At 39.1% G+C, this 144,179-nt stretch overlaps 1 protein-coding gene across 3 annotated transcripts; it reads left to right on the top strand.

Moving 5' to 3' along the window:
• The first annotated feature begins 46,541 nt into the window (after nucleotides 1-46,541).
• LOC126457321 (vitamin K-dependent gamma-carboxylase) lies at nucleotides 46,542-119,867 on the top strand. Of its 3 annotated transcripts, XM_050093514.1 has the most exons (11): nucleotides 46,932-47,071; nucleotides 47,147-47,302; nucleotides 54,663-54,726; nucleotides 73,288-73,453; nucleotides 79,722-79,907; nucleotides 79,983-80,146; nucleotides 93,838-93,981; nucleotides 94,253-94,386; nucleotides 110,681-110,812; nucleotides 110,899-111,271; nucleotides 115,608-119,867. In XM_050093514.1, the coding sequence occupies exons 2-11, from the start codon at nucleotides 47,192-47,194 to the stop codon at nucleotides 116,012-116,014; spliced, it is 1,881 nt and encodes a 626-aa protein (XP_049949471.1). In that variant the 5' UTR covers nucleotides 46,932-47,071; nucleotides 47,147-47,191; the 3' UTR covers nucleotides 116,015-119,867. The 3 variants fall into 3 exon arrangements, with proteins under 3 accessions (XP_049949470.1, XP_049949471.1, XP_049949472.1); XM_050093513.1 differs by lacking the exon at nucleotides 54,663-54,726 and having other exon boundaries at nucleotides 46,542-47,071; XM_050093515.1 differs by lacking the exons at nucleotides 46,932-47,071; nucleotides 47,147-47,302 and having other exon boundaries at nucleotides 54,663-54,740.
• Nucleotides 119,868-144,179: the final 24,312 nt, after the last annotated feature.

Here is a 144,179-nt window from a genome sequence, read left to right as displayed (position 1 = left end):
ACTGACAATATATTTTAGTTTCTATGTTTTATTACGTCCACAATTCAGTTTTGTGTTCTTCGCCAACTTTCTTTTGTCAGAACGTTTTAGAAAAAAGCGAAATGACTCTAGTATAAATAAAAGTTTTATGACAGTCGCTAAAGATGGAATATTTCCCAATTTATAAACACTGTGTTATAAAGGGTGTTCATTTTAAACTGGGGACATTGAAATCTCTTGAAAACGACACAGAGCCAAAGGAAATCCTAATGAAAATTAGTTCCTCGCAGAAGGGGACATCCAATTATAACAAATTTGACCACAAATAGTGATATCGCTGCTTCAAGGGCAGAGTTTTTAAGGTGTATTATTGAAATAAGAAAATCCGGGAATAAGAACATTTTTTTCGTGGACGAAACATGGGTAAACCAAAATCACACAAGGAAAGCGTGTTGGAAAATGAGTGATGGTTCGGGTGGGTTTACAGTACCAGTTGGTAAAGGTGGACGAATAATCGTGCTTCACGCTGGTTCTGCTTCTGGATTCATTCCAGAAAGCGAATTAGTGTTCCGGGCAAAAAAGAGCAATTCAGGGGATTATCATTGCGAAATGAACTCAGAATCAGTTTCTCCCTTACTTGCCTGCAAACTCGGTGATTGTAATGGAGAGTGCAAGTTATCACTCCCTTGTTGTTGACAAGACACCCACAACAAGTACAAGAAAAGCCGATATCACGTTGTGGCTTGCAAATAATAATATACCACATACTACCAACCAAACTCGTGCTGAAATGTTGAATCTTGTAGCGCTCCATAAGCCTCGTACAAAAGTTTATGAAATCGATTGTATTGCACAGAAACATGGACACACAGTTTTGCGTTTGCCACCGTATCATTGTCAATACAATCCGATAGAGTTAATTTGGGCACAAGTGAAAGGGTATGTCGCAGAACGAAACGTGATACAGAAAGGCTTTTGCACGAAGCACTTGACAGAATTACTCCTTCAGCATGGGCTGAATGTGTTCGGCATTCACAAAGGTACAGGAGGAATGCGGGGAGCACGTCTCTGTAGCAGCGAAAGGATTAATGCGGCCGTGGGGGCTTTACTTCATAAACTGCGCGCTCCCCCCTAAAGGTAAGTTTGCGAACTGTACTATACCATGGCACTGCTTCTCTTGGCGCGTGCATCGTTTGCAACTGGCAACGCAGCAATCTCCCGCGTCTGGGCGGGCATGCGCGAGCCGCCATGATAAAAGAATTGAACTATAGTGTACATGATGACGTAGCAGCAGCCGCAGGCAGTCATACCACTTGCACAATGGCCAAGAAGTGCTTGATTGAAGCTCGTGTAATTTTATTCTCTTTATGTGGATGGAATAAGGGGACCTTTACATGCAGAGTTTTGTGTTTGAAGTATTCATCCAATATCTTCAGGAGTGACATTAGTGCTGCTTCATCTCCTCTAAAACTTTGATCCTGAGCGATCAAAACAATATCATCAGCTTAAATAAATTTCCTGGACTTTTTTTCTGGAATATGTGAAATGTATTTGCAGTTGCGAATAGGGACAGCCATCAGCTGTATAATGGAATGACGACAATGAAAATTTGATTTGTACCTATATTTTATTAAAAATTCTAGCAAAATCTTGTACCTAGATCCAAAAGGTAACAGTCGTCTACACGCTGCTACTGCAGTATTCCAGGCAGCTCTTCTATTAGAACAAAGATCAAAGATAGCGGCAACTCCAGTCACGGGATCTTTGGGTCATACATTCTAAATTTGGTTGGATGTGCATTCCAGTTGCGCTATTTTGTATACAAAGTGATTTATGACCCCCTCCCCTTAAACTCACGAATACCACTATTACATATGGGATAGATCCAGCACATTAGCCGGAATTTATAGTACAGCGCAGCAGTTGTACGCATTTTTGGACCAGATAGTGCAACGCAATATTAGCACGGTAGAATACAGCACTGTAGTCGGACACGGGTTTGGGCAGGATGCTACAGCGAAATAGCTGTGATAATGGAATTTTGCGGCACGGGATAGGTGGTATTCCCGAGAGGTAGTCTCCCTCACTCCCTTGGATATCTTCTACACAAAATAACGCAATTGGACTGAAAGTACAACCAAATTTAGAATGTATGTCTGACAGATCACGTGGCTGGAAGTGCCGCTATCTTGGATCTTTAGAGTAAAAAAAGGAGGACTGAGAGATGCAACTGTTCAGTCTTCTGTGGTAGCTGAAAGTATCAACGATGATTCCTCCAAAGGGCTCAACATCCCTTAGCTATTATGGAGGATAACTAGACCAACTGACGAACGCTTTGATTTATGGTTATTACTTGAGAAGCTAGACAGTCTTGTTTCTGTCACTGGCAAGTAAATTACACCGAAGGTGGCCTTTGCAAGAAGAATTTAATTGTGCTTACTGCTATTACAGAACCGTTTTGCGATAACGTTATGGTAGTTAAAATCTGTGATCAAGTAGCCTGTCGGCATCAATTAGAGAAGGGACGATCTATAATCTTGAAGAAGGATGTGCATTTTCAACTTCTCGCGGCGTAATGAATAATCCATTAAATTTCGGGCATGCAGCCGCGCAAATAAAATTTCTTCTACTGATATTTCGGCCGCGTATCGTCCGGCCATCTTCAGAGCGAGTTCTAAGACTGACGACAAGGTGCCAAGCGCGGCCTTATATGCTCCACCGCGGCGGTACTGCGCATGCGAGTCACAGATGCTGCGCCGCCTGTGGCGAAGGCATACGGACATTCGATGTGCTTATCGATGTTTGATCGGCGGCGGTGACACGGTGACGACTTCTCTGCAATTTAATTACTCCAAGAGCCGGATTCCATGCTTTGTCCAAATTAAAACCATTGTCTCTGTTTATTAAATTGTTGGCTAATCGAATTTCTATGGCTTCCTTGAATACAGATTCCCAAAAAGAAGAGGTGGATGCTAAAATCTTCACATCACTGTAATTCATGGAATGACCCATATCAATACAATGTTCGGCCACAGCTGACTTGTCTCGTTGTAATAAGCCGATTGGACCAGCCTTCTCAGGTGGACTCAGTTATTCGACGCCCTGTCATAAATTTGACGGGTAAGGAATTGGACGAAGCTACGTTGTCTGTCTTATGTAAAGGGCTAAATTTTGCCCCTACTGCAAAGACTTTGCCGATATCATCTTTCATCAGTGCCATTGAAGAAGCTATCCGACCACTATCAGAGGATTCTGCGGAAGAAATCAGACGAGAAACCTGTCAAGCAATCACGAAGCATCGTCCACAAAGAAGCAACGTTTCCAAGGAAGAAAGACGTGCGATACGAAAGCTGCGTGAGGATACTGATATAGTCGTCCTGCGTGCTGATAAAGGTAATGCTACCGTCCTTTTTCCTCAGGAAGTCTACAAGGAAAAGATATGTGGTCTACTTAGTTTTGGTGCATACCGGAAGATTAACAAAGATCCTACTAACAAGGTGACAATAAGGACTGCTGCCTTGCTGAACGCTTCATCACTACCGAAGGAAGTCATAAGAAGTTTAAAAGTATGAGGCGCAGTACCACCGAGATTTTATGGTCTTCCTAAAGTTCACAAGATGGGTAAGGATGAGCGTCTAGAGGACTTGTCTATGAGACCTATAACGAGCACTATTGTTTCACCAACATATTTTTCTGCAAAATATTTAGCTTCCTTATTAAAACCATTGGTAGGAAAATGTAGTCACCACATTCGTAATTCTATGGATTTTATTCAGAGACTTAGCAATGTCAGGCTAAATAGTATGGATGTTCTTGTTAGTTTTGACGTAGTATCATTATACACCAAGGTACCTCTAAAGGACTCTTTAGCTCTTATCATCCAACATTTTGATAAGAACATTACGGCCTTATTTGAACATGTGCTTTTATCATCTTATTTTCAGTTTGATGGTGAATTTTATGAGCAAATTGACGGTGTTGCCATGGGAAGCCCCCTCTCCCCTCTGGTAGCTAATTTATTCATGGAAGACTTCGAGGACAAGGCACTGGACTCAGCATGTTTTAAACCTACGGTCTTCTGGAGGTACGTGGACGACACATTCATGGTATGGCCCCATGGTATGGATCAATTACATCGATTTCTTGAGCATTTGAATTCCATCCATGCTAGCATTAAATTTACTATGGAAATAGAAAAAGACGGCTGCCTCCCCTTTCTGAATGTTGTCGTTCGCCGTAAAAGTGATGGCACATTAGAACATGCCGTACATCGGAAACCAACGCACACAAATCTATACCTTCATGCCAGTAGCTGCCATCACCCTTCTCAGAGCATGGGTTAAGACCTTAGTGCATCGGGCGCACAGTATATCCGATGAAGACAATTTACAAGGAGAGCTAACATACCTCAAGAGTATTTTTAAATCCAATGGATATTCTCCGCAACAAATTCGTAGAGCATTCGAAGCAAAACTTAAAAAGAAGGTATGCGATGGGGAAGAAGATAGTAATTTCTTCAGATCTAGGGCGTTTCTGCCTTATGTGGGTGCTCTTTCTTCAAAGATAGGCCGTATTCTTGAGAAACACTGTGTTAAAGTGATCTTCCGGCCCCCCATGAAGATTGCGGCTTTACTCGGCTCCGTGAAGGACGATTTACTGCTTCGTAAGGCGGGTGTGTACCAGATTCCTTGCGGAAATTGTGAGCAGTCATACATAGGTCAAACAACACGCACCGTTCATGAGAGGTGTGTGGAGCACCGAAGATACACACGCTTATTACAACGAGACAAGTCAGCTGTGGCCGAACATTGTATTGATACGGGTCATTCCATGAATTACAGTGATGTGAAGATTTTAACATCCACCTCTTCTTTTTGGGAATCTGTATTCAAGGAAGCCATAGAAATTCGATTAGCCAACAATTTAATAAACAGAGACAATGGTTTTAATTTGGACAAAGCATGGAATCCGGCTCTTGGAGTAATTAAATTGCAGAGAAGTCGTCACCGTGTCACCGCCGCCGATCAAACATCGATAAGCACATCGAATATCCGTACGCCTTCGCCACAGGCGGCGCAGCATCTGTGACCCGCATGCGCAGTACCGCCGCGGTGGAGCATATAAGGCCGCGCTTGGCACCTTGTCGTCAGTCTTGGAACTCGCTCTGAAGATGGCCGGACGATACGCGGCCGAAATATCAGTAGAAGAAATTTTATTTGCACGGCTGCATGCCCGAAATTTAATGGATGATTGAAGAAGGATATTTGTAGCTCATTTATGTACTATCTACGTGAAAAATTTCCAAATTTGTCACGGCAAGACATGGTGTCAAGTGGAGGTACCATTTCTCTTAAGAAGGAACAACAGTGTGACAGCAAAAGCAATATTGGATAAAATCGGTAAAGGGGCACTGGAAACCTTTTCGAATAAATAAAAGAGCCTATGGCTACACCATATAAAGCGGAATTAGCTGACGTTAAAATGAATCTTACAGCGGAAGAAGTGCCTGGAATACTGCAGCCACTACGTGTAGACGACTATTACCTTTTGGGTTTGGATATAACACAAGAAAGTTTTCGACAGTGTTGAGCCACAGTCATGCTATATTTTTTAAAAGACGTGTGTTAGTCTTGTTTACCTGCTTTGGACTGCTTTAACAGATATGCCGTAATAATGGTCTAACGACTTTTGGCATTATTCTTGATAATGGCATTCAGTCCGAAATCTAGATAGTACAGAAGATAAATATAGTAATACACCGTCAAATGGCGGTATACTCTTTTAAAAAATAAACACAAGTATTCGCCGGGATTTTTAATAACACGGAGATGTGCAACAACCACGACTTCTAGATGGAAGGAGACTACCAGAGAAACATTGCAGACAACGGTAAGACAGCTGGAACAGACTTTTGACGTGGACGACCTCCAACTATAGAGTAAAGATGTATAACCAATTTACATGTCAGATCGCAATCCCAGGTGTTAGTAACATTATTGGTAACCACATCATAAGCCGGGAGGGATTAGCCGACCGGTTTAAAGCGCTACAGTCATGTACTGTACGGCTGGTCCCGGCGGTGGTTCAAGTCCTCCCTCGGGCGTGGGTGTGTGTGTTTGTCCTTAGGATAATTTAGGTTAAGTAGTGTGTAAGCTTAGGGACTGATGACCTTAGCAGTTAAGTCCCATAAGATTTTCACACACATCCGAACATTTTTTTAACCACATTATAGATTTTATAATGTATCCTGACATGCGACTTCTAGAAACGTTTACGGCATCCTTGGCTGTGGAACATGGTATTACTACATTGGAGCCTACAATACACAACCACAGAATGGATCGTGTGTTTGACCCTGTACAGAACTGTTTAAGTGTTTTAAAATCTAACAAACAATATTTACAATGTGCTCCTCTGTACCCTGTGCCAATCACATCTATTTGGTGTCAACTAAGTAATAACTTAAACAGTTGTTATATGGTGTTTAACAACGTTTTGCAGTTTGTCTGCTGGGGTAATAAAAATACCCGAGAATTGACTGGTGTGCAAGTAAGTCTACCATACTCTCAAAACCTAGAAAAGCTTGTAAGTTATTCTCTGTCTACATACATCTTTAGTTATCTACCTGTAAACCACGTGGAGGTTGTTAACATTGACTCCAACAAATACAAAATAAGTATTACACAGAAGTGATATATTAAAGCAGGAGAAACATATTTCTCTCGATGGAGGACATTGTTCTCCACATTACCATCGGGTATGGATGTGGCCGAATTAGGACTAGTACCCACAAACAATGTTATTGGAAGTCGGATGGTCGATTCGGTTTATTGGGAGAACTTTGGGAAAGAGCAGTTCACCTGTAAAGGAGACGGCATATAGGACGCTTGTCGACCTGTTCTTGAGTACTGCTCGAGTGTCTGGGATCCGTACCAGGTCGAATTGAAGGAAGACATCGAATCAATTCAGATGCGAGCTGCTAGATTTGTTACCGGTAGGTTCGAACAACACGTAAGTATTACGGAGATGCTTCGGGAACTCTAATGGGAATGCCTGGACGGATGGCGAGCTCTTTTCGACACACACTATTGAGAAAATTTATAGATCTGGCTTTTGAAGCTGTCTGCCGAACGATTCCACTGCTGGGAACATACATTGTGCGTAACGAGCACGAAGATAAGATACGAGAAATCAGGGCTTGTACGGAGGTATATAGACGTTTTTCCCTCGCTCTATTTGCAAGTGGAACAAGAAGTGAAATAACTAGCAGTGGTACAGGGTACCCTCCATGACGCACCACATGGAGGCTTTCAGAGTATCTACGTAGATGTAGTGTAGATGTAGATGTAGATGTAAGTTTTTGACGCGAATATTTGCTGGTTTTATTTGCTAGCCTAACAAAAGTCCCAAGAATTTCCCTATTTACAGTGATCTACACGCATGTATTTCAAATGTGGGTAGTGGTAGTTGGATGACCCTGAGAAGTAGCCAAACTATGTAGCCAACGGGAAGACAACCCTCGTTTCGTACATGTTGTTGTTGTTGTAGTCTTCAGTCCTGAGACTGGTTCGATGCAGCTCTCCATGCTACTCTATCCTGTGCAACCTTCTTCATCTCCCAGTACCTACTGCAACCTACATCCTTCTGAATCTGCTTAGTGTATTCATCTCTTGGTCTTCCTCTACGATTTTTACCCTCCACGCTGCCCTTCAATACTAAATTGGTGATCCCTTGATGCCTCAGAACATGTCCAATCAACCGATCCCTTCTTCTAGTCAAGTTGTGCCACAAACTCCTCTTATCCCCAATCCTATTCAGTACCTCCTCATTAGTTATGTGATCTACCCATCTAATCTTCAGCATTCTTCTGTAGCACCACATTTCGAAAGCTTCCATTCTCTTCTTTTCCAAACTATTTATCGTCCATGTTTCACTTCCATATATGGCTACACCCCATACAAATACTTTCAGAAATGACTTCCTGACACTTAAATCTATACTCGATGTTAACAAATTTCTCTTCTTCAGAAACGCTTTCCTTGCCATTGCCAGTCTGCATTTTATATCCTCTCTACTTCGACCATCATCAGTTATTTTGCTCCCCAATTAGCAAAACTCCTTTACTACTTTAAGTGTCTCATTTCCCAATCTAATTCCCTCAGCATCACCTGACTTAATTCGACTACATTCCATTATCCTCGTTTTGCTTTTGTCGATGTTCATCTTATATCCTCCTTTCAAGACACAGTCCATTCCTTTCAACTGCTCTTCCAAGTCCTTTGCTGTCTCTGACAGAATTACAATGTCATCGGCGAACCTTAAAGTTTTTATTTCTTCTCCATGGATTTTAATACCTACTCCGAATTTTTCTTTTGTTTCCTTTACTGCTTGCTCAATATACGATTGAACAACATCGGGGAGAGGCTACAACCCTGTCTCACTCCCTTCCCAACCACTGCTTCCCTTTCATGCCCTTCGACTCTTATAAGTGCCATCTGGTTTCTGTACAAATTGTAAATAGCCTTTCGCTCCCTGTATTTTACCCCTGCCACCTTTAGAATTTGAAAGAGAGTATTCCAATCAACATTGTCGAAAGCTTTCTCTAAGTCTACAAATGCTAGAAACGTAGGTTTGCCTTTTCTCACGTGTTCACATATTTATCCGGAATCCAAACTGATCTTCCCCGAGGTCGGCTTCTACCAGTTTCTCCATTCGTCTGTAAATAATTCGCGTTAGTATTTTGCAGCCATGACTTATTAAACTGATAGTTCGGTAATTTTCACATCTGTCAACGCCTGCTTTCTTTGGGATTGGAATTATTTTATTCTTCTTGAAGTCTGAGGGTACTTCGCCTGTCTCATACATTTTGCTCACCAGATGGTAGAGTTTTGTCAGGACTGGCTCTTCCAAGGCTGTCAGTAGTTCTAATGGAATGTTGTCTACTCCCGTGGCCTTGTTTCGACTTATGCCTTCAGCGCTCTATCAAACTCTTCACGCAGTATCATATCTCCCATTTAATCTTCATCTGCATCCTCTTCTATTTCTATAACATTGCCCTCAAGTACATCACCTGGGTTTCCATATGAGCTCTTGATATTCATATAAGAGGTACTCATTTCTCCAAAGGTCTCTTTAATTTTCCTGTAGGCAGTATCTATCTTACCCCTAGTGAGACAAGCCTCTACATCCTTACATTTGTCCTCTAGCCATGCCTGCTTAGCCATTTTGCACGTCCTGTCGATATCATTTTTGAGACGTTTGTATTCCTTCTTGCCTGCTTCATTTACTGCATTTTTATGTTTTTTCCTTTCGTCAATTAAATTCAATATTTCTTCTGTCGCTCAAGGCCGGCCGCGGTGGTCTCGCGGTTCTAGGCGCGCAGTCCGGAACCGTGCGACTGCTACGGTCGCAGGTTCGAATCCTGCCTCGGGCATGGATGTGTGTGATGTTCTTAGGTTAGTTAGGTTTAAGTAGTTCTAAGTTCTAGGGGACTGATGACCACAGCTGTTAAGTCCTATAGTGCTCAGAGCCATTTTTTTGTCGCCCAAGGATTTCTACTAGCCCTCGTCTTTTTACCTATTTGATCCTCTGCTGCCTTCACTGCTTCATCCCTCAAAGCTACCCATTCTTCGTCTACTGAATTTCTTTCCCCCATTCTTGTCAATTGTTCCCTTATGCTCTCCCTGAAACTCTGTACAACCTCTGGTTTAGTCAGTTTATCCAGGTCCCATCTCCTTAAATTCCCACCTTTTTGCAGTTTCTTCAGTTTTAATCTACAGTTCATAACCAATAGATTGTGGTCAGAGTCCACATCTGGAAATGTCTTACAATTTAAAACCTGGTTCCTAAATCTCTGTCTTACCATTATATAATCTATCTGATATGTTTTAGTATCTCCAGGGTTCTTCCATGTATACAACCTTCTTTCATGATTCTTGAACCAAGTGCTGGCAAAATTCTACCAGACAGCTTCCTCTTTCATTTCTTACCCCCAATCCATATTCACCTACTATGTTTCCTTCTCTTCCTTTTCCTACTCTCGAATTCCAGTCACCCATGACTATTAAATTTTCGTCTCCCTTCACTACCTGAATAATTTCTTTTATCTCATCATACATTTCATCAATTTCCTCATCATCTGCAGAGCTAGTTGGCATATAAACTTGTACTACTGTAGTAGGCGTGGGCTTCGTGTCTATCTTGGCCACAATAATAGTTCACTATGCTGTTTGTAGTAGCTTATCTGCACTCCTATTTTTTTTATTCATTATTAAATCTACTCCTGCTTTACCCCTATTTGATTTTGTATTTATAACCCTGTATTTAACTAACCAACAGTCTTGTTCCTCCTGCCACCGAACTTCACTAATTCCCACTACATCTAACTTTAACCTATCCATTTCCCTTTTTAAATTTTCTAATCTACCTGCCCGATTAAGGGATCTGACATTCCACGCTCCGATCCGTAGAACGCCAGTTTTCTTTCTCCTGATAACAGCGTCCTCCTGGTAGTCCCTGCCCGGAGATCCGAATGGGGGCTATTTTACCTCCGGAATATTTTACCCAAGAGGACGCCATCATCATTTATCCATACTGTAAAGCTGTATGCTCTCAGGAAAAATTACGGCCGTAGCTTCCTCTTGCTTTCAGCCGTTCGCAGTACCAGCACAGCAAGGCCGTTTTGGTTAGTGTTACAAGGCCAGATCAGTCAATCATCCAGACTGTTGCCCCTGCAACTACTAAAAAGGCTGCTGCCCCTCTTCAGGAACCATATGTTTGTCTGGCCTCTCAACAGGTACCCCTCCATTGTGGTTGCACCTACGGTACGGCTATCTGTATTGCTGAGGCACGCAAGCCTCCCCACCAACGGCAAGGTCTATGGTTCATGGGGGGGTTTCGTACTTATATGAAGAAAAAGCAATGGAATCAGATGTCTGTGATACTGTGATATTGTGTAGGGTGCTTCCTCCCACCATTTATAAATGTGCCATTAAAACTACACTCTTCAGTGTCATATATCTGATTAAAGAACCACTGCTGATTTCGAAACGTTTTTTGCTTAGGAAGAAAAAAAATAAACCCTAGTAATGCAGTAGTGCATGGAATGGGATGCAAGTGACCTAATCTCAAAATCTCTGCCAGTGCCATTTAAGTACAATGATACTATATGTGATACTCCCATCCATCATTAACAAATGTTCCACTAAAACTACATGCACCATGTGCATCCTACACTGATTTTTGAAATGTTTCTCCATATCACCAACATTTAGACGGGATCAAACTCGAACAATCCATCTTCATAGTTATAAATCAGAGCTTAAAAATCATCTTATTTTTAGCAGGGAACGTGTAAACGCTTCTCCCAAACGTTATGTAGACTCACATATCCATTCTGATTATCTGATTCTATAAGCCAGATGTCACATATAAAGGCCAATGCAATAGTACAGGCTGATGGTCCATTTCAATGTGAACAAGTTCTGTTTTAGACAGTTTTTTTTTATATTCACGTTACATCCATACCAATTTTTCCTAATACACACCATGCCCCTGACTACTGAATATGATATAATGTCTCAAGTGTGCATAGACTCCCCCCTATTAAAGTGACTTACGATGTGGGCAGTAGGGTAATGGGGGTTCTATGCCACTTTGTTAGTGTGAGTTGCATACATTCAGGAGCAAGAATACATTAAGGGGCAAATCTGATTGATTTATGACCCCCTCCCCTTAAACTATTGTTACGCTAATTGATTTAAATGCCCTGCAGGTTGATTTATGACCCCTGGGTATAATCAATTCTTTTGAGAAATACCTACCCCTCCCCCTCACACTCCTCCTCTCCACCCTTCTGTGAAATTCCCAACCTGTCCCCCTTCACTTCGTCCGCATAAGCTCACTTTTGATATTAAATCAATTGATTAATTAATTAAATTGATCAATTAATTACGTCTCCCCTCCTGAGTAATCCCCCAGGTTTTCCCTCCTCTCCGCCACTCCCCTGCCCCCCTCCTCCTTTAGGAAATTGGTGGGAGAAAGACTCAATCTGTGCTGGAGAGGAAGGATCCCACGATAAGAAATTGAAATCGGTGTCAATTACATAGCGGAAGATATACTGCTTATTTGTAAAATTCAATTTGCAGGAGTTGGATCTCTTTATTTGACGTGAAAAGCTCATAATTCTCTGCTGTTTTGGAAGATCAAGGCCTACATCGAAAAAAAGTAATTTTTCCGATCGTGCAAGGAATACCGACATGGATTCGACATCACCATAGCTCACCACAGGTAATTACACCGTTAAAAATCTTCCAGTCGCGTCTTTGCACCGACTGCAGAGCAGACATGCAGGCCGCTTCGTGTATTCCCGCGCGCGCAAGTCAGGACAAAGGTCCGCACAAAGGACCAGCTCATGCGACGCTCAGACCGGATGTTGCGCTAATCCCCGAACAAAGTGTCAGATGACGGCTACCCTTTGTGCAGTTGTGCCAGTAGGTAGGAGGTGGTAAGAAACAATCACTTTCTGCTGCCTCAAACGTAAGATACGATGTGCAGCTCTGATTACAGTGCTACAGACTGACGGTGGGAATAATATATCACAAAAAAGCATCTCTGATAAAGACCTGAACATTCCATAAAGACAGTGAAAAATCCTGCCTACCACAAATAGACTCTCCCTAAGAGCTCCAAGGAAATGCACAGTGCTAGAAAAATAACTCCCTTACTGGACTTTACTGGGACCATCACGACAGTACAGTTTTTCCAACAGTATCCCAGGATCCCCCCTGCCCAAACTAGAGGAGGCTGGTCTGCTTGGACTTGTCTCTGAATACTCAAGGAACACATCACGTGACCCTCTGATGTTACAAAACTTTCCGTACATACCATGTTCTACCCCTGTCTTGCTCGAACCAGTCTGTAGAGGCTCCTATGGCCCCCCACAAAGGATGTCTTGTGACTCTCTGGAGTCGTGGAACTTCCCTGTGAATGGAGCTTCTGACTGGTTCTTACTGAATTTACCTGCCAAATTGCTGCTGGTGGTATGGGAGCACTATTTGTCACTTTCTACAGATGAACAAATTACGAGAATTTCAGTGGAAAACTATTTTGTTCAGACCGAAAAACATACAGCAGTCATATTGCACTGACAGTTAAACCCTGCAAAGTGGTCTACAAATCATGAAATAGTGTAACTATCGCCAAAGACACTTTGTCAATCACACTGCTCTGCTACTATCGAGGAAAGCTTGAATTTTTCCGTGTGAAACTGATCTCCTACCGGGTTACATCACCACAAACGATTGTGTCACCATACCATTCGTTGTAGTAAGCACAATTTGTCTCCTGCACCATACAAAATCATTACTTCTGTATCCTGCATACAGCTATCAGCCACCAGACACTCATATATATACTGCAAAGACACATGGATCCCAAAGCATAAGCACATGCATTGTATATAGTCGCAGCACAAGATATTTCCCAAGAGGTTGGTCGGTCATCCATCACAGCCAACTGTCATGAGGCAACTGTCCCTGCACATGCTGGCCTGGTATGCTATTGGCAGACACTCTCCGAACTGGTGTACACAAGCTGGCCTGCTTCGCAGGCACACAGGTGTCCGCTAGCAATACTGTTTTCCGTTTAAAAAATCCACTTTACCCATTCTGAGACCCGGAATGTTGTTGCCCATACACTTCGAATTTCTCACTCGAAATGTAGATTTCTCGCTTTTATACGAGTTATTTTCGAAGACAGAAGAAATTGGGGGATACGTGCATTTTCTCACCGGTAAAGTATCATATCTTCTTGTGAAAACCCTGTAACAGTACGACACAGGCTATATTTCCTCTAAGTATTCTCTCATCAGGAAAAAAATCTGTTCTAACCAGATTAATATCTGTTATGTCCTGCATCAGAGGAATCGAACATTAAACTCGTTTTCGGCTCATGACAGAGTTCTCTGTCACGGGATTCTTCCTCACTTTCATTTTCTTCTAAAGTAACCAAATGCTTTGCCACGTACAAAGTCTCTTAAGGTAACAGTACAGAGAAGTTATAAATATCAGATTTATGCTACTATCACTTTATAAATTAAGTAATATAGTTGATTTTATTATGATGGTCATCAGTCCCTGTGTAGGTGGGAGATTGAAATTTCATTAAAAGACCTCTTTGCAACAAAAGAACTATTGATTACCACTCAAACTCCTAAATGATATCCGTGGTACTCTAGCCCTCGATTCCACCTGCCCAGTGGCATGTCACTGATATCAAATTGACAGATTAATTAATTAAATTGATCATGAGAGTCACTTTGCACGGTGAGTAATTTTTTTCCAGTTGTCGGATTACACTCGCCAGGTAGCGCAAGTAGGAATCCCTAGAGGGAATACAACGTTCTTCTCGAGAAACACTATTGAGAATCGACATTCAAAGCTGACTGCAGAAGGATTCTACCACCGCCAACATATATTTCTCATAAGAGCCACGAAGATAAGATACGAAAAAGTAGCGCTCATAAAGAGGTATATAAGCAGTCTTTTTGCCTCGCTCTATTTGCGAGGGGAGTACGAAAGGGAATAACTAGTAGTGGTACAGGAACCCTCCACTACATATCGTATGATGGCTTGGAAAGTAAGCATATAGAATTAAATGTAAATTTAATCTACCTATTAAAATGTCTCTCGATCGATTTATAGGCACACAAACCTGAAGGAAGAACCCTGTCTCTTATCTATCGAGAAAACAAGAAACGAAACTTCTGCTGCTGACTGTCTAATCTTCATATTAGCTCCAAATTCTCTCATTGCAGCCGCTTTGGGAAACGCATGTGAGAGGTTGTAATATAGTTTCCTGCAACACTTAGAAGATGCGGTATAGAGATCATCTCTCAGCTCCTATTCCGCGAGAGTATTGTCTACCTGCTGTAATCTCACGAATCTTTCAGTCTTCGATATGTAGCATTCAAATCCATCTGGTTTCCACGAGCAAGAGATGTCCCCCACCAAATCACAGACTCCTGTAATTCTTTCGAAATCCCATCACGTTCTGACAGCACTGTTCCATTAATTAGAAGGCTATCTAGTCCTCCACCGATCACTGACTAGGTAGAGAGCTATTACAATGAGAAAAATAGCACACAAACGTACATGAGGAAATTCACAATAATGCAGGGTATATTAGAAATACGACAGTGTAACGGTGTCAGAAATTTCATTGACAGCGCAGTCTCTCTCTCTCCCCCTATTTCTATCTCTATCTCTCTCTCGCCACGTTATTTTTGTAACATCCAGCAGAGTAAAACTATGAACTATAAATCTTTGCTAATGTCACCTGGTAGAGAACTCGATAAGCTATTACTTCATCCTTCTTTCCCGATGCATCGAAAACAAATACAGTCTGCTCATTGACACTGAGCATATATTGTGAGCCTATTAAATATACATGTATTGTTTCACAGGTGGCCAGCGATAAAAGTCATTTGCACAGACTTGTGTACGTTCTGTCGCTCTTACTGTAGGAGGACCATATCCCACAGAATATCAATAATCACAAGAGAGGGTTTCTATGTTGTTCTTTTGTAAGCAGCTTGATACATTGTTTTTCTGCTGTAACACATCGAAGCGGTGTATGACTACAGCTTTGTACATCGCCATACATTTTTTTCCATCATGACTTTGAGGTGTCATTAGCTAAAGACCACTGTATTACCAGCTTGGGGACTGCAATATACAACTACAAAATGGATCGTATGTTTGACCCAGTGCAAGACCGTTGACATGTTTTGAACTCTAACAAACAGTACTTACAATGTGCTTCCCTATATTCTCTACCAATCACAACCACGCCATTGCAGCTAACAAGTACCTTACAGAACGGTTGCCACATGGTTTTGACAACATTCTGTTTTATGTCTATTGAGGTAATAAGAATACGTAAAAGCTGACCGCTGTCTTTGGTGCTTTCCTCGAAAAGAGAACCATCAGTCTCTAAATTGACGTGGATCTGAGTTAAAGTATGATAGAAAATAGATGTAGTGATCGGTTGAGGGGGTTTGTAACGAGGTATGATTTAATGGTAGACTGATGATGCATTCTAGAGAGAAGGAGATGTTACTGCAGGTCATTTATCATGGATTTAACCATTTTTGCTGTTGTTCTCTCGGGATGTGTCCTTTGTTTGGTATAATCTGCATTCGACTCAAATACAATTCATCTTCTGTGTGTGATTAAGAGCACTATCTACCTGCTATCGTTAACAGCAAACCTCTCCATACCATAATCAGCAGAGAACTTCCAGCACATTTGTGGTGAATCATATCCACCAAACCGATGAGAAATTTATTATGGCACCCTCCTTTAGACAAATGAAGATGTAGAAGAAATACTCCACTCCCCTACCACATCTTGCACAAGGCTCTACTCTTGAGTTTCATAACTGTAATGATTCTAAGTTAGTAACCTGGGTTTGTGAGGTACTGCAGTCATTTGCTCGACATACATTGTGTGTGTGTGTGTGTGTGTGTGTGTGTGTGTGTGTGTGTGTGTGTAAGAGCCTGTTCTTTTCATGGGATTAATGCAGCATGACGTGTAATTTCACGTGTTAAACACTGCTGCTATGCGTTTGTCTATTTCGTCATAATATGTCATAGTTTCATGCATTTTCTGTCGCTGACAATTATTTTATACGGCTGGTGCGAGCGTATCATAATTTCTGAACCATAACGGTGAGAGCTACACACTTCCGGAAAGCTACAAAGTGTCATATATCACACAGAATCTAGGTTTTTTTCCCTTTGGTGTAGAAGGCCGTAGTTTTATCGTCTAAAAGTTTCTCACCATGGTGATTCCGATAGAAAAATTGCAAGGTGAACGCATGTGAGGTGGTGGAAATACATTTCCTGCATAGGGATATTAACAGCGTTGCATTCAACGCGACTAATATATCGAAAACCACACGCCTTTGACATTATATCATGTTTAAATGCAGAACGGTGTATCCTTGGGAGTGTATGTTTATGTCCTGCAATCATTCCTTTCTTTACATCTTTCTAGTGTGGAATATAAACACTACAATACTACTGAATTAACAGCACAAGTGATTTACATAAAATGTTTTAAAATCCTTCCATCTGGAGCTTCATTATGCATAAACCATAAGTTTCTAGTTCTTCTTCACACCACAACACTCTCCAATGTATTGGGCTTGTATCTGCTATACACCAGTAAAGGGTGCTAACCTCCTCAGCACGCATGCATCTAGAGAGACTGTGAGCAATTGGATGAGTGATGTGAGTAAGATTGGTATAGAACAGTCTTTCCAGGATGGTAGTTATAGTGTTGAAATGAGAATACCAGTCTATATCACAGGCGTCGATTGGTTGTGCAAGTCTGGAACACTTGTTATGCTTCTCCCGAATGCCAAATATTGAGGTGTGGTTACATGGAACTTAGTTTAATCTGTTCCTTAACAGGACGTCGAATTTAGTGGGTATAGTGCACTCATATTTTTGGTCAGTTCCAAATTAAACTGGAGACAATGTCGCGGGGAGTGGTGGTTAATGGAAGAGGAATGGTTACAAGATGCATAGAGCGACCATTTAGAGTTTCGTCAGTATCCACAAATACCAGAATTCTTTGTGACTCCCATCCACATAGCTAGAAACAGCCAATCGTAATAAAATCTTGTCGAATTTAAATGTGTTTCAGCTAAGAAAAGTAGTTTTTGCACCTCCTCTCTGTTGATGGCTATTTCCTACACAAACAACAACAAGAAACAATATTTTCGTTATGTGGTGTATGTAGTATAACAGGGCTCCCATTGTGTCTACATGTATATAGCCCTGGCAGTGTAACGGAAAGGGGTGGTTTAGCAATGATACAGAAATTAAGAATCGTGCTGCAATGTCATTGGCTGATAGCATAACAAGATTGGTGCGACTGGATGTTTTGTTGACGTGACCAGTCGTCTAGAGTGGTGATAGCTGGCTGGCGTATAGTAACCTTCATTTCGTACCTGTATGACCAGGATCTTTCGCCCCAAAGAAGCAATATTTTGCAGAAAATTCTAAAATTTCAGCACTTTTGATCAAATAGGTGCAAACCGAGGGGTCACATACTTTTGGCTACCAAGTTTCGTCTACCTTTCCAGGTCACGTAACTACCAGCTTCTGCTGCTTTGCACTACGTTTTCTCCTGTTCCCTAGAGCTTGGGCAATGTACAGCCATTCCCTTTGAGCGTGGCTTGCTAACATCGATTGGGGATGGTCATACGCCAACGCTCTTTAGCTCAACAAAACAACATAATAATGTTAATACCGAAGCCTTATATTAGGTGTGAGACATTAGCGAATAATTTAATAAAAGATGTACTGAGAATGGATTTGTTGCTCTCCCGAAGGATAATAACATTGCTCGAAACAGATTGATTTTGAGTTTTATATAAATCTGTTTTAATTATTTTTTACAGAAACACAATGTATGCGAGTGGTGGCCACAAACAAGAAACTCACTGAATAATTGAACAGCGTCTGTCAACACGTCAGGACTTCACATGTGCTGGACTGCTGTTCAAACCGCTTGCCAATATTTTACAAAGTTTTAAGCTTCAGACACTTATTTTGAAGATTATTGGTGTTATTATTTGTTGTAAAAGTAACTTATTAGTGGATTTTCATTCATCTCAATCTTTCTTTTGTGGTATTGATTCGAGTGGTCTGTTATTCGTGAGTGTGATTACGTCTCAGCAGTATGTTTACGGATGCGGCGTGCTATTGCAGCCGTAACGATTCTTAAGTTCTGACCAAGTGGTTCGTGCACTGTTATTCGGTTATTAAATTTACTATTTTCAACGGTATCTCGTTCTGTTTATGGTGAAATAACGGCTTAATAAACTTTCTGCCACTGTGTTTTATAGAGTTGTTTTTCCATTGAAGTACTTTATTGAATATAGCACGGCAGTTTTCAGTTGACGTCTCTTATTGTGTGTAGTGAAATATTTCAGTAAAACTTCCGTTCACGGTATTTAATTTCGTTGAGTGTGCCAATGGTCGCTTGAATTTTTGGTTTTAGATAAGAAATTATGTGAAGTTTTTGTAGTATTGGTATTATCTGTGGTTTAGTACTATTAATAAAAGTAGTTGCTTTCTTAGTAGAGAGCGAAATTCTAGATCACTACTGTTAGTTCTCTAAACAGTTCTACTGTTGTAATTGAATTTAGGTAACGTAGACATTTAGTTTTTTTCAATAACTGTTAACATTTTACCATCAATAAGAAGTGTAGGTTTTGTCGTAGGTTTGTGAGTAGTGGGTTATGGTGTGAGATTTGTTCAAATTATTTTTACTGGGGGGGGGGGGGATGCACTGGGGAAGCCAGTGATCATTCTAGCGAGATCATCCCCTGGAAATTCAGAATTTGTAGCAGAAACAAGTTGATAGATGAGCAGGAGCGTAAGATCTGTGCTCTTCAGGTGCAGTTACGAAAGGCAAAAGAGGAACTAGACAGGTTGCGAGGGTGAAGGGAACTGGGGAATAGGAATAGGCAGTTGGTAAGAAGACAACTAGAAGAAGGAGATATTTAGACGGTTGTACTTTGAATGTAACCAATTGATTTGACCAACTGTCAGTGTGTAGTGGAGAGGAGCCTCTTGTAGCAGTAGGTGTAGGAAACATGCAACCGTTCTCAGCAGTTATGGAGTCTAAGTCAGTTGCAAATTCTGCTGCTAGTTAGTTTGCATGGCACAGGAGTGGGCCAGCAGTTGGAGGAAGTGTTATAGAGTGAGCACCAGGTCACCAGCATTGTGAAGCCTAGTGCAGGGTTGGCTCAAGTGACTGTTAATATAGGGGAGTTATGTAGGAATTTTACAGAAGAGGATCTGGTACTGATTGTGGGTGTAGCTGGGAATAATCATGATAGGGATGGGGAATATGATGTAGGAGGTGATCTGGTAAAGATAGCTGCTCGGACTGATGACACTAATGTGCACGTTGTGAAACTGTTGCAATGCCACGATCGCTCTCATCTTCTTGCTGCTGTTAGGCATGTTAACATGGGGTTGGAGAAGGCGCTGATGGCGGTGGGCATGGCGCACATTCCAGTGGTGTCAGTTGAGTCTATCAACAGCGTAGATTTCACTAGGCATGGCCTGCACCTCAATAGGTAAGGGAAGGGGAGGCTGGCAAAGCTTTTAGGTGACAGTATAGTGGGTGGTGGTGGGATCACTCATGGGAAAATTCCTGCAGAAGTTCGTGTTAGAGCTGCACCTTTTTTAGACTGAAGGCAGCAAATAGGTATTCCTGCTTAAAGGAATCAAGTTCAAGGGAGGTCAGGTATCCAAATAGTGAAAGAATCAACATATTTCATCAAAATATAAGAGGTATTATATACAAAGTTAGTGAACTGCTTATAGATGTTGACTCTGACATTATTCGTATATCGAAGCACCACTTAAATAATTTGAAAATTCAGAGGCTTCCATTACCAGAATACAGGTAAGTTGGTTGTTTTTCAAGGCAATCTTTGCAGAGTAGGGGAGTGGCCATCTACATAAAGAGCAGTATTCCATTTGAGTACATAGACATATCATGGCACTGCACTGAACAGGTATCTGAATGCTGTGCAGGCTCTGTTGAATTTAGTGAAACTAAACTTCTAATTGTTGTTATTTATAGGTCCCTTGACTGTGATTCCAGAGAATTTCTGTTCAGGCTAGACAGGATTATTGGTTCACTTTATAGGAAGTACCAAAAAGAAGTGATATGTGGGCACTTAAATATTAATTTTGCATGTCATTGTGCAATAAAAAGAATAATGGGTGATCTCCTAAATTCATATGATCTGATGCAGACTATTTTGGCAAACCCGGGTGCAGGGGAACAATAGAACATCCATAGACAATATTTTTATTCATTCTTCATTACTAGGTGGGCGTTCTGTTAGTAAAAGTGTGAATGGTCTTTCAGACCACAATGCACAAATTTTAACACCAAAAGGTTTTTGTACTCAAACAAATGTTATATATAATTACAGATCATGTAGAAAAGAAAATCCAATGGCAACAGAGTGTTTTTTTAAAACCTCCTTAAGGCACAAGAATGGCAGGATGTGTACAGAGCGTTCTAAACAGGGTACTAGCAGCAAAAGGCAGTCTGGCTCGCTGCCTAGTGGGATAAGGATATCATATAGAATAAATTGGGAATTATATCAAAATGTTAGAAGGAGCCACAATTGAGCTAGTGTAGCCCATTACAATCAGTATTGATGGTACTTAAAAATGTTATTAGGAAGGCAAAGAGTATATGGTATGCAAATAGAATAGCTTATTCATGATATGAAATTAAAACCATACAGACCATACAGTCAGTCATGTTAGAAGTGTCTGGTCAGCAGATATGATATCAGTTCACTGAAAAAACATTCCTTTTACTGATAAGTCAAATATATGTACGGTATTTAACAATCACTCTCTTAGCATTGCTGGTGAATTAAATAAAAACTTAGTTTCTACATGGAACCATATAACTCTTTTGGAAAACGCCTGAAATACTCGTCTGTGATACTGACAAGGTGGAGACTGACTCAGTAATTAAATCACTGAAGACTACGGACTTTACTGATATGATGGAGCATCTAGCGGAATATTGAAGTACTGTGCTCCACATGTTAGACCTGTTCTTAGCCATATTTGTAATTTTTCCTTTACGAATGATCAGTTTCCTGAACGATTAAAATACTCAGTAGTATGGCTGCTTTATAAGAGGGGGTAAAGGGGTAATGTAGACAATTTTAGGCCTATTTCTATGCCATTGGTGTTTGTTAACGTTATTGGAAAGGCTGTGAGCTTAAGGATAATTGATCAAATGTATAGTTCGGTTTTAGTAGTGGTTTAACAACTGAAAATGCTATATTCTCTTTTTTCTATGAGGTACTGGATAGATTAAATAAATGGCTTCGAATGGTAGGTATCTTTTTTGATTTAACTAAGGTGTTTGATTGTGTTGATCACAAAATATTGTTCCAGAAGTCTGACCATTACGGAATTTGGGAGTGCTCTCAACTGGTTCACCTCTTACATTAACAACAGACAGCAAAAGGTCAATGTCCATAGTGTTGAGAATGACTATGATGTGGAGTCTGAGTGTGGCATGGTTAAATGGGTGGGGGGGGGGGTGCCCCCAGGGATCAGTGCTGGGCCATTCCTGTTCCTTATTTATATAACTGGTGTGTCCCCTAGTACTGTATGTGATTCTAAAATATTTCTGTTTGCTGATGATACTAGCTTGGTAATAAAGGATATTCTGCACAGTGTTGACATTTTTCAAATAGTGCAGTTCATGATGTAAGTTCATGGCTTGTAGAAAATAAACTAAAGCCAAACAACAGTAAGACTCAGTTTTTACAGTTTCAAACACACAATTCAACTAAATCCAAAGTTTTAATTTCATTGATGGGCAAATGATTAGTGAAATTGAAAAGTCCAAATTTCTAGGTGTTGAGATAGACGGTTAACTGTCATGAAAAGTCCATGTTCAGGATCTTGTTCAAAGACTTCATGCTGCCATTTTTACTATTCGAATGGTATCTGAAGTAAATGACAGTTTGACATGAAAAGGAGTATACTTTACTTATTTCCATTCCCTTATGTCGTTATGGTATTATATTTTCGGGTAACTCTTCCCATTCTCAAAGGATACTTTTGGCTCAGACAGGTGCGGTTTGGGCAATGAGCGGTGTAAGTTCCAAAGCGTCTTGTCGACCCCTGTTCATTCCCAAGAATTAGCAGCTTTCACTCAGTTAATACTAGGCAGAAATCCAATCTGCATTTGGATCACACTTTCTTGTACAGATACATGTATAGTAATACTGCTGCATCCATTTTCAATTAGCTACAACAAGATTCAAAGATCTTAGTAGTAATCCAGGCGCTTTCAAATCTAAACTGAAAAGTTTCCTTGTGAGTCACTCCTACTGTTCTATTGAGAAGTTCCTTAAAAATTTAACCTGATTCCTGTGTTAGTATATTGTTGGTTGTTTTTACACAAATGTATGGCTTGTCCTTTTTTGGGTTCAAAAATATTTTATTTTCTCTGTTATAACTTTTATTTTGTAATTCCATGTACTGACATGCTCCATTTACTTCTCAATTTGGTCCTATGAGGCTAGATGCATAAAATATAAAAAAATAAAAAAAGTGTAAAACAGTCACAAATTTTGGTATTACTTTGTGCAGACAGAGCATTTATACTCACCAGCATGTGCTAAATAAGTATGTACAAGTCCCAATAAATGCAAATAACATTCACAGCCTACACACTGCCCACACCATTACTGGCACCCGACGACATACTTCACCAACACTCGAAGCGCAAGATGACAGGCGGAAGACCCTGAAATCTGCCCCACACGCTTATTTAAAGCTTCAGTCACATGATCACTCCTCGTTTCAGTGCAGATACTGTGATCCTGACCACCATTCGTAATTTTCGTATCAATTTCAGATCATTACTTATGATAAAACAAATGAATATCTTTACAGTCATTTTCCAATCTCTTGATAAACTCATTTATACATTATTTTAACAATTTTAAACCAATCTCAAACACATAAATCGCCACATTCAGCACTCTAGTCAAAACACTAACTTTACCTGTTTTATAAATCACAACAACAGTCCGATACATGTCTCAAATTACTGAAATATTAACAGCGTTGTCACAAATTCTTGAATCAGGGAATTTAAAATATGTCAGGGAAATCGGAAAAACCCCGGAAAAGTCTCGTTTTTACCTCAGTAGACGAAATGGTTTGTTTACTGATATGTCATCCACCATCGCTGGCTAGCCGTAACTGAGTACATCTGCCACTTCCCTACTCCATCATCCTTACTGCTTCTCCCCTTCCTACCATTCCCTCGGCTTGCAGCCAGTGCTGCCACCACTTCTTGCCACTAACCTGGCAGCTGCCAACGGGAAGCATGAGGAGTGGTTTGTTAGGATCTGATTCTCAAAGATGGTTTGTACAGCGGCCAGGGACGGTGGTAATGTGTGCACAAGTTGTGTGTGATGCTCTTGATTTCTGACAAAGGCTAGGGCCGAAAATTTAGTTGTGATAGTGTTATTATCTTTTCTACAAGCCTGTCTCCAGCTCAGCAATCATCTTTACAGTGAGTTGCTACCTACCCTCATTACTATTGATTCTCAGACTATTTTTCCAAGTTATCTGTTGCATGGATTGATCACTATGGTCTCATTTCATCAACATATTGTCTATGACACGTGAATAACTGGTCACACGAGTGGACTTCCACAACAGGCCAAAACTGCTGGCCATTTCTGCAGGTATCTCTTACGAATCGGCCCTGTCGATCTGAAGCCCACCGATTCCCACTAATGTGCAAGCCCTGCCCATCTTGTCTCATCGAACTGCCTCCAGGCTGGATCTGTTTTTTTTTTGTGGCATGACGCGGTGGATTTTATCCAAGAATCCAGGACTGTGGTGCTCCTCGGCAGGCCAGAGGCCATGGGAGATGGATTTATGGCATTGTGACTGTTTCACTGCAAGTAAATTGCACAGTGCAGCGTTTTATAGACATTTTATTTATTCTAGTACAGTTTGGCACTTCGAAAATAATTGATATATTAGTTAAGTATGGACGATAAGAAAATTGTGGCAGTCGGCGGCGGTTTATGCACTATGTATTCACATACTTCTCAAAAGAAAAATCACACATACCTGTAAAATAATAGACATAACACAGTGACTAATAACTGACAATACCGAACATAGTAGAACAAACATTTTTTTGGTGGTCACCTATAGTGTTGGTTTACGCAACTGTCCCCCACCTTATTCACTTTTATGAAGAGGCCTACTGTTTTCTGAGGCTGTTTCTGAAATCAGTGAAGGCATTTTAAATCTGTGTCGTGACTCCAAGGAAATGTGTATTTTTATCAGAAAATGTGTTTTGTTTTATTGAAGTAAAATAACAGCTGTGGTCTTAATGAAACACGCATAAGATATGACTTGCTTTCTATGTCTAAAAACAATTCATTACAAAAGATGTTGATGTTAGTATTTTAAAATTTTAGCTCACACAGGGGAGAAATACGAAAGTCCTTACATTTTTTGTCGACTTATAACTTAACTTACCGTTGATATCTCAAAATTTGTCAGGAAAAAATAGAAGATTCCAATCTAATTTTAAATTATGAGATAAAAGTTAGGGTTGGTGTTATTAAAACTATACCAAACAAACATAAAGAAAGAATTTTATTCTGTGTGTAAATTTATTTGTAGATATTAATAAAGTTTTTATGAGAATATTTGCTTGTTGTATTGGCTAATATAATTAAAATCCCAATAATTTGTTTATTTACTATGTTGTAAACAAATGCATTTCAGATACATGTGGTAGGTAGTTGGATGACCTTGAAATATAAACGAATGCAAGGCAACCCTTTTATCATATCTATATGAGTATACTATAATTATTAATTATTGTGATTATTATTATTATGTCCTCTGCATGCAATGTGATTATTTTAATTTACTGCAAAAATTCGAATTTACAATGAAAATTTCCTGCTGATTTTGAATTTCCAGCTATGTTTCCAGATGAGGGATTTTAGTTAATTGACCATATTAATTAATTGAGCAATTACTTTGATATCAAAAGAGTGGTCATCAGTGCAACACTGCCACATCTACACCAGGGGGTAGGGCTAGGGGTGGAGGGAGAATCTGCCACCTTAAATAAAGTAACAATGCAGACTGCTTTAACACACTACTGCTGTCATTCTGTAGCCCTATTATTAACTATTTTACTCTTCAATCCAGTGCATCTTTTCTTTGCCATGCCTCTTCAAAGATATGGCACATATATTTGACAATATTGTCCATTTTGATAGAGTAATACTGCTAGATGTCTCATGCACCAAAATTCTGACACCTTTTAATTTGACACCTCTATCTCAGTCTCAAGCATATGATTTCACCTAACCCCACACAAGTTTTATTGCATTCAAATGGCAGTGATGTGGTGGAGGACACAATATTCTGTGACCATATACTTCAGTAATTTTGTCATTCTCATTAAAGGTATTACATGTTTTATACTCTTTTGCGATTTTCAGCAACTCTGTCTCTTTCATTTTCTTATCAAATAACTCTTTTCCATGCTTCTCTAGCCAGTCCACTATGTCACTCTTCCTGCTGCTGCATGTAGGGTCTTTGTCTAATTGAACAGAGTGATATGGCGCATAATCGAATATTATAGAGGTCTTATTATCTATGTCTGGAAGCAAAGAGTGTATGAACCACTCTTTAAATTTCGTTGCCGCTGTTTCCTCATTGTAGGCCTCAGATTTATTTGATGTAGACTGCCAAAAAATCATTTAGAATAAACCCACCAATTGTCCCAAACTTTATGCCTTTTCCAACAGGAGCTTTAATTGTTCATCATATTGTGTCGTTAGTCCACACAGTCAGTATGGAACGACCTACATTTAACCACGTTTCATCCAACCAAACTATTTTGTGTGGTTTGTAACTCAAAAAACGGTATCTCTGAGCAACAATATACTCCTGCTCAAGCAGAACTCTTCTTCCAGAAAATTTTTTCCATCGAAACCCTGTTCCTTTTAGCATCACTGAAAGGCTGTCTCTTCCTCTAAAAAATAATTCTGTATCTCGTTATGAGAGAGGGAGATTCTTACATTTGTGATATTCTTTCTGAATGTAATAGCCATACATACGTTGCCAAACTGTACCCTCTTGAAAATTACGCAGTTCCGTCGTTTAGCAACATGCACTCTGATTTCTCCTGGACTGAAAAGATCAGCAGTTGATTTCTGTATGTCTCCAGCACACTTCTCCCTTTTTTTTTCACAGACGTCGTTCCAATTTTCAGAGCCCCAGCTACTCGTTCGACGACTTTTGACAAAAGTATAAGAAACCCACTGTTGTCCATTTCTTCCTCAAATAGAATTTTACGTTATATATCAGCTCACGAGATAGGCTGTTTAAGGTAGCGCCCCTGTCTACCCTCCTGTGGCCTGAAAAGAGGCCATATTACATACGTGTGAAATTAACGAAACTTTACACCAAACTGTTAAGAGGGTACTGAATTGTTAACTCACAGTCCATGACAAACGATAAGCATAGGAGAAACACTATGCAGGTACTGAAAAAGTATACCACAATGTGCGAGTTTGAGCTGTAGCAGTGGTTAACAACTTAATATAGGATCATCACCATGCAACATTTATGAATTCCAGGGTTCATACTGGTGTTGGAGTGTTGCCTCTACAGTAAGCATTCCCAATGCCAATAATACCATGGACATTCCTTGAGCTGGCTGACAGTTGAAAAATAAAAACATGGCGCCCCACAAGGCTCCAGTTTAGAACCTAAACTCTTTTTGATTCTTTACAAATGATCCAGATGAAATTAGCTCATACCATGAATACATCAAAGCTGCAGATGTCATGAGTGTAATGATCATAGGAAGGTCTACTGAACATTTCTCTAGCAATATTGAGAAGTGTACCTCAGACATTGATAAGTGGTTTTCTGCAAAAAATCTTGTAATATATATACAAAGAACTGTCATAATGCACTTGCACACAATACAGAATAACTACCCAGTACTGTGAACTATAGAGAAGTTTAGTAAAATCAGTGATCTCTGTCTAAACATGATGTCAAACACCAGCTGTCTAATCGTGTCCACCAAATACCCTCACATTCCCAACTACAACCAGGCATCTAATAAAATGCCACTAAATGCAAAAGAATATAATTTATGATACTGCACCCACATGAGCCTATTACATCACACATTCCAAATTTTTGGAGAAGAAGAGGAACTCTTCCAAGACTAGCACAAACAACACAGACAGTTTTGTTGTATAAATTCAAAACTATCAAATTATTCAGATGTTTATGAGCAGATCAGAATAGTAGTAGTAGTATTAGTAGTAGTAGGAGTAGTAGTTGCTGTTGTTGTTGTTGTTTTACTGATACAGAAATCACTTTCACAAGGATATTGTTTGTCATAATATTAAAATTTAAAAAAACAAGAAAAATAACTTAATTAATGTATAAATGCATTTACATAATTACAGTTCTAAATTGACAGGGATGAGACAAGTAGTTGGTCATGGCCACAGCCTTAAAGTAGCAACCATCTTGTCATTTGCTTGAAGTAATTTAAGGAAACTGTAGAAAACCTAAATCACAATGGCTAAGTGAAGATTGAACCTCCACCCTCCCAAACACAAGGTCAATCTGTTTAAAGCAGTGCAGCCACATTCAGTTTATCCTTAGTGTAGAATACTGTATTGCAAATAATGTCTCACTGCACACATGCACACATAGTAAACACATTATTTTTTTCATAATGTAACAATCCACACACTATCAGCTGACGTCAGGACCATAGTGAAAACGTGTGGTTTCCACTTTATGTACCAGAACTGCCCATGTACTAACATGATTTTGAATTACCAGCATGTCACCTATGCTTTACTCATAAATCTGTTATACAAAAGTACAACATGAGATGCAGCAGATACCAAAAAATTAAGTGCTATATTAGCCAAAACTTTAAATATGTGTAAATTGTTGTGAACAAGCAGACTTTCTTGACTGTAGTTGACATAGGATACTCAGATATTCCTCTACTGAAAAAGATGAAACATAAACAAAGCAAGAATTATTACATATAAACTGACATTAAAATGTGCAAGGGTACTTACATCTCAGTGTAAAAATACTTCATGTCTGAAATGGTGCATTGTTTACTAGTATTTATGTTGCCACTTAATGCCTTGCAGACAATAATGTAAAAGCAACATTATATTTCTTTCAACAAAACATCAAATATCGAGTTTCTACGAAAACTATTTGTGTACATGTATGCTAGATGTGATTTATTTTGACAGCACAGACATGTGTGCAGAGTACTAGATAAAAGATTTTAAGACTTGTGTTTCAAATGCTTCTCAGTTTCCTGCAGGATGTACACAATAAAAGTACAAAGTGCTCAAAATGTATCTGCAGCAATTTACTTTGTGTTACCTTTTGCAGAAATAATAGCAGAAGAGCGTCTGTAAGTTTTTCGGTTACAGGAAGGAAGCAAGCTCTTCTAATGAAGTAATGCAGTCTCATACTGATCTTATAATTCCTTGCTTCTGTCACTGTTATAATCCATGATACGTTATTTATAATCTGAAAAAGTTAAATAACCCTTACATGCTTTGATCAGCCAAAATGTTTTGTAAACTTCAAAATGGCAAACGATGCAGAAAGCCAGATTAGAAGGTGTAGGAATGTTGTAGGTAGCTACTACAATGGAAACCAGAAAGTAGTTTTAAATGGTTCAAGTAGGGTATGGGATACATTTCCTCAATTTCAAAGAACTCCTGTCAGTTGTAGTGCATCTCAATGCTCAGTTCTACTGCCATTGGTGTTTTTGGTCTTTGTAAATAATCGACCATGCTGTGCAAGGCTGCCCTGTAAATTTACTTTATCTGTTGCCACTACCACCATCTCCATGAGTGGACCGTCAGTAGATAGTTTTGAGGAAAGTATAATCAACACACTCTCTGAAGTGAATAATTAGTTCAATGCAAATGATCTTTCACTGTATTCAAATAAGATCAATATTTATCAGTTGAGCAAAAAGTAAAAATGAGAGAGAAATAAATGTGACATTGCGAAATCAACTAACAGAAAGATCCAATGTGTTAAATTCCTTGGAGTGCATATTAACAGTAAACTGAATTGGTCCACTCATATCCAACAGAACCTAAAAAGACTGAGCTCAGCTACATATGCTATCAGAATGTTCTGTTCCATTGAAGACTTAACTACTATGAAATCCACATACTTTAGTTATTCTCTCCCCATTATATGTTATGGAATTATCTTATGGGAGAATTCAGCATTGGCAAAGAAAATTTTTGTGGACCAGAAAAGGCTATCGCAATTATGTTTAGAGTAGACCCCCACCCCCATCCTCTAGGACTTCTGGCCATAATCTTTTCAGAAAACTTCAAATAATAACCGCTGCATCCCAGTACATATATTCACTTACTATATGTGTTACATAATCAAGAAAACTACTCATGACAGTAATAGAAACTGTCATAGCTATATAGGAAAACGGAAATAAAATCTGTGTTATCAACTTAAGAAGCTGACAATGGTGCTGTAAAGTAGCAGAATGGGGCGACTCTCAACGAAAACCGAAATTCTGACAATAATGAAGTACCCAATACACCTTGCAATTTTCACACAAAGTAGAACAAACATATGATATGCATTCTAACACTATAAACTCAATAAATTGATGTAATCATAATAGCTGGAAAGTAATAATGATGAAATGTAATAAATGTGACGAAATTAGCAACTATTCAAAAACCAGCAATAAATGTAAACAAAAGTTGAAACATGTACTTACGAAATTCATATACAGAAACCTGACTGTAATTATTCCTCATCTAAGTGAGAAGATGCAGGAATCATGTTAGTATCAAAATCAAACTTGTACTTAAAAAGTTATCAGGGTTTGGAAGTCAAACATTTTTGTAGAGAGGTATTCCATGTATTTTGGTGATGATAACTCTATTACTTTGGCATGTTAACCATTTTAGAAAGATTGTGACAATTTATAAATCTAAATTCTTTTACTTGTTTTAGAAAATAATCAACTTTTAATTGTAAACTCAAAATTACTGTATAAAAATGAATGCTCTCGTATTTCGATTATTAAAACATACAACAACCATTGGCAACAGTTTGGGATGGCTAGTGTTGTTTCAGATTGTGTAGGGTCAATGTTACGTCATCTCTGTGGTGCAAAGAAAGAAGTTATTAAGTATATTTCTGTTTTGCCCACATTATTTACCAGTTTTGATTAACTTGACATACCAATAGCCCAATTTTTTTTAGGTGGAGACAATTTGCAGTGAAGAGATACATTCTGAAATTATGAACTTCAAGAAACAACAAATTAGGTAACCAGTTTGATAGCCACCAATGGCGGTACGTTTAATTTAGTGGACTGAGCTCGGATATGTTGAAAATTGTCAGGACAGTCTTGTTAATCATTTCTAAGCTTAGTGTATCAACACATCACCAATAGGAAATGCAAAATGAAATGGGCACCAAACTGCACATAAGAAAAATACTGGCAACTATAAGAACCAAAAGTGAAAAGCAAAATAATGGTCGAAGATGTAACAAACAGGGTGAATGCAAACTAATTATGTGAGACAGCATCAAAATCGGAAACATCAAAACGATAAGTACTTACAATTTTTTTCTTCTTCTGTGGAGTAGTGACAGACAGTGTATTAAGGCCATATGAACTGTGCGTCAATATTTTTCGTGTGTTAGGCAAAATTGTTCATGATGGCAAATCAGAAAGAGGAGGCTACTCAGTTTTTACACAATTATTACACGAAAATTTACTTCAATAGTTAACAAAATTTTTGGTAGGAGAAGTTGAGGAAATAAATAATAAAGTCGATGCAATGACAAGAAATCAAAGTAAGAATTTAGTAAGTAGAACAGAGGAATCAAGAAACAAAATTCGCTTGTAAAATCGAATCAAGGTGGGGTGAGGAGGTATACTACGAACAATGAAGTGAAAAATATGAGGTTCCAGATTACAAATCTCAATAACTCGACCTGGAACTAAGAAAGGAACTTACAGCAGAACCAGAAAACAAAGGATCAGATGCACAGTTAAGTTTTATAGATAATAATGTTTTAAACACAGAATTGGATCTTATAATTAATGTTAAAAGTACTTCTACTGGGGAAAATGTAGTTTTGTCAAAAGAGAACGAAAATGTTTATTTTGATGCAGATCGATTCGCTGCACTGCACGTTTATCAACAAACTGTTAAACATCTAATGAACGAAATTGCAAATTGTAACGATGCTGCATCCAATAGCCTAATAGTAATGCAAATATTAATAAAAATAGTAGTACAAGTGTTGAAATAAATTGGAAATATCCCAAAATAAAAGTAAAAAGAAAATCTCTAAGTAAACATGAAGTAGTTGGAAATACGTAGATAAACAGTCTTCGACAGAAGACACTGGGGAACCCATAGGATTAACTCATACTGTAAAACGCAATTTAAAGATCTTTTATCAACAATTCAGTATAACTGTTACAATTAGATCATTTATAAAAATTTGTTATGACAAGTGAATGCTAAGTTGACACATAACTATTGATTAAGCTACATTTTACTGTGAGTGATGATTAGAGTGAGGGGATTGAATGTCAGAATGCATACATAATATCTGAATGCTGTAACTGCTGGGAATTGTGTTTTATTTGAGTAACTTTATGTCCGAACTGGACTAATGTTTGAAATGTGTTACAGATGTTTTGTCATTTTTGAAAGTATTGAACCTGTGTTATATGATAATGATTTGAGAATTGATTTACTATGGTCACATTGTTTTATACTATGGATGTAGTAGTGGTGATATATGAGAATTAGAAGTTTTTATGAATGTTAGGATGATTTGATATTGTAGGATTACGTATATGCTGTCATGACATTATGTAGGGTTTTCTCCACGATTTGAAGACATATTAATGAGATATATCGTATATTACACTATTTTGGAGATGATAATTACAATTAGCTTGCTATGTGTTAGGGAATAATATTCTGTGTTTTGGTGGGTGGTAATCAGTTATATCATGGAGTCTACATTCACACCTGGAAATAAGATGAAGGTTTTTACTGTGTTTTTTGTTAGTCTGATAGAAATGTGAATAAATATATAAACAACATTCAACGAGTTCATAACATAACAAAACTTGAAGTGATGAAAGAAGTATAACAACTATTTTCCTAAAATATCTGGGGTGAAATAATGTAGCTGACTAGTATTTCACACCAACTGACTAGTTCTTGTAACAAGTGGCTTATTTAAAGAGAGTGTTGCTGAACGGGATAATGGGGGGGGGGGGGAAAGTGTTCCGTCTGTAATGAAACCAGTAAACTATTTTTGATATAGAAAAGATTTGAGGGGTTCTGTTATCTGATAGTGTACCGAACAATTTTATTGCCTTATAGTATTTTCTGAAGAATTAACATATCAATGCTGTCTACAAGTATATTTCTGTAATGAGAATTTGGAACTGCTGTTGGTTTATACTTAAATTTTTTGGATGTTGTTGCAAGTGATGTAACTTTGTTTGAGAAGATAATTTAGCAGTACAGGTTTTGGCATTTTATCTTGTTGTCAAGGTTACTGTTTACCGTACACAATAATTATGCATACACTTGAGGTCTCTACATATTCTGAAGTACTTTGAAATCTTAGTACTTGTTCCTGATCGCACAAAAACTTTATTTTGCAGCTGCCTACATTCAACAGATTATAGTTTACTTTATGCAGGGTGTTACAAAAACGTACGGCCAAACTTTCAGGAAACATTCCTCACACACAAATAAAGAAAAGATGTTATGTGGACATGTATCCGGTAACGCTTAATTTCCATGTTAGAGCTCATTTTAGTTTCGTCAGTATGTACTGTACTTCCTCGATTCACCGCCAGTTGGCCCAATTGAAGGAAGGTAATGTTGACTTCGGTGCTTCTGTCGACATGCGACTCATTGCTCTACAGTACTAGCATCAAGCACATCAGTACGTAGCATCAACAGGTTAGTGTTCATCACGAACGTGGTTTTGTAGTCAGTAAAATGTTTACAAATGCGGGGTTGGCAGATGTCCATTTGCTGTATGGATTAGAACGGGGCAATAGCTGTGGCGCGGTACGTTTGTATCGAGACAGATTTCCAGAACGAAGGTGTCCCGACAGGAAGACGTTCGAAGCAATTGATCGGGGTCTTAGGGAGCACGGAACATTCCAGCCTATGACTCGCGACTGGGGAAGACCTAGAACGACGAGGACACCTGCAATGGACGAGGCAATTCTTCGTGCAGTTGACGATAACCTTAATGTCAGCGTCAGAGAAGTTACTGCTGTACAAGGTAACGTTGACCACGTCACTGTATGGAGAGTGCTACGGGATTATCAGTTGTTTCCGTACCATGTACAGCGTGTACAGGCACTATCAGTAGCTGATTGGCCTCCACGGGTACACTTCTGCGAATGGTTCATCCAACAATGTGTCAATCCTCATTTCAGTGCAAATGTTCTCTTTACGGATGAGTCTTCATTCCAACGTGATCAAATTGTAAATTTCCACAATCAACATGTGTGGGCTGACGAGAATCCGCACGTAATTGTGCAATCACGTCATCAACACAGATATTCTGTGAACGTTTGGGCAGGCATTGTTGGTGATGTCTTGATTGGGCCCCCTGTTCTTCCACCTACTCTCAATGGAGCACGTTATCATGATTTCATACGGGAAACTCTACCTGTGCTGCTAGAACATGTGCCTTTACAAGTACGACACAACATATGGTTCATGCACGATGGAGCTCCTGCACATTTCAGTCGAAGTGTTCGTACGCTTCTCAACAACAGATTCGGTGACCGATGGATTGGTAGAGGCGGACCAATTCCATGGCCTGTACGCTCTCCTGACCTCAACCCTCTTGACTTTCATTTATGGGGGCATTTGAAAGTTCTTGTCTACGCAACCCCGGTACCAAATGTAGAGAGACTTCGTGCTCGTATTGTGGGCGGCTGTGATACAGTACGCCATTCTCCAGAGCTGCATCAGCGCATCAGGGATTCCGTGCGATGGAGGGTGGATGCATGTATCCTCACTAACGGAGGACATTTTGAACATTTCCTGTAACAAAGTGTTTGAAGTCACGCTGGTACGTTCTGTTGGTGTGTGTTTCCATTCCATTCCATTCCATGGAAAGGAAGCGTTTCCGGACACATGTCCGCATAACATATTTTCTTTCTTTGTGCGTGAGGAATGTTACCTGAAAGTTTGGCCGTACCTTTTTGTAACACCCTGTATATACTGCTGAATTAATGAAAAGATATAGGATGCTGTTATTTGTAATGAAAGTTCCATACACAGTATATTTAAGCAGTGTATACACAAAACGACCTGAAGAATCTACTATATACTTTTTCAGCCAATATATTTGTTACCTGTAACCACATCTGCTAAGAAATCATAAGTAATGTTACCACCTTGATACTTAATATCGTACACCTACACTAGTTAAACATGAATTTAATGCTTTGATGAAAAGAACGATATAGCTTTTCCTTATTGCCACTACAGCTGTTGCTCAGATTATAAACATTATGCTATGAATACCGCGAAAGCATAAAGCTAATTATGTACTGAGAAAATACACTTCTATCACATTTGATTTAAATTTGTGTGAAAAGATGTTTATGCTGAATGAAGAAGGATTGTAAAGTTATGCACCAAACAGAGTAACAAAAACATATATGTGAATTTTCTTTGTATACATTGTGGTACAAGAACTTGAGTGATTGGTTTGGAAGGGACAAGCGTTGTTATTTTTGGCCTTCCTGACTTTTTCCCATCTCAGTGCAAACAGTGATCAACACATTTTACGAAACACACTGACTATATAGTCATAAAGCTAAAAAATACCTTACTCATTCTCAAACTTAGTAGATGAAACGAAAAATATCCATGCTGAAACGAAATGCATATATCTGCAAATGAATAATTAACACTTTCATATGAATCAAAGAGATTCTGTGAAAATTTCCCTTAGCAGTTCTCACCCATTCTCACTAATTCCAATATGAACAAATGACAGAAATTTGAAGCACTTTATATTTGACTTGAGGAGATATATTGCTACATTCTTTGATCAATATCTCATGAAAGCAGCGCTTACATAGTTTAACCCAGATGAAGAGCACTTGATTCATACTTCAATGCACATGTACACGCATTTAACTGTATACCCAAAAGGATTTATATCTGAAATGTTGATGAATTCGTTATAACACTATGAAATGAAGATTGTACAAGACAATTCCTGAATAAGCTGTAGAACTTACAAATATTTGAAGTTATTCTCTGGCACTTACCTGATATGAAGTACCACTTTTGAAGAATAGTTGTAAGAATGAAACTGATTACATTTTGTCAAGAGAAATACAACTCATACATTTTTAGATTACAATATGATAATTATAATTACAAATACTCGATTTTCGAGATGATGGCTTACGAGTGGAAGGTGTTACCACATAATGTACATACTAACTATGTATCTAAGTCAATTGTCAATAGATTTGGTTACCAGTTTATCTTGTGAGTTTGGGCACCACATGACCTGCATGCATTCCCATTGTTGCAAAAAATACTCTGGGTATATATAATGCAGTTTTGCCATACAATTCTAGTAGTTGATAGCACAATTTACCTGACACTTCTAATTTTTGATTTATAAGATGCTCGAACTGTAAGCTATACTATTCTCTATAATCTAAAAACTTTCTGTAGTTGTCATCTGAATGAGTAATTGGTGACAGAGACTGTGTAGTTTTAGAGATAAATATTAGACAAGATTTGAGAAGATTCCCTTCTGATGACAAGTTGAATATGAGTTCCCATTGTACTAATGAGTGTATGGAGAAGAGAAAGGACTTGGAGAAAAAGTATTTGTAGAATGAAGTAACCTTTAATAATTTATGTAATGATGTTGCATATATACTTGTTAAAATAGTTTTTCGATGATATGATTATGTGATATGCTTAGTTGATAGTACTTACCACGAATGTCCAACACAAACAGATGCAGACATCAAAATTATTGTATAACATACCCCTTGTTCTGATATGTGCATACTACAACAAAGTCTCACGCATAATTCTTATGTGCATTACTTTGGGATGGTGTGTAAACCAGCAGAATACAACGACTCTTAAGAAAATTGCGATTCTGACCAAATACCACACGGAAATACCCAATATCTTGCGATATTTATGTGAAGTAATACATTCAGAAGTCAATGCATTGTAGCACTATAAAATCAGTATATTTGTATAATTAGAATAACTGGAACATAACATACTGAAATGGCTGCTGTCCAGAAAATGTAAACAAATCTTATAGCATGTACTTACAAAATTCATACACAGAAACCTGTTATTTTCAACTTAATGTAAAAATTTAGGATTCATGTTAGTATCAAAATCAAACATGTACTTAAAAAGTTCTTACAATTCCTAAATAAATCATTACCTTTGTATGATATTCATGTGTATTGGTGATGATAACTGTATTATTTCAGCATTTTATAAAAGTTGTAACTTGTTTTAAGAAAGCTATCAACTTTTAATTGTAAACATCAAATAATAAATAAATTCATCAAATAATAAATGAGTTCATATTTCGACAGTTAAAACACATATAAGGACCATCAGCAACATCTGTGGGATGACTAGTATCATCCCAGATGACACTGTCTATGTGGTGCAAAGAAACAAGTTATTAAACTTGTTAAGTACATTTCTGTTTTAACCACATCATTTAGTAATTTTGATTAACTTTAAGTATCGCTCCTGACATACAGAGAGCCCAGACGTCGTTTCAGGCGGAGAAAATATACAATAAATCTCTATTTAAAGCTAAATTAAAGAATTATTTGTTAGTTATGCCTATCTACACATTAGAAGAATTTTATGCATAAAACGGGAACTTCTATTGAGAAGTAGCTAAGCATATGCCTATTTACATCTATGTGATTACTTTGCAATTATGAATTAAGCGCCTGGCAGAGGTCAAGCTATTTCTCTACAATTCCATTAGCTAACTTAAATCTTCCTGTGTCAGCTCTGATTTCTCTTATTTTATTATTATGATTATTTCTTCCTGTTAACGTGGGCGCTAACAACATATTTTAGCAATCAGATGAGAAAGCTAATGATTGAAATTTCATGAGAAGATCCTGCCTGCAACGAAAAAGCCTTGTTTAAATGATTGCCACACCATTTCACATATCATATCCATGACGCTCTCTTCCCTACTTTGTGATAATACAAAACGAGCTGCCCCTCTTTGAACTTTTTCAGTGACCTCTGTCAGTCCCATTTTAGGCAGATCCCTCATACTATAGCAACACTCTGAAAGAAGGCAGACAAGTGTCATATCAGCAATCTCTTCAGTAGGCCTGTTGAACCTTCTAAGTGTTTTGCACACACTGCACAATCTTTGGTTTACTTTCTTCACAGCATTATCTAAGATCGTTCCAGTTTAAGTAATTTGTAATTGTGATCCCTAAGTACTTAGTTGAATTTATGGCCTTCAGATTAGCGTGATTTATTCTTTAACTGAAATTTAGCAGATTCCTTTTAGTACTCATATGGATGGGTTCACACTTTCCATTATTTAGAGTTAATTGCTACTTTTTGCACTATACAGATATCTTGTCTAAATCGTTTTGCAATTGGTTTTGATCATTTGATGACTTTACAAGATGGTAAATGATGGTATCATCTGCAGAGATCTAAGAGGGCTGCTAAGATTGTCTGCTTTATCGCATATGCAGATCAGGGATAGCAGACGGTATATAACACTTCCCTGTAGCATTCCACTTACTGCTTCTGTTTTACTCGATGACTTTCCATCTGTTAGTGTGAACTGTGACCCTTCTGGCAGGAACTCACGAATCAAGTCTTACAACTGACATGATGATCCACAGACACACAATTTGATTAGACATCACTTATGACGAATGGTGCTAAAAGCCTTCTGTAAATCTAAAAATATGGAATCAATCCGATATCCTCTGACGATTGCACTCATTACTTTGTGAGAATAGAGAGTTAGTTTTCTTGCACAAGAATAACGTTTTCTGAATCCGTTTTGGCTGTCTGTCAGTAAACAGTTGTCTTTGTGGTCATTCATAGTGTCTGAGCAGTGTATATATTCCAAAATCCTGTTGCAAATTCACGTTAGTGGTATACATCTGTAATCCACTGGATTATTCCTATTTCCTGTCTTGGGAGTTGGTGTGACTTTTGCAACTTTCCAGTTTTTAAGTATGGATATTCTCATGAGAGAGGAGTTGTGCATGATTGCCAAGTATGGAGCTATTGTATCAGCATATTCTGAAAGGAATCCGTCTGGAGTACAATGTGGACCAGAGGCTTTGCCTTTATTAGGTGATTTAAGCTGCTTTACTACACTGAGGATATCTAGTTATAAGTAGAGTATGATAAATTATACAACTTTAATGGATGAATTACTTTATCTCTTGTCAGATAATTGTCTGTTGTAGATGTACATCTTATATTTTATGATGGACTAATTCAAACACTTATCTCTGCATATGGATTTACAGTAACTCTTTGTGGATATGTATTTTTGTTCTTTTCCACATAACATAAAATTATAGTACTGCTATCTGTTTTTGTAAATAATAAAAGAAATCTGCCATTGTGTGTACATCATCTAGCTGTTTTAAATTTCATATCAATAAAACGCTGTAAGGTAGAACATTTCTATATCTTTTTGTAAATACTTAACGAAGTCTGAAGGTATATGTAATTTGTCTACAGTTCCTCAATTTTTTTAAAAAAATACTGAGACTGGTATTGTAAAACTGGCTGTTCCATAATTTTTTTACTTGTTCCACATCTCACATGACGTGTTTCTCGTTTGAGATCAATGGGACATGAAATAAATAAACAGGGATTTATGCACTGCAGCTATACACTCAGTGATTAGGGGCAAAACCGCTGAAAACGAATAAGCCTCATAATTCCTTCGAATATGGACTGAGGTGGTGTAATATGGAAGATGTGTACACATAAGTAGAAAGATAAATTCCATCTGCTACTAAAATACATCTAAATTCTTTTTAATTGTACATCCATATAGCTCAAAAAACTGTTTGCTTTTCGTAATCATAGTCACTGCTGTGATATGGTGTTTCCTAGCTCAAAAGGACATTGAAAGAGACCATTCTAAAAGCTATGAAATATGTAACAAGCAAAACTTTATTTTGAAAATCAAAAATCCTTTTGTCTCATTTGTATCTTTTGTAAGTAATATACTTCAGTAATGAAAGCTTAGATGGAGGTAGCTAACTTCTGTTTATGGATGAACACATACAATCATAAGGACAGAAAACATAGGAACTCATATACAGCAAACTCGCACAGCATTGAGTCAAAATGAACCTCAGGGAAATTGGAAAAGACTGTAGAATAAATTGCTGCAAATACTGTGTAATAAATTACTGCAGAGTATAAATTCAATAAATTACCCTTCTACATAGCCTAACCCTAATACACCTAGATCTCACAAAAAAATCTTTTTCCCAGTAGCTGGAAGAAAGCAGAGATCACACTCATCTATAAGAAGGTATCGGTAGATGTAGTCATCCAAAAATCTATCGTCAAGTTTCATTGCTAACCATTGCCTCCAGTCCATTCAGCATGGGTGGCAGAAACGTCAATCTTGCAAAACCTAATTTACACTTTGCTTGCATGACATCGTGAGAAGTACAATCAGTTTGTTGCAGTATTTTTTAACATTCAAAACACATTTGACTCTGTACCACACAACACTTATTAATGAAAGTACAACCGTATACAATATCAAACGAATTTTGTGACTGGCTAGAGGATTTGTGGATAGTAAGGGTGCAGCATGTTATCTTGGATGGAAAGTCACCTACTGGTGTAGAAATAATTTCAGCTGAGCAACCAGGGAATTGTGTTTTGACACTTGCTTTCATGTTGTGTAGTAATTATATGGAAAAAAGCAGTAATATATGAAAAAGTTGTACAAATATTCAATCAGCTTTGAAAGCAATGCAAAGACTGGCAATTAGCTTTAACTCTTCAGAAATGTTAAGTTGTTCACTTAAAAAAAATAATAATATTAAAATAAAAAAATAAATTCTAAGATTGCAATATCATTAAGTCACAATTGTAAACAATTCACTAGTACAAATACCTAGGTCTATTAAACTGAAAGGATATAAAATGGAATGGTCAGATAGGATCAGCTGTAGGTCATTCGTAGGAATTGGTTGTAGGTTATTGGCAGGATTATGGGATAATGTAATAGGTCCATAAAAAAGATTGCTTCCAAAACTCACCCTAAAATATTTTTCAAGTGCATAGGTCCCATACCAAATACATATAACACAAGATATTAACTATGAATATACACAAAGATCAGCAGCATGTACTGTCACAGGTTTGTTTGACCAGATATTCTTCAGTGTAAACGATGAACTCAGGTTATTTTTTTGCGTTATCCATACTGAGACCTAGAATTCGTGTATTCATTTTATTTAGTCCTCAGTGTTGGCCCTGAATGAAGAGATTCATTGCTACCTGTGTAACATGAGAGCTGGCTAACAAAAACTGAGACTGATTTTTTCCCATAGGTGTTTACTACTTCATTTTGGTGATTACATGATATTTTTCAGAGTACTTCCCTCCTACTTGAACGCACTTTTATAACGTCTCTGCCAGTCCTTGAACACTTGGTGCAGGCCATTCTTTGTCAGGTCCTTGAGAGTCATCTCACTTTTCTTGATCAGTGGTTTGGAGTTCTCAAATAAAACACCCTGAAGCTTTGCGTTTATTGATAAAAATCACAGGGTGCAACATTGTGGCAGTACACAGGTTATGTTGAACTGAGCCAGACTTGATTTACGAGGTGAGGCCGCAACTTGAAGGCAGCACACAGTCAAGAAAGTTCCAGTCTTTTCCTTGGAATGTGCTTCCACAGTTTAACCAGTACTGACATGTGTTATGCTGCTGTAACAGTAGTGTGACGGGGAACTGAATGCTAGTAAATCATTCCATGACAGTCAAAATATATGATCACCATCACTTTCCCTGCAGACTGAACAACTTTCGCCTTGATTTGTGTTAAAGAACATAACGATTTCCATATGGTGCTGGCTCGTTTTCCTTCAGAATCATACCGAAACAGACATGAGTCATCTCCATTGATAATCGAATCCAGAAACACATCCCCTCCTCAGCAAAGGAATGCAGCACCTCATGGCCTATCTCCATTTGCACAGCATTTAGTTAGGAAATCAACAGACATGGCACCCAATGGGCATAAACACAGGTCATAGGGAGAGGATCATCCATAATCGTACAGACACTGCCGTACGACTTTGCGTAATATTACCCGCCGATTCTGAAGGGCAATCACAGGCAGTTGATGTTGATTTCAGTCACAGAAGAGACCGAAACACTAGGCCCATCTTGATTAACAAAGACAAGTTGGCCTTCTTTGAAGTCCTTGACTCACCTAAACACTGTTGCTCGAGATAGTGCGTCCTCACTGCATGCCTGCTGCAGCTTGTCGTAGCAATGTGGTTGAAGTGCACAGAGAATTTTAATATGCCATACTACACCTCTCACGTCACCTCCATTGTTTGGTATGTGAAATACACACATCAAAAAAAGTTTTGCATCACTCAGGTTCCCAGAACACCCGAAGACAGACATTGACTGTGGGTATTGTATCACAGACACAGTCCCTTTGACTGTTCAGAGATGTCACTTAACCCACCCAAAGATATAAACAACCATGCATGAGCAGTGCCTATTTGACAGAGGGGATCCTACTGCCGATCAGTTCCAATCGTTCCACCAGGAAGGAGGTATATGGCTCATGTTGTCTGCGTCCAACTATGCCCAGACGGTGAATACCTCAGTTCGATCGCGCCCGCATTGTTACTTGATGCCAGGAAGGGCTCTCAACAAGAGAAGCGTACAGGTGTCTCGGAGTAAACCAAAGTGATGTTGTTCGGACATGGAGGAGATACAGAGAGACAGGAACTATCGATGACATGCCTCGCTCAGGTCGCCCAAGGCCTACTACTGCAGTGGATGACCGCTTCCTACGGATTATGGCTCGGAGGAATCCTGACAGCAACGCCACCATGTTGAATAATGCTTTTCATGCAGCCACAGGACTGGTGTTAAGACTCAAACTGTGTGCAATCGACTGCACGATGTGCAACTTCACTCCCGACGACCATGACGAGGTCCATCTTTGCAACCATGAAACCATGCAGAGCGGTACAGATGGGCCCAACAACATGCCGAATGGACCACACAGGATTGGCATCACGTTCTCTTCACCGACGAGTGTCGCATTCGCCTTCAACCAGACATCCGTCGGAGACGTGTTTGGAGGCAACCCAGTCAGGCTGAACGCCTTAGACGCACTGTCCAGCGAGTGCAGCATGGTGGAGGTTCCCTGCTGTTTAGGGCTGGCATCGTGAGCGACCGACGTACGCCGCTGGTGGTCATGGAAGGCGCCGTAATGGCTGTAGGATACATGAACACCATCCTCCAACCGATAGTGCAACCACATCGGCAGCATATCGGCGAGACATTCGTCTTCATGAACGACGATTCGCGTCCAAATCGTGCACACCTTGTGAATGACTTCCTTCAGGATAACGACTTCTCTCGACTAGAGTGTCCAGAATGTTCTCCAAACATGAACCCTACCGAACATGCCAGGGATAGATTGAAAAGGGCTGTTTATGAACGACATGACCCACCAACCACTCTGAGGGATCTACGCCGAATCGCCGTTGAGGAGCGGAACAATATGGACCAACAGTGCCTTGATGAACTTGTGAATAGTATGCCACAACGAATACAGACATGGATCAATGCAAGAGGACGTGCTACTGGGTTTTAGAGGTACCAGTGTGTACAGCAATCTGGACCACTACCTCTGAAGGTCTCGCTGTATGGTGGTACAACATGCAATGTGTGAACATCATGAGGAATAAAAAGGGCGGAAATGATGTTTATGTTGATCTCTATTACAGTTTTCTGTACAGGTTCCGGAACTCTCGGAACCGAGCTGATGCAAAACTTTTTTTGATATGTGTACAATGAGCGTCCATAAACTAGAGCATTACTACGAATCTACCGACACGAGAAACTTAATACTTTTTTCCACACAGTACCTTTGATTTTCCAGAAATGACTTCATGACATAAGTTGCATGACTTTTCATTTCATATCAGCTACCTTATTGTTACTCAATGAAGTGGAATTTCAGGAAAAGAGCAAGAATTTTCGTTATATATGTGATGTGTTCTCAGTTTTACACTCTTGTTCTGGTGGTAGGGTGAGAGTGTTTAATATTTCAGGAAAAACAACCACATTTTTTACAATAGTGGATGACATTAGTTGAAATAATCTATGACTGAAGCTATGAACCTTCTTGAAAAAGCAGTGCAGGACAAAATTACTCAGATGCATAAACCTTATATTACAACTGGTGAGACTGAGAAGGTGATAAGCGAAATGAAAAATAAGAATTCGATTGGTGTGAATATGAAAAGTTATTCTTGAAGTTCCTCTCACATATTTAATGACTCTATAAATAAAGATACTGTCCCTAATGGACTCAAAATGTAACTGTTAATCCACTGTTCAAAAAGGATGATAAAGCTGAGGTTTCCAAGTACTCGTCAGTTTCACTCCTAACAAGTGGTTCTAAAATCCCAGAGAAATTTATGTTCAAGAGAATCATGATCATCTTAATAAACATAATACCCTTAATGAAAAACTCTTGGATATCTGAAGTGTATTTCAATTGAACACTTCATTTTCTTATTTGTCTACCAACGCCTCAAATCAACAAACAAAAAATGTCACCAGTTGGAATCTTTTGTGGCCTGTCTAAAGCATTCAACTGTGTGGATCACAAAATTCTATTTACAAAGACTGAGCGCTATGACTTCTATGGTAAAGTAGGGATGTGGTGTGACACATATCTGGAGGGCAGAAGGTAGTACTGAATAATTCTGCAATGGCAACTGCTTGCTCTGGTTGGGGCACAATGAAATGTCTAGTACCACAGGGCTCAGTGCTCTTTATCAATGATATTCCATGTGGTACGACACAAAAAGCACACTTCACCCTATTTTTAGACAACACAACCATTATGGTAGAGAAGATACCAAACTGCATTCTAGAGAAGTCTGTGAGCATTAAATTCAAAGAAGCCCTAGACTGGTTCCCTTCGAATGATCGGTCCCTCAGTGTTAACAAGACTCAATTCATTCAGTTTGAAACAGCAAACAAAACTGAAAAATGTTGAAATAAATATGTGGTGACAAATAAATGTTGAGAGTTGAGTCCTCCAAATTCCTGGACTTACACATTAAAAACACTATACACTGGACAGCTCACATCATCGATCTATGTAAAGACTGAATTTGCCAGGATTTGTCATCAGCTCAGTTTCTTCTGTTTGTGACCTGGAACCAATCAAAGCTGCATACTTTAGATATTTCCACTCACTTATGAGATATGGCATCATGCGCGGGGAATTAGTCATGGGCAGATAATGTCTTTATTGCTTGGAAGAGAGTCATCATAATTATGAGTTGAGTGCAACCTAGGTGCTCTTGCAGAAATTTATTCAAACAACTGCGGATGCCATATCAATACATTTATTTAACTAACATGCCTTGTGAAGAATAACCATACAATTTACAGAAAAGAGAGTGAATATCATGATATGAAACAGGAAATAAATATGATCTTCACAAAGATATAAAAAAATCCAGTATGGTACAGAAAGGAGTATATTATTCAAGCATAAAAGTATACAGCAGACTCCCAGTTCATGTTAAATCAGTTATTAGAGATAAGACTAAATTTTAAAAAAAGAGCTAAGACTCATCTTTTTAATAGTTCTTTCTACTCTTTACAGAAATGTTTCGAAAACGTGTAAAAATTATTGAAATGTATTTAACTTTAAGCATTCCTATAGGAACTGACAATGTGGCACTGGTACATCAATTGTTGACAGAATGCTTTTCATATGAATTAGAATGAAAGCCCTATAGTTTAATTCTATAACCATCATTGCTACCATAATCTGTATTATTATTTGAACACTTGAACATCATGTATCTGTTTGCATATGATGTGGATTGTAGGCTTCATGACCATTTACATATGGTTATTACTGTTATAATCCGACAGGTTCTATATCCTAGCGATACACTCGCATCAAAGATCCGTGGAACTCGAAAGTAAAGAAATCATGGAGGTAAGATTCCATGAAAGAAATAAAATACCGCTTGTATATACGCTGGAAATCTCGTTCTATAAGAAGTATTTTAGGTACTCTGCCCTCATTTATGGTTCAATTTTCCAGAAACCCAATGAATACACCAGTCAGTGAGAAGAACTTGTAACTTGTCAATACAGATATGCGAACTAAGTGGTGTTTTCAGTATGTATTATTTTTATACTTGTTATTCATACAGAAAGAACAGACATTTCTTTAGGGTGGGGTCGCAATATATACTGTATGTACCGGTGCTTATGTTTCGAAGAGTTATCTGTTGTTGAAAACGTATAAAACTGTGAAAAGTCATACAAAATATTTTTTCTATTAAAACAATAGATGAATATTAAACTGAACGATAAATTAAAATAGTTTCATAATATACTACAAGATTACTTGAAGACCATTAATCCATGGATTTTACAAGTGAACTGTGCAGCCACTGATTAAGATGCTGTTGCCATGGCAACAGCAAAGATATACTGTCCGTGAGCAAACAGCTGTGAACATTGTTTTGACATCTGGGAGAGAGAGAGAGGCGGCTGGAAATTAATTGGCGCCGTGTGCGTAGGAAGCAACCTATAATGATTGTGAGCCTTACACGGAGACCAGTAATACACAATCCTTGGTGAAACTCAGTTTGAATTCTCGGGGAACTAATAGACGAGATGGGCATTGTTTGTAATTTGTATCAAGCAGACAGTATAAAGATATACAAAAATTAAGTTGTACATCTCTCTTCCGGAGTGATACAATGAAGAGTATTAACGATTGAGACTGTACAATAAGCATACGCACGTAGAATGGTCAAACGAAGATTACAAGCGCAGAAGCAGGCGACGCCATTGCCTGTGCAACCCACAAGACAGTTAAGAAAGGATTCATTAAGGGAACAGAACCATAACTTATCGTCGTTCGAGAAATACATTGGTTTCTCTATTTCAGAACTGAAAACATGGGAACGTTTTGTAAAACTGTTGTTCAAACCCACAGATCCTTCGTCGCTTGGAGTTGTACGAGCACTCTTTGGTACATTTGCAATTTACAAATTGGTTCTTAGAATAATTTAAACATTACAGGCTCCTGCACAGCATCATTTTACAGGGCTGCTGATGGTCTTAGACATACCAGAGGAAAGAGGTCTCGCAGATGCAGACATCCGTTGGGGGAATCCAGATGAGTGTCGTTTTCCCTTATTCAGCAACCTTCATCCTTTGCCACTGGAGTGGATGTGCATCGTTTACCTCATTATGTGGATTGGTAATCTGATTAAATTAAGTTTTTTTCCTACTTATATGCTGTGTGTGTGAGTATTCTGAAGTCTCTTGTAGGGAAAGTGAACTGCTTAGGTAATTATTTTGTTTTGTACAGAGCAGACTTCTCAGGAAAATGAAACTAATGGTTAATTATTAACATTTTTTTGGTGGGGGTACATATCTAGTTGACCGGTCTGTAACCAGCGTTTTTCTCCTCGAAGGTTTTTTCTTAGGTTTCCTGTGGGTGTAGGCTTATTAGTCTGCAGTTTCTATTTCCACTCGGCTACCAAGAGAAATGGATTTTTTGTAACTACACTCGAGATTTTCAACGTTATATTGAAAGACAGTGCTGTAGCCGGTTTTTTTTTTTTTTTTTTTCCCCCCCCCCCCCCCGGTTATAGCCGTGCACTGTAACGTGATGTATTTGTATACACAACCAGAAATGTTTTATTTTATATTTTTTTCTTATTTATTTCGTGTTTTGTCTGAATTTATGTATTAATTGTGATTAATTTCATGACTTTGTAGCTTTGGCACACATTGTCTCATGAAATCTCAGATTAAACAAAAGAGAGTAAGGACGTTGATTACAGAATATTTGTTCATAAAATCATACAGGTGGTTTATGAAAACCTCACAAATGGCAGCTTTCGGGCATTCCATTGCACAGGAGATATCATACTACACCAAAAAATATTGGTGGTTGTTTGGGAGTATTTTCTGAGCATTTCGATATAAGGAAGCCATGGTCTCCAGTGGCTTTTTTGCACAATAATAATGTAATTATGATGTATTCATGTTGCTACCTCAGTCACCATTGTTTCTGCAAAAATACCATCAAAATAGTGGAAAAGCCTGTAACAGTTACAAAAGCATAATACAGAGGTTAATGCAATAAACCTCAGATAAAACACAAACGCTTTTATTACAGTGCATTGTGCTGCTCCTCCATTGTATGTAATGAACCCATTAAAAAGTTGCATACTAGCTCAGTTTTCATTAAACATATCCATACTACTATGTACCACTGTTAATGGACAAGTAACATTGTTGAAAAAACTAACCAGATACAGGTAAAGACAGTAATAAATGCAACTTTGTGGGCAAAGAGTAAAGTGTACATTACTGTTGTCATTATTGTGATTTAATGGCATAGATTTATTTCTAAATGAGACACACAGCTCACAGTTGTGAACCTGGCTGTCTTTCAGCAACTGTATATAAGTTTCAATGGATAAACAACACAGCCAACTGGTTGCAAATCATTGTTTAATAGGTTGACCTAGGTTTAGACTCCTCTGAGGATGTCTCCATGAAAATAAAATGTTAAAAGCTGTAAAGTTACATTGCAAGAAGGCAACAGTCAAAGTTTAGAGCAGACATGTTCAAGTCAGAAATTAAAATTGGGCATGTATACTTTGCAAGGAACTACATCTGATGGACATCCTTTAATGAAGACATTAGATGTGTCGAAACCTAGGTCAATGTGTTGAACAATTACTTGCAGACGGTTGGTGTGTTATTTGTCCATTGAAACACACAGCTCATACCGTCTATATTTGCACTGTTGCACAGATGTTTTCAGTTCAATACAAATACAAAGATAAATGGGGTCAAGAAATCAGATGAAACACAATTACTGTGAAATGAGCCTCTGAAGACCATAGCTCCCACACATCCCTAAAAGTTTCTTGATGGAGTTCGAGTACAGCCTGTTTACTAATTATCATGATGCCTGGTTTAACGTGGTTGTAAAGTTATGTATATTAAAAACAAGATGCTGGAAATGAACTGATATTGTTCTAAACATGGATTCCTTGTCCAGTGGTTTCTCCCCTGTGAAATGTGCAAAGGTTATTGTAGTGTACAGTAGAACAACTCCATCTAATAAAGAACTGTAGTTATTCTTCTTTTTTAATGTTTAGAAAATGGAAAGAAGACATCCTGTCATGTTTAAAAATGTAGAAGTGCACAAATGAATGAAAACCAAAAAACAGAGGTTAGCTCTTTTTATTCCATTTCATATAAATGAGAAAAATCTTTATCCTTGCCTTTACAAGTTCTATTTCTCCATCTATGTATGTACTCTGCAAGCTACCTTATGGTGTGCAGAGGAGTGTACTTTGTGTACCAATGTCACTCCCCAGCACCACCATCACCACCACCACCACCACCACCACTATCATCTCTTCTCCTCTCCTCCTCCAGTCACAAATTATTTGTGGCAAGGATGATTGTTGGTAAACCTCTGTGTGAGCTCAGATAACCCTGATTTTCTCTTCATTTTCTTTTTGCAAGATATACACAGGAGGTAGCTATACTTTGGTCGATTTGTGTAGGAACTTCAATTCTTGGAATTTTAACGGTAAACCATACCATGATCCACAATGCCTCTATCACGCTGGAGCTGATTGAGCATCTTTGTGACACTTTTGTGTCTACTAAATCCAGCTTTAATGAAATTAGCTTTTCTTTGGATCTTATCTATCTGTACCAATCCTGTGTGGCATGAATCTTAGACTGGCGAGCAAGTACTGCACTAAAAGCATCTCCCCTTGGCAGCTTTTTTATGTCATAGCACTGTTGTCATTAGCTGTGTATTTGTATCCTTTTTTTGCCACTAAATTGGGATCCTGTTATTTTTGTGGCCAATTCACAATGGCGGATCAAGCCAGTAAGACCTATTACTTATTCAGTAATGTAATAAAATATACAGGAAAGAATTGTGATTTCTGTAGGACATATAGAAGTAGGATAAGGATGCACTGAGTGCTTAAAACAAAAGTTCGTTTAGACATCTCATACAAGTCACTGCCAAAAGTAAGGGGGTTATGCGCAATGTAGTGTAGTGTGTGGCAGAATGCTGCAGGAAACAGGAGGAAGGCAAATGTAAAAATTGGTAAGATGCTAACTTTGATAGTTATAGTGACTGTTTTCATCATATATATGTTCTAGCTTTTGGACATGTACAAAATATAAACTGTTTTCTATTATTTCCAGTACCTGTTGCAGCATAATGGATCTTTGTGCATGCATTTTCATTGTGTCAACAAAGCTAAGTCTGCTAGTATATTAATTCTCAATCTGCTTGCTTACTGTCTCTGTGCATGTATAGTTGGGAATGTACAGCTGCTGCCAGTACAGAGTTCTGTATTCAACAATACAGGCTTGATGTCCATATGTAATAACTGCACAGTTTGCACAACAGTTTGTAGTGAGTAGTGCTAGAACACTGAAACAGTATTGATTAATGACACTGGTTCAACTATGCTGCTATGGGCTGCCTACCAGATTTCAACCTACCTTACTTTCAGGAGTCTAGCATAGTTGCTCCTAAACCCTCAGATTCCAACAGGTGTAGACAACATTGGATATATATGTTATTGACCATATAATAAATGACCACATCACTGATAACTATGATAATAATAACAATAACATGGATGTGCAATGTATATCCAGATGGAAGAATGCAATCTGCAAACTTCTGATCTAGTGACTGGCTTATTTTATCTGTTGTGCTGTAATTTCACTGTCCATCACAATAGCTGTAATTGATAGTTTATTGAGTATGGTAATTTGTATCCATTTCTTGGAGACATACATGTGTAGCCTTCAGTGAAAGATGTAAATGTAAGACCAGTGCTTTGTAAGATCCCTGTTCTGTGGAAATCCAGTTTTCTTTCTGCAGGAACTTTGCACTTAGTAACGTAACCTAACCTGTAATGAATAAACAAAAATAATCAATTTTTTCATCCAGTACAGTCCCTAGCAATCAGTTTATCCTTCCCAACCAAGCTCTACTGATTTTCCTAAACCCCATCACTCCTCTTCCTTCCCCTTCAACCCGTTTGCCACAAGAAGGAGCCACTGGCTCCGAAAGCCTGCACATTTTAATACCTTCTATATGTGTTTTATTCTGCCATCACTTGATGAGAAGATTTTCATGTTAACTGAATCTTCGATTGGTTCTTGGTAAAAGAGTAGATTTCCTATAAAGAGTAAATGTGAATTTGATTTTAAACAAATTTTTTTATTGATATCAAGTTTTGTGTGCCTTATGGAGGAAACTCACTGATATGTTTCATGCTGCAGGTGTCCATTCTTCATTTCAGCTTTAAACAGTTCTGTGAATTTATGGTTTAAGCTAGAAAACTGAAAGACCCATTTTAATTTGTTGGTTGTTTATTGTGAATGTTAGCTCATGGGATAACACTGCTGCTTGTCCCCAAGTTAATTGCTACAAATTACAAAATGTGAAGTATTCTTCATTATTAGTATTTTACTGTAGGTATAGAAGAATTTGGAAGCTATCAGTGTGGTTGAAGAAAACTTGGCCTTGATAACTTGCACGGATTTTGATGTCACCTGGGATGAGTGGGTTGTAGATATCTATCTCTAATGACACTCTTAAACATTATTTTCACTTTAATGTGGACTCCAGTCATTGCACAATAAAAACAGATTTTGCATCAAAACTCAACTGACCACTATGTTTTCATCCTAGGAGTGACAGTACTGTTTGTTGGTTCATTGTCAAGCACACAATTGTAGCAACCATTATCTAGTGTTACTGGCTTGTCCTACCCAGCCAATAAAATAGACTTCAGTTTGCAGAGGTTTAATTTCTTTGATTTTTTTAATCAATGTTATTGGTTGAATCCCAGAACATAATTGCAGAGGGAGGCTATATTACACTGATTCATCTGTGAACTGCACATGTTAAACAACTGTGCAATATAGTTCCTCCAAGTTTAGATTTTACATTAACATCAAATGTCATTCTCTTTCTGAATTTTGTTCATATCTTAAAAGATACCCTCATCACATACACTTAAAGAACAGTAAAATATAATCTAGAGGCTGAAACAACTTAATTTGGGTGATAAAACGGAATCTTCCACCATGAATTGGCAGAACCCATAACACTTTCAGGTGATAAAAGAAGTATTCAATACAGAAAGGGATCATCAGCTTACAAGTTACGGGATCAGTGAAGTTGGAGCAAGGCTGATGTGCACAAATTATAATCAAGTCAGTAAGTTATAGGATATTAGCATTCCACAAACCAACACAAGGCATAGCAATTATGTGCAACTAGAAGGTTTCCTAGTGATACTGTGAACAGTGATGTGAATACAGGGTGTACCAGGCACACAGGGTGAATGAAGGTGCCATATGTAACGATTCTTAACCACTGGCATTCTGAACATCAGCATGAGGTGTGATGCTCATACATCACTGTAAAAGTTCCACTAAAGCTCTCCATATTGTGGGTCAGGACAGAAAGCATGGCTTGTGGTAATCCTTCGCATTACTGGGCAAGTGTCCTCTGAAGATTAGCAGTGATCTGTAGTGGCAGAACTAGGGCTCTGGCCCTACAAATTTTTGAGTACCACATGCTTGTGTAATTGCATTTAAGTCTGATGTCCTCATGTTGCAGGAACAGAAAATCAGATGTTGTAATCCATCCAATGGAACACATGTCGATGCACAGCATGAGAAAGCTGCACATTCTGTTGCAGAATTTCATTCCTGTTATTCATCACAATACTTTAAGGAAACATAAGCAGTGGCATTTATGCTGACATAATTTTGTCCCAGGCAATAAAACCATATTGGTCCCTTTCTGCAATCTTATACATATTGTAATGGGTTCTAGATGTGTCTAGACAAAACATATGCAAAAATCACTCTTCAGGTCCAAATGTAACTCATATGTGAATTTGATTTTACCCCACAAACAATGATGAAGATACCACATTTCCCAAGTCATGCATTACTTTCGTGTGAGAGCAATGTATATAATAATCTTTTAAGTGAAGCTGAACGTTACACGACCTACTATAAGGCGTCTTTGCAGGGCAGGTGATCGGCTGGTAGGACATTGTCAAGCACTTAAGGCAAATTAATAATTCTCATTTTGGATAGTAGTACAGAGTCAGCATTGTCTGTATTGCTGTTGAATGGGTCCTTCACCATAAAACTTTCTCTACTGTGTCTCAAATACACGCAAAATTCATTGGCAGAATCATTATACCCAAGACCACTACCCACATGAATTTTTACAGGCACACTAAGCTCTGATATTGGCATGCCACTTACATTGCATGTTTCTGTGTTAACCTGCAGTGGTTTAATTCATGCACTGTTGCCACAAACAGGTTTTTGTGCCTCTAAAATATCCCTAACTGTACTGAGAAAAGTGTACAAAACAGTAGAACCTCAAAATTGTATAACTTTTTAGAAGTACCTTTATTAATATGGACCAATTGGTGTGAAAAGGGAGATGTTTTATGTATAGGTGTTTGAAATGGGAAAAAAATTCACCCCATGGATCAGGAGAAATGCGAGGTGAAAGAGACCTGGGACATAATACTGATCTAATACCTGTGAGTCCAGCTACAAGGTCATTTTGCATATGATTCTACTGAATATAGTGATGAGTTGATAAAAAATTTTGTGTGTCTACATAATTTCAAGTATCACATAAAACTTTATGATAGTATATGTTAAACAGAATTATGAGGTGTTCTCTGGAACAATGACATAGCTGAAATACATTGAAATAGGGGTACTGTGTCAAACATTTTAAATAGTTTTTTTTAAATTTATTTCAAACTCTTATACAGGGACTAAGTTACAGTCATGCAAAATAAATATTGTGGTTTCAGAATATGTGATATGATAGTGTAATTTGTAAGATTTGCTGACAGTTTTGGGTTTCAGTTGACATCCTATACAGAATGCGTGTTATTAGCATCCAGAAAACAGAAACAAAATCTGGAGTTCAGATTGCAAATTTGGAAAGATTGAAGCCTGAAGATTTTGAAACAAGAAGGAAGGAGGATTTTTTAATTATTACCCACAAATATAAAAATGAAGAAGGAATACTGTAGAAAGTTGTTGATAAAGAAACAAAGGAGGAAAGCAGAATATAAATAGAAGATGGAGTAAGAAATAATTTGAAAAAGAATGAGGAAGCGAAAGGGGAGTTAACTGATGTAAATTGAGACACTGGTAGGTACGAAGAGCCAATTAAATATTAAAAGTCCAGTCTTTGTCTTTGGGGTTTAGAAGCACTGAGGCTGGGAAGAAGTTTCAAGGGGCCCACACATTGAAGTAAATATCTGTGCACTTTGTGTTACATGGTTTTCTGATATACACAATGTACAATGGTCATTCATTACAGGTTTACCCAATATTTTGTATTGTAGATTATTTATTTATATTCGCAACACCTGAATATGCAAAAAAAAAGTGAAAGTCAATTAAAAATTTTAGTTAAAACTTACAGATTGGCTAGTTCTTTTTTGTTCTCACTAGCTTCCCTGTTTTCATAGCATTTGTTTTACTTTTTGCAGATTGGAATACCTTATACTGGAAGGGTGTGTGGAGCATGTTTTATAAGGGAGTGGCCTTTCACAAGTAAGAACCATGGGGTAAGAGAGCATGATTAAGTGTGTTATAGGCATAAGGATATTGCAGTGGTTTTCATAGAAGGTGGTAGGGGAGCTGTGGGTACAATTGGCAGGGATGATTTCATTCCAGACCATTATTTGAGGATGTCATGCAATTGTCATCCTGGTTTCTTAACCAGTTACAGTCCAGGGTGGTATTGTACACAATATTTTTGTGGAACATTATTTAACTAAGATGGAGCTGCTACAGACTTAGATATTTGCTTGCACAGAAGTTCTTCTCAACAGTTTTGAGATTTGAAAGCACCCATGGGATTTATCTCTTCACCATCAATTTTTCTCTTGGGTTTGATAGTAACAAGGTCACTATTATCTTCTTACCCAGAGTGAGTGCCTATTTGGTTTGATTGATTGACATTTTTGTTGATACATAATTATTCATTACTCAGATTCAGAAATTGGATGTGCTACTTCTCTACAACTCTGTGTATGGTATTAAACTGAGTGGCTAAAAATCATGGATAGATTGTCTCATTTACAGTTATGCCTTCTATGATCCCTTAATGTCGTGGCTAGATGCAGCTTATAGCGTGACGCATCTGAGGGATCTGTTGTAGGCACCCCATCACAAATTTGTTGATTTTTAATGTGGGATGGAAGATTGTGCAAGGTGGAGGGTCATAGTATACTGTAGGCTATTTGGGATTACACAATAATTTGGGTTTCTGAGCTCAACAGTATATAATGGATTTTCAGTAGGCTATGGCAGAGATAATCTTTTCACGCACATAAGCTACAGCAAAGGACAACCTCAGATGTCTGAGAAACAGACATAGTGTCTCCTCCTCAGGGCCATACAGGGTGATCAATATTGGATGTACTGTTAGTCAGATTACCACTGACTTAAATGTGGCCATGAACCTATTTTACCTAAGACTGTATGGAGACAAAAATGCACTTTGAGGTTATCAGCAGCTGATGAGAGACCTCTTTCTCTTTGCTGACACTTATTACAGAGTTCGGCAACTGGCATAGACCTGTGAACATCACCACGGTATCATGGGAGTGTGTTTGTGGGGTGTGTGATATGGCCCGTTGAATCTTGGTTTCAATTATATTGAGCTGAGGGACATGCGAGAGTATGGTGTGTGCCCCACGGAGCTATGGATCCTGTGTCAACAAGTTTGTTTCCATATAGGAGATGGCTGAATTATGACTGTGTTGTATTCACACATTTGTAATTAGGCATTATAGCTCAGCTGCAGGGAATTACTTCTGGTGGCCCACGTTAACTTCTCGCAATCCAACAAAAGTATGTCTGGTAGAGAAGTGTTGGTTGACTGTCTCTTATTTAATGTCTCTTAGATGTCGGGAAATACCTCCAGTGTTCTTTGTACAGTGGATGACGTTTTCTTTTGCTGTTGCCACTGATCAAAAAAATCACATTTTAAAAAAAATTCCAGATTGATAAAATGTTTGCTGACCTAGTATGGATCTCACCAATTTTCAAAATCTATCTTTTTTGAGTAATTATTCAGAGTTTGCTGTTTTATTGTTAGATCCCAAGCACATAGACTCATTATTGTGAGTACTGTATCTGTAGGAGATGTTCCAAAGGCACATATACTTCCTGGTGCAATACTTGGTTGCACTTTTCCACAGCCATGACAGGTTTTTCAATTTTGGCTCTATGAGACCACATACTACTAAGACAAGTAAACTAAGACAAGTAAACTCTTATGATATAATTTTATATGGTCGTAGAATCTTTACTCAACCCTAATAAGTTTGCTAAATATAAGTATCACCCTCCTTGTTTGCACAATAAGTAATTTGAACCGTATATTCAGTCTAATTGAATATCCAGGTAACTCACATTACTTTCTCTGCTTATATCTGATTTCTTTATTATGATCAAAGGACTGATTTCTAATTGACTCTTAGGTAAGAAAAGACAGATCACTGCTTACAGTAAAGCAGACACCTCAGGTTGCAGACAGGCACAATTAAAAGACATTTACATTTTGGGCCGAGATGCTGGAGTTGGTGGTCATGTGTGCATGAATGTGCTTGCTTGTGTGTGTGAACGGTGTGTCTCTTTCTTTTACTGATGGAGGCGTAAGTGTCTTTTAATTGTGCCGGTCTGCAACTTGACATCCATTGTTTGACTTTAAGGTAAGTGATTTGGCTTCAGTGGAGCAAATGAAAATTTTGCTTATTCACATTGACCTGTAAACTTGTCCAAAACAGTTCTGATCTTATCTTCCAATTTCATACTTTCTGCTAGTGGGAGTAGATAATCAGCTTAAGCTATTGCACCAAGATCTTTGCCATCATGCTGGTTATGTAAGGACCAACAGGGTAGCATTGTGATTAACACACTGGACATGCATTCAGGAGGACAGTGGTTCAAACCCGCATCTGGCCATCCTGATTCAGGTTTTCTGTGATTTCCCTTTATCATTTAAGGCAAATGCCAGGATGGTTCCTTCTTCATCCTTTCCTAATTCGTGCTTGTGCTCTACCTCTAATGACATCATTGTCAACAGGATGTTAAATACTAATCTCCTCCTCCCTCCTCCTTTAATGGAAGGATATACCCAATAATTCCGTATTTTATACCTAAAATATGTGCCTACATGCTGGCCCTCAAGGACAACCTAAAGTTGAAGTTTTCAAAACTGATACACCTGTGGTTATAATAGCCTTGACAGCTATCATACAGCAACCATGGACTAGCCTGTAAATGTGAGGGCAGTGGAGATTATCAGAGATTGTCACAGACTCCTGGAAGATCATATCAGCCACAATTCAAAACATGTTTTTATAGGCTGCATACAAACAGTTCTGCTCGACATTTTGAACTTCTGTATGTTTATCAAATACAATGTGTGATTATGTGGGAGTCTGTCACTGAGAAGTTTTCTGGTATTTTACCCATTATTCCAATTAAGCAGAATGGTCCTAGTCTGGTTCTTTCCTTGATATAATAATTTCTGTGCAGTTTTACAAATATTAAGCAATGTGCCTCTCTGAAGACCATTGTGAAGCTCGTTTAGCATGAGAGCTGACTTATTTCATAGTCTCTATTTAATGTGTAACATATTCTACTTTCTCCACTGCAAAAGATTTAACTCATATGTGATACTTGTAATAATAGACTAAACTCTCCTTTATGTGATTTTACACATTAGTGTCCTCTTCACTGTAATCTTTCAGGAGAAAAACACATTTAAATAACTCAGCAATGCCTCACTAGATTCTAATTATTGTCCCTTTTCACTGTAGAATGAACTGTTGGAGATTTTTTTTTCAGTGATAATTTTGTGATGAATTCCCATCAGTATTTAGTTGACCCTTTACAGAAAAATTTACTTTTAATTAATGTTACCCTCAACAGACCCTCTTTGTATCTTATGTTTCAAGTCTCTATATAGCTAAAATCTGCAGCCTCTTTCTTCAGATGCAAAAACTTCAGTGACATTCAAAAACTTGTTGTAGAGAGTAATAGCAATGAGAAGAAGAATAATAATATTTCACTCTTGGATAGTCCCCATTGCCTGCAGCACCAGTCCTTCCAAACACTATACTTAGCAAAGTGACCAAATCATTAGGGCCAGATCATCACCTGGCAATCCAGCTATACATCATTAAGGATCTGTCTAAATCCCATAAGGCAAAAGCTGAAGTAATTCTATGGAAAAAGAGATGAATGATTTCCTCATCCATGTGCAATCCAAATTTGTGCTTAGTATCTAGTGATATCATCACTGGCAAAATGTTGAATTCTTATCTTCCTTTCAAATGTCAAGGATGAAGGTGACTCAACAGATAGTTGCCTCTCACAATCCTCTTTATTTTAATTTGTAGTATGATGGTTACTCTGAAAATTTTGCTCTCTCTTTATTCATTTTGTATATTGTTAAGTCTATGATCTGTTCTCAGACAGTGAAGTGCTTCATAAATTTCAGCACTATTGTGTTCCCTTGAGGACTCATATTCTTCCACCTTTGCACTAATAAGTGGCTTCAAATCCTCAACAGCTCTTGTGTGGTCATGGTTGCTCAAGACTCTTCAAAGAATTCGGTATGCTATTTGATTTGCTTAAGAACTATGTTTTTCACATAACTAGTCAAGGTGAATTTCTGAAGATTCCATTTGTTTTGGTTTGAATCTATGAAGTCCATGTTGGTTATGTGGAATATTTACTTATTTTAGTCTAGATGGTACACTGAAAGAACCAAATACTTGAGTGAGTTTTTGAAATTCTTGAAGGATGGTATTCTCCAGACCATAAAAATTACCCCATACATATTACCATGGGTTGTAATTCACAGTATATCTGTAGCATTCCTATGCTGTTTGTGCTCCTTGAGTTGTACTAAATAGTCAACAACTTTGAGAGTTCACATAGAAATAAGTGGTATTGATTTGTTGAAGCTTGGAACTGTTTAGTGCCAGCAGTGTTTTGTTACTATAAGATGTGAGCAAGCTTCAGTAAAATATTGTGAGTGTCTGATTAAGGGAATTTGGTTTAAATTGCCTGCATCATTACGGTGGTAGAGCCCTCAACCTTGTGGATAGTTATATACAGAGAAATATTAAAGTAAAATGGTTGATAGTGAACAGCCTTCCAAACTTCGTTTAGGCTTGCAGGAATCTGGCTGGGTGGACAGCATAGATCCATTACTCTTGATGATGTTATGGATATTCATAATATAAAGAAGTAATAATAAAACTTCCAAAGGTTTGGTTGGTGCATTGGTGAGTAAAAGCTCCCAGCCTCCCAAACAAGCAACTCTTGAAAACAAAAAAGCAATAGGACACACATGGGCTAAAATATATTTATTGTTGTGAGAAAAGAGGTCATTTGGAAAGGTATCCTATTCTACGGGCTTAGAGGTGACCACTGAAGCCATTAAACTGATGAAAAAGCTTCAGAATATATCTATTTCTAAATGCATAGGGGACTAGAGGAGATCACTGAAATCATTAAATTAACGAAAAAAAGCTTCAGAATTCAACCCTTCTAACCCATATGGGTTTAGCAAACCAGACAAGTACAGTCCTTAAAAAACTAAAAGACTACACAGGCCAGGGAAATTTCACAGCAAGGGGAATTTTATTAATAATGTTATAACAAGTAATAAAGAAACATATAATAGCTATGCTTATTACTAATTTAAAGTCACCCACTGCATTTTTCTGTCTGGATTGAAGGCTACTCTCAGGAACTACTTTACGGATTTTGATATAGTTTTCATGGATAGATATACTGTGTAGTGGCACTATCCAGTATTCATGAAAAAGGTTTGTGTATATAACTTATCACCATGCCAGACAAATCGTCCAACTATAGATGCTTAGTGTTACCCGCACAAACCCGGGGCAGGTCACTAGTGATTCCTGACCTTCTAAAATAGTGAGAGGATGGGGGTGCAGTGTCTGTAAGTACCTCCACAATTGACATAGTGCTGGACTAGCAGTCTGGAGTATATATTTGTCCCTGACTTTACTTTTAGAAACATGCTGTGACCAAAACATTGCAACAAACAGTCCAGTTCTGTTGATAATGTATCAACAGGAACCTGAATTCCACTCATTTTTTCAAACAGAGGTAATTCAGGGAGTGCATCAAAATGATGCCTTTCATTATGAAGGGCAGGCTGTTGAACTGAATGACAAACCTGACTAATAGAAACTTGTGTATTAGCTTCTTCATACTCACTACCATCGTTTCTATCAGCAATACAGATTTCACTCTGCAGCTCATGTGAGTCATCGTCGTCTTCTGAAAAATCGCCAATGTTGTCCGAAAGGTCATCAAGTTCTGAGCTATTGTTCAAGAGTTCTTCAATTTCTAAGTTAGACAAGCAATGTCTGTTAGCCACATTCACTATTTATATGTTTTTACACATGGGAAGGACACACAATAGCACAGCACGGCAGCCAGCATAGAACAAAACAATCTTCAACAATACTCTGAGCACACACACGCAGTTTACGTAACATTGGTAGCATTCACGAGAGACTGGTGCACACTAGCCATCAACAATGCCCTTACGACAAGCCAAACAATTAGTTTCACCACTTACAAACATAAAACGTGTTTAAATCACAGATAAATAAGTCGGAAGTGAAGAACGAATGACATACGTCCGACAGATTTTATGACTAAAACATAGTGAACATATCTAGTATGCTGCTGGCTCCAATGCGTTAAGGTGTGGTTATCCACTGTGTGCCGAAGGAGAGAAATGTAACAAAGCTAAAGGTGACAAAACATACATCATCGTCCTGAAGTCAGAAAGGTATACAAACTCCTGCAATCAACATTCATTTCATCAGCTCTAAAACTGCTGTTACCAAAAGCATATGTATTTCCATAGAGGCAGTCCACGTGTACAAGTTTTACCTTCTATGTGTGCAAGTGCACCTGTAAGATAGCTTCTCTCAAAGCACTTTTGGTTTATTAAATGAGCCTAGTAAACTCTGGCTGATTCACACAAATAATTATAGCAATATGTTAACACATAGTCAGTAGTTGGGGCAGCACACATTCCTCTCTGAAAAGGAATATCATAAGAAGAAACAAATATAGACAGAATAAAGCACTGACAAGAAAATTACCGGCAGACTCTTTAGCCTTTCCTGTCCAACATAAATTTTGTACCAAGACACAGAGACTTTAAAGATCATCCTCATAAACAAAGGATCCTGGAATCCAAAGGCATGTTAATGGATTCAAATACAAACTGGGGAACTGAGCAATATAATACAAGATGAAACTGTTTGGATATGGCTTAAACACTCATATTCCAATGCCTGCAACAACTGTACACCACCTGTGCAGACTTGTGTCCAAGGCACCCACTAAGAAGTTACTTTTGATATTTTAAGTTTTTCATCACACAGGATGTACTACACAGATCACATGAAAATGTCTACTTTGGAGATGATATATCTCATTCATAATTGACAGGCCTCAGTAATAATTTACTTCATGTGCACAATAATATTGATAATCTTGCTGGTTTGTCGATTTGGTTCACTGTTATATCAAATTCGTCTAGTTTGGACTGTTGGGCCATGTGTGGACATTCTGCACATCCAATACACCACCACTACATGTCAAAATGGATGGTGAATGTGAGTGGTTGTTTCATGCCTTGCAGATGAAGAAAATGAATGAGTGCACACTGTCATTGTAGACCAAATGTCACTATTTTCAGTACAAGAAACGCAGTGCAGTTTGGCAGGTGCGACAAGAGCCCTGTGTGCGAGATAGTGGTGTTGCCTTGCTTGTGCATAAATATGGAATGCCTGTATTTTTTTAAGTCAAGCTCATGCTTCCAGATGCATTCAACTGTCAGAAAAAAATTAGAATGTGCTAGAACTTTAACACACTTCGTAAATCACATTTTAATTACATGCATATTTTTTGCTAATACGGAGGTATCTGTCTGGTTGTCTCCTGATCTGCTCTCCAGTTATAGCTAACAATGAAACATGTGTAAAATGTATTCTAAGCTTCATGTACATGTGAAACAAGTTGTTGTCTCTGAATTGTGTGCATGCTATGGTCTCACTGTCAAACATACAGTACAAGAATGTGAGTGCAAGAGGACAGGTATTTTCACTTGTCATATGACAGTGTATATGATGATGTAATATTTGCATCTCAGTGTTATGTTATTGTAGATAAAGTTGATTTTATTGCATGTAATTGACTGCATGTATTTAACTGGGCTGTATTTTTAAACACCATGTATGCCATATGCTGAATAAATAAACTTATCATTAGTAAACTAAAATTTGAGTCTCATCTTTTTAGTCCACAATTGTTACTTTTCGCCTCTTTTCTGAAAGTTGCGTGTGTCTCAACCAGTATTCAGAGTCACTTCTACTCCCCACCAACTACATATCCTCTTTCTTTTTCCTATTTCCCATCTGTCATTTGTGTCGTTGAAGAACTTCCACAAGGTATGACAAAGGTATAGGTTCAACCATATGATGTATTTTGTACCTATGTCAGCCCTGTTCCAGTTTTTATTATTTCATCAACTGGTAAGTGGAACAAAGGAATCCTACTGGTTTTTGATGCTTTATTTATGACAGGAGAGAGGGTCATAAGATTATTAATACTACAAAAGACTGGGAACTGTGAAGACATAACTGGTGGAAGCATTGGAAGGTGGCTCACAGACTGGATATTTGGGGTGAGCTACACAAAATTTTACAGCGAGTATCCTTAGCTTATTTCCTGGTGAAATCAGCACATTCTCTCACTTTTAATCTGCTTGGAAATTTTCTTATTGAAGCATATCTGCAGGAAGTGGGCATAGTCTGATGAAGTCCTTCTTGGAATTATGCACTGCAAGAGCATTTTGTAGCATGGTTCATCATATATTTATCACTCCAGCATGTTGATGTTTCTTGTTTGACATGGTTTGCATGAAAGTGTGTGATTTGTTGCTAACACATGCTGATTTTTTACACATCAAATAAAGGTATGGAAACTTTGTAGAGTTCAGCAGTGCATTGGATGTCAGAATGACATAACAGTTTGTGCTCATAGTTAAATTATTACTATTTTAGTGTTTGATAAGGTGCTCATCTTTGATTTATTTCAAACAGTCTGTTAATATGAGGAAGTGACTGTGTGTGTGATATGCTTTATAGCACAATTTCAGACTTGTTTGTTACTACAGAAAGTGTTGAAGACCACCTTGAGTGACAACTGATACTGACAAGAAGGCAGTGAAAATAATGGCTTGTGGAAGTTTGGAGGATATGGTTGTGGAATTACAGGAATTATGGTGGTGAAGGACAGTGTTTATCTGCAGCATCATAAACCATGCAGAGGTGACCAGATTATATTTCAGTTACTCAGTTTCAATACGCATGTAACATGCATTTTGTTAGAAACAGCAAATTCTTCGAAGCCAAATGAGGAAGTGCAGTGATGAGGTACTGGACTTGAGATGGGATCATCTCAGCCTTTTTGATTTATTCACATAACTCTGTATGGATTCAATAAGTCTGAAGGATTCCATGGAGCAGAGTCGAAATTGAACCACTAGCTCTACCCCTAATCACTTCATTAACGCCGTCACTGGGGTTAAAAACTTTCACACATCAGGAGTGACCCAGTAACTATGAGGGCCATCGTAATGTGTCAGTCTTCAAGCTTTCTAGCCAGTATCTGTTTTACTAATGTTTTGTTTACCACCATACACTCCCATATTATGCAATTGTCTATTTTGTTCCCTGGATCAATCAGATAGACACAAGATGCAGATAATAATCAGATCCTCAAAGGGCAGCTTATCATAAAAATACTTTAAAGACAGAAATTGCTATATACAACTTGGTCTGAATAATTCAGGAAGGAAAGAATAGCCGTAGAAGGAAAAAAAGAATATGCTTGTAGAGGTTTTTTCTTCCACTAGGATGGCAGCTTTCAACTTTTGGTGAGTTGGATACAGTCTACTTTTGACCTGCTGGGAGGCTCACCACTATTTAGTGTGTGTGTGTGTGTGTGTGTGTGTGTGTGTGTGTGTGTGTGTGTGTGTGCGCACGCGCGCGCGCACCTGGCTACCACGGGGCCCAGCCTTTGCAGTGCTACTTCCCTTTCTGCACTGCATATCTATCCTCATGCTATCCTTTCCCCTCTCTTGGGATTGAGTCATGTGCCATCTTCAGGAAACCAAAGTTCTTGGTAAAACTGTGTATGGATTTGCCCTGTCCACACATCTTTCATTCTCTGTCCTTCCTTTTCTTACACTTCCTCCCATTTGGTGTTTGAGGTCTCTCTTTTTCCTTTTCTTCTTCTTCCTCCCTGTGCATTCCTGAAGGACAGCTCATGTGTTTTAGATGCATGAAAAGTGACTGGGAAATCCCATACAAATAGGGCTCGCACATACACACTGGTAAAGGCCAGACCCAGAGGGGGGTGACTGACTGAGCTGGTACCTTCCTCTATGTCGATTGGTCCCTCTGTCTGGTGTATGGGAGGTGTGACCTGAGGTGTGGACAGTCACCTAACGCAGGTGAGCCCCACCTGAGGTGGGTCCCCAGCAAGAAGGAGTGGGCCGTCAGAGATGCTAGCAATCGTGGGAGATTTCTCCGTGATGAGTTCCCTGTCTCTAGAACATAAATGGGTTGAGATGAAAGAACCACTGGCTCTCGTAGCTGCACCTGGATACATCATGGTGTTACACACAGGAGATGGTCACAGTTTCATGACAGTTAAATCATTGGTTATTCAGAAGGGTGTAGATGCCATTGCTGGTCCTGTGAAGTCCTGCTCTCAGTTGCATCATGGGACCTTGCTTTTGGAGATGGATAGCGTTTTATAGACACAGAAACTGCTCAATGCGACACTTTTCCACACCTACCCTGACAAAGTAGAGACCCACCACCCTCTTGAGTTCCGTGATTGATGGCCTGGCTGAGGTGGAAATAATAGCCCATCTCACTGACAAGGGAGTGACTGCAGTTCACCATGTAATGAATTAGTGCCAAACCACATTTTATTCCTCACATTTGACCATGTGGTACTTCTACCAAAAACTAAGGCTGGCTATGAAGCTATTATTGTCAGATCATATATCTCGAATCCCAGACATTGCTACAAATGTCAGCACTACAACCATACCTGTGAATCTCATGAAAATGGAGACAAATGTGTAACCTGTGGCAGGGACGCTCATGAGGGTGAGTTTCCATCTCCATCGCCTCACTGTATCAACTGCAAGGGTGATTATGCTGCTTCCTCTTGTGACTTTCCAACCTACCCAGTGAGAGAGCCATTCTGGAGATCTGGGTGAAGGGGAAAAGGTTCCTATTCATATTGCTCGGAAAATGTTGGCACATGAAAAATTGCATTTTCGCGCATGGCTTTTGGGAGGACCAACATGTGAATGATAAGAGACACAGGAAGTGACAACAATATTACACATCTGAGAACCCGATGGTTCAGTTACAGGTGAGATAAAAATGAACTGATCATAAATAAGTAAATGAACCCAAAGCATCAAACCAGTTCAAAGAAAGGTGGTTTTATTTAACCTTAGAATAAAACTACCTTCTGTTGCAATTGATTGGCTGCTTTGGATTCATTTCCTGGTCTCTGACAATTGCTGTAGTGCAGCCATGTACAAAAATACTGACCATAAATATTTTTAATGGACTGAAGAATGAAAAGAAGGGAAGTTGGAAAGTTACCTGTATTTTTACTTCTGTATTAGGATTATACAGAGTGTCACTATTGTGATGGGGCACATTCTTTCAGTGCATGTAGAAAAATCACAAGGCTAGAATGTAAAATTCATAATCCAAACATAGGCACACCCCAATGAAATGTAGCAAACCAAAATTCTTGCTAACAGTACAAAGTAACATCATGTGTCAACCAATCACTAGCAGAGTTGGCAGGTCTGTTAAAAATATATTGAGGTGCACAATTAAAGATTGATAATGACTACAAGTATTTATCAATGTTTCAAACAGAAATCAAGTCAATGTTTACTGAAATAGTTTGTATTGAACCTAACGTAGGATAGATTGAGAATTCTGGTAAAAAACATTACAATAAATTTTTTTATAGCAGCAGAAAACTGTAACATAATCTTTATTCATCTTAATATATTTGACCTGACAAGTTTAAAATATTTTTGTTCCTCAAGAAAATAAATTTGTTTCATCTCAAGCAGATAACATCTTTATTCTTCTTTCAAAGGTATATTTTGAAACTAGAGAACAGTACTGATCATATGAGTCAGACGTTGGGTACTAGGTCTACAGAGAACTATTTCAAAAACAATTTAGTCATCTCAGTGGCTGGCATGCACCCAGATGTATTATCTCAGAGAAAGAGCCATTTTTTGTGTACACTAATTTATTTTATTCCTGCTTTTTAAGTGCAGTTTCACCTTCAAAAATCCTTTGTTTTTGAATGTGTGGGGTGATGCTGACTATGTGTTTTGTTGTATTTTCCTAACAATGCCAGAAACCATTCAAATTATTCTTTAGATTTTCCAAGCTCAATTTTGAAATATTCTTCCTCAAATAATTTTAGCTCAAACAAAAGAAACACAAGATTTGTTCAAACACAGTTTCATCATACCAAGAACTTAATTCTAGATATTATGTGTCTTTTCATAAAAGGTGCTTAATTTATCTGTTCTTTTGTTCAGAAGAAACTTCATTTGGTTGTCAGGAATGTGCTAAATTATCCCTGTTCTTATGACAACACTTATATACATTTACCTGTTAATAAACTGTCTTGAATGCTAGTGCAGATTAACTATGAACTGCCTTCAATGTATTTTGTACCTGCCTGCCATCTACTTTCTTGGAATAAAAGTGTCACATCACTGCAAAACTACTGTCTTTCTGCTAAGTAACTGGCACCAATCATATATAACAGCTGCTGATAAAGAACTGTACATCACATTTAATCAAAATTTTGAGGGGAAAAAAACTTGTTTTAGGTATCACGCTTAACAACAGTCATGCTGTATGACTAAATTTCCCAGCCACACACGTTTATTCTTGTGTGTACTATTCACCTCTTTTACTAAAGATGGTGTACTAACAGCTGAAATAGCCATATTGTCATATAGAAATGGCACACAAGTCCAAATCCAAAGCAGGGTCATCAATCAAGTGCTGAACTGAAAGTATGTTTATTATGAATACCAACGTACAGCCAAACAGAAATGACATCCTGATGCAGAATGCAGCTGTTTATACAAACACTGAATATTCCAGAAAATGTAAGCATTACAAATATATTTCTAGCACCTTGGAAAAATTCTAAATAGCAAATAATTGCTGGTGGCTGGGTTTGAACTGGTGACCCACAGCACACCAGCCAGTGATGGTAACCTTTACGCCACACTGTAGCATCACAGCACATGGCATTGCTCCACCCTGGATCCAGATCTTTTCAATGGTTCTGGCAGTGTTGGCAGATCCTTGTGTTCTGGTCCTGTCATTACATCCTTTTTAGTATGATGAGTATTAAAGCTTCACAGTCTCAAGTGGGTCTTCTAAACTCCAATCATCACTCTGCGCCTCTAGACTGTCTTCATATGGAGGATATGGATGATGTCTCTGTGCTTTCGTCTTTTTATGACGGGTCATAATCCTCGACTTCATATGTGATGGTTAACAGGCAATGAAGTACATGGCTCAAAGTAGCACTTCAGTGACATTTTTGGTAGTCCCACTTTCCCCACAGCATAAAAATCCATACTAAGTCTTCTAGGCTCTATCTCCCTGACCAATGCTTGGCGTTATAGTGCTCTCAGTCTTTCTCCAGGGTGTGCAACGTTCCTATGCAAGCCAGCTGTCTTGCTTCTTTGGTCTTGGTGACGAGCTGTTTAGTTAGTCATCTGGACTGTTGTCTGATTAAAAAGGGAGCAGTGTATCCATTGTTGTTATGGCATCATGACCATAGAACAGAAATAATGGTGTGTAGCGGTTAGTGTCTTGCTTTGCTGTGTTGGATGCGAATGTCATGATGGGTATATTGTATCGAAATTCTCTGTTTGACATCAATGCACATCGAGTGAATATCTGCCAATGTTTTATTAAAGCATTGTGTGAGACAATTTGTCTATGAATTGTAGGCAGTTGTCATCCTGTGGGTGATGTTGCAATGTGAAATTACCTGTGATATTAGTTTTGACTGGAAAACTTTTTCATGATCACTGATCATTACATGAGGTGCTCTGTACTTTGCCATGACATCTTCTACAAGGAACTTTCAATTTTCAGAGCTCCAGCAGTAAGTGCAGCTTTGGTGACAGCATAGGTGAGAGACAGTCAGCACAGACTACCACCCATCGATTATCATTTGTCAACTTCAGAAACACCCCTGAGAGGTCAATTCCAGTTCAGTGGGATGATGCTGGTGCAGGCAGGGTAGGAGATAATCATGGCATGTGCTTTCATTATTGGCATTCCTTACAGTGGCTCATATAGTATGTAATGGACTGGTAGAGACCTGGCCAGTGATATCTGCATATGATTTCGTCTAGAGTCTTCACAAATTCCAGGTGACTAAATGCTGGAGCGTCATGGAAATACTAAGCCAAAAATGAGCTAGGGTCATGAACAGCTATTTCCACACCATCAAGTCATAGTCTCACAATGTTCCGTTTATCATCTGGAATCCTCTTTTGGTGAGTTCGTCATTCTCCAGGATTCTGTGGTTTTCAGAAATGCTGGATCTTCCCTCTGTTCAGCAGCAATGTGATTTCATGTGGTGGTGATTGAGATTTTGTCCATGCTGCTGTGTTCTGCCAAAGGATTTCTTGAAAGGCAGTCAGTGTCCTCAGTGTTTGCATTCATTTTTGTATGCTATTGTGATGTTGTACTCCTGAAGCATCATTGCCATCTCACCAGCTGACCTGACAGATCTTTCAGACTAGCCAGCCAGCATACAGAATGGTCATCCAACACAACAGTGAATGGTTTGCCAAATAAATTCTGCTAGAACTTGTTGGTGACCCAAACAACTGCAAAGCACTTCTTCTCAGCTGTAAAGCTGTTATTCTCAGACTTAAAAAGTACTCTTGAAAAATAAGCTATCACCTTTTCAGCACCTTCCCAGATATACTAGAACTGCCCCTGCTCCAAAACCACTATTGGCTTTGGGAAGTTCTGTATCAGCATTCTTGTCATACAATGCCAGAACTGGAAAAATGTTAGCGCCTCCTTAAGGATAAGGAAGGATCTTTCTTGTGCCTCATTCCAGGAAAACCTCTGAAGATGTCTATTATACTGCAAAGCCAACTAAAGTAAGGTTTGGAAGTCTATTTACTGTTGCCTTAATGTTCCAGCCAAATATGACTCCAGTTAGACCACTTTTAATTACTTTTCCAGGATTTGTACTTTGAGTTTGCTGAATATATTCTAAGTGGCCAAAATAGTTCAATCTCAGTTCCTCTAGTGCATTTTAGTAAACATTAAGTTTGTTTTTCATATTATGTTAATGTAAGAAGTGCATGTCTGAAAGAGAAGCTTTTCTTTCATACTAAGCTGTCTTCGTACTATGTTGCATACCAGTACAATGTGGTTTTTAATATCCACTGAGCCGTATTTCTTTCCTATTTCATTTAATGTTTGCCTTAAATTTAGAATGTCTCAAGTCCTTAGCACACATTTCCACACATCATCAGCCACTAAGTCTTTGTCCTCTTTCAAAATATTTCTGGAGTGTGTAAACTGCTGGTCAAATTTACAGAAATGTTGTAACACGCTCGAGGTTTCCAAATGAATGTTTAGTAACTTTTTACACAATCTGCACTGTGAGACACCTACTAATTTATTTGAAGTTGCTTTATAAACACATGACAACATTTTCCCTGGTGGACTTGGGCTCCATTTCCTGACTGATACGTATTTCCTAGTTCGTAATTTCTCCTCAGTTGCCTTTAAGTTTGGTTTGTTTGTTTTGGTGCTCCCATTATTATGATAAATGAACTGCACTGAAACTACCTGTGCAAACATATACCTGGCTAGTCTTGTCGCATATATAGCACAACTTGTTATTAGACGCAGCAGGCTGAACTGGTCCCATGAAGCTTCCAAAGGCTTGTGGAAACTCAAGTTGATCTGCTTTAACCACTGTGCTTCAGTACACCAGTACTCTTGTGTCTCCATGGCGACAGTTTAAGTTTCTTTAAAGGTTGCAATTGAGATGGGCAGGCAGGCTTGAAGGAGAATTTTTCCACCTGTGCATCAAAGCATGATGGCCATAGATGGACATCTTTGTTTGTGATTTTGTCACATGATTGGTAGTTGGTAAAGAAATACCATATGCCATCCTTCTTCACAAGGACTGCCAGAGAGGATCAAGGACTTTGTGAAGGTTAAATGATGTCATCTAGCAGCATCTTCTCCACATCTTCCAGTATTACCCATCATTCAGCTTACAAAACTTTATATGATCACTGGATAATTGGTGGATGATCCCCAGTGTTGGTATTGTGTTTTATTATGGGCTGTCTTTTCTCCACTATGGACTTGAACGCATCCAAAAATTGACATATCATTGCTATTGCTCACCTCTGTTGTTCCTTGGTCAGGCCAGATCATATTGGCAGTTTGATAGTAGCTTCATCACCAGTGTCTCCTGTTGTGGTAATGGAGTATGAGTTTTCATCAATGACACTAAGCTTTCTTTCCTGGATCGGTTCGGCGGTCCCTCTGCATATACTTTTAGAGGTGAGTCGTGGCTGCTAGTGACAGTTAATGATTCAAAGTTCTACTTGCCCACCCACAATGCTTTCCCACCCCCTGACATACAGATTTCTTGAGTGAACCTGTGTAGCCTTTTGTAATCAACCAATCAAAAAAAGGTTCACAGTTTAACGGTGTGTTCCAATTGATAACTGGAACTCATATCAATGATGGTAGCAGGATATCAATGTCTTCTTCAGCAAACAACCACATGTTGTTACATGTGTTTGTTGGAATAGCTTCTGATCTTAGTGATGCCTGCAAGAAGTTACATCCAAGAATAACCACAACTACTTTCTGTTAAAACAACAAATTCAAAGGGTTGTGTTGTGTCATTGATAGTTTTTCTTGCAATGCATGTTTATGTCACCTGGACTTTTCCCATTTGCAACCTTCTACACAATTCCTTTAGCATCGTGGACCAATGCCTTCTTTAGATGACAGTGATAAGTGCTTGACATTACAGAAAAAGAAGCCCCTGAGTCAACTGGCACCCAGACTGCTTGGCATTCATTGAGCATTCCTATCATCCACAGAGGATTTTCAAGTGGCTACACTTCCATAAATGTGATCTTGCTTAGTTTTCCTGAGCTTGGCAGCTAGTTGAGCAGCAGGTACTCTTAACAGCTATGGCATATACGTGAGTAACCTCATTCATGGTGTAGTGATGAGTGTAGGCCCACAGGTTGACTATAATCATCTGCAGTGGACTGGTGTGAATAGAACTTATGTAATAGTTGATATCTTACAGCATAATAGTTGTCGAACATTTGTAGTGCACAACAGCTGGGTTGTCATTTGACCATACTTGGCAGTGTCCATTCATCACCATGCATTCGACTGGAGGTGGAGTTTAATACCAAAGATCAATAACTCAATAACACTTCTGCTCATCATTCTCTATTATTTCCATCATATTCTTTCATCCATCTCTCTCCCATTGCATTTCCTTGATGCACTGGCACCACATGATGAATTCTTCTGTGTTATGATATTCTTTATCAGATGAGCTTGGTATATGAATGTTGCAACTCCTTTCATCAAAGGTAAGGTTTTGTTCACTTCTGTCATATTTGGATTCATAATGTTGCCAAGGGCCAAAACATTCTGTATGTATGGCTCTGTCATTTTGCTATGACATTGAGCCCTGTTCTTCAGTTATTTTCTGCTAAGCGAAATTGCTATTGATTATTGCCAAATGCTTTCTTCAGTTTGGTCTGGACTTTATCTCAGATCTCTTCATCGTTCTCAAACCACTACTGGACTGTGTCCTCCAAGTGAAAGTACACATTTGCCAAACATATCATGTCATCCCATCTGTTTTACTTGGTGATTTGGTCAAATCTTTTCAGCCATTTCATCAGATTTTGACCAGCACCTACAGACAACACTGATGGATGCCTAATGTGCAGCTGACTTACTGCTGGCTTGGAATCCATTGGTTTTCTGAATATATGGTCCATGAGAATGATGTATTTACTTGTACTCTGGTTCCTGTCCATGTATGTGACAGCTTTTACATTTCTTAATTGGAGTCACTGTGATGTAGATGTTTTAAAGCGCCCAGTGCCTCCACCAAACATTGAAACCAGACACAAGTTCAGTTCCAAAGTAGGGTCATTAATGAAGTACAATACTTAGCACTGAAAGCATGTTTATTATGAACACTAGCATACAGCTGCAACAGAAATTACTTCCTGATGGAGAGTGCAGCTATTAAACAAACATAAAATATTCTGGAATATACAAACATTATACACATAAGATATTTCAAGAACATTCCAGAAATTATAACTTCTATATAACAAATCATTGTTGATATTCAGTTTTGAACTGACAACCTGCAGCATGCGAACCAGTAACACTAACCACCACACCATATTGCTAGCACCACAACTTGCAGAAAAATATGGTGTAAATGTTAATCCGTTGCCACAGTTGTGAGAAACGAACAATAAATATTAAACAATTGCATTCTCTTAATTAGTGTTGCCTGTAATCTGCATGTAGTATTTCAGGTTTGTCAGACTCAATACAGGAGAACTCACTGTAATACTTACATGTGTGCTTCAGAGTTGGTAAGATACTAATTATGACAGTTGTCATGCAGCCTCGTACTGGTTGTCCAAAAAATAGAACCACCTTCTCCAGGCTGTTGGCAGCTACTTTTATAATGAATGTCTGTAGTATTTCAAGACAGAGTCCTTAGCGTATTGTTTTACTTTCATGCATCTATAACGCCACAGAAATATCCTGTTTTCTCAACCCATTTTTACTCATGCTAATGCAAAACACAAATTTACTTTTTCAGGAGCCTTTGGAATTATGCTTGGATTTCATTTTAAGAAGAGTTGTGTTGCATTTATTCTTCCATATTTTTACATATTTCTGTTGGACAAAGCAACTTGGAACAACCACACATACCTGTATGGGCTCATTGCTTTATTACTCTTAGGGTCAAATGCAAACCATTATTGGTAAGGAAAAGTTTATTTCCACATTCATTGTATTACAAAAATATATTGTGCATACATGTTTAATTATTTGCTAAGGTTAGTTATAACTGTATGTAATTATTTTTTTAACAAAAATAGTTTTCAAAACTGGAAATATGAGTTTGGCTATCATATTACAGCGCATGCAAGTCATCTGAAACTTTAGAGCAAAATTTGCCCAACGTATACAGTTTCTGGTAAAATGTCAGAAACATGGAAAAAACCTATTAAATTTTATATTTAAATTCATTGTTGTTATAATAGAGGCAGAATTATAGTATTGTTGAACTTAAGTGGCAGAATAAAAAGTGGTGTACTGCCAGTCAAATAGCAGTTGAACAATAACAGAACATATTTAGCTTCTGAATATGGTGAAATCTTCAGGTAATGATATTCAAGTAAATATTTCATTTTTTCAAGGCATCTTGCCATAAAAACTTCTATATTGTCTTTTCACGCAGAGTAACAAATTGTAGAATGTATGTGTTTCAATTTGCAACTTTTTTTCATTTTTTTTTAGTCTTCTATTAACATTAAATTTATTGTGCTTACACATTAATTTGACCTGGACTCGGTATCAATGTTGGGCATAAACTCAGAACTGAGTCCTGCTATCAACCACCGGACTCACTCTCAGACGTAACCAAAAACTGAGAGAGAACCTCAGCTTGCTAGTACACATTATTCCCCAATTATACAGTCACCATTGGAGCAGATTTAAATCATCTAACAATTGATAGTTTTTTGAGTGGTCTTCATGACAAGACACCATGAGAAACAATGCTGAACGATTTCTTTTGAAAGCTACTTAAAATAGAGATAATTAAGATAAAATTCATGACAAATATATTACATCAAATGACTAGAAATAGATCTGATCTCATTCATGATATCCAAAACAAAAATGGTACCAGCAAGCATGATGCATTTGTAGCAACAATCCTTACCAAATTACAAAGGTCAGAGAAATAAAAAGATTTACATGTTCAGTGAACTAGATAAAGATGAAGCAGTGTTGTGTTTCAGGCAGGCACATTCAGCTCTGGCTAGGGACTTTAAAGGAATTGTGGATGAATTTTAAAAGAATAGCCGACCAAGCACTGAATAGATGTATACCTCATAGAACATGTTATAATGGGGAGACCTCCCATGATACACAGTCTCTAAAGAAACTTTCCCCAGACACTCTTTGTAAAAGAAAGCAGAGGGCTATATTTAGAGGAATTCTAAATGAAAAACATTTTACTGTGAAACAGCTATACGTGAAGCCTTCGATGACTACTGTGGAGTAATGTTTTTGACAACCTCTCAAAAAACCCAAAGAAATTCTTGATAGTGACACAGTTAATGTACAGACACCCATGCATGACACAGGAACTGAGATTGATGCTAGCAAATGAGAAGCAGAAATGCTAAACTCTTGTTTCAGCTGTTCCTTTTGTAAAGAAAGATCCAGAAATACTACTACAGCCTAATCCTCACACTACTGAAAAATTTAGTGATGTAGCTATTAAGTGTCATTGGGCTCAAGGAACAGCTGAAGTCTCTAAAACTGAACAAGGCCCCAGGGCCTAATTGAATCCATATTGGAATCTATAGAGAATTTGAAGCTGAGTTGGCCCCTCTCGTAACCATAATGTGCCATATATTTCTCAAACAAAAAACTGTGCTTAGTGGTTGGAAAAAAGCATAATTCACACCCACTTACAACTAAGGCAGGAGAAGTGATCCAGATAGCTACCATCCAGTGTCACTGACCTCCTTTATTTGTAGACTCTTAGATCAAATTCTGAGCTCAAACATAATGAAGTATTTCAAACAGAAGACCTTCGTGCCAACCAGTTTGGATTTTGAAAAAAACGGTTATCCGAAACCTACCTCATGCTTTACTGGCATGAAATCCCCAAATCCAAGGAACAAGGAAATCAGGTTGATGCAGTACTTCTTGACATCTGAAAATCATTTGACTCAGTTTCACACCAGTGCTTATTGACAGAAGAGCAATTATACGGCATATCAATTGTCATAAGGATTTCTTGATAGGGAAGACACAGCATGGAACCTGTACCAAATTGGTCTATGATGAGTATTGGCAGTATAGAAAGAAGGGCAGCACAAATGGTTTGTTCAACACAGAGTAGAGTGTCACAGAAATTCTGAAAAATCTGAATGGCAGGTGCTTGAAGATTGATATCAGCTAACTCATGTTTCAGAAATGATTATTAAGTGAGGGATCTTCAAATGCCGAAAAATTATTATTGCACCGATACTCTACTTTATCAATGGGCTGTGCTATTTTATTTTGACTCCAGTGGTGACATGCTGAAGTATTATGTATGAACTATACAATCCTGGCTGCCCAGCACTAAATCTGTTTGGTGTCTTCTGTCATGCTTCCTTGTCAAGGATCCAAAACATTGTAATAATACCCTAAAATTGGTCACACTAGCATGTTGTATGCCCTATCTTATACTGTATAAGTACTGAGTTCTGCCAATAAAAAAAATTCTTCAATATAAATCAGATATTTGTGAAGATACTGATGTCTTGGTTATAAGTTGACAATGCGGCAATCTAACATCAAATGAAATTGTTCTCTCAGTCTGTGCATATGATGTTTACCCCACAATATTCCTTCAAGTAAGCTCTTCTACATCCTCAGGAGGAAAATAACTACAGGTAGTAACTGCTATTGCCTGATCACATGATTCATATTTATAACTGTACTTTGCATGAGCAGTCATATTACAGCTGCGCACTTTGACATATGCTTAGACTGCCAGACACATAGTTCAAATGATGACCTCCTTAATGCTGACACACTGCATTCTTAGAGTTGTACACAATGAAATCTATTCAATTATCAGATTCTTAGGAATTGAGAGCTGTGAAATGCATTATCCACAAATGACAAAAAAAACTGTGAATGTAGGCTTTCCCGGTGTATACTGCTGATGAAATCTTCTCGGGTTTCCATCTGGGTAGCTGCGTCGAAAATCCACGACGTTTCGATGAGTGTCATTCTCATCATCTTCTGGCAAAGTGTCGATGGACCGCGGCTGTCCTCTGTATATAGCTGGTCAGCAGTGCACGGTGGCCATCCCTCCCCACCCCTCCTACCTGCGCTGGGCTGATGGTGGAGGGGAGGGGAAGTCGTGCGGGGCTGGCCACCTGCCACATTAGTCTAGCTGAGAATCATGCGACCGTGCTGAGCTCTCCGCGATTCTAAGCTAGACTAACGCGGCAGGCGGCCGGTGTGGCCCCCCCCTCCCCCGGGCCCCCCCCCCCCCCCTCCCACACCGCTCCAGCGACAGTAGGAGGCGTGGGGAGGGATGGCCGCCGTGCTCCACTGAACAGATACCAGATATATATAGAAGACGGCTGCGGTCCATTGACACTTCGCCAGAAGATGATGAGAATGACACTCATTGAAACATCACGGATTTTCGACGCACCTACCTGGATGGAAGCCCGAGAAGATTTCATCAACAAAAAAAAACCCTGTGAAGGTTATAGAAGCATTGTACTTACTGTGATTGTGCTTCTAAGTGATTATTGTATATAACTGCTTCCTGCCTTTATTGTAAACTTTGACGTAGCTATTTGTATGGAAGTACTGAAATGCCAATAAATGTTCTATTCTGTCTTCAGGGTGAAGAAAAAATTCCACGCTTGGAAGTCAGCATGTGATCCCTCATCCAGATTCAAGACAAAAGTTTATCTAGCAAAATCAGAGTGTGGTGCATTTTAAAAACACATGTATGAAAGTAGGGAGCTAGCACACTGACACATCATGCATTGCATCGGAATGTACGGAGGAATGCGTATCATGCCGCACCACCATACCAGCCAGTGTAGCTCACTGAGTAGACTGCTGGGACATCAAAGCCACATCCACCATGGAGCTATGGCTCAAATCCTCATCAGGTTTCTTTTTCATTTTTAGACATCTGTTCCCTAGTTCTCACTGTGTTTAAGCAGGATGTCACTTTTTCATATGACAATAGTCTCTCACATGGCAGTGGGATCCATGCATGCATGTGTCTACTAACTGTGCAGTGCACAAACATAACTAGTCCTGCCAAGTTCATGTAGGGTGGCTTCCCGATGTAGTACTCAAGCGATGAATATGTTGATATGCATTTGGTGCTGGGTGCATTTAATAACCAAGGTGCTGCTGCTGCACATTAGTATGCTGCATGGTACCCTCGAAGGTACCATCCCAATAAAAATGTTTTTCATAGCCTGGAGTTACGCCTTGGGAAATGGGTAATCTTCATCGACGAGTAATGGACAGAGGTCATCCAAGGACTAGATGTACCTCAAATACAGAGGATGTGATTCTTGAAACCATTCACCAGCCATGTTGCTAAAGTATCTGTGATGTTCGAAGGAATTTCCAGATCTCTCAAAGATTGGTTGTTGAAGTGTTGCACGATGAAGAACTGCCCCCAGATCATTACACATTAACTCAACACCAGTGACTAGGAGACCACATTTGACATGAATAGTTTTCCAAATGGCTTTTGCACCAATGGAAGACAAAGAACATTGTATAAGTAAAGTGATATGGACTTTCAGATCTAGCTTCTACTTCCACAACAGCCATTATTGGTTGGAACACAACCCGCATGTCACCCACGTAAATGGCTTTCAGACACACTGTGGCCCGCAAATGTGGGAGGGGTCCTTCTGGACTTTTGCCTATTGCCAGACAAATTGAATGTGCCCCTGTATCATACATTTCCTTGCAGTACTTTGCCTGATTGATTAGAAAATGTTTCACTTGTTGTACAGTGATAGTTATGGTTTCAGCATGATGATGATGCACCACCACGCTTTGGATTGAATGTGCATAACTATTTAAATGAAGTGTTTCCAAGGAAACAGATTAGCCATGGAAATCAAATGTTCTGGCCTCCACATTCACCAGACCTTAATACACTAGATTGTTGTTTGTAGGGGCATTTAACGGAACAGGTTCATAGCACTCTACCCATGGATATCCACATGCATACCACTTCGACAATGATGGATGGAGGTGTGTTGCACAGGGTCCAGCAAAATATGATCCAGTGGGTGGAAAAGTGCTTGCAAATGCAAGGTGGTCATTTTGAACATCTTCTCTAAAGTGAACGTTGCTCTGTGAAGACAAGCATGGTCATCAAATGGTACAGAATGGAATTGTTGTGGGTAGCACAATATGCAATCTAGTGTAGCCTACCTATCGTGTTTTTTGTACCTTATTGGATATATGATGATACTGTATCCACTAGTATTTTCTATTGGCGTTACTTGTGTCATGGACAAAACAAAGTGGTCATTTACGTCTGTAAGAAATTCATGTTACTTCTTAATGTTTAAATAAACGTAATAATTACAGAAAGAAATACACAAGATACCACACTGTGGAGATGTAAATTGAATACAAATTGAGGCTTTAATTGAAGAGTGAGTGAGGAATATATGTTTGGCATGAACATGAATCGAACATCGGCAAGTCTGCATATCATTCCTCACAGCTACCTTTTCTCACTGAGCTAATGGGACAGCTCTGGCACAGAGCAGAGTTCATGCTACCTGTTCTTGGCTATGCTGCACACAGTTACAGTGTTGCTAGAGCCTCTCCTTTGAAGTACATTTCTATTAAATCTATTTGTAGGACTAGGTTTTGTTAGATGCACTTTTGTTTTGAATTGGGATGAGGAATTGCATGCTGACAGCCAAGTGCAGTTGGATAGTCAAATCTAGCACCAGACTCAAAACCAAATTTTTCAGCACAAAGCACAAAAGCCTTAAATATATGTATTTTTGCCAATAGAAGTGTCATATGATGAGTAGCTTTTATAACTATTTTTAATAAAATTTTATACATAGGAAAAATTATGCTGTTAACCCAGAGATTTGTTTAAAGTATAAGCATAGTCATAATGGAATTCCTCTTGACTTCACAAAAGTCTTTATCAGTTTAGTCAGAATGCTATGGCGACCAGTTTTGTGAGAGGTTATGAACCATAGTTTGACAAAACAATTTTTATGATACGGGATCTTACTAGCAGTGTTAGTAAAATGGAGAGAAAAAAATCAAGTAACTATGTTTCAGACTTTACAATTTACAGTTTTGGTTTTGGCATCTTGACCAACTGCCTAATCATGTTTAATGTAATGTCATTTTCTCTGCTGTTCTGCACTTGCTGCTTCATGTGAACTACTAACAATGTCAGTTGTTTATGTTTGCATATACTTCCAGGTCATTAGATGCAGTTTTTTGTAAAGTGAAGTATGATGCACCAGTCCCATTGTGGAACTATGCCATTCTCAGAGTACAGTTATTTATTGTCTACTTTATTGCTGGACTGAAGAAAATGGACCAGGACTGGATTGAAGGTTATTCTATGACTAACCTGAACAACCATTGGGTATTTGATCCTTTCAAGTGAGTAAAATTTTATGTATGGTAGATCAAGCCAGAAACTGTACATTATTTGCTAATACTGTGTATTGGTTACAGGCTGTTACTAACACCAGAGCAAGTGGATTATTGGATAGTACATGTCAGTGGCTTTCTCCTTGATCTAACAATAGGGTTTTGGCTCTTCTTTGACAAAACAAGACCTTATGCTATATTCTTCTGTACAACATTCCACCTTATGAATTCAACAATCTTTAGTATTGGTAAATATTGCAGTTAATATTAATAATGTTTGAGGCATTATGGAATTAATGTAATAACAAATAAATCTCATTTTATCTAAAATTTTATTGTCTTTTGTATACATTGATGAGCCAAAACATTAAAGGCATTGCCTATCTCTAGACTGAATGCTGCCTGTTGGCATTGTAGGCAATGTATGGGAAGTACACAAGCTGAGCAGATAGGCGTGAGCTATCATTCTAGTGATTATATGGGCTCCAGATTGAGAAATCCACTAATGTGTGTGACTTTGACAAAGGCCAGATTGTTATGGTCCAGTGCTTGAGATCAGGCCTTCAAAAATGGTGAAACTGAGTTGCTGTTTGCATGCTACTGTTGGAAAGTGCTTAAAGGAAGGTGAAACTATGAGTAGAAGAGAAGGTGTTAGACCTCACACCTCATCTTGGACTGTGGAAGCGACAGGTGGCGAACTGTGACAGATCTGACAACAAAGTGAAATACCAGGACAGGCACAAGTATATCAGAGTTACTGTTCAGCACACTTTGTTAAACATGGGGCTCCACAGCAGACAACTCCTATATGTTCCCATACTGACCTGATGACATCATCAGTTAAGATTGCAATGGGCATCACATCTTTGAGATTGGACCACTGATCAGCAGAAATGTTTCTTGTAACAGCAGGCCTTTAGTTAACTAGGTGAAAGAATGATTGAAACATGCACCACACCACAAAGGCAGGTCAGTGGGGCAGTATCATGCTATAAGGGGACATTCAACTGGTCTTCTATGGGTTTCGTGCTAGTTATTGAGGGCATGATACCTGTGGAGCACGTGAATGTAATTGCAGACCACTTGCTTTCCTTCATGCTTGACATCATCTTGATGGGAATGAAAACTTACAGCTACATAAGGCCAAAATCATTTTACAATGGTTTGAGGATCACAATAATAAACTAATGCTGATGTCTTGGCCACCAACTTCGCATGAACCCAGTGGTGACACTGTCAAGTCCCAACTCCACTCTCACAGACCATCTGCCCATAATTTATGGAAATTAATGTGAGCTGTGCATGTTCTCACATACCTAAAGGTGATGCCAAATCCAGGCCACATAGAATCACGAGTGTACTGTGTTCCAAAGACAGACCAATATGCTATTAACCAGATGGTTATAATGTTTTGGCTCATCATTGTAAATAACAATAGAAAATATAGTTATTTCTAGTTTTACCTGATTAACTTATGTGTAATAGATTCTTAAAAAGGATGTTCATATAAATTGTTTGCATAATATGGGTTGTTTTTCAAATTCTACTCTCCCTAGCATTAAATGTTGTTGAACTGATAATCATACTATTAACTGAATTTTCTGTCAGTGCTTGGCAGAACATAACAACATTAAATAGAAAACACTTCCTAATGTTCTGCAAAATTATATTTATTTTGTCATGAACTGACTTTCGGCTTATTAGGCATTTTCGGATGACAACTGAATTAAATTTTGCAGAAAATTAGGAAGTGTTTCCTGTTTAATTTGCTGAGTGAGGTGGAGCTCTGGTTAAAACACTGGACTCACATTTGGGAGGATGACGGCTCTAACCCATGTCTGGCCATCCTGATTTTGGTTTTCCGTGATTTCCCTAAAATCGCTTCAGGTAAATCCTGAGATGGTTTCTTTAAGAGGGCACAGCCGACTTCCCTTCCTAAGCCAATGGGACTGATGACCTCACTGTTTGGTCCCTTCCTTGAAATTAACCAACCTCTTTTGGGCATACTAGCAAACAGGCATGTAAAATTACACTTCAGATATCACTGACAAGAAAAACTATAGTTTAAATTGAGAATGAATCTTATGAGCAGTCTTTGTTTGGATTGATTCCACTTTTACTAAATCAAAATGCTGAATACCTCAAGAAAGGCAGATAAAAAATGACTCTTCAAAATGAACTACATTATATACATATTCTCTGAGAGATCAATATACTGTTCATCTATTCAGATGACATTGTATGTTTAAATTAAGGAGTTTAAAATGGCTGAATGCTATTTTGTATGTCATGAAGTTCCTATCCATTTAGACTGTCATAGCACTACAATTATTCAGAAGGCACATATTGGAAAGAACTGCACTGGGCCACAAAATTTGATACTTGGATGGAATGAGATGCACTTCACCCAGTTGCTGTAGTGGACTGTGCAGATTTCTCCCAAGTGTTGGCACAATATTGGAGCATTGTAAAAGATGTGTCATTATGAGATTCAAGCCAAAGATATCTTTATTATAGTGGTCTCATTAGTACAGACTGTGATGTGCAGACTTGGCAATAAATTCTCTTCTCCTATTAGTCTCACTTCAGCTGTGCCAGCAGTGATGCTATAAAGTACTATTAGACATATGAGAGTGAGTCATAAATGTTTTTTTATCACCTAAAAAAATGAAGTAATACAATTTTTTGCAGGTACATATCTGCAGTCCTGGTAAAAATTGAAATCCCTGCACCACAATACTGTTGCATGCTGGTAGAGGGGCTGAAACACAATTGTGCTGCCCATTTATAGAGTAGAGTATTGTACAGTAGCAGACTTCCTGTGCTGCCTAAACACTTTACATAGCAAACCAGTTTCTGAGAAAACTCATCAAAATCGTGAAACACTTTCAAGAAGTGAAAGAGAGCTCTAAGAAAAATAACTGGCAAAAAAGTAGAGAATCTCATATGCCTATTTTAGATAACTAAAAATACTACCGTTACCCCTTGCTCCAATGTAGCTGAAACATAGAAATTTCTTAAGAGAGGTATTTAAGGTGGTGATGGGAAAAAATCTGAATCTACAAACATATGAGGGACATTTCAAAAGTTCTGCACACTGTAAGGTACGATTGAAGAAAATATTTTATTTTACAAAATATCTTTACAGACTTTCAATATAATCTCCGTTCTTGCTTATGACAGCTTCTCAACATTTTGGCAACATCTGTATTCCAGATACCATGCCTTTGTTGTTGAACTGTTTGATTACTCGTGTCACCTAACTGGTAGCATTGTCAGTTGTGTCAAAACGTTATCTGTGGAGTTGCTCCTTCAATTTGGGAAACAAATCAATGTCTGGGGTCTCATATCAGGACTGTGTGGTGGGTGAGGAAGTATTTGCCATCCCCTTTTGTCACATTTTTCTCTCACTAGTAGGGCAAAGTGCAGTTTTGCATTATCATGCAAAACGAGGACACCATCTGCGAGCATGTTAGGCCTTCTTTGACAAATTTTCAGGCACAAAACATTTTGCAGAAACAGCTTGTACCATCTGCCTACTATAGACATTCCTTGGGGCACTCTATTTGTAGCTATGACTCCACTCATGTCATACAACAAGATCATCATCAGTTTCAGCTTTGACTGTTGGCAGAGGAATTTTTTTGGGTGTGAAAAGAGTCGGAACTTTCCCATTGTGGCAATGGAGACTTCACGTCTTGCTCAGAATCTTATATCCAGATTTCATCAAGTGCAACAGTACTTTTAAGAAACTGTTGTCCTTTCATTCGATAAGGCTGAAGCAATCCTTCTCCAATTCTTTTGTGACTTGCTTTCTGCTCTTCACTCAGCTCATGTGGATCCTATCTGGCAGCAGATTTCCCCATTTTCAACTTTTCAGTTATGATTCTGTAATGTGAAGTGACAAACGTTCTGGCACCATATACAATTTCCTCACATTTTTTGTCAATCGTGTCTCAAAATGTCATTAACAATAACCTGAGAGCTGTAGTCTCCATTTCTTGGGTTGCCTTCAGTGCTTTCCCAACCACAGAAACAAGCACACCACTGTGATAATGTGTTACTAGCCACTACATTATTCCCACACACCTATCTCAAAGCTTTATCAGTTTCTGTTAGGTTCTTCCATTTTAATATAGGAATGCTAGTCATTATGTGTAATCCAAGCTGACTCAGTTCCAGCTTCCATTTTAAAACTAAATTACCGACAACAAAGCCCTGTAAACCAGCAAACACAATCATCATGCCTAAAGTCTCACTAACAACTGACATGAATTTCAACTTATTCATGCCACCATCATGCATGTGCAGTGTGCAGGACTGTTGAAATGACACTCATAATGTAAGAATACAAAAGAACCTGCATTTAGTACATGCAAACTCAAGTCTACATTTAGTACATGCAAACTCAAGTCCACACCAGAAAGGAAGTATACACTTGGGAATGAAGCTGTTTAGTAAGTTACCCACACATACTAAAAACACTGATGATAGAAAATAACTTCAGGTGGCAATTATGGAGTATCAGCTGCATCACTGATTCTATTATATTAAAGAGTATACAGCTTCCGTACTTAGCTTGATAAATATTTTTATTAAGAGGTAAAACATTAGCTTGATTATTATTTCTTGATTCTTATTTCTTAAGAGGTAATTCCACCCCCCAATGAACCACAGACATAGCCATTGGTGGGGTGGCTTGCGTGTCTCAGCAATACAGATAGCCGTACCGTAGGTGCAACCACAACTGAGGGAATCTCTTAAGAGCCCAAACAAACATGTGGTTCCTGAAGAGGGGCAGCAGTCTTTTCACTAGTTGCAGGTGCAACATTGTGGATAATTGACTGACCTGGCCTTGTAACGTCATCTAAACTGGCCTTGCTCTGCTGGTACTGCAAACAGCTGAAAGCAATAAGAAACTACAGCCATAATATTTCCGAAGGGCATGCAGCTCTACTTCATAGTTAAATGATAATGGTATCCTCTTCAATAAAATATTCCAGGAGTAAAATAGTCCCCCATTTGGATCTCCAGGTGGGGACTACTCAGGAGGATATGCTATGCTCATCAGGAGAAACAAAACTGGCATTCTGCAGATTGGAACGTGGAATGTTAGATCCCTTGGCTTAGAATCATAAAAGAAGGTTGTATGCATGGAAGATACCAGGAGACACTGGCTAGACAGAGATTTAGGAACCAGATTTTAAATTCTAAGACATTACCACAGGCAGTTGTGGTCTCTAACCATGAACTGTAGATTAAAACTAAAGAAATTGGAAAAAGGTAGGAAATTAAGGAGATGGATCTCAATAATTTGAAAGAATCAGAGATTGTTGAGAGTTTCATAGAGAGCATTAGGGAATGGTTGACTAGAACGGGGGGAAGGAATACAGTAGAAGATGAATGGGTAGCTTTGAGAGGTGAAACAGTGAAGGCAGCAGAGGACCAAATGGTAAAAAGACAAGGCCTAGTAGAAATCTTTGTATAACACAATACATATTAAATTAATCGATGAATGGAGAAAATTTAAAAATGCAGCAAATGAAGCATGCAAAAGGGAATACAAACATTCAGAAAAAACAGGAACTGCAAAATGGCTATGGAGGAATGGCTAGAGGACTGACGAAAAGATTTAGAAGTGAATTTGACTAGGGGAAAGGTGCATATTGCCTACAGGAAAATTAAAGAAGTCTTTGGGGAAAAGTGATGCAGCTCTATGAATACCAATGGCTCAGATGGAAAACCAGTCCTAAGCAAAGAAGGGAAAGCTAAAAGGATGGAAGGAGTTATATAGAAGGTCTATAAAAGGGAGATGAACTTGAAGGCAACATTATAGAAAGGGAAGTCAATGTTGATGAAGAGAAGACAGAAGATACGATACTACGAGAAGAATTTAACAGAGCTCTGAAGGATCTAAGTTGAAACAAGACCCCAGGGATAGACAATATTCCATTAGAACTACTGATAGCTTTGGGAGAGCCAGCATGACAAAACTCTTCCATCTGGTGTGCGAGATTTATGTGACAGGACTTCAAGAAGAAGGTAGTAATTCCAATTCCATAGAAAGGAGTTGCTGAAATTTTAAAATTACTGAACTATCAGTTTACTAAGTCAAGGTTGCAAAATACTAACATGAATTCTTTACAGAAGAATAGAAAAACTGGTAGAAGCTGGCCTTGGCGAAGATCAGTTTGGATTCTGGAGAAATGTAGGAACACGTAAGGCAATACTGACTCTACGACTCATAAGATTTGTTAAGGAAAGATAAACTTACTCTTATAGCTTTTGTAGACTTAGATAAAGCTTTCGGAAATATTGACTGGAATACTCTCTTTGACATTCTGAAGGTAGCAGGGGTAAAATACAGGGAACGAAGCCAGACAGCATTTATAAGAGCTGAGGGACATGGTACGGAAGCAATGGTTGAGAAGAGAGTGAGGCAAGGTTGTAGCCCATCTTCAGTGTTATTCAGTCTGTACAATGAACAACTAGTAAAGGAAACCAAAGAAAAATTGAGAGTAGGGTTTGAAATTCACAGAGAAGAAATAAAAACTTTGAGGTTTGCTGATGACATTGTAACTCTGTCAGAGAGAGCAAAGGACTAGGAAGAGCAGTTGAACGGAATGGATAGTGTCTTGAAAGGAGGGTATCAGATGAATATAAACAACAGCAAAACAAGGCTAGTGGCAAATTAAATCAGAGAATGCCAAACGAATTACATTAGAAAAGGAGACACTAAAAGTAGTAGGTGATTTTTGCTGTTTGGGATGCAAAATAACTGATGATGGCCAAAGTGGGGATGATATAAAATGCAGACTGGCAAGGACAAGAAAAGCATCTCTGAAGAAGAGAAATTTAAGTGTCAGGAAGTCGTTTCTGGAGGTATTTGTATGGAGTATTGCCTTGTATGGAAGTGAAACATGGGTGATACACAGTTTAGACAAAAATAGAATAGAAACTTTCAAAATGATGAAGATTAGTTGGGTTGATCGTGTAACTAATGAGGGGGTACTGAATAGAATTGCGGAAACAAGAAATCTGTGACACAACTTGACCCAAAGGAGGGATTAATTGGTAGGACACATTCTGAGACATCAAAGGATCACCAATTTTGTATTGGAGGGAAGTGTGAAAGGTAAAAATAGTAGAGGGACACTAAGAGTTGAATACAGTAAGGAGATTCAGAAGGATGTATAGGTTGCAGTAGTTATTCAGAGATGAAGAGGCTTCCATGGGATAGAATAGCATGGAGAGCTGCATCAAACCAGTCTTTGGACTGAAGACAACAACAACAACAAGAGGTAGTACCATCTTTCCATTGTATTGTATTGGATATCAAATTTCAATTCTAACTGTATTCCATTGAAAACTATTCATGTATTTAAAATGTGTATTGTGGTACTGACAAGAAGTCCAAAGTACTGATGTTTATGGCTGAGTATTGCAAATTTGAAAATGTTACTGGAAAGTAACAATCTGATTAGATAATTTGAAATAATAATCAGTCTTGATCCCAAATTTTTACTAAAAATTGAAAATTGTATGTCAGTGGCAACCGGTTTCAGTCATATCTATACCAGCATCAGACCACGTCTCTGGCATGAAACAAAAAAGAAAAGAAAAAGAATGTATAAAGTTCTCCTTACAGGATAGCAGGTACCAAAATTATACGATCCATTTTATTGTGTAAATAAAATATGGATACATGATGATAATAAAATAGAAAGGTGTTTATACCATTAGGCAGTTAGCAGATATGATGAGTGAAGCACTAAGAAGAGTCAGAAGAAATCTCTTACAACTGCTAAATAGTGTCAAAATGCTATAAAGGGAAAGCTCTGCCCCTCTCCTGCTGCACACAACCTCATCACGAGCCAATAGGGCTTGATGTATGATGATAATGTATGTGAGGACTGTAAATATCAATCTAGATATGAATAAAATACAATATGAAACATTAAACAATGGAAACTGCAGTTAGGAATATCAACACTGTAGGAAAAGATAGAGTGCTGCTTGCCATAGGATTACATTTTAAGTTGCAGGACAGCTACAATTAATAGACACTTACACGTAAAGCTTTTGGCTGCATGTTTCATCAGAAGAAGAGGAAAACAGAAACGCACACAATTCATTCACACACACACATAACTGCCAATGCTGGCAGCTCAGGCTCAGTCTTGGCATTCTGGCCAGAGCTTCTGGAGTTGACGGTCATGTGTGTGTGAGGTGTGCGGGCTTGTGTGAATGAATTTTGTGTGTTTCTGTTTTTCCCATTTTCTGTCAAAGGCTGCAGCCGAAAGTTGTGCCTGTCTGCAATTAGGTGTTTACAGTAAGTAGTAACCTATCTTTTCCTACATTGTTGGTATGAAATGTTACATTAATTGTTGTTGTTGTGGTCTTCAGTCCTGAGACTGGTTTGATGCAGCTCTCCATGCTACCCTATCCTGTGCAAGTTTCTTCATCTCCCAGTACCTACTGCAACCTACATCCTTCTGAATCTGCTTAGTGTATTCATCTCTTGGTCTCCCTCTATGATTTTTACCCTCCACACTGCCCTCCAATGCTACATTTGTGATCCCTTGATGCCTCAGAACATGTCCTACCAACCGGTCCCTTCTTCTAGTCAAGTTGTGCCATAAACTCTTCTTCTCCCCAATTCTATTCAATACCTCCTCATTAGTTATGTGATCTACCCATCTAATGTTCAGCATTCTTCTGTAGCACCACATTTCGAAAGCTTCTATTCTCTTCCTGTCCAAACTATTTATTGTCCATGTTTCACTTCCATACATGGCTACACTCCATACAAATACTTTCAGAAACGACTTCCTGACGCTTAAATCTATACTCGATGTTAACAAATTTTTCTTCTTCAGAAACGCTTTCCTTGCCATTGCCAGTCTACATTTTATATCTTCTCTACTTTGACCATCATCAGTTATTTTGCTCCCCAAATAGCAAAACTCCTTTACTACTTTGTGTCTCATATCCTAATCTAATTCCCTCAGCATCACCCGACTTAATTCGACTACATTCCATTATCCTCGTTTTGCTTTTATTGATGTTCATCTTATATCCTCCTTTCAAGACACTGTCCATTCTGTTCAACTGTTCTTCCAAGTCCTTTGCTGTCTCTGACAGAATTACAATGTCATCGGCGAACCTCAAAGTTTGTATTTCTTCTCCATGGATTTTAATACCTACTCCGAATTTTTCTTTTGCTTCCTTCACTGCTTGCTCAATATACAGATTGAATAACATTGGGGAGAGGCTACAACCCTGTCTCACTCCCTTCACAACCACTGCCTTCCTTTCATGCCCCTCGACTCTTATAACTGCCATCTGGTTTCTGTACAAATTGTAAATAGCCTTTCGCTCCCTGTATTTTACCCCTGCCACCATATTACATTAATATAAGTTGGCCATAGTAGGATTACTTGATATCTACAAAAGTTAATTACAAATGTGCATGAACAACCAATAAAGTTAGTTGTAAGAACACTAAACTACCATTTACGGACACTGGGTGAACGTTCAAACTGCACTGTTGAAGTAAAGATAAGTATAGAGATGCCAGCCATTGCTGTGGAGCAGGTAACGTGAAATCTCGTGATGAGTAGTGTCAGTAGCAAGGAATATGGCATGCCAGAGATGTAACAGCACCCTGTCTCTGTAGTGAGTGATGGCATGCTTCTGCCATTACATTTCTGGCATGCTATATTCCACGCCACTGACACTGTTCATCGAGAGGTTCCACATTGCCTTCTCCATGGCAATGGCTGGCATCTCAGTGCTTATCTTTGCTTCAACACCTTAGTCTGAACCTTTGCGCAGTGCCCATAGATGGCAGTTTAGCCTTCTTACAATGAATTTTATAGATTACTCATGCACATTTGTAATTATCTTCTGCAAATGTAAAGTAATTACTACTACAGCCTACTTAATTTGTGTAATGTTTCATATCATATTTTATTTGTATCTATACTGATATTTTAAGTTGTTGCATACGTTAACATTGTATATGAAGTTATATGGGCTCCTGTTGAGATCATGCAGTGGGTGATGGGTTGAGCTTACCCTTTGTAATTCTGGAGCATTTTGACGCTATTTAGCAGTTTCCAGAGGAGTCTTCTGACAGTTGCCAGTGCTCCAATCATTGTCTCTGCTCACCACCTAATTATATAAAAACTTTTCAATTTAATTATGATTATGTATCCATTTATGCAGGTGGATAGTATAATTTTGCACCTGTTACTCTCGAAGGAGAATTACATTTTTTTTTTAAATCCAAAGACATGGTGTAATGATGATCTAGATATGATCGAAACTGGTTACTGCTGACATGTGAGTTTTAATTTTTAGTAAAAATTTGCAGTCAAGACTGATTATTATTTCATATTGTAAATTTATTCTTAATCTTGTATTGTCCAATATCTCATTATATATTTTCATTGCTGGTGTGATCAAATGACTGATTCAAAGAAACAAATTTCTGTGAGATACTCCACTTTATCAATGAGCTGTGCCAGTTTGTTTTGGCACCTCCAGACACATGCCGTGATACTGTGGCATAGGAATTTCAGTGAAAACCAGGATTACAGACAAGTGCCTTCAAACAAACAAAAATTAATTATGTAACTTTATTTATTTATTTGCTCAAAGTGATCAATGTTTATATTTACGTTGGGTAGATGATGGCCTACAGTGAATTGCAACAGATTTGTATAAGATTTGTTTCACTGAGTTGCTTATATGTTGCACTTGATCATAACCAGCACAATTACTATCCCAGGTTATCTTTTATAGACCAAAAACCGTGATGCAGCATTTAACAGTTCATGACTTTACTCTGTCGCTGTCGCTATATTGATGGGCCTGCCTTGGCCCGAGGTGTAGGAATTTAAGCTTGACTAAGCTATTCCTCCTCAATTCCTCGCTGTTAGGGATGTTTTTCCTCAGGTTTTGAATTGGCCTCTGGTTTCTGTAAAAGAAAGAACTGTCTGCCAGATGCCTCCAGCGGCTTCTTATTCTTCTTCTTCTTCTTCTTCTTCTTGTTACTTCCGAGCTGCCTGCACTCGATCTTCTTCAGGCGGAAGATGTCCACAGGTGGCGTCTGTTGCTCGATGTACAGGACGGCTTGGTCCGTCATGTACCGCCAGTCCTCGTTGGTGAAGATCGGATGCCCATTTATCAGCTCCAGGTCTGCACGCCAGACGAGTTCCCTCCCATTGATCTTCTGGTTTAAGGGTTCGCACACCCAGTGGAACGGATGGGGGTAGCTGCTGTCGTGCAGGGAATCTGTGATCTTGGTGAGCACCTTCCTCACACAGTTCTTGTTGGGGAGGGGGAGGCACTCGAATGGCTCATCTTCTTCTTCTTCTCCCTCGGTTTTCACGGGCGTCTCCTTTGTCGTCTGCATTTCCCCAGAGACAGGAGTGATGGCTGCTTCTGAGGGGGCTGTCTCCTTGTTGTCAGTGGTTGTCCCCAACTCCATGACCACCTCCCTAGCAACCTGCGTTGCCGCGTAGCCAGAGAGGTGGTTGTTTGTGTTGCCGCGACTACCCTGTACTGGTGGGGGTCGGCACCGCATCCAGTGTCGTGCGAGACGCGAGGTATAGGGCAACCCTTAGTTGTGTCATCTCCCAACACGTCTCGTCTAGTTCCGCTCTCAGGGCCGCACTCTCCTCTGCCATGGTGGATTTTAGTGCGGTGATTGTGTCCTCGTTGGCTTCCTGCAGTGCTTGGCGGAAAGCGTCCACATCGTCTTTGTGGCGCAGCCCGCTTCCCCTACTAGAGTAGGAGGGCGGGGTGTCCACTTTTTCTACTTCTTCGTGTGTGGTGGCCCCTTTCCGCTGCTTCTATGTCTTCAGATAGCCGCAGCTGCGCGCATTTGTGGCGTGCGAGCCGCCGCAATTTACGCACGTTGCTGCAATACCTCTTGGTTTGTTTCAGTTTCGTGTGTCGTGTGGTTTCCCATACTTAACACACACAACCGCGCCGTCGCATTCCCTGTCTATGTGTCCCAACTTTTGACATTTATAGCACTGTAATTGTGCCACAGGCTTTCACTTCTTCTTCTTGTTGCCGCAACCGTTGCTCCCGACTGCCTTTAGCAGGAGCTCAACAGCAGCATCACTCTTGTCTCTTCCTCCATTCCTACATCCAGGCATGGCATTGGGCTAGTGGCATTGGCGTGTGCGAGTGACGGTAACAAAGTGAGCCTCAGTGGGTTGAGCAGCGGAGTGCATGTCATGGCTTTACTAAATTGCATATCGTCTTCAGTACGCTTTATACTCACGGGGAACTTACTGAACAGCTAAAAGCCCATGTGGATAGCTCTCCTTTTACCAAGATGTGTATTAGCATGTAGCAAATGCTGGTTTGAAGTTATTTTAGTGCAGTGTTTGTGAATTTTACTGTTTTTCTTTAGTCTGCATTCATTTGGGACTATGTGGTTTTTTAAGAATGTTACAGTCTCAAGAATATGTAAACAAGGCAGTGTTGGGATTTTCTGTGCTAATTCAAGCCTTATGGCTACACCATGTAGTGGGGGATCCCTGCCTAAATTTTGTGTATTGTGGATGTTAAATATTGCACAAGGGAATTTTCACAGCCCAAAGGTATACACTTTTCTTCATATGTTTTTGGAACTGTATTTTGACAGGGCAGTCCTTGTCTGAACATTATAAGGAAACAAGGACTGTTGAGGACCGTAACTGTGCACAATAAATACTAGTTATTCTTAGACCTATCTATTAATTTCAAAAGTTGCTCACTGTGTGTGGGGTTTGAATAGATACAATTGGGAATGCCATTTTTCAGCCACATGTCACAAATGTGTTCCTCTATTACACAAAACCTGGTAGATTGCAACAGATTACATACATAAAGAGAACATCAAATACCAACTTTTGGATATGGATTTATTTAATTTATTCATTGGCACTATGTAAGTAGTTTGGGGCCATTGATAATTACATGGAATGTGTAAAACTTCTTAAATGAAATAAAATGAAAACAACAGCAAAAACACTGATGATGATGATCATACACATATAGTTTTAGAATTTACTTCATTTTACGTCTGTTTAGTAACAGGAAAGAGAACAGGGAAGATATCAGTCACAACCCATTTACAGAAGCCATCGCAGCATTTGCTTGGAATAATTTGGGAAAACTGAGGCAAAATCTAGTTAAAAATGGTTACTCTATGAGAAATCTAAACAAACATTTTGTTTCAGTGCTCTGTACATTTTATTATGCTCTGGTATTATGTTGTTGAGTCGTAAGCTAAATTTAATTCGCTTCCTGTAATTCCTCCATTGTGTTGCAAGTTTCCTCAGCTGCAATGACATTTGTGATCCTGCACTCCATTCAGGTCGACTTCTGCCAGTTATTGTTATGAGTTTCAATGCTCTTTCATATCACACTACTTCAACATGTTAGTGAAAAATTCTACTGCTCTAATCTTCTGCTATGTGATTTTACCTTGTTTCCACAAGTGATTATTCAGTTTTAAGGATTTTTGCAAAATGAAAAGTACTGACAGGTTTGAGATGTTGAATATGCTCAGCTGTCAGGGAAATTCTTTTGGTGACTGTTTTGAAAGATTGTGAAATGAGCTGAATGCAATGGAAATTATTTCACGAAGTTTAAAAAAAAGTTGAATGATGAAAAATTTTCACAGTATCTCATATTTACTAAAAGGGTAAACAACATCCTCTATACTATGTATTGTTATGTCACATGGAGGCACTACTTTTTGGCTCCAGTATTTCTCTAGGTTCAAGAAATTGTTAAGTCGTTAACTAGAAAATCTTTGATCCAGTATCAAAGTAGGATTTGGCATGTGTATATGACTGGACTTTTAATGCTATGTGACTTTAGTGTACCTTTTTATCACAGTGCTTACATCCAATATATTTTTCTTTCCCAGGAATGTTTCCATATGTATGCTTGGCAACTATGCCAATATTCTGCTATCCTGATTGGCCAAAAACCTGTAATTTGAACATCAAAAAGTTACTGTGGAGCCGCTCATTATCAAAGACTAAATTGGAGGAGAAGAAGCTAAAGAATTGTAAGTTTTGATTTTAACTTGTGAAATTCCTAATGAAATAAAAATAATTTAATACTTTTGAAGCCAATAAGATTTGTTTATTATTAATATATTCATAAGGAAACCTAGATTGAGGACAGATTCAAAGTACATTTTGAATGAATATTTGTGAGTACTATTGAGTACACAAACTCTGAATTTTATTATATTCTTACAATGTATACAGGAAAATGCATCCTAAAACTGTGTTGTCATTGGTATTTATTAAAGTGTGTTTTTCTTCTTTTTTCAGTTAAGTCTCATCAGCAGTCAGCTGTCCCAGCACAAACACTTTCACTTACTTGGAAACACAGTTTTGTTGCCACATTGCTCATTTCATACACTGGCGTGCAGGTTTTCTTACCCTATTCTCATTTTATAACAAAGGTGACTGAAGTGAATTTCAGAATACAATGGTTCATATGAAACTAATAATAATAATAATAATAATAATAATAATGAAAATAATAATAAGTTGTTTGACATCAAAAGATTTTGCGTGCTTTCAAAAGCTGCATATCAACATTACAAATTCATTTTTCTAATTGCATCACGAGCTTATGATTGCTTTTCAGTGTACATAAATATTATCTCCCTGTTCATTTATTCTATAGAGGTGCAATATATTCCAATAGTATGACATAGAAATTACTTAATATTCTGTGGGACATAGTACAAACAAAAAAGAGGCATCTTACTTAGTATTCACCAGAACATATTTTTACTTACATGAGTGTTTTATTCTGTGTCAAATAATGGTACTTTTCCAAAGAACAAAATGGTTACTGGTAAGTAGCTTTCTAAGGTAAACTTTCAACTTTGGGACTGGAAGGCTTACGACTGCACAAGGCAATAAATTTCCTACTTTGATTGCTGCATCCACACAGTCCTGTCTTGTTAGTATGGTATTTCTTTCTGGTTATTGTATTATGTTGCTGTAGATTAAAGTTCATTTACTTCTGGTGCCACAGATGCTGTGCAACATCAGTACCTTGTATTTTAATGAAAGCCCTCTTAGTTTATGTGCCAACAAAGTGTCAGTCATTGAATGTGACAGGAAGAGGCAAAATGACTCTGGGGTAGGATTTTACTTATGCAACAAAATAGTAAGAAAAGGAACTGAGTGGGTACTGGGTAAGGTAACTTACCTTGGGTCATTGTACCTAGTCAGTTACTTTTCTTACTATTTTGTTGTGTAATTGAACTTCTACCACAGTGTCATTTTGCCTCTTCCCATCAAATTCCGTGACTGACATTTTGTTGGTGCATAAACTAAGAGGTCCTTCAATAAAATACTCCACTATTTCATTCATAACACTGCTGCAGCAGTTCTCTAAGTCATAATAAACTTTATATTTGCAAACAACAAAATATAATCTGCATATGTAACTATTTCAGGACTAAGAGAACAGTTTGAAACAAACTAGTATTCTTCTTTTGGGTACCTTCTAGTTATCAGATACTACAAGCATTTCACATGCTCTCAGTCTATATTAAAAGCAATCTTGATTAACATTACTCAGTCATAGACCTTAGTAGAATACGTCTCGAAGATATGTTTGAGGCAGCTGGTGTGATAATGCACGAACAAAAATTCATTATTGCCTCACATTATTAAACTCCTAACTAATGAGATAGTATTTATAGAAAAAAATTAATTCTTTAATACTGCAGCTGTCCAAACATAAACAGCATAAAATTATAATTGTAGATGACATTAACACGTAAAAAAATGGCAAAGGAAAAATGTGAGTCAAATGGTTAATTCCCTGAAGCCAGTGAACTACTACTGTCTGAATAAAAAGCCCATAGACTATATGCGTGTTGTGATAACATAATTAGTAATGTACACAGAGACACTCTTGAATGTGGTGGGTGCTACAGAATTATAGTTGGAGTCACAAACAATAGCAGTTGAGTTTAGGCTAGTTTTGCGCAACTACTTCATGCATACTCTGACAGCCAGTGAGCGATCAGTAATATTCGGAGCGCTCTGCTGTGAATGCCATAGCTAATGCAAGCATTAAACGTTATGATAGTGAGCTGTTTCCTGAATTTTTATTCCATTTGTCATGAGCTGTCATGGCTGATGTTAGTGGTAAGTGATACATTCCAGAAGCAAGTGAGAGATATAATTTGCAGGATATATGCTTTCTTCAAGCGGAAAGCATGCGAATGCACATACTGCAGCTGTCACTTGGAATTGTCAGCAATACTATCCTTATCTGTGCCTCAACATGTGCGAACCGCCATCATTCGTGGATCGGCCTGTAGTAGTATCAGATCATGCAGGACTATGGCTTAAAATGGAAAATTCGGCTCCTTATACCACAGAAAAGACAAGCCATATATAGAATTCTGTGCGAAGCTAGTGACGGACACACACACCCACACCCACCCACCAACACACCCACCCACCCACACACTTCCCTCAAGTACTAAATTGCTGATACCTTGATATCTCAGAATGAGTCCTATCAATTGATTCCTTCTTTAGTCAAGTTATGCCAAAAATTCCTTTTCTCGCCAATGATGTTCACTACCTCCTCATTGGCTACATGATCTACCCATCTAATCTTCAGCATTCTTCTGCAGCACCACATTACAGCAGTTTCTATTCTCTTCATGTCTGAACTGTTTATTGTCCGTGTTTTACTCCCATTTAAAGATACACTCCAGACAAATACCTTCAGAAAAGATTTCGTATCACTTAAATCTATATTGAACATTAACAAATTTCTTTTCTTTAGAAACATTTTTCTTTCCATTGTCAGTCTACATTTTATATCCTCTCTACTTCAGCCACCATCACATATTTTACTGCCTAAATAGCAAAACTCATCTACTGCTTTTATTGTCCCGTTTCCTAAAGTAATTCTGTCAGCATTGCCTGATTTAATTGGACAGAATTTCATTACTCTTGTTTTGCTTTTGTTGTTCTTCATCTTTTATCTTCCTTTCAAGACGCTGTCCATTCTGTTCAACTGTTCTTCCAAGTCCTTTGCTGTCGCTGACAGAATTACAGTGTCATCAGCAATCCTCAAAGTTTTTATTCCTTCTCCTGCATCCCTTCTCTACCAGTGCTTCCCTTTCATGCCCGTTGACTCTTATAACTACTCACTTGTTTCTGTACAAGTTGTATACAACCTTTTGCTCCCTATATTTTACCCATGCTACCTTCAGAATTTCAAAGAATGTATTCCATTTGACAGTCAGAAGCTTTCTCCAAGACTGCAAAAGCTGTAAATGTAGATTTACCTTTCCATAACAGATCATATAAGAGAACTTATGTGGTCATTATTACCTTGGATGCTCCTACATTTTTCAGGAATCCAAACTGCTCTTCCCTGAGGTCAGCTTGTAATGGTTTTCCATTGTTTTGTAAATTATTCATGTTAGTATTTTGCAACCATGATTTATTAAACTGATAGTTCCATATTGTTCACACCTGCCAGCTCCTGCTTTCTTTGGAACTGGAATTATTACATTCTTCTTGAAATTGAAGGGCATTTCAGCTGTCTCATACATCTTGGATACCAGTGGAATAGTTTCGTTATGGCTGGCTCTCCCGAGGATATCAGTAGTTCTGAGGGAATATCGTCTACTCCAGGGGCCTTGTCTCAACTTAGGTCTTTCAGTGCACTGTGAAATTCTTCATGCAGTATCATATCTGCTATCTCACCTTCATCTACATCCCCTTCTCTTTCTATAATATTGCCTTCAAGTACATTTTGCTTGTATAGCCCTTCTATATACTCCTTCCACTTTTCAGCTTTCCCTTCTTTGCCTAGCACTGGCTTCCCAGATGAGATCTTGATATTCATACAGCTGCTTTTCAACTCTCCATCATCTCTTTAATTTTCCTGTAGGTGGTATCTATCTGTTCCCCAGTTATTTTTGTTTTTGTATCCTTAAATTTATCCTCTAGCCATTCCTGCTTAGCCATTTTGCATTTGCTGTCAATCTCATTTTTTAAACATTTTTGTTCCCTTGTGTCTTCTTCATTTGCAGCATTTGTATATTATTGATGACCCAGCATCGAAATCTGTAGCCATTTGCAGAAGGGTTGCACTTCTGTCACGTTGAACAATTCTTTTCAGTCATTGTTGGTCCTGTTCTTGCAGGATCTTTTTCTGGCCACAGTGATGTCAGGGATTTGATTCTTACCGGATTCCTGGTATTCATGATACACTCATGAAATGGTCGTACAGGAAAATCCCCACTTCATTGCTACCTTGGAGATGCTGTGTCAGCTGGCCGAAGTGGCCACGCGGTTCTGGGCGTTGCAGTTTGGAACCGCGAGACTGCTACGGTCGCGGGTTCGAATCCTGCCTCGGGCATGGATGTGTGTGATGTCCTTAGATTAGTTAGGTATAAGTAGTTCTAAGTTCTAGGGGACTGATGACCTCAGAAGCTGAGTCCCATAGTGCTCAGAGCCATTTGAACCATTTTGATGCTGTGTTCTATCACTCACGTGCTGACTGTAACACCACGTTCAAACTCACTTAAATCTGCTATTGTAGCAGCAGTAACCAATCTAACAATTGCGCCAGACACTTGTTGTCTTATATAGGCACTGCCGACTGCAGCACTGCATTCTGCCTGTTTACATATTTCTGTATTTGAATATGCATGCCTATACTGGTTTGTTTGGTGCTTCAGTGTATTATGCTCTGTGCAGAATTATACCAGGCAGCTTCTTTCATTTCATATCCACCTACTATTCTTTCCTTTTCTTCCTTTTTCTGTTATTGAGTTCCAGTCCCCCATCACAATTAAAATTTCCCTATCAGAATAATTTCTTTTATCTCTCATACTTTTTTCAGTCTCTTCATCACCTGCAGAGCTCATTGGTATAAACCTGCATTGCTGTGGTGACTGCTGGCTTCATGTCTATGTTTGCTATGATAATGGGTTCACTATACTGTTCATAGTAGGCTACCCACCTTCCTGTTTCTTATTCATTGTTAGATCTATTCCAGCATTACTCTTATTTGATTTTGTATTTATAATGCAGTATTCACCTGACCAGAAGTCTTGTTCGTCCACCCGCAGAACTTCACTAATCCCCACAATACCTAACTTCAATCTACACATTTCCCTTTTGAAATTTTCTAACATACCTGCCCTGTTGAGGGATCAAACATTTCACACTCCAACCCATAGATTCCCAAAATGAAATTTCACTCCGCAGCGAAGTCTGCACTGATATGAAACTTCTTGGCAAATTAAAACTGTGTGCTGGACCGAGACTTGAACTCGGGACCTTTACCTTTCGCAGGCAAATGCTTTTCTGACAGAACCTTCCCAGCACGGCTCATGCCCCATCCTCACAGCTTTACTTCCACCAGTACCTCATCTCTTACCTTCCAAATGTCACAGAAGCTCTCCTGCAAACCTTGCAAGACTAGCACTCCTGGAAGAAAGGATACTGTGGAGACATGGCTTAGCGACAGCCTGGAGATGTTTCCAGAATGAAATTTTCACACTGCTGCAGAGTGTACGCTGATACGGAACTTCCTGGACCAACTGTGGCTAAGCTGTGCCATCACAATATCCTTTCTTCCAGGAGTGCTAGTCTTGCAAGGTTCACAGGAGAGAGTCTGTATCTGTTCTTTCAGGAGTCCTAGTTCTGCATGTTTTGCAGGAGAGCTCCTGAGAAGTCTGGAAGGTAGGAGATAAGATACTGGCAGAAGTAAAGCTGTGAGAACAGGTTGTGGGTTGTGCTGGGGTAGATCAGTTGGTAAAGCACTTGCTGGTGAATGGCAAAGATCGCGAGTTTGAGTCTCGGTCCGGCATGTAGATTTCCTAATGATAACTTTCTCTTGAGTAGTCCCTGCCCAGAGACCAGAATGGAGGATTATTTTACCATCCAAGAGATGCCATGATCAATTAACTACAAAATAGACATGCAGGTGCTTGGGAAAAATAATGGCTGTAGTTTTCCCTTGCTTTCAGCTGTTCAAAATACCAGCACAGCAAGGCCATGTTGTTTAACATTATAAAACCAGTTCAGTCAATCATACAGACTGTTACCTGTGCAACTACTGAAAAGGCTGTTGCCCCTCCTTAGGAATAACACTTTTGTATGGCCTCTCAACAGTTACACTCCATTGTGGTTGCACCTACTGTATGACTAATTGTACCATTGGGGCACACAAGCCACCCCACCATGGCAAGGTCCGGAGTTGATGATAAACCAGTTGGTTTTATTAGATGGATAATAATAAAGCAATTGATAAAATGCTTTTCCATGTTCCTCACACATATTAGGCATATGATAGAGAAGATGTGGCCCATTTTAACCAAATGATAATGTAGTAATGTTACACAGAAGCAGCAGTGTACCAACTAGTGGTACATTCTGCAACTTAATAAGCTCAGGAAAATATGAGGGTGGTTTGAAAAGTTCTTGGAATGGAATAGAAAAAAAGTACTTACATCACTGAAACTTTTTTAATTTTTCAATGTAGTCTCCTTGTAGATTAGTGCGCTTGGTCCAGTGATGTTCCAGCGCCTTGATCCCATCTCGAAAATGAGTTTCCTCCAGGCCTGCAAAATATTTGTCAACTTCGGCTATTAATTCTTTGTTTGAAGTGAATATTCATCCACCAAGAAAAATTTTCATATTTGGGAAGAGATGGAAGTCTGACAGAGCCATATCAGGTGAATAAGGTGGGTGTGGCAACAATTCATACCTTATTTCATGTAATTTTCCCATGGTGATGGCACATGTATACGGGTGTGCATTGTCTTGATGAAAGATGACTTTCTTCCTTGCTAAACCTAACCTTTTTTCACATATCTTTAGTTGCAATTTGTCCTGGAGGTTAGCATAGTATTCTCCAGTAATTTTTGCCCAGTGGGGAGATAATCTACAAACAGAATCCCCTTCACATCCCAGAACACTGATGCCATGACCTTTCCCACTGAAGGAACTGTCTTTGCTTTCTTCGGTGGCAGAGAATCAGCAAGTTTCCACTGCTTCGACTGTCTGGGGCATAGCAGTGCACCCAGGTTTCATCTGTGTTACAAACTGGCACAAAAAATCTTGTTTGTTTCTCCTAAAACGGGCCAAACATTGTTCCAATATGTCCATTCTCATGTGTTTTTGATCCAGCATCAAGAGCCATGGCACCCATCTTGAAGATAATTTTTTCATTTCTAATTCTTCAGTTAAAATGTGATATACCCTTTCAGATGACATATGGAAACCATGAGTAATTTCACACACTTTCAATCAGCAATCCTCCATGATCATTTTGTGCACTTTTGCAATTATTTCTGGAGTAGTGACACATCTTGACCAACCACTGCACAAATCATCATCTAAGCTCTCCCGATCAAATTTAAATTCATTTGTCCACTTGGCAACAGTTGAATATGAAGGAGTAGAGTCCCCCAATGTATTCTGGAAATCGGCATGATGAATGTCCTTTGCTTTCATACCTGTCTTTACGAAATACTTTATCACTGCTCAAATCTTGATGTTTTTCCATCTTTGCAAATCACTACATGGGAACAACAACAGAGCCATGTGACCACTACAGCTCTCTTCCAAGAGCACTGATGTGGCAACAGTCCAATGAGTATGATGTGAAAAACTCATTGTGGTAGTGCTCACCTCTCATGGTGATTCCAAGAACTTTTCAAACCACCCTTGTACTAAACATTCTGAAAGATAAATCTCATAGAAGTGACAGGGACAAGGAAAAGTATATAAATATGAGAAACTCTACAGATCCCAAATCATAATTGCGTAGTGCAGTGCAATTGATAAGTGTATTTTAAATTTTTCAACATAAATGTAAAGCAGCTTAGAATGTTATTAAAAGGGAAATTAATAATTTCAATACAGAAAACAGCATCCCTATTAACTGTTTTGTAAATAGTGCCAGCAGCACCACCCCACTCTGTGATTCTACCTTAGATGCAAAAGCCCTGCTCACTCTTGCAAAACAGTTAGGAAGTTAGGAATTTACTTAGACCCTAATCACTTTAAATATCATCTACAAATGGGTAAACAAATCAAAAATATCCCAAAACAGAATACAATTTTTCCATCATAAAGTGTATAGCAAAGGAAATCAAAATACCACTCCTCTCACTGTCAAACAGAATACTAGATAAAGGAAATTTTCCAAAATGTCTTAACCTCGCAGTTATGTTTCCTATGTATGAAAAAAGGTGATAAAAACTCCCAAATGACTATAGACCCATTTGAATGGTACCACTCATATCAAACATATAGCGAACAGCATGTATAAACATATATATATATAACCGTTCCATAAAATTTTGGGTGAACTGCCACATGTCAGTAACTTGCTGCCACAATATTCTGGTACAGAGTCTTCTTGGCCATCTTCAGGTGTATACTAGCAACAGTACACTGACCTCCACTATCATAAACTCTGCTAGAGCCTGTGTGGTGTCCCCAGTTGTTCATGAACATGTGTAGCTTGAATGCTTGCACTTTCGCTGGAAGTCTATTCACCTCATCAATGACAGAATTCCATGCTGAATCCACCTGCAAACCACCACAGCCATCAACTGGTTTCAACCCAGCACGTGGAAGAAACTCACGGGAAAGACATAGATAGATAGATAGATAGATAGATAGAGAGAGAGAGAGAGAGATGTTCACTTTGTGTTCTGCCCAGGACACATTTTTGGATATTCACCATTTCTGTTGTTCGCATTTTTCCCATTTGGCTTTTAGTATAATTCATCTGATCAATGCTAAGTTCAAGCGACTAAGACTTTTAAACTTTTTTAAATTAACAAAAAATGGTGCCTTAATTTTTATAGTGTCACAGAAACATCCCATGCCTATGTGATCAATTATCAAAAGTATTTTAGGACTAATACATAAAAGTGCATAATTCTTGTTCACTATGGACATATTGCAATAGTGCAACTGTTGAAACTGAAAGCATTTTATAATGATTTAGCTGCATCCAGATACTTTTATAGGCATTTATTTGTCCATTATCACATTTCAAGATGTCTGAGAATCCCATCTTCAGATATTTATATTCATTTAAGTGTGAACAACATTGTTTCTTTACTAACAGTGTTGCAGGATTTTGCAATGGAAGCTTTTAAGACAACTATTGTAAAAAATTGTAAGTAAAGAAACAGTGCCTCTGACATTTAAATAAATGTAAATATATCTAAAGGAATGTACTCTCAAAAATACATGCTCTGAGGTATAATTTGTTGATGTGGCAGGTGGGGAAAGGGCTGCCATTTATATCGGAGCATTACCACGTAAACTATAATGTCACGGGTGATGTTGGTACAAGCAAGGTAGACTGTCGATCAACCATTGGAACCTGAGTGAACTTAATACGACTAAACCACACTGCATGAAATCTCCCTCGAACAATATTTATGTTAACTTTATTGATCACAGCCACAGGAGTTTTGAGCTTGCAACTGAAAATAACGTAACATGCAGGGAATAAAACATCAGAGTTAACTATGCACAATCTCATTCCAGCATGGAGGATACAAAAAGAATAGAAAGCATAATCAAAGAATAACAAAACATAAACACATACACACACATATAAAACACAGTGCCTCTGGTGGCTGGCACGAAATGTTTGATGGCGCTATTGTTTCTAAACACACGCACATGACACACGTGACACAACACTGTGTAAAACAGCGCAATGTTGCCACATCAGCCTCTGTGGTGGAAGTGGAGCATTATTCTGAATAGCAGGCTGGACAGTGGACACAGGAACCAGATTTGAAGTATGTGTTCGTAGGTCTGCTGCTGTTGTAATCTGCACTGGCAGCTGTGAGGGTAGTGATGAGGCAGCTGTTGGGTGAGGCCATAGTCCTGGAAACTTTGGTATTGTTGCTTTGTGGAGGTTGTCAGCCGGTTTAACATCACCTACAGAAACGGTGGTCGCCTTTCCACTAATTGAAATGTAATTTGTTTTGTCTCCCCTTGCAACTGCATGGTGGGATCCTAAGTATAGTGGCTACAATAATGGTTTGATGTCTTCTGCATGTAACATGACATGTGAATAGGTTTTCAAGTCTTGATGCACACAGGTGGTTGCTGTATCGTGTCTGTGAGGCTGGTGTCTGTGGATTTGGGCCACATGCTCTTGCAGTTGGTGTAGGGATTCTGGCTGATCATCCCTTGGTTGTGGCAGAGCATTTGTTTCCATGAATTATCCTGGAAACCTCAACATGTCACTGTACCCAGTTCTGCCAAAGAAGCATCTAGATCTGGTTTGAAAGTGTTTCTGAGTTTAAGTAGCAACATTAGAAGGGCCTTGGTCCACTCAGTGTTGTGGCACATTAGTGCTGCCTTAAGTGAGCGATGCCATCTCTTAACCATCCTGTTACTGGCTGGGTGATAGCTCATCGTTTTGTGGTGAGTTGGGCCACAAAACTTCTCGTCATTTTGTGGTGAGTTAGGCCACAAATCAAACCACAAAACTTTTGATTTGTCTGAACTGGTTGTATTCAAATTGTTATCCTCTGTCTGTCATGACATATAATGGGTGGCCAAAGTGTGACACTCAATACAACATGAAAGCAAAAGCCACAGTGTCCACTGGTGCAGCTACTGGCCAGCAGGTGTAAAGATCTATCATTTTAGGTATGTTGGCTGTCGGACAATGGCAATGGATCAGTGATGTCAATTTGGACATGACTGAAAAGGGCGTTGTGACCAGAAAGTTCCCTATTGGTTACTGGCATGTGGTGGTGTCTTGCTACATTGGCATTTAAGGCAACACCTCCCCATTCATGGAGGTCATTCTGCATACCCATCCGCAAGTAGAGATTTGTCACTAGACGTTTTGTCGATCAAATACCAGATTGGCACAAGTTTTGTAGCATATTGAAGACATCCCTTCTGAAGGAAATTGATAGGAATGGCCATGGTTTTGACATGGTCATGTCACAGTACATCTTGACATCACTCCCTGGAATGGATAAATTGCGGATCCAATGCTAATATTCCTGCTGTTAAAAGTCCTTGTTGTTCTTGACCTGATTGTTGAGCAATGGCAAGTGTGGTATAACTGATTGTGCTAGAATCACTGGTCACCATGTTGTCAATGTTGAAGATGTGCCAGATGTCTGTGCTGAATTGTGAGATGTGTTGCCAAGGTGAACATTGTTCTGGCAAAAGTCATAAGTTAGCGATATGTGATCGGTGTAGGTGATAAAGCTTCTAGTTTCCAGGTGAGGGCTGAGGTATTTAATGGACTCATAAATGGCCAGAAGTTCTCTGTCATAGGCACTCCACAGCTTTTCTGAGGGCGATAGTTTGCGCAAGAAAAACATGAGTAGTTGCTGTGTGTCACTACATCACTGTTGCGATGTTGCACTGATCACCATCTGGCTAGCGTCAACCAATAGTGCCAGAGGTGCAGTGGGCTCAGAGTGGGCCAGTAGTGCGGAATCTGCGATGCTCTTTCAGATTGCTTCAAACGCCACACAAATGCTATCAGCCCACATTATAGGTGAGTTATCCTTGTTCTTGGGGCTGGAGAGTACTGCAATTAATGGTTCCTGTAACTCAGTAGAGTGTGGCAAGTGACAACAATAAAAATTTAACATACTAAGGAGTTGATGCAACTCCTTGGCCATAGTTGGGGTGAAATCCGCAAGATGGCTTCCACCTTCTCTGGCAGTGGTAGCAATCCTGCTGCTGTTATCCTATACCCTAGGAAATCCACTTGGGGCTCCTGAAGACACATTTGACGGCGTTCAGGATGATGCTGTAGTGTTCCAACCACTTAAACAATTCCATTAAATGCTACCAATGTTGCTCTGCCAATGACAAAGAAACTAAAATTTCATCCAGGTAAGCGAAAGCAGAAGTTGGGTCCTGTAGCACTGAGTCAGTGAAGCATTGCCACGTTTGAGCAGTGTTCCTGAGCCCAAAGTCATAAACAGGTCAAAAGGAGTGATGATCAGTGTCTTGGAAATGTCTCGTTCAGCTACAGGGATATGTATGTATGCTTTTTCACAGTCCAGGATGCAAAAAATAATTGCACCACTCAGCGCATAGTTATAGTCACGTAACAATGACACTGGGTATCTGTCCAGCATAGTTCTGGCATTCAGGGCTCTGTAGTCACCACAAGGCCACCATGCACCACAGTTTTTCAGGACCAAATGTAATGATGAGGACTAGGGGCTGTTGGAAGGCCACATTACACCTTCATAGATCATACTGTCTAACTCTGCTTTTGCAGTTTTAAGACGATCTGGAGCCAAATGTCATGATCTACAGGATGTGGGGGACCGTTGATCGGCTGTGTTAGTGTACAGTGTCATGCCCTGCCTTCTTAGGCACTCGGGGTGTCATGTCAAGAGCCAGAAATCCATTCAGCAGCTCCACATGTTCGCCATCCACCACCTGCATTACTTTGGCAGTATGGATGGATGCATTCCACCAAAAACCAGTTGCTGTTGAGCCTGTGGTGTTGTCAACTAGGCATGAGTACTTCATGTCCGGCAGTAATTATAATGGGTAAGGAAGTCTTCCCTGATGATAGGTTCAGCGGCATCTGCAATGGTAAAATCCTGTGCAAAGTCTCATCATAAAACCAGGTCTTGTTCCAAGCACAGAGTGCTGTACATTGTTATGACTGAGTTGTTTACAGTGGTCAGACAGAATAACGTGGGTAGCCACTTCCTGTGCAACACAGCCCATGGGTAAATGGACAAATAAGATCCAGTGTCTATTAAATTTTTCCAGCTGGACCGCCGATCACTAACAGACGGGCATGGAACTCTTATCGGCAATCAGAGGAGGCGCCAACGTCCTGCTGCCTTTTGGGTAAATACACAGGGTTGTGAATGTGCACACTTGCTCCCTGAATTTCTCGTGACAGCAGCAGATACCGTGCTGCCCAGGTTCAGTTGTGGAAGAGGTCATTGATGAACCTGCTGCACAAGCACCAACACTATTGATTCTGGCTTCTGTCACTGCTCAGATTGCATTGATATAGCAGTTCACCAATCTGCTGCATCAGTAGACATACCTTGGCCACCAAGGCCTCATAATCTGCTTGTGAAACACTTGGCATCATGCTAGTGCACTGCGCAGTGATTGCGCTCACAGGAGCCAGTGTCATTGTGTCCTGGGTTTGTCTGCCATCTCTGCTAATATGGCCAAGGGTGTGTCAGACTGTGACACTATAATTGCCTTGACAGGTGCTGGCAAATGGCTGCTTCATATTGTGAGCAGTAAGCTGTCCAGAACGGTTGGCATGTTTACTTTGCTTCTTAGGTGCCACAAGTACTGTGAAGGCTTTCAGTCTCCAGTATCTTCTTGAGTGATAACCTGACAGTTTCATTCTTCGACAGATTCATTCTTCCTGCACTGCTGACACTTGTCAGATCAATTCTGCTTTAAGCTGGTCATAGGAGTTAGCCTCTGTTGGTGAGGTAATTATATCTTGCGCTTCCGTGTCATAGCAGTGATCTAATTGGCTTTCTACCAGCGCAAACTTGGTAGCATGTACCGAAATTCCATAATAGAAAAAACTGTCCTCCATCTGTGCAAATCACAAAACTGGATTGTGTGGCCAGAAAGGTGCTATCCTTACAGATATTCATGACACAGTGGGGTTTGTTCAGTCATTTTGAAAATATCTTCTGTAAGCGCTCGTTAATCCAATGATACTATGCAGGTAAATCATATCGGTGTCACCACTTTGTCAGTACAAGCTGGGCAGACTGTCATTCAGCCATTAGAACCTCTGTGTACTTAATACAGCTGAACTATACTACACAAAAACTCCCTCGAACAGTATTAACATTAGCGTTATTGATCACAGCCACAGAAGATGTCGGTAAATACACAGCCTGTTTGATCATTCTGAGCCTGCAATTGAAAATAACGTAACTTGCAGGGAACAAAACATCAGAGTTATCTCATAACTAGAAAGCATAATCAAAGAATAACAAAACCAAAACACACCTATATAAAACACAGTGTCTCTGGTGGCATGCATGAAATGTTTGATGGCGCGATTGTTTCTAAACATGTGCACATGACACACGATACAACACTACGTAACTGCATGATTTTGGCACAGCTGATACAGTTTTGACTTTAAGAGGTAGGGGTGTTGCTGTCATGTCATGTGATGCAACAAGCCAGCCCACATGCTTCACTAAGTATGTGAATGAGGCCTGCTGGTCACCAGAGGTGACTGGTCTACATTAATGGCTTTTTGAATTATATATCATGTAAGAATGTACTACATTACATGCTGATGAATAGCCACAGGAGAGAACTTACAAAGTGTACGAGAAAACAACAAAGAAATAATACAAATGACTAATCACTGGTGTCAAGCCAACCAGCTGTGCATTAACCATGGTAACTAAAAATGAAAATAAAACAATGAAATCACTTGGACTGATCCTGGATTAAGGATTCACACTGGATGGTCACATCATTTATCTGTGCAGCAAACTAGCTTGTGTACTCTTTGTACTGTATAAATTATGGAACACTGTAAGGAAATGCTTCTTACTCCACTCATACTCTTCTTTGCTCCATTTCCATCTGCAGTATGGAATACTGCTTTTTACTCACCCAAGGAAGAGGAGTGCCCCCAGTACAGAACCTTGAGGCATGCTATACCTAATGTTATTGGTTTTGTGCCATACATGATACTTGTTGTTTGTCGAAGTGCAAACTCTTTCCTATTAATTAGGTAAAACTTTACCAAGTCAATGGTAGATACCTGTAATTCCATGTTCTTAAATTTATCTAATAAATGTAGGGCACAGGCATGTGGGTGCCTACATGTATGCATTTGTACTCGAGAAAGGATTTATTCTGAAAGCTAATAAGTTCTCGTTATGTTTTGTGTTTGCCTGTAGATGACTCGATGTTTCTGCTATTTGGTGAGTGGTCTCCTTTACTCTTAAATTATTTACATTCTACCAGGACTTTCATGCTATATTTATAGCTTTTCTATTATCATAAAAAGAGATCAAACTGGAATTTTTATTTGCTGCCCTTTTCCTTAAATCACTATTTTTAATTGTTTCAGAAAGACACTATTTTTGATTATATTATTGACTGTTGCATGTAGAAGTTCACAAATACATTTTACACATTTTTGAGATGTTGATACTTAGCTCATCTTGTCTCATGGAGACATAATATTTTAGTGTATGAATAAATTTGCTTATCAGTATTAAAAAAATTACAGAGAACTACCAGGAAACTTCTTGTCACAGATTGAGAGAGAATCTCAAAACCAGAGTCAGCTTTAATTGTTATAAGCTCATGAAGGATGGAAAGGAAAGGTAGCAGAAAATGCAAAGGGCGATAGGAATTCTTTGGAACTTCAGGATAGAGAGACTATGATATGACTGAAGTGTGGGGTATAGGAGAGTCAGTTAATTCCTTTATATCTGTTCAGATTAATTTGTGCTCATGTCCTTCACACAGTAACACTGCAGAAAATTCTTTCCACTGTGTAATCTATTGTCTGTTGACATGTTTTCTCTTCCCAGATTTCTCTCTCGTATCTAATGAGAAAATATGACGGTAATCATGTAGGTTGAAGTTATTTTTTACTTTTTTTAACAATTTATTTCTGATCTTCATATTTAATTCAGAAATATTTTATTTATTATACACAGTACACTGACATTAAATCTATGAGTCATTAATAAAGAAAATGTTTTGACAGCTTCAGGGGAAATGAGCAAGAGCATACTTTAACAAAAGAAAAGCAACTTGGTAGATCAGATGGGGTCCCTGTCATTCTGGTGTCTGACTGAACTACCCTCCTTTTCAAACTTCTCACACCTATTCCTCTTTCCTCCCTGATGAAAGAACTGACAGTTCCAAAAGCAAGATATAGATTTTCTCTACTTAAATGTTTCTATCAGCAGTACTGGAATTTTGCATTTGAAGGTAACTACTATTTTTTTTTATTATTATTGTTATGGTTTTCTTACATGTACAGAAATAATAGTGGGGTCATGAAGATCCTGTCAGGACTGATATGTCAGTCAATGACTTATTGGCTTGAAACATACCATATTCAGTTATTAATACTCATTGTTCCCTACAAGATGTAATTGAACAGTAAAAGATATCGCCAAGGGTGTGATTCAACACTTGAAAAGATATAGGATGACAATATTCTATTGGAAAAACTAAAGAAGACTCCCCTTCTACTTTAGTTCACTTATGCCTTTTTTTGGGAAGCAAATAAGATTTCACAATGAAATAACTTTTAGGATTGCTCAACTGAAACCATGCTGCAATGAATCAAAGATGTAGTAACCCTTGCTTTAGCAGTAAATGATTTAATATTGCGGGAAGTCATTTTCTTACTTTCAATGCTATTTACAATTTTTGTAGATAGCTGGAATTAAATTTTTCTATAAACGTTTTAGTATGCATCAATAATGATACTACTTAATAGATAAAACTAACGGTCTATGGCTGACATGATGTAACTACATAAGATTACTTGACATTCAACTCTACTGCTGCTTTATTTTCTGGCACTTCCTCAGATTTTATTATTCCTCAGATTTTAGTATTTTCAGTGAAAATATTGTTGAGAATTGTCAGTCTGCCAACATATCTCGTATTACAAATACTGTGCTTTAAGATTAGTTCTTTTGTGAAGACCAAGCATCTTACTGTTTTTAGGGGTACAATAACTGGACAAATGGACTGTATGGTTATTCATGGGACATGATGGTTCATTCATGGGATACTATCATGATAGCTCTCAGAATAGTGGACAATACATCAGGAAAAGAGCATTTCTTAGACCCTGAGGTACAGTTCATAAGCTTTGTTCTTTATCGTAATAACACTGGAGTTATGCTTTATTCTTTTTTGCATTGAATATCAAATTGTTGCAGGCTTGGGTTCAGACCGACCGCTGGGCTAAACATGCTGATATGGTGGTACAGTATGCTCACTGTCTTAAACGGAATATTCTGAGCTACAAAAACAGTCATGTTCCAGGCACTGAGATTGACAAGTATATAACAGGAGACAACATATCAATATATGTGGATGTGTGGTGCTCTCTAAATGGCCGCTTCCAGCAACGCATGTTTGATCCCAACATAGACATACTGAGAGTGGAATGGTCTCCATTTGAGAAACCATCATGGTTAATGCCTCTCCTAACTGAATTCAGCTCATGGAGGCAAAGAATAATGGAAATGGAAAAAGAAGTGTATTCATGGTCTGATTATAGTGATGCATTGTTTGTTGCAGATTTCCCAGGTAAAGAAAAATTTAGTTGAATTGAATTTAAGAAAGATCATACTGTTTGAGGGAAATAACTGTGAGCCACTTTCGTAATGGGGATGGTATTATTAATAATTGGAATGTATTTGTATTCTGACCAGAATTTCCAACTGGTATACAATCAAATTAAACATTTAAAAAAATTCTGCCTAACGAATCAGATACAGGCTCACAAACAAAAAATGACATAAACACTAGAGCTTTCAGAAAAAGATTTCCTTCACCTGCTGAAAGAAAGGAAAGAACTGAAGGAATGACATGAATCAGGTTTTGATTAGGAATGTTGGGTAGGACCCTTAATGAATGGAGTCAACACAATATAGGACCAGAGTGGAATTGGTGATGAAATGCTAGCAATAGATGAGATTTGTTGAAAGATAAGCAAAACAATAACATGTTAAAGAATATAAAGACACACAAGCACAAGCCACTGACAAAACAATACCATATAGCAGGCAGTTATGACTAGCAGATTCACAAAAGTCAGAAATAAGGCATTATTTGGCATAAAAGCTAAACATCTGCTTGAAAAAAAAAAATGATAACACATGCAGTATGTACCAGTGTCACATTTCCCAAAACAATTCCATTGTTGCCATACATTCATCTCTATCTTGTCGTAAAAGAGCAAACGTAGAGTTTCATTGAAATGATTAGCCCTTTAGACCTGAATTTTTTTCTGGAGGAAGGAAAATTTTTCCTTACGTGATAATGCTCTTAGGTGATTTTGTAATGATTTTAGATGCAAGATTTATGCAAAAATATGTACCCATTTTCAAAACATACTTTGTTCACTTGGCTTCATTTGAAGGACTAAAATAACTAATTACAAAATATTCTGTATTGTAATAAACAGTAAAATGATCATTGAGTATTTACCAAGCAAAATAACAATATTCAATTACACCTTGGAATATAGTGAAGCAACCACATCTGTGTATTCTGGTTGTCATGAGCTGCTGTGCATTGCTACAGTGACTTGCTGATACTCAGGTTTCAGTTGGGAAAAATACTTCTTTTGCAGGTAAGACACAGTAAATGTTAATGTACACAACTGTAGCCAGAGGGTCTGAAAGGGTTAAAACACAGTGAAACAGAACTGTATCCACAGCTGACAAAGTGGACATCATTTCTGCTGTGTTTGCACAGCAGTACTCTAATGTCAAAGCCTCAATGATCACATTATTCAGATTTTGGCATGGCCTGTTCCATTTTCCTGTGTTCTAATTGGTTCGTTGACACTCAACATATATTCGTACTTTCAGAAGGAGAGAACATTGACAACACAATAACTTCTCTTTTGGTAAATATGGTTGCACATGAATGAAGAGTTTTATAGACAAATGACCTTGGTAGAAAGGGGTAGTTGGGGGAGGGGAGATAAAACAAATACCTCTATATTTTAAAATCAATATTATTCAGTGTTAGCTGTGATATTTCCCTTGTGAGATGAAATTTCAGTGCAAGTGTGAATGAAAACCTCATCATTTTCCCATTGTTTTTGTGGATATTCAGTTGCGTCCTTGGAGATTTTCTTGTCCTCCATACATCTAATTCAAATAACATGAAATCCAGGATGAAATACTGATGATATTACGAAAAGGATGGATTGCTACTCACCATATGGTGGAGGTATTGAGTCACAGACAGGCGCAACAGAAAGACTGCTAAACAAGTAAGCTTTTGGCCAAAAGTTCTTCTTCTACAGTAGACAACTCGCACACATATTCAAGCAAACACAACTCACACACACACGACCATTGTCTCAAGCTTTTGGCCAAAATATCTTATGCAGTAGACACAACTCTCATACACATTACCAGTCTCTAGCTGCTGAGGCCAGATTGTGAGCTACTGTGCATGATGAGGGAAGTAGTCTGCACGGTGGTGTTAAGGAGTAGGCTGGGGCGGGGAGAGGGAAGGATGGTAGGTGAGGGGTAACAGACGGTAAAGTGTTGCTTGTGGGAGCATACGAGGACGATGTGGGGATAGGGTAGGTCAGCTACATGCAGTAGGGGGGTTAGATGGAGAGCAAGGGGGGGGGGGGGGGATGGGGGAGGGGGAGCAGAAAAGGAGAGAAGTGAAAAGACAATGGGTGTGTAGGTGGAATAGGAGGATGTGTAGTGCTGGAATGGGAACTGGGAAGGAGATGAAGGACAGTGACTAACAAAGGTTGAGGCCAGGGGGTTACAGGAATGTAGGATATATTGCAGGGATAGTTCCCATCTGTACAATTCCGAAACGCTGGTGTTGGTAGGAAAGATCCAGATGGCACAGGCTGTGAAGCAGTCATTGAAGTGAAGAATGTTGTATTGGGCAGCTTACTCAGCAACTTGGTAGTCCAGCTGTTTCTTGACCACATGTTGTCAGTGCCAATTCATGTGGACAGATAGCTTGTTGGTTGTCATGCCCTGTAGAATGCAGCATAGTGGTTGCAACTTAGCTTGTAGATCACATGACTGCTTTTACAGGAAGCTCTGCCTTTCATGGGATAGGTGATGTTTGTGACTGGACTGGAGTAGCTGGTGGTGGGAGGACGTATGGGGCAGTCCTTGCATCTGTATCTATTACAAGTATGTCCACTATATGGTGAGTAGCAATCTATCCTTTTATAATATTGTCATACATCTAATTCACATTTTTATGAACAAATTTGATATCACCTACAATGTTTATAGAGCAACATTGTTCAAGTAGAACATATTATTATTATTATATGTTTCCTAAGCTAGTATCAATATGTACAAGGCTTCTGATGGCTGTTTCTGCAGCAACACACAGAATAACAGTGATGACCATTGAAATTACAGCACCGAGTACAGTTAGCAAGAGTATAGCGAATAACGTAATTTTATTTTGGGTGCATAAACAGTATAGAAGGAAGAGTACATTATTAAATTTGTAGGTGATTTAGGATTATATAGGATGCTAAATCTAGTACACAGAGATGCCACGTAAGCAGCAATGATGGCTCTAACACACCTGGGCAATGAATCAAAATGAGCTTGGGTTGATATTTGATTATGTCATTCCATGCTGCTTCAGCTTGATACGAGAATTTATAAATCATAGTGGTGTGCAAATGGTTGAATGTTTTCCCTCAGATGTTTATGGTGGTTGTCTGGATGAGTAGTCAACACCCTCTGTATCATAGTAGGTCAGGACAGTGCAGGGATCTTGTGTTCTTGCATTATCTTGTTGAAAGACCTCAAAGATGGCCACTGGTCTTTAAACATAAGAAATATTAATCCTGCATTCCGAATTAATGGAAAGGCAAACTGGAGTTATTCATGTTGTGTACCATTGGCACCCTAAACCATCAAACCAGGTGCTGGTCCTGTCTGATGATGACAAATGTGGCACTGTGCATTTTTGTCCAGAGCCTACACACACACACACACACACACACACACACACACACACACACACAACATGATGATGTATGCAGAACTGGGATTTGTCTGAAAAGATGTCACAGAGCCAATCCTCTGTCTGGTGTAGCCACTGGGAACACTACTGTAGGCACACTTCTTTCTGCTGCCACATCAGTGGAAGCCATGACAATGGTGCCCATGGTGACAGTCTGAGATGATCCATACATTGCTGCACTGTCCATATAATGGGATCCTGACAGATGCAAGCAGCAATATCAGAGAACAATAAACTACAATCCCATTAGACCACAGTCCTGCTGATGTTACAATCACATATGTACTAGTAGATGTTTCTCCTTGCTACTCAAGGCATATCTTTATCTTCTCACAAACAGCCAACATTCAAATGTGATTTATAAATGAGAAACTGCTGCATAAACTTTCCTTTTGTACAGAATATAGAATATGTTACTCCCACCTACTCTTAAGTGGTTGTGCTGAAATGCTGATTATTTGGATATCCAAGCATGTATTACCATCATGCCAGATTGACATTTGTTGCATGCCACTTTCATTATGTTTGGATTTTAATTTAATTTGATGAATGCATATTGTCCAGAATATGACACTGTAAAGCCAAATGATGTGCAAACAACTGTGACACCAGTTATGTGGCTGATGGCAACTGTATAATATTCCCTACCATTTGTGTCACTTCTCTGTGAGCATTACTAACCCAAGAAATACTAATTCCCAATGGTGATGATTTGTTCATCATATATACCTTAGTTATGGGGACCTTTTGGTTCTGTTACTTAATGAAATGTTTAGTTATACTATAGAAAGTGTTCTAGTGTTTTTGTCATTTGTCTTGAACTTATGTTCATGAAGCATGCTTTTATGGTGTAAGTACACAGCAGACTGTTTTATTTTTACAGGTCTTTACCTTGAAAATTTTATAGCAAAGGATTTATCAAATGTGACACTTACAATATTAGAGGGAGAAGTCTTTGTGAATGTCACCACGGAACGGAAAAACATCTCAACAAGCCACTTCCTAACTCGGGGGGAAGCAATTCGGATTCCAGTTGGTGTTTTCCATAAGGTGCTTGTGGTATCTTCTACACCTGCTTGCTACATGTACACATATACGAATTACACAAAACAATTGCTTGAAGAAACTGACCAACCAGAAAATGTAGAGATGCCAAACCCAAATAATGATTTGTTTTCAGACTTAAAATCCCAGATAAAAACTTTTTTGACAGCCTTAGGTATGATTTTTAATGCTATTCTGAGTTTACTGTTCTCTGTCCCAATGCCTAGACGTGTTAAAGTAGCATAAAATTTGTTGTGGACAAGATACATCTTTCAGTTTTTTCTAATATGTGACTACATTATTTTGGAATTGACTTATTTACAGAAAACTGGAAAAGTTCCAGAAAATTATGATTCAGGTACTAATTAGAAATAATGATAACTTCAGATATAAGTAAGAAAAAGAAAAATCCTTTACCCATAGAAATTATCGGAGATTCCATGTTAGTCAATAACTGTAGTGTACGTCTCATACTCTGCAGAATTCTCTAGTTTTCGCTTCAGAAAAAAAGTATGCCTTGTGTTAGCTATTTTTCATTCCCCAATTTTTGGTTCTATATTAATATAATTTAACACCTGTTTATCTTTTATGGTATTTTCAGTTCGTTTCTGATCATCATAGTTTATTTTCAATCTGAGCTCATAAATAAGGATGTGGTAAACATTGTCTAGTTAGTATAGTAGGCATATGTGAGAAAATAAGTGGGAGATAGTGACATATAAATTACATATTTGATTTATCATTTCAGTGTCATCTGATGAAAATGGTAAAATCTGTAATCAAAGGGTGTAACAAAAATTAAGAAATGTAATTCTTATCCATCATACTGTAAAAATAGCAAGAAAATATCTGTGTTAATTCAGTATTGTAAGGTACAGTTCAGCTGGGCAGGTTGTGTTCCATGCCTAGATAGCTCAGTCATAAAGTGTGTTGCCCATGAAAGACAAGGTTCCAGGTCTGAATCCCCATCTAACATACAGTTTTAGTCAGTATATATATCACACACACACACACACACACACACACACACACACACACACACACACACAAGGTGTAATGGGTATAAGAGCAAATATTTCTATTGGTGATTGATATGGTGTTTTGAACAACATTACATCATTTTTTATGTCCCTTGTAGACCAATAATTATAGCTACTATAAGTCATTTGATTTTTTAGGTTTGTAAAACCAAAAATTGGGTAGAAATTCCAAGTACCTGTGGCAAGAGCAAGCCATTATGCTTATTTTCCCCTTGGCAGAAGATCAGGTGTTGAAGTGCGGATGTGTGGATGCAAAATAGTTAGTTAATATGGACAGGAGTAGTCCATTTAGTGATGCAGTTACAATTGTGCAGAAAACATCAGGTCACCAAATTTGTGACGTGTTTTTGGGAAGACTGTTTGATGCAGGGGAAAAACAACCAATACAATGATGTGTGTACATATTAAAGTACCACGTATACAATATCTGCACCTATACCCATTACACCCTGTATATAAATTTCACTCTGCAAATTACCACATGCATGTGTATGTGTGTAAAAATATATGTAAAGGGTGACTGAAAACTGCATGTTGGTGATGATTTCTAAAAACAAAGAATATTTGTAGGTGGACAGAGAACCTTGACAGTGGCCTAGCCACCAAATATGCTTGTCATAATAGTACTATGACCAAAGTCTAGATGTTTTCTACAGAAGTAAGCTAACCTAGTCATTTATACACTGTAACTTGGAATCCAAACTGTGAGGAACTCCTGACAAACTACACATGCAAAATAAGTGTGGCTACTGATGAAAGGCACACAAAAACTTCTTAGCATCAGAATTTCAACAAGAAACCTAATCTCTGTCCATGTGTTACATGAAAAATACTGTGTTGTTACAGTTCGGGACTATTTGGTGCTAACATCACTTTCAAAATTCAATTGTTTATCTCTTGTGTGTAGTTTAATACAAAGCAAAGAATGCTGAAACTAAAGCTCATCTTCCAGCTGATTGTCGTATTTTATATTTGAAGTGCAAACAGTACAAAGGGAGACTTTAAAAATGTGCAATTAATGACAAGCAAGGAACATGTCAGGTGTTTTCACTTATGGATATTCCTTTAATTCTGGTAACAGAAGGCTGGCATACTCTAATAGCACTTTGTGTAAATCATTTTGTGATTTGCTGTTATTGTTCAGAAAGTGGTTGACTATACCCCACAACATGGGAGTGCTGGTTGGCATTCAAGAAGAATTTTGAATGTGAGTCTGAAGACAAAAAAATGTGTAAGATAGGTATCACAAAAATGTGAAGTATGGCATATAAGATGGGCTTTCAAACCAAATTTCAAATGTGTTTAATTTAATATCACATCATGACACAAAGTGTAATTTTATGGATTTACTATTGCCTTTGTATTAAATCTTAGGCACGCAGATGAAAAGAGGCACATCTTCAAATGTATGTACTGCTATTTTGCAGAGTCCACATTTGTATCATGTTGGAAGACTTTGAGTTATGAAGTTTTTTTTTCTCTCCACCTCATCCCTGTGGGCTCTCACAAGCAGCATTTTACTGTCTCTCACCCCTACTCTACTATTCCTCCCCCTCCCTGCCCCAGCCTCCTCCTTGCCCCCACCACCCAGATTGCTTCCCCCATAACATGCTGCCACTCACAATCTGGCCCCGGCAGCCAGAGACTGTGGTCGTGCATATGTGAGTGAGTGTGTGTGGGTGTTGTGTGTTGTCTAATTCTGATGAGAGCCTTTTTGCCCAAAAGCTTATTTGTTTGACTGTCTTTTTGTTGTGTGCCTGTACAAATCGGCATCTCTGCTGTATTTTGAGTAGTAGTCGATCCTTTTCAAAATACCATCCTGTTTTTTTCCCTTTTGTGTGTCTGGCAGCCCTGTTCTGGTTGCTGTTTCCTCAGAAATTAACACATAAGCATTTCGTTGTTTTTATTTTATATATTTCTAGGATATGCTATCAATTTGTATGTTCTGAATTTAAAATGTAAGCATGGTTAATGAAATTTCCACATTGTTGCGCTCAAAAGATATTTTTGACTTACATTATTCAAAAACTGTGCATTAACCCTCTGTTACACAGTGTGAATATAATTTATTTTAGATCTCAGAGTCATCCAAACATTGATGTTTGTAAAGAAGTCAGGATTTTTTTAAATTTTATTTTGAAAGCTATTTAACTATGCATACATTTATATCTTTTTTCAGTTAAAAGAAACAAAGTTGATACACATTGTCATGTGGCTAACATATTGCATTCACAGTTAAATGTTTTATTGAGTACTCCGATATTAAAAATCATGGTAACTTGATTTAAGTTAATATGGTATGTAATACACAGTTAAATTGCACATCATCACAGTTAAATTAGCATCCAAAACCAATCAATAGAAATTTTAATGTGCATCTGAAATTGTGTAATATGTACCACACTGTGACCTCGTGCTGTTGCTATGTGTCACCATGGTAAATATTACTTTGCTTAATCTAAGTTTCATTTTAAGGATATGGAATCATATTGTCACATACATGTGTAGCAATTTTTACTTTCATAGCTGCATGTGGTTTTATTATGGACAAATGCCCATATCATGGAATCTGTCATCTGTCAAATTTTCATTTCATTCCTTTGGTGGTAATGACTGTTATCTATGACAGCTCAGCTCTGTATGTAAAGCCCAAGATTAAAATGAAGTGATGTGTCCCACATTCATGAGGCTTTCGTCAGTACAGATCCATGTAATGAAGAGTTCATATAATTTAATGAAAACTTCCTAGTTATGTGCCAAATGATGCTTATAAAGTCATACTGTGTATGTATTTTACTTTTACTTTTATAACTACTATTTTGTATTAGGTAATTACTACTTTGACAGTGAGCTGCATTGTTTAAACATTGTAGTTATGTTCCAGTTGTGTTATTAGCATATTGGTTCATACGTTTCATTGTTATTTTTATAAATACTATTTTTTGTAAATTATTTCTAATAATGGTATTTATATTTGTAAATCTTTTTAACTATTTACACAAAAATATTATTTTTATTACTATATTTTTCTGAAAATTTTAACTCTGGAATGTACTGTACTGTTGTGTCTTCAGAGTTATGGCATTACTGCAGAATATACACTTTTTTAATATAAATCAATTTGTAAGTTTGGTGCTGATTTTTGTGATTATACAATACACAAAATATTTCTTTGTTCTTTAATCATCTGCCTCCACTGACTGTCATGATCACTTCTTAACAACATTTACTTCTTTATCTGATGTGATAAGAAAAGCAATGTTTTGGTATAATATTTGTGTGTTACGTTAGGGTTTTGTTTGCCACACTACATCTAAATCTGCTTTTTATTTTTAATTAGAAATATTAAAGTTTAAATTTAGGTACAAGTGAGAATACAAGATTTTCAATGTCCTTGAAGAGATCTGTGCAAAATACTTTGTCGTCAGCAGTACAGTACTCTTACCTATGCAGTTTGCCTGGCGTGAGGGGTTGTGCTAGGTGGAGTGAGAGAAGGAGAAAGGAAGTGGAAAGTGGGATGGAGTGTTCGGGAATGGTGGCTGACACCTTGAAGGGAGGCAGCAGGTAACAGATACACAGGGTGGGAATGAGTCAGGGACACCTGTAAAAGTGAATTATTGGATTCATACATGATGACACCGATGTGGAAGAGGGGATTGGGGCAACATGCTCCCTCCCGCTCTAAGAATGATTAATGCAGTGTGAGACAATGTAGTTCATGAATAGATATGTCAAAGAATAGGTTTCACTTCTTTGCACAGTCTTAAAGAAATATAAAACTTATTTCATACATAATAATTTTGACATGCTGAGCCAGGTTATGGCTATACATCATCCATTTATTTATATTTGTCAGGATAGGGAGGAATGACATATGTAATTGTACCTAAAGGATTTTGTAGAATGTGATCTTCAAACCCTCCATGAATCCTTGACTTTGCAGAGGTAGGGTGGTTTGCAAGCCTCAACAATACAGGTAATGGTACTACAAGTGCTACCACAACAGAGGATTATTTGTGAAGATGATGTGTGTTTCCTGAAGAGGGTCAGCATCCATTTCAGTTGTTGCAGGGGTAACAGTCTGGATGATTGACTGATCTGGCCTTGTGACGTTAGCCAACATGGCCTTATTGTGCAGCTGAAAGCAGGGGAAACTACAGCCATGATTCCCCACAGGTCAGTAGGCTAGAGAACTTAGAAAGGAAAGTGTATAGACTGACATTAGATATAGTGAGAATTAGTGAAGAGCAATGGCATGAATAAGAGGACATCTGATCAGTTGACTACAGAGTTATGAGAACAAATTCAAATAGGAATAATGCAGGAATATGTTTGATAATGAGTAAGAAAATAGGAATGCAGATAAGCTACTATGAACAGCATAGTGAATTCACCATCCTAACCAAAATAACCAAGGAGACATTTAGAAAGATAATTAAAGTTCAGGGACAAGAGATAAAAACTTTGAATTTTGTCAACAATATTGTAATTACGTCAAGAGACAGCAAAGGACTTGGAATAGTGATTGAATAGAATGAATGTTTTGAGCAGAGATTATAAGATGAACATCAACAAAAATAAAACAAAGACAATGGAATGTAGTCAATTTAAATCAGGCAGGGTCTAACGGTTTTGGCGACAAGAGAAGCAGTGCAAAGCTGGATTGCGAACCTCTCACTTCTATTACCGCAGTTGACTTACTTGAAATGTTTAGCCAATCCTCTTCTCTGGATATGCAGCTGCATCTATCTCCATAACTTATTCTCCAAAGAAATAATGCAGGTTACAGGAATCAAAAAATTTCTATCTCTCTCAAGCTCAGGTATATTTTCACTTTCACAATTTTTGTATAAGCATACTAACTCTTGCAAGTCAACTACACTGATAACCATCAGGTACTATTAATTATAATTACAATGTGCTGGTTTAATATCCACCAGAAATTCAAAAACAGGTCTTGCTTCTAGCAAGTCTAACACCAAGATTAAGTAAGAGTCTCTAGGCACATCATGTTTCAATTGTCTATAACAATTACAGTTATTTGACAACCAAGGAATGATACATAGTTACTCCTTGCATCCTCCATACAGGTTGTATGGTGCGAGTGGCAGACACTTGCCGGTGTTGCTCGTCTGACGCAACTCTGTCTTCCCACAATAAACCTCCATCCTGCACACACCAACATGTGTTGCACAGTAAATAGGCTCTCTCTCTCTCACACGTATCTTTAAAACATGACATGTTCGAGGTGGCAGAAGGTCGAGTGGTTCCAGAATTTACGTGGAAATACTTGAACCACTACATATCCCCCTACTTAGATCAAACATGCAATATTTTACACATAATCAGCATGTACATTAATATCACATAGGATAACACTTCATTTTTCAACAATACATCTTTTTCTATAAATAATCATAAATACTCTTGTTCTTATTGCTTCGTCATTACTTTTTTCCATTCTACTACAATTATATAATGTGAACCTTTCAATCCATGTTGGAGTTAGCTCTTTCAATATCCAAAAATTGAGAGGACCCAAATTTTTGTTTTCTCTTTTTCCAATCATAAATTCCAGGTGTCATGGACCCTTGAATATTTCTTCCTTTATTCTGATTCTCTGTACTACCTCTTTAGTACATAATGGGCTTTTTACTTATAGTAGTTTGTAGTCTGGAGTGACTCTGGGCAAAATAAAAGTGTTCCTATTGACACCCAGAAAACATAATAATGCTAGTGAAATATAGAATTCAAATTTATCAGAATAATTCCTAGAAAATGTGTGAATTCTTTCACGATACTGTCCTTTTCCCCTCGGATCAGCATCTATACATTACATGTGGGTTGACCTTATGAGTACCCTTCCTCCTTCCGTTTCGGTGGGTATGCCTCTTTAAATTCCTATTCTCCTATGGTACAGGTCAATCCACTTCTTGGTGCCCCTGTCCACACAGTATAGGTCAGCCTTTCTCAGGTCTGCCTATCTGCTCTTTATATCCAATAAATGCTGGATGCGCCCTCCTTATCCTTTATGAGTAGACCTCTAGGTTCATTACGCGAGTATACATCTTTATGTACACTATAATTAAATATCCTCTGGTGCACTTGCTTTTTAATACTTCATTTAGTACCCTAGAGTCCTCCTCTACTTTTCAACTTTTAATCATGACTATATACTCTGTTCAGTATATTGTACTCAAGCTATAAGAGTCCCACTATCATCCTACAATTCAAATTCATCAGAATATTTGTCAGACTGACTCCTCTTAACAATTATCACAAACTCTTCGTCTCTGGCTTGTGCTCTACTTAATTACTCACACTTCCTACTTAGAATATTTGTCAGACTGACTCCTCTTAACAATTATCACAAACTCTTCGTCTCTGGCTTATGCTCTTCTTAATTACTCACACTTCCTACTTAGGTATACTCGATGTAAAATTAGCATAGTTCTTCTATACTTATGCACATAGGTGTATTTAAAAACAAAGATGATGTGACTTACCATACGAAAGTTCTGGCAGGTCGATAGAAACACAAACAGACACATAAATACACACAAAATTCAAGCTTTCGCAACAAACTGTTGCCTCATCAGGAAAGAGGGAAGGAGAGGGAAAGACGAAAGGAAGTGGGTTTTAAGGGAGAGGGTAAGGAGTCATTCCAATCCTGGGAGCGGAAAGACTTACCTTAGGGGGAAAAAAGGACGGGTATACACTCGCACACACACACATATCCATCCACACATATACAGACACAAGCAGACATATTTAAAGACAAAGAGTTTGGGCAGAGATGTCAGTCGAGGTGGAAGTGCAGAGGCAAAGATGATGTTCAATGACAGGTGAGGTATGAGTGGCGGCAACTTGAAATTAGCGGAGATTGAGGCCTGGTGGGTAACGGGAAGAGAGGATATATTGAAGAGCAAGTTCCCATCTCCGGAGTTTGGATAGGTTGGTGTTGGTGGGAAGTATCCAGATAACCTGGACGGTGTAACACTGTGCCAAGATGTGCTGGCCGTGCACCAAGGCATGTTTAGCCACAGGGTGATCCTCATTACCAACAAACACTGTCTGCCTGTGTCCATTCATGCGAATGGACCGTTTGTTGCTGGTCATTCCCACATAGAATGCATCACAGTGTAGGCAGGTCAGTTGGTAAATCACGTGGGTTCTTTCACATGTGGCTCTGCCTTTGATCGTGTACACCTTCCGGGTTACAGAACTGGAGTAGGTGGTGGTGGGAGGGTGCATGGGACAGGTTTTACACCGGGGGCGGTTACAAGGATAGGAGCCAGACGGTAGGGAAGGTGGTTTGGGGATTTCATAGGGATGAACTAACAGGTTACGAAGGTTAGGTGGACGGCGGAAAGACATTCTTGGTGGAGTGGGGAGGATTTCATGAAGGATGGATCTCATTTCAGGGCAGGATTTGAGGAAGTCGTATCCCTGCTGGAGAGCCACATTCAGAGTTTGGTCCAGTCCCGGCACGTATCCTGTCACAAGTGGGGCACTTTTGTGGTTCTTCTGTGGGGGATTCTGGGTTTGAGGGGATGAGGAAGTGGCTCTGGTTATTTGCTTCTGTACCAGGTCGGGAGGGTAGTTGCGGGATGTGAAAGCTGTTGTCAGGTTGTTGGTGTAATGGTTCAGGGATTCCGGACTGGAGCAGATTCGTTTGCCACGAAGACCTAGGCTGTAGGGAAGGGACCGTTTGATGTGGAATGGGTGACAGCTGTCATAATGGAGGTACTGTTGCTTGTTGGTGGGTTTGATGTGGACCGACGTGTGAAGCTGGCCATTGGACAGGTGGAGGTCAACGTCAAGGAAAGTGGCATGGGATTTGGAGTAGGACCAGGTGAATCTGATGGAACCAAAGGAGTTGAGGTTGGAGAGGAAATTCTTGAGTTCTTCTTCACTGTGAGTCCAGATCATGAAGATGTCATCAATAAATCTGTACCAAACTTTGGGTTGGCAGGCCTGGGTAACCAAGAAGGCTTCCTCTAAGCGACCCATGAATAGGTTGGCGTACGAGGGGGCCATCCTGGTACCCATGGCTGTTCCCTTTAGTTGTTGGTATGTCTGGCCTTCAAAAGTGAAGAAGTTGTGGGTCAGGATTAAGCTGGCTAAGGTGATGAGGAAAGAGGTTTTAGGTATAGTGGCAGGTGATCAGCGTGAAAGGAAATGCTCCATCGCAGCGAGGCCCTGGACGTGCGGAATATTTGTGTATAAGGAAGTGGCATCAATGATTACAAGCATGGTTTCCGGGGGTAACACATTGGGTAAGGATTCCAAGCGTTCAAGAAAGTGGTTGGTGTCTTTGATGAAGGATGGGAGACTGCATGTAATGGGTTGAAGGTGTTGATCTACGTAGGCAGAGATACGTTCTGTGGGGGCTTGGTAACCAGCTACAATGGGGCGGCCGGGATGATTGGGTTTGTGGATTTTAGGAAGAAGGTAGAAGGTAGGGGTGCGGGGTGTCGGTGGGGTCAGGAGGTTGATGGAGTCAGGTGAAAGGTTTTGCAGGGGGCCTAAGGTTCTGAGAATTCCTTGAAGCTCCGCCTGGACATCGGGAATGGGGTTACCTTGGCAAACTTTGTATGTGGTGTTGTCTGAAAGCTGACGCAGTCTCTCAGCCACATACTCCCGACGATCAAGTACCACGGTCGTGGAACCCTTGTCCGCCGGAAGAATGATGATGGACCGGTCAGCCTTCAGATCACGGATAGCCTGGGCTTCAGCAGTGGTGATGTTGGGAGTAGGATTAAGGTTTTTTAAGAAGGATTGAGATGCAAGGCTGGAAGTCAGAAATTCCTGGAAAGTTTGGAGAGGGTGATTTTGAGGAAGAGGAGGTGGGTCCCGCTGCGACGGAGGACAGAACTTTTCCAGGCAGGGTTCAATTTGGATGGTGTCTTGGGGAGTTGGATCATTAGGAGTAGGTTTAGGATCATTTTTCTTCATGGCAAAGTGATATTTCCAGCAGAGAGTACGAGTGTAGGACAGTAAATCTTTGACGAGGGCTGTTTGGTTGAATCTGGGAGTGGGGCTGAAGGTGAGGCATTTGGATAGGACAGAGGTTCTGGATTGGGAGAGAGGTTTGGAGGAAAGGTTAACTACTGAATTAGGGTGTTGTGGTTCCAGATTGTGTTGATTGGAATTTTGAGGTTTTGGAGGGAGTGGAGCTGAAAGTGGGAGATTGAGTAGATGGGAGAGACTGGGTTTGTGTGCAATGAGAGGAGGTTGAGGTTTGCTGGAAAGGTTGTGAAGGGTGAGTGAGTTGCCTTTCCGGAGGTGGGAAACCAGGAGATTGGATAGTTTTTTGAGGTGGAGGGTGGCATGCTATTCTAATTTACGGTTGGCCAGTAGTAGGATGCTCTGAACAGCCGGTGTGGATGTGAGAGAGGAAAGATTAAGGACTTTTATTGAGGATAGGAGTTGACAGGTGTGTTCATTGGCTGAGTTGATGTGTAGGTGAAGGATTAGGTGGGTGAGGGCAATGGATTGTTCAGTTTGGAACTGGTATAGGGACTGATGGAAAGAAGGGTTGCAGCCAGAGATGGGAACTTTAAGTGTGAGGCCTTTGGGGGTAATGCCAAATGTCAGACAAGCCTGAGAAAATAGAATATGGGAGCGTAATCTGGCTAGGGCGAAGGCATGTTTTCGGAGGGAATGTAAATAAAACTTTATGGGGTTGTTGTGGGGGTGTTGTGAGGGTGACATGGTATTAGAAGGTGGAAAGTGTAACATGAGGAAATGAAAATGAAAATAAAAATATATGGGGAGGGATAAAGGTGGACTGGAAGGTAACTGGAGATCTGGTGTGAAAAAAGGCGAAAAGGTGTTGGTTACAGCTGGGATATGTTGGACTTGGGTTGGTAGACAACAATGTACACAAAGGTTAGGTGGTTGTGTTGCCGCCAAAACACGTTAGAGGACTGAGAAATTCTGGAAAATTTCGAAAAAACTGCGTGTAATATATTAAAAGGAGTGGTTTTGTGGTGGCAGATTATGAAAATGAGGCTAACAATTGTCTGACGAAGAAATAATGACGTTAAAACCTGTGGGAAGCAGCTAAAAATTATCAGTGATGTGGGAGAAACGGAAATGGAAATAAAGCGAAAGTTATTAGAACTGTTAGCCTCATTTTCATAAATCTACTCAATCTCCCACTTCCAGCTCCACTCTCTCCAAAACCTCAAAATTCCAATCAACACAATCTGGAACCACAACACCCTAATTCAGTAGTTAACCTTTCCTCCAAACCCCTCTCCCAATCCAAAACCTCTGTCGTATCCAAAGGCCTCACCTTCAGCCCCACTCCCAGATTCAACCAAACAGCCCTCGTCAAAGATTTACTGTCCTACACTCGTACTCTCTGCTGGAAAGATCACTTTGCCACGAAGAAAAATGATCCTAATCCTACTCCTAATGATCCAACTCCCCAAGACACCATCCAAATTGAACCCTGCCTGGAACAGTTCCGTCCTCCGTCGCAGCGGGACCCACCTCCTCTTCCTCAAAATCACCCTCTCCAAACCTTCCAGGAATTTCTGACTTCCAGCCTTGCATCTCAATCCTTCTTAAAAAACCTTAATCCTACTCCCAACATCACCACTGCTGAAGCCCAGGCTATCCGTGATCTGAAGGCTGACCGATCCATCGTCATTCTTCCGGCGGACAAGGGTTCCACGACCGTGGTACTTGATCGTCGGGAGTATGTGGCTGAGGGACTGCGTCAGCTTTCAGACAACACCACATACAAAGTTTGCCAAGGTAACCCCATTCCCGATGTCCAGGTGGAGCTTCAAGGAATCCTCAGAACCTTAGGCCCCCTGCAAAACCTTTCACCTGACTCCATCAACCTCCTGACCCCACCGACACCCCGCATCCCTACCTTCTACCTTCTTCCTAAAATCCACAAACCCAATCATCCCGGCCGCCCCATTGTAGCTGGTTACCAAACCCCCACAGAACGTATCTCTGCCTACGTAGATCAACACCTTCAACCCATTACATGCAGTCTCCCATCCTTCATCAAAGACACCAACCACTTTCTCGAATGCCTGGAATCCTTACCCAATGTGTTACCCCCGGAAACCATCCTTGTAACTATTGATGCCACTTCCTTATACACAAATATTCTGCACGTCCAGGGCCTCGATGCGATGGAGCATTTCCTTTCACGCCGATCACCTGCCACCCTACCTAAAACCTCTTTCCTCATCACCTTAGCCAGCTTCATCCTGACCCACAACTTCTTCACTTTTGAAGGCCAGACATACCAACAACTAAAGGGAACAGCCATGGGTACCAGGATGGCCCCCTCGTATGCCAACCTATTCATGGGTCGCTTAGAGGAAGCCTTCTTGGTTACCCAGGCCTGCCAACCCAAAGTTTGGTACAGATTTATTGATGACATCTTCATGATCTGGACTCACAGTGAAGAAGAACTCCAGAATTTCCTCTCCAACCTCAACTCCTTTGGTTCAATCAGATTCACCTGGTCCTACTCCAAATCCCATGCCACTTTCCTTGACGTTGACCTCCACCTGTCCAATGGCCAGCTTCACACGTCGGTCCACATCAAACCCACCAACAAGCAACAGTACCTCCATTATGACAGCTGTCACCCATTCCACATCAAACGGTCCCTTCCCTACAGCCTAGGTCTTCGTGGCAAACGAATCTGCTCCAGTCCGGAATCCCTGAACCATTACACCAACAACCTGACAACAGCTTTCGCATCCCGCAACTACCCTCCCGACCTGGTACAGAAGCAAATAACCAGAGCCACTTCCTCATCCCCTCAAACCCAGAATCCCCCACAGAAGAACCACAAAAGTGCCCCACTTGTGACAGGATACGTGCCGGGACTGGACCAAACTCTGAATGTGGCTCTCCAGCAGGGATACGACTTCCTCAAATCCTGCCCTGAAATGAGATCCATCCTTCATGAAATCCTCCCCACTCCACCAAGAGTGTCTTTCCGCCGTCCACCTAACCTTCGTAACCTGTTAGTTCATCCCTATGAAATCCCCAAACCACCTTCTCTACCGTCTGGCTCCTATCCTTGTAACCGCCCCCGGTGTAAAACCTGTCCCATGCACCCTCCCACCACCACCTACTCCAGTCCTGTAACCCGGAAGGTGTACACAATCAAAGGCAGAGCCACATGTGAAAACACCCACGTGATTTACCAACTGACCCGCCTACACTGTGATGCATTCTATGTGGGAATGACCAGCAACAAACGGTCCATTCGCATGAATGGACACAGGCAGACAGTGTTTGTTGGTAATGAGGATCACCCTGTGGCTAAACATGCCTTGGTGCACGGCCAGCACATCTTGGCACAGTGTTACACCGTCCAGGTTATCTGGATACTTCCCACCAACACCAACCTATCCGAACTCCGGAGAGGGGAACTTGCTCTTCAATATATCCTCTCTTCCCGTTACCCACCAGGCCTCAATCTCCGCTAATTTCAAGTTGCCGCCACTCATACCTCACCTGTCATTGAACATCATCTTTGCCTCTGCACTTCCGCCTCGACTGACATCTCTGCCCAAACTCTTTGTCTTTAAATATGTCTGCTTGTGTCTGTATATGTGAGGATGGATATGTGTGTGTGTGCGAGTGTATACCCGTCCTTTTTTCCCCCTAAGGTAAGTCTTTCCGCTCCCGGGATTGGAATGACTCCTTACCCTCTCCCTTAAAACCCACTTCCTTTCGTCTTTCCCTCTCCTTCCCTCTTTCCTGATGAGGCAACAGTTTGTTGCGAAAGCTTGAATTTTGTGTGTATGTATGCGTCTGTTTGTGTTTCTATCGACCTGCCAGCGCTTTCGTATGGTAAGTCACATCATCTTTGTTTTTAAATATATTTTTCCCACATGGAATGATTCCCTCTATTATATTGATATGCACATAGGTGATATGAAATGATTATAGGCACACACTCATGTATGTGCAATGTAGAACTGTCACTGTAAATGATAATGTGTGCCTCCTTTCCCAATGTACACATTCCTTTCCCCCTAAAATGCTTGATGGTTCTCCTCTTTCGATGTGTAAGATCATTGTTTGTGTTATCATATTTTTTGTGTGTTTGCGTAAGTGTGTTTGTGTAGCCTGATTCTTCAGCGTACTAATATAAAAGAAGTTGTAGGTTATTGGAAACCATGGAAAATGAGAAGGACTTCTGCGATAGAAGTAGTTGAATATGGAAAGAGGGAAAGATAGGTAGGTACTCAAACGAGAAGTAAGAAAGGGAAAAGTAGAAATGGTTGCTAAGATCGAAGAAGTGAAAGAAGATAGCCCCAAAGACAGGAAACCCTTCCCACCCCCCTTACCCAGGATCCCTACTTTGCCGGTACTTGAGTGAGAAGCCGGAGGAGGCATGGTGTTAAATGTCTCCTACAGAACGGACATTCTCATCTTCGCCTTTGAAGTCCTCGGAGAAAATCTTAGCAACCCCTATGGAATGGTAAATGGTGAAGATTCAGTCACACTTGTTTACGAGGGTTTTGAAAGGTGTGGCGTGTGTTCTGTGTTAGCCATGATTTATTTGTTAGTGTAAATCATGCTTCAATATATAATACCCACCCCATCCAAAACCAATACAAACCCTCCCATCTACATCACATTTCATAAAAGGTATAAAATGTTCTATATTAAATAGAAAATTATACACTACAATACAATAGTTGTTTAGTCATTAAGCTTATATTATAATTTTATACACACATAAAAGATTATGTTCAGTTCATGCCTATATATCATTCGGTTTGAATAGTACCATCATGTTATGTTTTCCACTAATACTATATACTATTCATTGCATTTCATGTGTAGAGATCACTGTTTATCCATGATCCTCTTAAGTCTATTACCTTTTAGTCATATTTAGGTACTAACATTATAGGATAGTTTAAGAATTCAAGAATAGATTACAGAATAGTTTTTAAGATTTGAAGGGAATTCGGTGCAGGAAAAATAGTACAGAGGAAACACCGAAAACAACTAGGGGTCCGACAGTTGTCACTATGCCCTTTAACACAGAACGTTAACTCTGTCCTTGGGACAACAGATGTGACTCTGCCAGGATCCCATGGATCTGACATTAACTTCACTCGATTACTTACGGACCAATACTTCTCGTTAAATTTTGTGTGAAAGCCTCCCCTCAACAAAACAATTACCACTTTACTCGGTAACACAACATTAGGTAAAGTTATTCTATTTTCTACTCTATCATGGACAAGTTTGAATTCTTCGCATAAGTCATCTATAACATTGCTATCATCATTAAGTTTGGAAAAAGCGACAGTCAAAACATTTCCAGAGATTATCCTCACGGCAGCTTTTCGATTGATTATTTCCTGTACCTGTTCTTCCAGATTACTTAGCCTATATTTACTATGTCTGAAGTGGCTAGTTTCTCTTTAACATTTTGTTTCACGTCATCTACTTGATTGCTGCTGCCTGCAATTTGTGATTGGACCATAGGTATTTATTTATCCTGTTTTTCCAAGATCCTAATTTTTCACTAAATTCAGATTCTGAATTATTAAATTTGTCTTCAATATCAAATTCTAACTTCTTGGTCAAATCCTGGAATCGGTTACTCTGTGTCTGACTAAAGTCAGTGAACAGTTAGTCTACATGAATGTTAAGACAACTCATTAATTCTTTCTCTAAATCTACTTTCAAATTTTCTACTTTATGGTTTACAGTGTCAGATTCATTCCTTAGTAAACCTATATTTGTAGCTCGCTTATTTAGGACTTTATTTTGATTATTTAAACTAGAAAATACCACACTTATTTCTTTTCTTAGGGTCTCATTTAGTTCCTTACTTAAAGAAGCCCCCTGGTCATCTATTTTATTATTTACTTGAGTATTCACTGCGTCTAATTTACGACTTTGAGCCTTTAGAGTTGTATTTAGTTCCTTTCTTAAAGAAGTACTTTGAGCAGTAAATTCTTTCTTTGTGCATCTAATCTAGAATTTAATTGTAAACACTGAGCTTCTAAATTTTTACTTAAAGTAGTGATTTGGACGTTTTGAGCTTTGATTAAATTCACTACTTCAGACCAGTTTGGCATTTCCCTACCCACTGTCATGGCCATGGCTGGTTCTGATATTTCCCCAATTTTTTGAGTATTATCCATATTCCCCTTACTTTTAGATCAAGTTAGCATTAAAAAAAATTCACCTCTGAGTATAATAACTATGCTAACAGTCTATTATTGAACAGTGTCCTTAACCTCACACTCAAATAATTGCCTTTCGCTCACCCAGTGTAGAGTTGTAGGCTGCACCAGTGAGCAGGTGTGGAATCAGCACCGGTGAACAGCACGGGCGCTGGCAGCGTCAAAGGTTGGTTTCAGCTTCAGTGTCGGTGAATGGATTTGTAGTCAGCACCGGTGAGCAGCAGCTGGCGTCACTCGTGTCAGTTGCTGGTTACAGGGTCCATGCCCCCGTGATGTGTGTGAGGGCTGCTTAATCTTCACACTGGATCTTCGTTGTCGAATAGATCTCATCGTAACTTCTCTTAGTTTAAACTGTTGAGATTTTCCTTGCGTCTTTTCTTGTATGGTATTTATTAATTTTCACCCCTTTTTACTGTTTATGCAGAATCCAACTCTGCGAAACAATTTCCCTGTCTTGTTACCATTGGTTGCTATGGCAACTCAGAATATCTTTTTATTTTTATTTCGTTTGAAAATTCGTCTTTCTTCGAGTCCTGATCATGTCGATCATCACGTTCTAACGTAACGGTTTGGGCGGCAGAATTTGTAAAGCCAGATTGCCGTCCTTGTTAAATAAGTAGGTAATTCATGATGTATTTATACAACATAAAATTCTCTTCTTAGACATAAATGTCTCCATCTTATTGTATTTCACTCATACTTTGAGCTTTAGAAACACTCTTAATTAACGTTTACAAACGAGTTTGGTTTTAGAACCACTCAGAAATTCAAAAACAGGTCTTGCTTCTAGCAAGTCTAACACCAAGATTAAGTAAGAGTCTCTAGACACATCGTGTTTCAATTGTCTATAACAATAACAGTTATTCGACCACCAAGGAATAGTACGTAGTTACTCCTTGCATCCTCCATACAGGTTCTATGGCGTGAGCAGCAAACACTTGACGGCATCACTCATCTGATGCAACTCTTGTCTTCCCACAATAAATGTCCACCCTGCACACACAGACTTGTGTTCCACAGTAAATAGGCTCTCTCTCTCACACACTTATTTTTTAAACATCACGTGTTCGAGGCAGCAGACGGTCGAGTGGTTCCAGAATTTATGTGGAAATTCTCGAATCACTACAAGCGCTTAGGAAATTAGATTAGGAAGAGAGGCACTAAAAATTGGCTGTTTGGGCAGCAAAATAACAAATAATGGCTGAAGTAGAGAAGATGTAAAATTCAGCCTGGCTAGAGTAAGAAAAGCATTTCTGACTAAAAGGAATTTGTTAACGTCTAAATAAATTACGAAGTGTTTTCTGAAGCTATTCATATGGAGTGTAGCCTTCTATAGATGTGAACGTAAACAATAAGCAATTATGACAAGAAAAGAATAAAAGCTTTTGCAATGTGGTGCCACAGAACAGTTCTGAAAATTAGATTGGTTGATCATGTAACTAATGAAAAGTTACTGGAAAGAACTGGAGAGAAAGATTTGGTGCACAATGTGACTAAAAGTAGGTATTAGCTGATAGAACATGTTCTGAGACCTCAAAGGATCACCAATTTAGTACAGGAGGCAAGTGTGGGAGGTAAAAATTGCCTGCGAGACCAAGAGATGACTGTGGTAATTAGGTTCAAAAGAATGTAGCTTTCAGTAGTTATCAAAGATGAGGAGGGTTGCTCAGGACAGAGTAGCATGGAGGGCTGCATCAAAACAGTACTTGGACTAAAGACCACAACAACCACCCCATAATCTTCGAAATTCATATTGTTGTCCATGTCAGTGTCTGCTTTTGTAACATAGAAGTAGTGATAAATGAAGATGATGCTGAGCTAAGGTTATATGAGATTCGAGATGTGAGTGGTGTCTGTTCTGTCGAACATGGCTGAGAGAGCAAACACATTTCATAATGAAACAACTGGGACATAGGCATGAACAAGTGGGGTAAAAGGAAACAGGATGGGAAAGTGATATGAAAGAAATAATGAATTCCAACCACACAAGGCACTGCAACATGAGAGTTGAAAATTTGTGCAAGACCAGGACTAAAATGTAAACTTTCACGGCCGGAAATATCATGTCCATTATAATTATCCGGGCTGTTATGCCGTGGTCGGTTGATGAATTCTGTGGTGATTCCCAACGTTTCGTCTCCGACTGCGGGAGACATCTTCAAGGGGGTCCGTAGCTTGATGGAAGGTCCAACACACACACTGGCTCGCTACTGACTGCCGCTAAATTCCGTGTCCGCGCGCCCCCGCGCCGCGGCGTGACGTCACGTGTTTTGAAAACGTCAGTGCAATTGGCCGCTGTCCGTCGCCGTCGATCGCCGTTGCCATCACCCAGTAGTGGACGAGTGGTACACATCTTCTTTAGCACCGGCATCCATATACCGTTTAATTTAACGCCCTCCTCCTTTCGGTTGAAATTATTTGGGTGTTTAGCGATTTCGATTGCCTCCCTGTATGGCCTTTCGTACTATCCGCTCGTGGCCGCTAGTACTTGCGTCTCCTCGAAACGAATATTGTGGTTCCCTGGCTGGAAAGCATGCTCCGCAACAGCTGATCGTTCCGTTTCTCCTCTTCTACAATTTCCCTTGTGCTCTTCCAAACGTTTAGAAACAGTTCTTTTGGTGGTACCCACATAAACATCACCACAGCTGCATGGGATCCTATACACTCCAGATTTTTCCAATGGTTTGCGAGCGTCCTTGGCAGGCCTAAGGTATTCCTGTATCTTCCTGGTGGGCTTGTAAATTACGGTAATATTCCGCTTCGTCAAGATCCTCCCTATTCTTTCCGTTACGTTTTTAACAAACGGCAGGAAAACCTTAGATTTTGCAGTAGCCTGTACGTCAGTATGATTTCTGCGTGGCTGCCTCAACGCACGTTCTAGTTCGGCGGACGAATATCCGTTCTTCGTTAGTGCATTGTGGAGATGTTCCATCTCAGCGTCGAGCAACTCAGGTTCACAAATATTTCTAGCTCTGTCCGCTAACGTCTTGATAACACCCCGCTTCTGTTGTGGGTGGTGGTTCGAATCCCAGTGCAAATAACGGTCCGAGTGCGTGGGTTTGCGGTACACTGAGTGGCCCAAACTACCATTTTCGTTTCTAAACACAAGCACATCGAGGAAATGTAGTTTGCCATCTACCTCCTCCTCCATTGTAAACTGAATTCTTGAGTTTATACTGTTCAGATGTTCGTGGAACCGGCTTAGTTCCTCCCTACCATGTCTCCACAACACAAACGTGTCATCCACGTATCGGAACCATACATTTGGTTTCTTGCTGGCAGTATCCCATTATAATTATCCGGGCTGTTATGCCGTGGTCGGTTGATGAATTCTGTGGTGATCAGTAATAAACTGTGCAGCGGTGACTGGGATAAAATTGATAGACTACTGCATGATACCATGGGGAAGCGTATGTTGACGACGTCTAGTTGACAGAAGAAGAAGTTTGATAATTTACTACCTAATCAGACTGTTCGGCATTTAGACGTTTCCCGGATCGTTATCAATTTGTCCAAACGTTCGTTATCTGACGATGAGACATCTGTGCTTGCCAAGGGAGGAAATTTTGCTGTTAGTCCGCGTTTTGTGCCCACGGAAGAAATTATAGCCAATGTAGAAGCAGGAATTCGCAGTGTAGATTCTGTAACAGCTGAAGAAATCCGTATAGAAACAGTGAGAATATTAGCCAATGCAAAACCGCCGAAAAGTAATATAACTGTGGGTGAGAGAAGAGCTTTAAAACTCCTGAATGACGACGATAGTATTTTGGTTCTCCCAGCTGACAAAGGAAGCACAATGGTGGTTATGGATGTGGCCGACTATCAGAGAAAAATTACGGATCTACTGGATCCGCAAGCATATAGGAAGCTGAATAAGGACCCCACTAACAACGTTCTCAGAACTGTGTTGCGGTTAATAAAAAAGTCCTCCATTGAAGAGAGTGTACAGAAAGGTCTCTGCAGTTCGGTTGCGCTACCACCGAGGCTTTATGGATTGCCCAAAATTCATAAAGAAAATGTTCCGTTAAGACCGATACTAAGTGCCATTGGTTCGCCCACCTACTCGTTAGCCAAGTTTTTGACTACGCTGTTAAAAACACATGTGGGCCGTTCGGACTCGTATATAAAGAATTCGACACATTTCATCAGCAGATTGAATGGCATAGTGGTCCAGCTGGAGGACATATTAGTCAGCTTCGATGTGGTATAGCTGTTTACCATGGTTCCACTTAATGATGTATTGGAACAGCTGGATCGAATTTTTCCTGCCGATATTTTAGAGCTGTTTAAGTGTTGTTTGACGACCACATACTTCAAGTGGAATGAACAGTTTCATGAGCAAACGGATGGCGTGGCTATGGGAAGCCCCCTAAGTCCCGTAATTGCAAACTTCTATATGGAGAAATTCGAAGAACGGGCCTTAGGTACTGCCAGCAAGAAACCAAATGTATGGTTCCGATACGTGGATGACACGTTTGTGTTGTGGAGACATGGTAGGGAGGAACTAAGCCGGTTCCACGAACATCTGAACAGTATAAACTCAAGAATTCAGTTTACAATGGAAGAGGAGGTAGATGGCAAACTACATTTCCTCGATGTGCTTGTGTTTAGAAACGAAAATGGTAGTTTGGGCCACTCAGTGTACCACAAACCCACGCACACGGACCGTTATTTGCACCGGGATTCGAACCACCACCCACAACAGAAGCGGGGTGTTATCAAGACGTTAGCGGACAGAGCTAGAAATATTTGTGAACCTGAGTTGCTCGACGCTGAGATGGAACATCTCCACAATGCACTAACGAAGAACGGATATTCGTCCGCCGAACTAGAACGTGCGTTGAGGCAGCCACGCAGAAATCATACTGACGTACAGGCTACTGCAAAATCTAAGGTTTTCCTGCCGTTTGTTAAAAACGTAACGGAAAGAATAGGGAGGATCTTGACGAAGCGGAATATTACCATAATTTACAAGCCCACCAGGAAGATACAGGAATACCTTAGGCCTGCCAAGGACGCTCGCAAACCATTGGAAAAATCTGGAGTGTATAGGATCCCATGCAGCTGTGGTGATGTTTATGTGGGTACCACCAAAAGAACTGTTTCTAAACGTTTGGAAGAGCACAAGGGAAATTGTAGAAGAGGAGAAACGGAACGATCAGCTGTTGCGGAGCATGCTTTCCAGCCAGGGAACCACAATATTCGTTTCGAGAAGACGCAAGTACTAGCGGCCACGAGCGGATACTACGAAAGGCCATACAGGGAGGCAATCGAAATCGCTAAACACCCAAATAATTTCATCCGAAAGGAGGAGGGCGTTAAATTAAATGGTATATGGATACCGGTGCTAAAGAAGATGTGTAACACTCGTCCACTACTGGGTGACGGCAACGGCGATCGACGGCGACGGACAGCGGCCAATTGCACTGACGTTTTCAAAACACGTGACGTCACGCCGCGGCACGGGGGTGCGCGGACACGGAATTTAGCGGCAGTCAGTAGCGAGCCAGTGTGTGTGTTGGACCTTCCATCAAGCTACGGACCCGCTTGAAGATGTCTCCCGCAGTCGGAGACGAAACGTTGGGAATCACCACAGAATTCATCAACCGACCACGGCATAACAGCCCGGATAATTATAACGGACAAGACCGGGACTGCGACAGAACAGACATTACTCATGTTTATAACTCTATGGACACAACCACTGTATGATGAAAAATTTTCAGTGTGAATGCACAACCAATGCCGTACTCCTATGCGAATCAGAAATCTGCGAGTAGGGGATTAATGGGCAAGGGTGGTTGTCATGTGGTGAGTGGGAAAGTGGGAATTTGGGCCTGACAAGAATCCTGATCTGGCACAAATTTTCAACTCTCACCATTGCATTGCCAAAATGCCCTGTGTGGCTAGAAGTCATTATTTCCTTCCCATTTCCTTTCCATTCCTTTCATCCCAATTATTCGTGTGTATGAGAATGAGTTGAACTCCGTATTGCTTTACAAGGAATGGTTCTATTGAATGATGTGGTTTTCCCTTCCTCCAATCTTTGAAGTTACTTACCCAATCAGCTATAGGAGGACCTACAGATTAGCACTGATTTCGAACTAGGGCATAATTTGCATTTTTTCACTAATAATTGCCAGAGGTGAAAGAAGCAATAAGTGACAGGAAGAACTGGGATCCACTGGGTATTGAACACTGAGCCTTTGTATATGTAGTCTGGTACTTCATTGAGAGACTGAGCCATGCAAACAAAATTCTTGCAGAGAAAATAAATGAAACTACTGAACTACTAGAATCTCTTTTTTTTTTTTTTTTTTTTTTTTTTTTTTTTTTTTTTTTTTTTTTTTTTTTTTTGAGAGAGAGAGAAAGGGAGGGGGATTGTATATGTGAAGAGGAAAACTACACTTTTTCCAGGGTGAAAATACACTTTTGCATGTTAAGTAACACTTTACTTTCCTTTTGAGCTATAAAACTTACAAATCCTTTGAATGGTAAAGGTTCTATACAAACGTGTAGAGCTTCCTGGCACTTTAGGAAACAAAACACAGCAAAAAAACGATGTGTATTGGAAATATTTTTGATGCTCAGCAACATTTACTCTGTAATGTAATTGGATAGATAAAAAATCTACTCACCAAGTAGCGGCAGGAGAACACACATACATAAAGAAGGTTTTACGTAGTTTTCATCTCGTCCAGTAAGTGTCCCCTGGCCTAACATTCTGGGTGACTTTTCTGAACTCTACCCATTTTCCTAAACCTCTCCTGTCCTCTTCCTTCACCCCTCTTCCTTCCCCTTGAACCTTTCTGCCAGAGGAAGGAGCCACTGGCTTCAAAAGCTTGTATACATGAAACCTTTTTTTATATGTGTGTTCTTCTGCTACCGCTTAGTGAGTAGATTTTTTTCTATTCAATTACATTATATTGTCAAAAATTGATTATTTTTGTTGTTAAGACATGTACACTGTGTATGTTCTTATTATGAAAGTATATATATGAATTCCTCCAAATATAGCACATTAGTTTCTGAAGCAATGAAATCTAGCTAGTGATGCAATTTGTCAGCCTGTCATAGCACGTCACGTGATCTTGCCAGCCACTAACAGCAGATATTCAGAACATTGGACAAATGATATACTCAGGCCACAGCAAAATCACTGTTAAGTAGTGCAAACACACAAATAGGAAAACTAATAGATATATAGTACACTAACAAGCAAAGCTAAGCTTTGACATATAATATCAGTCCTTTTTTACATGTGTTACCCTTTAAGATGTAGGAAACACAAATGTACCAGTAAAATTTTAAATAATGACATAAATGGCTAGTCTTCTGGGCCCAAAATTTTTCTAAGTAGGTAGTCTTCAAAGTGTTTGTTTTGTATGAGAGTCAAATGCTCTGTGATTTAAGAAATTCATCTCAAATTCTCACACATAACATAATTCATCTTGTGTAAAAGGAAATTTGTTTTGAAATTAATGCTTCTTAAACCACCATTCTCATTGTTTTCCCATGACCTGTTAGAAATAGGTTGACATGAACAATTGCCAGAGAACGCAAGAAAACAGGCAGTTTTGCTCATGTGCTGCTACGATGACATAGGAAGCCCATGTTTGGTGTTTGGTCTGCTCATATGCCTTTCCTCGCACTTCTGTTTGCAATCTCATGCTTAGTAGGCATCACGTGACCATGTGCAGCACTGTAGAACATTGTTTGTAGAGGACATAAAGAGTTTTTGTACTTAGGGCAATTGTTTATGATATCCTACCCAAACAAGGAATACAAAACTAGACTCTACAACTCAAAGTACCCAAATATTTTGCTACATGATGGCCTTAACATAATTTTTTTTATTTGTTCTCTGCAGTACTATTATCTAGCATTTCCAATCAAGTTTATATCCACACAGCACTGCAAAAACTAGTAAGATGGAATACAAATTTCTTGCAAAAATAAAAAAAAATTGTTGGTATATGTCAGAACTAAGGACAATAACTTCTTCATGACATTTTCAAATGGTATAAAAAATTAACAAGGTTATCTGTGAAGCCAAGAAACTGTGTAACTGGCAGTTTATGTTCTACTCCAGGAGTAAATGTAAAGTCTTTGGGGAGTTATGGTGATAAAACACAGTGTACTGCCAATCTATAATTTACTGAAGAATGGCATTCTGTAAATTTAAGACATAAACAACAGAAACTGAAATTACATCAAGCCTAGAGAAGGACCAGACAAGTGTTGAAACATGTCTTGTGATCGAAAAACATTGTTTTTCAACAGAGGTGACATTTGTAAAATTATGTTAAAGCCGTCAATATATTTGAAACAAAACATGTTATTGAATACTACTTAGCAAATTTGCCTGCTTAGTCATCTTCAAGTGAACATTTACTTATGTTGGTAAGTATATAGCATTAACAGATCGTACATTTTGTCATAAAAGAAACATGACATCAGAATACTCCACAAGCTTCAGAATTTCATAAAATATACTAAACTACACAAATCATCTTAAAGTGCACATTCGTATGCTCAGATTCACACTGATATAGGCACCTACCCGGTGTTAAGCGTATCAGTGTGGTTTTTGGGATACCAGTTTTTCTTGGAGTACCAGTCCTGTATTATCTCATGTTTGGATCTTTATTATGGCATTATGCCATGTGGGCCAGAAGGTGAAAACATGCACTTCAAAATCAGTGAAGAGTTGAAACTAACCAACAGCGTGGAATGAAACACTTTGTTTCAAATAAATTGGTTGCCTTTGCAGAAAAGATTAATGGAAGTCAATCTTCTTACGCAAACAAAATAAAAATAACTTCATTGTCCTGCAAGATGATTAATGCTTGTACACTTTTGACATCATCAACATGAGGCAATCTGTAGTATTATGAACACAAAATAAATTCTCAACTGCCAATACTTCTAAAATCATTTATTCATATAGATGATCGGTTCTGGGGATTCTCTGTTGTCATCTTTGGATCTATGTTGACATAATTATATAATCTTCTCAATCGTATAGTAAGTGGTGCCTTACAATGTATGTCTATATTTTAAAATTGACATGCTGACTTCTAATGTAGCCCACCTTACCAACATGGACATACACCAATGAGCCAAAACATTATGACCATCTGTTTAGTAGTGCGTTGTCTCACTTTTCAAACACTGTACAACAAAGATTCTGGATGCCATGGATTCCACAAGTCCTTGACAGGATTCCAGAAGTGCGTGGCACCAGATGTTTATGCACTAGTCAACCAATTCCTGCTATTACCAGAAGGTGATTTACTAGCATGCAGCTGGTGCCCGATATATGTTCCAATGGGTACAGAGCAGGCACATTTGCTGGCCAAGACAACAATGTGAGTTCACCATAATACCCTTCAAACCACTGTCGCATATTTCTGATATCACAACATGGACAGGTACCCTGTTGGTAGATGTCATCGCTATGGGGGAGACTTCAAGCATGAAGCGATGCAGGTAGCCTGCAGTAATGTTCACGTAGTTTACTGCTGTCATGGTGCCTTTGATTATCATCACAGATCCCAACTCAGTGTACCCCAGAGCATAATTCTGCCCTCACCAGCCTACATCTGTGATGAAATGCATGTTTTATTCAGCCATTCACCTGAGTGACAGCGTGTAAGGACCCAACCATCAACCTGGTGTAACAAGAAATGCGATTCATTCAACGGGCAACAAGTTATTATTGATCCACGGTCAAAACTGGTTGATTTTGTGCCCACTGCAATTATAATTCATGATGTTGTTGGGTCAACATAGGAACATGTAGGGATCATGTGATGTGGAACTCTATGCTCCACAATGGCCTTTGAACGGTGCACTCCAAAATGCCTGTGCCTGCACCGGCATTGTACTCTGTCCTCAGATCTGCCACAGATCACTGCCTAATCTGGATTATACAGCAGGGGATCCTCTGACCTCTTTGGCGGACAGGGTGGGTAGTGGTCTGTGGTTGTTTGCTGATGATGCCTTGTGTATGGTAAGGTGTCGAAGTTGAGTGACTGTAGGAAGAAACAAGACAACTTAGACAAAATTTCCACTTGGTGTGATGAATGGCAGCTATCCCTAAATGTGAGAACTGTGGTTGAGAAGTTGAATGGTCAACTGCAGTTTATTGGGAATTAGGAAAGAGTGGTTCACCTGTAAAGGAGATCGCATATGGGATGCTGGTACAGCCTGTTCTTGAGTACTGCTTGAGTGTTTGGGATCCGTACCATGTCAGATTTAAGGAAGACAGTGAAGCAATTCAGAGGCAGGCTGCTATATTTGTTACTGGCAGGTTCAAACAACATGTAATTTCTCACGGAGATACTTCAGGAACTCAAATGGGAATCCCTGGAGGGAAGGCAATGTTCTTTTGGAGAAACACTATTGAGAAACTTTAGAGAGCTGGCATTTGAAGCTGACTGCAGAACGATTCTAATGCCACCAATAATATTGCACGTAAGGACCACAAACATAAGATACAAGAGATTAGGGCTTGTACGGAGGTATGTAGACAGTTGTTTTACCCTCACTCTATTTGCATGTTGAACAGGAAAGGAAATGATAAGTAGTTGTACAGGGAAACCTCCATCATGCACTATATGGTGGCTTGCAGAGTATCTATGTAGATGTAGATGTTTTGTGGTGGGACATGGTCATCCAAGATCATGTGGCCTACTTGCTATTGCAGCATCCTTCAACCACTTTTCCTAGGTGGTCACAACAGCAGTATGCCAACAGGCAACCAGCTTTGCCACTTCAGAGATTCTCGTTCCCAGCTACCATACCACAACAATGTGCCCTTTATCAAAACTGCTTATATCATTGGATTTTGAGATATCTTCACAATAATTACTACCCATTCATTTGCCTTCCGCTTACATTCTTTCCATACTGCGTCACGTGCACACAACACCACCAGTCACACAACACCATCAGTCTCGCAGTGGGCAGTGGTCATAGTGCTTTGGCTCATCAATGTGCACTTATGATGTAAACATAGATCCAAAGATGACAACAGAAAATTGCTGAAACTGGTTATCTACATGAATAAATTGTTTTAGTGGCCTTAAATGATTTTAGCAGCCTTGGCAGTTGAGAATGTATTCTATGTTCACAGATTAATGCCTGATTGCCAGTAACATGGAAATCAAATCAAATCAGAGAACTGAAACTAATAATATATTTTAGTCGTCATAATTATGTGAATGTACTGTAATTCACCTGATAGCTCCCAGCCACAGAAATCCCTTTTTATTTTATTTTAATCGACATGAGAGCTGTAAACAAAGAGAAAACACCAAAATGTGAACACACATCATATGAAGACTAGCTGCAACTACAACTCAGACCACTCTGTGAATGTGTGAATCTTGCGCTGTATGGGTGTGTTAGAAAAAGTTTACCCGCTAACATCTGGCTGCTTGTTGCTACTGCTTACAGAGCTAACGCCACATTTCAAGTAGCCTGAAGTGGGAGAAGGCACTGCTCATATGTAACTCTGCATGCACGTGGGTCCACTGGTAATGGATCAAATGAAATTACTGTAAACAGTTGTGATGTCATCTGCTCATTGAAAGCAGTTGGTTATTATGAAGTATTGCATAGTTTTTGTGCTAAAACATTTGACACACTTTGTTGTCAGCAAATGCTTGTGTGTGCTTTTTTTTAAATGCTGCATTTTCTTAGTTTAAGTTTCAATTTGGTGTTTTTCTTTTGTTTATGTTTTATTGCTGCAGCATTATTCTGTAGTAGTGGGCTAAAATAGAATTGTTAGAGTATCAGTTCTTATTAGTCAGAATTACAAAAATTTAACTGTAAACTAAAACAATGAAAAATTCCAGGAATTTCAGAAAAATTCTTGGGTTTTTCCTGGTTTTCTCCCAGGTGAAATTATTTCTTATTTTTTCCATGGAACCAACAACAGAATTTATATTACTCATTCTTCTAGATATACCAAAAGCATTAAGCACTATTTTCACATAATACAGCCGATACTAATCATTTACGTGCCTAAATCGGTGCTGATAAAGATTGCTCTCAGTTCACAGGGCAAAAATTTTCATGTGATCAATAGAAACGTTCTTGGCAGTATAATTCAAAATATGAATGATAAGCTTCTAATAAGAATGAACAAGAAAG

This window comes from Schistocerca serialis, chromosome 2 (assembly GCF_023864345.2).
Source record: "Schistocerca serialis cubense isolate TAMUIC-IGC-003099 chromosome 2, iqSchSeri2.2, whole genome shotgun sequence".
NCBI classification, from domain to species: domain Eukaryota; kingdom Metazoa; phylum Arthropoda; class Insecta; order Orthoptera; family Acrididae; genus Schistocerca; species Schistocerca serialis.
This window is presented reverse-complemented; position numbering and strand designations above follow the sequence as displayed.

Excerpts from the sequence above, each read along its gene's own strand:
- LOC126457321 (XM_050093513.1), top strand. The coding sequence starts at position 46,846 with ATGGTCAAACGAAGATTACAAGCGCAGAAGCAGGCGACGCCATTGCCT. Across the intron at positions 93,982-94,252 it reads GGAGAAGAAGCTAAAGAATT|TTAAGTCTCATCAGCAGTCA; the intron begins GTAAGTTTTGAT and ends TTCTTTTTTCAG. Across the intron at positions 94,387-110,680 it reads ATTCTCATTTTATAACAAAG|GGGTACAATAACTGGACAAA; the intron begins GTGACTGAAGTG and ends TACTGTTTTTAG.